Source organism: Hyaena hyaena, unplaced genomic scaffold (assembly GCF_003009895.1).
Source record: "Hyaena hyaena isolate Hyena2069 unplaced genomic scaffold, ASM300989v1 scaffold_330, whole genome shotgun sequence".
NCBI lineage: Eukaryota > Metazoa > Chordata > Mammalia > Carnivora > Hyaenidae > Hyaena > Hyaena hyaena.
Window position 1 is genome coordinate 1786018 of NW_024080961.1, and position 144179 is coordinate 1930196.

Genomic DNA, 144179 nt, shown 5'->3' on the forward strand with positions numbered 1-144179 from the left:
TTGCTTGAATCCCAGACGCTAAAGCAGAACGTGGGCCTCTTCTTACTGCATACCAGAGGCTGCACGTGAGTAAAAGCCTGTGTACTGACTGCTTGCAATGAAAGCGCCTTTGTATTCACATCACTGTGGGACTGAAGGCTGAACACAGCCTGGAGAAAGGTGCCAGCTCTTGACCTGCAGAAGCAGGTGAGTCTCCTGGAATAGTACACCTTCATCAATAATAAAAGGCTTTGTATACAGATAGGGTAAAAGATACACAGCCACTTTTTTTTTTATCTGCTCCAAAGGAAGGACAAGAAGCAACCCTTAAGAAAGGGCAGCTTGACAATAACACAAACAAAAACATTAAGGGAAGAATAACAGGCTCTCGTCCAAACCCTCATGATGCATCTCATACCAGGGAGAGGAAACCAAGCTGTCAGGGTTACATAGCAGAGGAGAAACCATTGAATTGAACTTGAAGTACCTTGTGCAAAAGGAAACAGAGGATCCTGCAGATCAAATGTTCAAGGGTGAGTCTGCTTATTACCTCTGAAAATTGAGTTAGAAAAGCTTCATTAAGGCCTTGGAGTCAGAATGGGCTCTCATTTCGCAGACCTAAATGAAAGTGAAAATTGGAGGAGAAGCCATTCCCCTCAGTGGCTCTCTGCCCCAGTCACAAACCAAGTCCAAATGTAAACTGTTATTGTCACCGGGGAGATAATCCTGGAGTGAATTTGGTCTCCATACTCAGCCCATAGTTAGTTTTAGAAGAATCGGGACCCCAGCCAAGGGGAAACATGATAGGCTGAGCATGAGAAAGGCTGAGGTCTCTGAGGAGGCTTGGTACAAACCCTGCCCACCAGACAGGAGCCTCCCCTTCGCAAGTGACAGAAACCCAGCTCTAAAGAGTGAGCAGTACAGGAGATACAAACACTGGCTACAAACATTGTCCTTAAGGTCTGCTTTAGCGTTCCATCTCTCAGCTCTGTTTCTCCTTGCACATTGGCTTCATTGACTCCAGAGAGCAGACTTCCCCTGTGACTCTGTACCCTCGAGGAGATGATACACGCAGCTCCAAAATGATCCATGCCATCCAAGAGCCAAAATGAAGGCATGGCAGCTCTCCCATGGCGGCTCTCCCCTGGCTTCCATATCAATACCTGAAGCAGGCTCTGCTTGGCTGTGCTTGAGTCCTGAGCCTAACTCTGTACCACTCACCATGTCAAACACAAGCGGGCTGTTCTCATTGGCCAGGCTGAGGGCAGGTACAGGAAGAGGAGGTCAGTGCCACCTGACCATGTGGAGTAGGTTCCTCAAAAGACAGTGTGGTTTTATTTCCAGGAGAAGAGAGAGAAGCTGGGCAGGCACAAATGACAGAAGTTCTCCACTTCAGGTCAATAGGAGAGCTCCATCTGCGGTAGTGGGAATTGATACAACTAGATCCTCTGCTAGAACGAATTCTAGATATTAGGAAAGAGGGCATATCTATTGGCCTTAAATTGGAATCCAGGTTTCCAGGAAGAGTACTGAACCCTGTTCCCACCCCCCCACCACCTACCCCACACCTTGGAAATACTAGGACACAGAGTGATTGCATTGTTGGAACGGGTTTCTGGACACCCTCCCCCACAAGATGGCTTGCAGGTAACCTGGGGACAGCCACATCCCTAAAGAACCAAGAAACACAGCAATCCCAGACAGCTTGACTTACTGAAAACAGCCCTTCTCCACTTTTCTTGCAGTGCCTGAATTCCCAGCTCCCAATGCTGCAGACTGTGTGCCCTCCCCATGGGTCAGGCAATGTCTGTGTCCCTAGGACTTGGACTCATTCCACTCCCCAGCACAGCCCCAGGCACCAAGGGGGTCCTTGATAGATGTTTGCTGAGGCCCTTTCCGAGCAGTTAAAGTAAATACTTTGGGAAGAATCTGGAAGAAAGGTGACCGGGTCTCCCAACTGGTAGCTTGTCCTTGAGCTAATGAGAGCTCCTTATAGGATATGGATGGGGTGTTCCAGAAGACACTCACACATGTAAACAGACACAAACATCTACACCTGTTTCCCCCTGAGTTAGTAGCTATTAACTATTGACAATTCCTTTGCTCCACACAAGCATTCCAAAACCGAAAGGAAGCCGGGTCATTTATTTGCTGAACAAGACTGGAGGCGGAATAGCCTCAGAAGGTTCCAGCCCTTCAGCAACAGGGAATACGCTCAGAGTTTCTGGCAGGCTCCTCTGTCTCTTGATGCTCTAATGGAAAACAGTCTGCAAGGCAGTTTCTTACTGTGTTCTAAATGCCCATCATGGGCAGTGCTGAGTCTGGAGAAATATATGTGTGGTTATGGGCTGAACGTACCCAAAATTCATATGGTGAAGTCCTAAACCCATGACTTCAGAATACGACTACTTGAAGATAGGGTCTAAAATCAGGTCATTGAGGGGCGCCTGAGGGGCTCAGTCGGTTAAGCGTCCGACTTAGGCTTGGGTCATGATCTCACGGTTCATGGGTTCGAGCCCCATGTCAGGCTCTGTGCTGACAGAGCCGGAGCCTGTTTCAAATTCTGTGTCTCCCTCTCTCTCTGACCCTCCCCTGCTCACACTGTCTCTCTCTCTCTCTCTCTCAAAAATAAATAAAACATTAAAAATTAAAAAAATAAAATAAAATGAGGTCATTGAGGTGGGCCCTAATCCAAATATGACTGCTGTCCCTACAAGAAAAAGGGATTAGGATACAGACAATGGAAAGACCACTCAAAGACACAGAAGGTGGCCGACCATAAACCAAGGCCTCAGAAGAAATCAGTGCTTAATCTGACACCTTAAACTCAGATTTCCAGCTGCCAGAATTATGAGAAAATAAATTTCTGTTGCTTAAACCACCCAATCTCTCGTCTCATGTTTTAGCAGCTCTAGTAAAGTAATGCATATGCTTTATAGTTTACAAAGCTGTTTTCCATACCTGAGCTCCCTTAACTTTCACAACAATCCAGTTGAGTAGAGAGTATTCTCAGTTTAGTGATGAGGACACTAAAAAATCCTATTAGCCTGAAGGGTTAATGGGTGGCAGAGCCTTGGCCTGAACCCAAACTTCCTGACTCCAGACCCTGTGTTCTTTCCAACAGACTTGCTTCCTATTTGCAAAGCACTCAGTGCCATTGTTGTCATTCATTTCTGTGCCCATCGGTACTTAGAGGCCAGATACCACGGGTGCCCTGAATCTGAAGAGTGGCTTTAACACAAGGGGCTGCTTTAACACAATGGGATGGTGGCAGAGATGGTAATAAAGTGGCTCCCGATATTTTGGGTCAGTGTTATGTGGTGATTTCTTATTTCTTCTGTTCACGCATCAAATCCCCAGTGTCAGAGCTTTGAGGCAGGCAGCTCTGTTCCAACGCAGAACAGTAATGGGCCCCCCTCTTGTGCCCGCATCGGATAAACGTGCTGTGGGTGATCCTGGAATTCAGACGCCAAGTACGGGAAGGTTCCTGTGTTTCCAGCCGTATTGCAAGGGTGGGATTGATTTGGGCCCTGAGGAGCGGCTTTCATCGGTCACCTCCTACTGAGAGGAGAATGGAAGAGGCAACCCGGCTCATCTGGGGTTTGCTTTCAACCTAAAGTAGTCATGTCTTTTCCTGAGCATATTGATTGAAAAGCTGATACCAAAATAAGCCAAGGAGCCAGACTGCAATTTCCAGTGGTTCAGGTTCTTTTTCCTTTTTGGGGGGTGGGATGGAAGTATAGGATTAGGGCGGTAAGCAAGACCTTAAAACTATTTTTGTATTTAATAGTGCATGAACAGCAGGGATTGTTATCAGAATACATTTTAAAAAGGGAAAATTGTACTCACAGTCTATCACCCTATTTTTTTTTTCTCTTTTGGTGTCCCTTTCTGCCCTTGCCCAGATGCACATAATTTTTACGTTATGTTCATGGCAAAGACGAGAATTCATATTTTCATTTAACTTCACAGTACAAGGATTTTTCCAAGTCACCACATAATTTTCATGATTATGTTAAATGGCTCTCTGTTCAAAAAAAAAAAATGGTTGCCGGTTATCACTCGAAGGAACAGGACCATCATCTGCACATTCTTCCCTTAGCCATTTAGGTTGTTTCCAATTTTTCACTCCAAGTGATATACTCCCTTATAGACTGCAGAAAAACAGCGGATCTTCACTTAGCTGGGAAGTGCTTCTGGTATCAAGCAGTGGCTTCATTTACGGGTGGGGACCCAGGAGTCGCCCCTGCAGCCACAGTAACGGATGGAGGGGTCATCCTGGAGCGAAGACTGAGTGCGAAGGGCACCCTGGGAGTTGGCAGGGGGCAGAGCCATGATCATCCGTTTCCCCAACCCCAACCCCAGTCTTTCTGGCCTCGCAGGGACCTGCTAGGAAGCAGCCTGTGAACACAGAGGATAACAGTGGGTCCCAATTCGGCTCTCGCAAGATGCAGAGTCATCAACAAGCTTTCTGGGAGCTCCGTGCCTTCAGTTCTTCCCCCTCCTCTGAGCACCGGGTCTTCCGAGAATAAACACACAGGATCCTTGAGGGACCTAACCACTAATCCCAGGAGCCCAAGCAGAAGAAAAATAGCGTGTTTTGCTCATTTTTATCAAGCTGCAGTCTGTCTGACCTGATCCTGGCATACTTTCTGCTCCCCTGCAACTTCCGCCTGAGGGGACAGAAGTCCCAGCCCAAATGCAGCCCAGGCACAGCCTTCCCCCCACAAGGTCCTGCTGGGGCCAGAAATGTTTTCTCGGGACTCCTCATCCTGGAGCTTCTTGCCTGACCCCTTTGGGAACACACACACACACACACACACACACACACACACACCGTAGAGGAGAGAATTGCTGACCACTTTGGAAAATGGAAATAAGCAGGAAGGCAGAGAATGTTCCCGTTGCATTTAAAATCAGCTCCATTTGGAGACAATTCAAAATGCAAAATTCTAATGCAGTCACTATAAGGCCAAATTAATTATTGCCTCCTGGTTACAAAATTAGTCCTGCCCTCTTGGGGTGAGTTGCATTTTGGGCAGAATCCTAAAAGTCTTCTTCATTATCCTCCTCATGGCCAATCTCAGGGTCACTCAGGGCTTGTCTTGACTAGTAATGATAGAAGAAGACAACACTGACAGAATATTTTTTAATGTTTATTTATTCTGAGAGAGAGAGAGCACGCATAGGGGAGGGACAGAGAGAGAGGGAGACAAAGAATTCAAAGCAGGCTCCAGGCTTCAAGCTGTCAACATAGAGCCCAATGCGGGACTCAGACTCACAAACCATGAGATCATGACCTGAGCCGAAGTCACTCAACCATCTGAGCCACCCAGGCACCCCAACACTGACAGAATATTTATTGCCCGGTGCTATGCTAACTGCCTTACATAAAATGTCAGTCCTCACAAAGACCCTATGAAGAAAGAGTTATCATTATCCCTGTCTAATAAGTGAGAAGACCAAGGCTCAGAAAGCTCAAGAAACCCCAGGTCACAGAGCCGGCGAGCAGTACAGATTACAACTCAGGTTCAGGTGGGCTGACTTAAGCGCACAGGCTCTCCACTGGGGACACCTCCTTCAGCCATTATAGCCACACTGAGTCATAGCAGTCATAACTGAACACTTAGTAAACGCCCGGCACTTTGCTAAGGTATTTGCTTGCATTCCTTTAACTCTTGAAGGAGGAAGCTGAGAATCAGAGAGGTTAATTTACTTCCCCGAAGACACATGGTAAGGGAATATGGCAAAGACTTTTTCTCTAAAATCTAATTTCTCCTTTTTCCAGAATAGTAGATTCCCATTCCTAGCTGAGCACATGGCCTTCTGGAAATAAAACACCATTTTCTAGACTCTGTTGAAGAGAGGCGTGTCCAGGTGACTAACTCATAGGTAACAGGATCTAAACAAAGGCAACTTCCTGGACTCATGAGCCTTCTCCCTTTTCCTCCTTCCTGCTGGTGGAATGTAGTTATGAGAGCCAGAGCTGGAGGGGTGCCAGCTTGAGCCATAACATGACAAAGGGTACGGACAGCAGAGCCACAAGGAAGAATGAGCCTGGGTCCCCAGAGACTCCATGGAACTGAGTCCGCTCAGCAATCTCCAGGTGACCACCTCTGGACTTCTGACATAAAAGAGAAATAGGAGAAACAAACACCTAAAACACCTAACTTGTTTGAGCCGCCACTGCTTTGGGTTTTCCGTCCTTTACAACCAAACCTAATCTTAATTACCACAGTAGTGGGGCTGCAATATAAACCAGTTTGACTCCAAAAGCCACACTTGACCGTTTGGTGTGCTATTTCTACTGTAAGATCTTACGCTCGCATTGGTTCATCTTAATCATTTCCAATATCTTCCATCCCCTTCATCTGGAAAGTTACTCAATAGATATTTGCCAAGTGCAAATAAGTGAGTGAGCGAATAAACCAAGAATATAAATACGAATGAGATTTGTCCAGTGCCCTCGGGGAGCTGACAGTCCATCTTGGAAGACGGCTAGGCCAATAAATAAAACACAGCACAATGAGTCCTGTAATAGACATGAGCGCAGAGCGGTGGAGCCACTGCCCGGAGGTCAGGAAGGCTTCAGGCGCTGGGCATGAAAAGTGGCTGCAAGAAAGTAGGACGTGCCCTGGGTTCTCACACACCTGTATCGTGAAACCCTGGACCTGCAATGACCACCTCTGGTCTAGAAATGTGGCCCAATCCTCCTTATCTGGAATTTTAGAGAATCCTCCAGCAGCGAACACCCCTCTAGCGCTTTGGGACTCCAGACTGCTTCTGCCTGCTGCGCCCAAGGTCATGAAGAAAAAGGAACGTGGATCCTTAAGGCCAACAGCCTCACAGCGCCGAAGGAAACTGGAGCGGGAAACCAGGAAGCCCCGATGGCCGGGCTGGTAAAATAAGGCTCCTTCAGCGGCGGCGCTGCGAAAGACAGAATGAGTTCTGTCTGTAATTACCCGGTGCTTGAAAACAGTGTTTCCAACGTGACCTTTCCACCTGCGGTTCTAACGGCGGGGCTGCCGTCACTGCTAATAAGCCCGGCCTGGCTCTCCCTGATGGGAGCCTATCGGAACTACCTGGAGACGGCGGTCAGGGCAGCTCCCACTGAGGAGGTCCCTGGGGTGCTGGCCTCGGCTCACCTGCTCGGCGACGAGAGGGTGGAAAGCTTATCCCACCGAGCGGCCCTCTTATCCCTCCGCTCCCTCCCCGCCCCTGCATCCAGTAACTCTCCTCTACTATTCTGTGAGCACCAGCTTTAAATCAAGGCAACGAGATCTACTGGGGGAGAAGACTATCTCCCGAATAGGAGGCCAAGAGACGTCTCCTCGCTCAGCATGTACTTAGTAAAGCAGCTGCTATGTGCCAGGGGTGCCACCAGGGGCGCACGTAACAGTGAATAAGATACAGACAGATTCACCCCAAGGTCAAAGGCACTGGGGCTTTAGGGGCCCCCGTGGGCACAAGTTCTGAGAGATGTGTTCCCACGGCCCCATGTTTCTGTAAACTTTGCAAAAGCAAGCTATTTTCGCCACACTTGGCTAAGAATGCTGTCTCTTCCCACTCGGCTTTCCCCTCTGTCACGTTTCCCCGTGTAGTATGGCACTGAAGTGACCAGGAGCATTTGTGGGATTTGGCAAAGGGGAAGTGAAGTCGGGCGTGCAAGTGGGTTTGTGTTTCGTGGGCTGTATTTAGGTGGTTGGCAATCACTTTTGTGTGTAATCATTTCTGCTCCCTTGGTGTGGAAATGGCTTTCAGGAATCTTCCTACTGCTCATGGTGCTGACTCACTGGGCGCCGTGGCATAAGGAGCGGGGCCAAAGAGCATATCAGATTGGAGCGTGTCCCGCAGAACCTGGCACTGGGAAGCACGTGGGTAATGGAGGAGAAACACAATTTGCATCCTATAGCGCCAAATGCTCGTCTATGGGAGCTGCATCCAATCATCAGATGTGCAAAACTCTTAAGTGCAAGATTGGGTTCTCACAGATACCCAGTCATATACGCTAGGAATATTCAGTGATGCAGCGATACAACTCAATGCTGTACTTTTTTTTCTTTTTTGATGGGAATTATGTCAAGTAGGATTTATCGTTTGTAGAGTACCCATGGTAGCCATCCTATAAACAGCAAGTATGTCTGGTTGGGAAGTCACATGTTTTATGCATCCCAACTATTAATAATAAATACAAGGGCACCTGGGTGGCTTAGTCGGTTAAGCGTCCGACCTTCGCTTAGGTCATGATCTCGCGGTTCGTGGGTTTGAGCCCTGCATCGGGCTCTGTGCTGACTGTCAGCTCAGAGCCTGGAGTCTGTTTCAGTCTGTGACTCCCTCTCTCTCTGACCCTCCCCTGCTCACGCTGTCTCTCTCTCTCTCTCTCTCTCTCCTAGAAATAAATAAAACATTAAAAAAATTTTTTTTAAATAATAAATACAATTTTTGGCGATTTCAGGGGAAACTTCATTCTCTTTCTTGCTCTGTGTACAAACCATTACAAACAGTTGTCACATGAAGAGAATTCAGATAAAAGTGTAGTCAGTAAGGAAGAAAGTATTACAGCAGTGTGCGAGGCAGTTTGTTAATAAAAACATTGTTGGGGCGCCTGGCTGGCTCAGTTGATGGAGCATGCAACTCGAGCTGGAGGTTGTGAGTTCGAGCCCCATGTTGGGTATAGAGAATACTTAAAACCATAAAATCTTTAAAAATAATAAGAAAAATAAAAACATTGTACTATTTTTCTGTATTTTGTGATATTTTTGGTATTTTCAGCTTTGAATGCCTTCTGATTTGTTGTCATCTCTTTTCACAATCCAATAAAGGTTGACTTTCATGCCTAATTTTGTTTCCATAATTTTGTATTTTACTTAAACAGTAAAATTTACAGTCCTTATTCCTTGGTCTAATAGGAGAACCCTATTGCGCCCCTCCCCTCACCACATATGTGATCAGTGCCCACTGCATGCCAGGCTGTAAGCTAGGGATGGGCACACACAGGTGAATGAAGTGGATCTGGCACCTTCCCAAGTGGAGAGGGGGACACAGACATCAGAAAGAACAAATCATACAAGATGCTGTTTGCGAGAATAAGGGGAGAACTCCTTGTAGGAAATAACATTTCAGCTGAGATCCAAAGGGTAAGAGTTAGTCAGAGGAAGAATTAAAAAACATGTCAAGCAGAAAGAACAGCGTAAGTGAAGGCCCTGAGGTGGTAAGAGCTTGATGCATTACAGGTATTCAATAAATATCTGTTGAATTTTAAAAGTAAATATTATGGTTTGGGCAGGGCCAGGGTGTTATAGGAACATATAGGAGAGGCACTGGACCCTTGCCAAGGGTAACCAGGAATGAAGGAATGAGGAATAAGAAAAAGTTAGGAATAAGAAAAAGACTTCCTAACTTTCAGGAGAAGAAACAGCATGTGCAATGGCCCTGGGGTCAGAGAGAGATCAAAGAGTTGTTCTGTACCACAGTGGACTGGATTTGAGGAGAAAGGTTTGGCTGGGGGGAGGTTGAAGGTAGAAAGGGAGGAGAACTGGGTAGAACTGGCCAGAAATGAGGCCAGACCATGAAAATCCTCACAAGCCACAGTAAGATGTTTGGACTTCACGCTGGTTGCTATGGTGACCTAGTTTTAGGAAAGGAAATGACATGCTTAGATCAGCATGTTGGAAGGATCTGATTGCAGGATAGACAACAGACTGGACGAGGGGTCAGGGCAGGAAGACCAGTCAGGAAGCTGTTAAGAGAAATGCAGTCATGAGAAGATGGTGGCCAGAGGTAGAGGCAGTGGGGATGGGAAGAAACAGGCAAAGCCAGAGAAGAAAACTGGGGTGCCATTAGCCAGGCAAGATAAAGGAATCACATCAGGGGCTGGTATCAGGCTGGTTTGTAGTTCCTGTTCCCTCATGCAGCCAGCGCTTTCATGGGAGACAGGGTTCTTGGTTACAACGGACGGTTTCTTTCCGGGAGCAAGACTGCTTTGCGTCTTTGGCCAGGGGTCACTGTGTGCTACTTACCTTCTGTTCACTCCTCAACCCCGCTCTGTCCTCTCCCTTCTCACTGGGTTTGACTAAGGGGGAGCGGACAGAAGACTGGAGGGCAAGGCAGTAAGGTCTCGGTATTCTCCATTGCCTCCCTGCGAGGATGTACTTCTCACGACGACCTCCTCGCCTCTGCCTTTCTCTATGCAATTCTCTTCCTGGTCTCGTATCCACTTCCCCGCCCTTCACTCTGGGCCAACTGGGAGTGGGATCATCCCAACATCCCAGTGGTTCCCCCATGCCTCACCCACACCAGTGCCAACTCCTGTTCTTCAGTTATCCCAATGAAGGTGTCATATGTCACGGTGTCCCCTGCCCTGCAACACCGCCTTGTTCTTTGAGATCAGGCCACAGCCCGCACTCCCAACAGCCAGTGAGGCAACACCATGCCTGTCAGCCCTCTCCTAGTAGCAACCAGGACTTTCCTGCGCCCCTCCCCTCGGGTCCCGCCCCCACTCCACCCCTACACTGGGGTTCAGCTCCAATTCCCTGGCTCTGACCCTTGCGTGTTCCCTAGTGCTTGGCCTCCCCCTTGGTCAGCCCCTCAGGGCTTTCCTCCAGCCCTGGGTGAGACCTGGGAAGCCAGTCATCAAGTGACCAGTGACCAAGATCCCTGCCCGCCCCTCCTCAGAGGGCTGGATAAACCTGCAGACTTGTTCTCAGCCTCCCCCTCTCTCTGGGCTCCCTCACTGACCTGGAACCATCTTCTTGATGCCTGTCTGCATACACATGTGTGTGGCCTATGGCTGTAGCATTTTTTCCTGTTTCCTCCTCCCCCACCCCAAGGGCAGGGGCATTGCCTTATTCATGATGTAGCCCAGCGCCCAGCCCAGTGCCTGGAACACAGTAATTAACTGTGTGTGGACCAACAGGCTGACCATCTGGTTTCCCATTATCTGTTACAGGCTTCGACGGGACGAGGGAAAGCACCATTAATTAGGCTTTAGGTTTCCTAATTGCAGTGCTTTCCAGTCTTGTCTCCCTAAGACCAGCCTCTCCCACACCTTGCCTGCTGCCAGCAGCTGCTCAGTCATACACGCACAGTGTCCCTCTGGGACACTCCCAGGGCGCAGTTCATGGCTTTACAGCCCTGACCCCCGACACATTTACAGGGACTCCCATCACATGAAATTCAAGATAAAATTTTATTTTGATCTAACAATAAACATTAATTTATGCTAAAATTAAAAAAACAACTTTCTAGAATTCGCAAAATCATGTCTGCAAAATTGTGAGTAAGCTCAAGGCAGCTGAGCTGACCCTTCTTTCTGGCTGGTGCCCCACGCATGCATTTGAGCCTGTCCGCTGGGCACTAGCTGCCATGACACAAGGGTAATTCCATTCCCTTTGTGCAGGTTTTATAAGTTTGACTTGGCAAAGTCAAGCCAAGGTGGGGTTGGGGGAGGATGATGTCTCTGTTCAATTTCTTGGGAGGACGGAGGTGGCCAGAAGGAGTCAATTATCATGTGTGTTTTTCAACCTTGGCACTACTATCAGGACGGTTCTTTGCACGAGACTAACCTCGTCACTGCAAGATGTTTATCATTTCTGATTTCCAGGCACTAAATGCTAATAGCACTCCTCAGTCATTGTGACAACGAACCAAAAAAGCCCTCCAAAATCTCCCTGGGGAGCAAGGTTAAAAAAAAAAGTGAAGAAGTGCTATGACCTATGTGATTGAATACAGGTAGCAAGAATGTTCTTTGAATGGTCCTGTCTTCCCCCTGTTCTTGTCTGAAATGAACACCCCTTTCTGCCCCTTCCTGTGGACCCACGTTCTGCAGGACCTTACCTGGGCAAGAATGTGCCCAGCCTCCCCCCCATTTCTCCCCCACCTCCCCCCGCCATTAGCAAAGGTATTGGTAATACCACTCATTTAACATTTTGTGTGTGGTATGACTCTTGTTATATCAGCACCCTTAATTTTAATTAAGTCTCGGGATTTGTTACAGAACATTTCAGGATTGGCACATGTATCTCTCCGACCAAATTATAATCTCCCAGAGGGCAGAGCCCATGTTTCATGCCTCTTTCCTTGCAGGAGGATGATTTAGGTGGAAGGTGACCCGGGCGGACGCATCTGGCAAGCTGCTTGGACTGCAGGCTGAGGACCACAGGGAGCTCAGAGCTGCCCCCAGGGACAGCTGACAGTGTGGGAGAAGACATGTCATTGAGCCAAAGACACTGCTTGGAGGGATGACCACCCTGAGGGAGGAAAATTGAAGCCCAGCAAAGGACAAGGGTTGTGGGAGGTGACAGGAATGTCACCAGAGAGGGGTCACAGAAGTCACCAGAGAGGGGACTGGGCATCAGGCAGGAGGAAAGCTAAGAAGTTGATGGTGGCCTCTGGCCCCTTACAGTGCAGAGGGGAGGGGGGCCCACGCTGTAAGGGCCCAGCAAGTGAGGAAACTAAGGCAGAGAGGGCAGTCTTCTGGAAGGGAAGGGAGGCAGCCACATGAAAGGACAACTTGGCACATGGGGGCATTGTATAAACATGTCCGTTTACATAAGTGTGTAACTGAGATGTGTATTTATTTTCATAACTATGTCTGAATATTATAGGAAAGATAGAAATAGTGTTTGTGAGTAGAGGTGGAAGAACCATTTACAGTGGAGCCAGTTCAGGGTGGGGGGTGGAGAGCATGGGGTCCAGACAGCATGGGGCCTCAGCCTTGGGAAGGAAAAGGACATTCCTGGGAAACAGGGATGACGACATGCAGGGAGGGTTATTAAAATGGGTATTTTAGGGGTGCCTGAGCGGCTCAGTTGGTTGAGCTTCCAACATCAGCTCAGGTCATGGTCTCACAGTTTGTGAGTTCAAGCCCTGTCTTGGGCTCTGCGCTGTCAGCATGGAGCCTGGAAACTGCTTTGGGTCTGCTGTCCACCTCTGTCTCTGCTCCTCCCCTGATCATGTGCACGCTCTCTCTCTCTCTTTCAAAAATAAATATTTTTTTAAAAATGGGTATTTTGAAGTGAATAGATTGCTTTCCTGGTAATTTTACCAAAAACATGAAGTAACTGACCCTTTCTTATTTATGCAGAGACATTTTGGTGGATCGCAGCAGCCCCCTAAGCCTTACAGAATGCAGAATTTCTGTCATTGGGTTTAAAATACTATAAGCTCTAGCTTGGATAGGTCATGGGAGAGCAGGCTCAGAAAAAGGAGTTAATGTTACCAAAGTGTCCAGAAAACCCAAATGCCTCCTTCATTCCAAGCACGGAGGTCAGTAATAAAAAAGGATTTATCACAGATTAATCTGCAGCCTGAATGCAAAGGTTTGGAGGAGGGGACTCGAGGGGGGCGGGGGGAAGCAACCCTAAACTATATGACATGCACTCTTCCTTTTTACAACCCTGGCAAGAACAAGCAGGAGAGAAATCCCATTTACAAGGACAGCAAAAGCCCAGTCTCCTCTCTGACCCAGGCCCTCTCCATGCATCATAAATATTTCCATAGTCATAAATATCGCTGATGAGGAAGCAGAAGGCTCTTAATTGGCTTCAACTCATTTCATGGTGGAGGAAGCTAGGAAGAATGCACTGAATAAGAATAAGACAGGGTGAGAGATCTCCCGGGAGGAAACTAAAATCGATTCTTCCATCAACAGGATGCTCTATCTGTGCACTGACTTCAGCCAGGAAAGAGCCAGCTGTTGTGAGGAGTGCCTTCTCCCACCGGCCCAGGGCCTTCCTGTCTCAGAGGAGCCAGATCCCTTCGGGTCGAGTTGTCGTGGTGGTTACTATTGCTGGTGACGAGCTACCGTGAGGAAAGAAGGGAGATAACGAGCGTTTATTAAAAATTATTAGGAGGATAATGGATACACAAACGGGGGTGTAGTCATCCAATGGAATCCTATCCAGCAATAAAAAATCACGAATCACACGACAGCATGGACAAGCTTTGAAAACCCCCTGCAGGAGGGAGAGAAGCCTCACACAGAGAACAGACTATGTGATTGCATGTATGTGACTTTCTGTAATGGGCGATCTGGGCTGGGGGAAAAAAATACAAACAATTGTCACCTCCATGAGCAGGTGGGGGATGAACTGGGAAAGGGTTTAAGGGAACTTTGCGTAGTGACAGGAAAGTTCTGTATATATTGTTGGGGGGTTGTATGATACAGGTGTTTGCATTTGTAAAAGCTCAGTAAATGTCCAATTAAGATTCATGCATTTCATTACAACTAAATTTTATATCCAATGAACAAGGAAATAAATATTGAACCCTAGTTAATGATATGCATGCTGAAGTATTTAGGAGGAAAGTGTCCTGATATCTGTAATTTCCTTTGAAATGCATCACTGAAATAGATTCATGGCTGGATAGAGGGAGAGAGAGATGGATTTATATGTGAGGAAGCAGTTTTAGATGTTAATGGGATCTAGGTGGTTAGTAGACAGCTGTTCACTATACAATTCTTTCTGCTTTGTTGTGCGTTTGAAAATTTTCACAATAAAATGGAAGAAATAAGAATGTCACAATAAAAGAAAAGAAAAAAACATCTATTGAGTACCTAGGTATACCAAGTGCATCCCCAGGCCTCACACGGGATTGATTTTGCAGACCAGAAGGTTAACATTCAGAGAAACAGCTTCAGGATGGAGGGATGTTTCTGGACTCTTCTTGCACAAGGGCCTCCAGAGGTAGAATCTGGCACTTGTGCTTTGGGGAGCAGACACTCTTCCACAGCTGCTCTCTCTCAGCCTCCCTCTCAGTGCTGGCTTCCAATTGACTTCAAAAGTGAAGTTAGGGGCGTCTGGGGGGCTCAGTCCATTAAGCGTCTGACTTACACTCAGGTCATGATCTCACAGTTCGTGGGTTTGATCCCCGTGTCAGGCTCTGTGCTGACAGCTCAGAGCCTGGAGCCTGTTTCGGATTCTGTGTCTCCCTCTCTCTCTCTGACTCCCCCCTGCTCATGCTCTCTCTCTCTCTCAGAAATAAATAAAACATTAAAAAATGTTTTTTAAATTAAAAAAAAGTGAAGTTAGCCACCAGCTAAGCAATGACTCCACAAACATTAATTGAACACCTATTATGTGGAGGGGATTCTGAGAGCTGTAAAACAATCTCTGTCTTCAAGAAGCAACCAGAGTATTAAACCCAGTCTGGAGATCTGACCTCTAGGTGTGACTTTGGTATTAATTATCTGTGTGACCATGAGCAAGTTATGTCAACCCTTAAACTTCCATCTCCTCATCTATGAAATAAGGGTCTGAAACTAGACCATCTCTCAGGCCCCTGGCACCCCTCGTGTTTCTGTGGCTTTTGATCCATCGGAACGTTTAGGGTCAATGGCTGGTCAGGGAGTGTGTGCTAAAGGAACACTGATGAGGAGAAGTCCCCTTGGATGCCTCATAGGAAGTGGCGTCTAAGTGTGCCTGGTGGATGTAAGGTGGAGATGGTGTTCGAGATCAAAGAAATGCCAATGCAGGGCCTGGAGGCAGGGGGACACATGGGGACACTAAGGAGAAAGTGACTGGAGAGGGGGCTCCGTGTTCAGGCAGCGGGGATGACACTGAGAAAGACACTTTGACTTTCGCTTCCAGGAGGCAGCCTCCTACGAGGAACAAGGGAACGTTAAGCACGGGAACTGTAGATGGGATGGTATCTGAGGAAGATTCATCTAGTTATTTGCGGTCATGGAGAACAGCAGTGCAAACGTTCACAAATGACAGATTATTGAAACAGTGTGGCAGGCTCTGAAACTTGCTCCGTCTGTGGTTCTCCAGCTGTGCTCTTCAGAACGTTAGGGTTCCTGGGAAGGGCCTCAGGGACAGTGACGGGGTGAGGGTGAGGGCAGCGGAGGGAAGGCACCCCCTCTCACCCTGGCCTTCACTGCACCAGCACAACTTGGATTGGATTGATGCCTGGGAGCCCCAGCTCAAATTTATTTTGAAAGAAGAATTCAACAGACCTCAGCTGAACCGTATCCATTCATTACAGAAATAAGTCGCCAAACAAATGTGTCAGGAGGGGCTGTATCAGGAGAATGTGCTGGGCGTGCGCCTCCACCGCTCACTGAGATGATTGCACATTTTCTCCAGGGAGATGCCAGCTCTGACAGAGGCGGGGAGTCTCAGGAAGAGGGCAGGATCGGAGGACAGGCTGTGCCTAGGCCCCAGGAAGTCACCCAAATGGTCTCACTCTGGGCATCACCCAAATGCAATGGGCTTTCAGCCCCTCGGCCCCGCAGGCCTGCCCCTGGGTGGCCCTGACTTGATTCCCCCAGCAGGGCCGCCCTCCCCACCCCTCCACCCTGACGCTCGCTCGCTTCCCCTCCTGGTGGGCCCTACCAAAGCAGCGTCGGGTGGGGCACCATCTCCCCCTGAATCTTTGTCATTTGTCATCCTAAACAAATATTCAACAGCATCTCACTCCGTAAAACTGAACCAGGAGAAAACAAAAGTGCTCTCTTTCTCTCAAAAATGAATAAACATTAAAACAATTTAAAAAGGGGGGGGCGTGCCTGGGTGGCTCAGTCAGTCAAGCATCTGACTTTGGCTCAGGTCATGATCTCGCAGTCTGTGGGTTGGAGCCCTGCGTCAGGCTCTGTGCTCACAGCTCAGAGCCTGGAACCTGCTTCAGATTCTGTGTCTCCCCCTCTCTCTGTCCCTCCCCCATTCACGCTCTGTCTCTCTCTCTCAAAAATGAATAAACAAAAAAAAATTAAAAACAAAAGCCACCAACTTGGGGAAGTTACACAGGTTCTAGATTCTTACAGATGTATTTTGGTTGAATCCCCTGGCTCCTGGCCCCTTCACAGGAGACAATAACCAATCAATTCTGCCCTCCACAAATATTCTGCAATAATCTCATTAACAGTCTCTTCTTACCGACCTGCTCTTAGATGCCCTCAGGGCACAGCATTTGCCTTCCCCTTACCCCTGGTGTCTCTCACCCTCAGTCCCACATGACAGGGCCACCGTTGAGCACTTCCTCATGGCTGTGTTTCCACCCACTACGGAGAGCATGACCTTGTACTCTGTGTTCTGGTTATCTGTTACCACCTAACAGATCACCCAACACTCAATGGCTAAAAAACAAAAAACAAAAAACAAAAAAAAACACGCCTTTATTATTATCTCTCACAGTTCCTGTTGGTTAGGAATCTGGGAAGGACTCAGCTGGGTAATTCCGGCCCAAGGTCACTTTGCAGTCATGTGGCAGCAGGGACGGGAGGATCTACTTCCTAGATGGCTCACTCACAGGACTGGAAAATGGTGGCTGGCCCTTGTTGGGGGATGCAGATTCTCTCCACGTGGGCCTCTCCATATTGCAGCCTGAGGGTCTGCATGGCATGACAGCTGACTTCCCCCAGAGGAAGGAAGCCGAGAGAGACCAAGCCAGGGGCTGCGATGACTTAAGGGCCCATCTTGGGTCTCATACACAACACCTTCTACCTTATTTTACTGGTCGCACAGGGCAAGCCCTGACTCAGTGTGAAAAGACCACACAAGAAGGCCAGGTCATTGGAGGCTGGGTCAAAAGAAGAGAATCCCTGCTTGAGCCATTACGTAGTTTGCAACTTATTTGAGGGGAGAAAACTTCCGTACTTGTACCTAGAATACTAAAGGGATTTAAAAAATAATAATAGTAATAATGAAAAGGCAGATAGCACACATCCTGAAATGCAACCTAGGTATTGAGTGAGCAAGATTAATATAGACTCTGCCCTCTAGAAGCTTGTGATCTAGTGGGAATGACAGCTTACACATAAGGAATTGCACTTGGGTTTATAGCAGCACTATCGACAGGAGCCAAAGTAAGGAAAGAGCCCAAATGTCCATTGATGGATGAATGGATAAAGAAGATGTACACACACACACACACACACACACACACACACACACACACTGGGGTATTACTCAGCAATCAGAAAGAATGAAATCTTGCCATTTGCAACTATGTGAATTGAACTAGAAGGTATTAAGCTAAGCGAAATTAGTAGAGAAAGACAAATATCATAAGACTTCACTCATATGAGGACTTTAAGATACAAAACAGATGAACATAAGAGAAGGGAAGCAAAAATAATATAAAAACAGGGAAGGGGGACAAAAACATAAGAGACTCTTAAATATAGAGAACAAACAGAGGGTGACTGCAGGGGTTCTGGGAGGGGGATGGGCTACATGGGTGAGGGGCATTAAGGAATCCACTCCTGAAATCATTGCTGCACCATATGTTAACTAACTTGGATGTGAATTAAAGAAATAGATTAAATTTAAATTTTTTTAAAAAAAGAATTGTGCTTGGAATAAAACCCTATCTCCTTAACCTTACCTCTCTCAATTCTTTTCTTCTACTACTCACCTCCTTTCTCACGGAGCTTCCACCACTCACCTTTTCTCCCTCCCTCAGGACTTCGGACTTGCTGTTCTCACAACCAGCTCTTTCTTGCCACCCAGGTCTCTGTGCTTAGTCGCCCCTGATCTTGTCGTCCACCTCCCTGATAGCATGCACAAGAACAGAGACCGCAATCTCCCTCACCGCTGGGTCTCCAGGCGCACCTGGACAGCACTGGTCCCATAATAAGTGATGAATATATAGTACTATGAGCGAATGACGTACCCCCTTTTGGGCCGTGTTCCAAACCAAGGTCGGCAAATTGCTGACTCCCCGGCGCTGAGCAAACAGCATATGCCCGCCACACCTGCTTTTTCACCCACTTCTGGTTTCAGCGGATCTGGCACACGCTGACCGCGTTATTTGTGCTTCTCTAGGATGGTCCTCAATCTCCTACTGCCTTTGCTGGGCTTCCCAGAAGCTTCCCTCTCCTCTGGGGAAAGGGCAACTCCAGCCTCGTTTTGCTGCCCTTGCACTTGAATGTTCAGCTTTCCTGGGCGTGAGAAATATTGAAAACAGTTGCTCGTTAACATCCCGGCTTTCCTGCTTTTCAGGAGAAACAACATGACAAATGGAGACCCCACACGTGTTTACTTTGAAAATATGGTTTTTAATTCGAAAGCAAATGGACACTGCCAGTCTGCAGGTCATTTCACCTGCTGTGGCGTGTGATTAGCGAGGCCTTTTCTCTCTGGGTGGTGGTGCCGGCTAATGGACTCACGCTCCCTCCGTGTGTTTATCTTCAGTTAATTAAAATTTTGCCAAGCCTTCCTCGCAGCCCGGGTGCACAGCAAGGCTGAACCTGGCTTGTGGCACTGACCCGGGCTGGCGGGCTGGGAGGGGACGGTCATCCTATTAAATATTAATCTGAAAGGGCAAGCAAGACTGTGGGCTTCCACCCATGAGGTTCTCTCACCGGGAAGGCACAGATCGATGCCAAAACTCAGCGCCTGTGACAACTTACCCTGCCAGGCCTGAGTCAGCATCAGATGCAATTTTTCAGAACTGTTATTTGACAATAAATCTGAGCAGAATTCTGGGAGATCTCTCTTTAAAACCAGAATGAATTACACACACATCCACCTTTGAAGGGGATGTTAACCATCTTGTGAAGCAGTGCCTTATTAATGATGAACGAGCCAATTTGCCGGCGTAAGTTTTGAAGTTATGGGTCAGGGTAAGATTAGCACATCAGATGTTAGTTTTGAAAATCTGCCTTTGCCGGGAGGGGAGGATACAAAGGACTGAGCTGGCACTCAGCCCTCTGTCGCCCCATTTTTGAAAATGCAGAAGGTGCTCCCCTCAAGGTCACCTTCCCACCCCCACTCCTTCCTTCAATCACTGTTAGCTGGGTACTACCTGTTGGATCATTTCAGCAAACACCTTTGCCTGGAAACTCAGAAGGTAAGAGGAACACTCTGTCAGGGCGCCTGGGTGGCTCAGTCGGTTAAGCGTCTGACTTCGGCTCAGGTCACGATCTCAAGTTTCATGAATTCAAGTCAAGCATCAGGCTCTGAGCTGACAGCATAGAGACTGCTTCAGATCCTCTGCCTCCCTCTCTCTCTGCTCCTCTCCTGCTCGCATGCCGTGTGCACACACACTTTCTCTCTCTCTCTCTCTCTCTCTCTCTCAAAAATAAACATTAAAAAAAAAGAAAAAGAAAGAAAATAGAATCTTTGCAGGTGTGATTACTTAAGATGAGGTTATCCTGGATTGGGTGGGCCTGATCCAATGAGTGGTGTCCTCATAAGAAGAGATAACGGGGTGGGGCGCCTGGGTGGCTTAGTCGGCTAAGCGTCCGACTTTCGCTTAGGTCATGATCTCGCGGTTCGTGGGTTCGAGCCCCGCATCAGGCTCTGTGCTGACTGTCAGCTCAGAGCCTGGAGCCTGTTTCAGTCTGTGACTCCCCCTCTTTCTGACCCTCCCCTGCTCACGCTGTCTCTCTCTCTCTCCTAGAAATAAATAAAACATTTAAAAAAAAAAAAAGAAGAAGAGATAACGGGGGTACAGAGACACACAGGGAGACCACCATGTAACATCAGAGGCAGAGGTTGAAGCCATGTGTCTACCAGCCAAGGGACACCAAGGATTCCTGGCAACACCAGAAACAAGGAAGAGGCAGGGAAGGATCCTCCCCCAGTGCCTACAGAGAGAGCATGGCCCTGTCAGTGCCTCGGTTTCTTTACTTCCAGCCTCTACAGCTGAGAAGAGGAAGTGTGTTGCTTTAAGAGACCACGTATGTGGTACTTTGCTGCAGCAGATCTAGGACACTAATGCATAGTCTCCTCCGGGTCCTACTGCTGACTGCCTTCGCTGGCTTGCCTCTCTGCCAACCCCATGGATAGGTTTGCTCATCCTGATTCCTTCCCCTCCCCTCCCCTTCCCTTTATCTACAATTAAGTCAACTTACTGGAAGGCTTAGGCAGTAGGACATCAGGCTAAGTAAGAAGAAAACCTCATCACATCTTACGGATGATTTTTGAAACATCTCAGTCTGTGTTCTTGCCTAAGCGGAAGCCAGCGTACATAAGATGGCTCTTTGATGACAGAGGATGTCACTCTGCCTCAGGGGTCATCACTCTGAATTCAAACCTGCCTGGCTGGCATCACAGATACATAGACAGCAAGGCTTTGGCATGAATTTGTACCACCCCCAGCATATCATCTGGAGATGGAATCTCTTTGTCGCTTCTGCAAATTGAATATAACAACAACAACAGAACTAGGAATCAAGATTCTTATAATATTCTGTTGTCTTGTCTGTCTGTCTGTGGGCAGGGATGCTGCACTTGAGATTGGGACGCTTGGACTTGAATTCTAGCTCTGCCCACACTCACAGTGCACTTGCACAGTAAGTATTAGCATTCCCTATTTACGTGTGGCAGGATGGAGAGGCCACCCCATCCCACCTGTGGAGAGGCACAGTCAAGGAGAGGGACTTCTGCTTGGTCTTTGTTTTGCTGAATGGGGCACACCAGCTGAGGGTAGAGATGAACTGCTCTGGATGACAGGAGGAGTTTAAAGAAGTCACCAAGGTGAAGGGAAAGAAAGAGAAAACCACTGGTAGGGAAGAGGAACTTGGGAGATCTGATGGAGAATTTGATTTAATTTTTATTGCATGGTGTGTGATCTGTACCTTTTCCCCCATGTCCCCCAAAAAGGTTTCTGGTTAATACATTATGGAATTGGATCTGGTTTGGGAGGTAGGCATCAGATAAGGAACGAAGACCCCCCCACAAGGATCCAATCACCCCAGGGCTGATTAGGAGCCAAAACTCAGAGACATCGAGTGCTTGCTCAGGGTCACATGGCCTTAGGTTCTGAAGTCAGATCTGTCTGACTTCACACCTATGTTCTTCCCTCTAACATATGAATTATTCTCATGGTGGACTTAGCAAACTATTTCAGGCCCAGGAGGTAGTCCAGATTGAAAAGAAAAATATTCCACACTTATCTCTATAAATGCCGTGGCCAAAAAGCAATAATAACTTACTGATTGGGGCTTTCATATGGCGAGAGTTTTCCAGTCTGGAGAACGGCCTACTGTTTATTGAACATTTAATAAATGCCAAGCTCTTTTCATGTGCACGATGTAATCTAATCTTCTGAGTGGGCCTGAGAGGCAGACAGTTTTATCCTCATGTTACAAATGAGGAAACATTAAAGAGCAGCTAGCCCAGGTCACTATTGTGAAGCAGCAGACCCAAGACCTCAATGCCAACAATCATTTAGTTTATTTACTCTCTGAATAAGTAATACACACACATACTACGATGTCCAGTAAGGGCAAAGCCAGCAGTGAGAGGTGCCTGTTTCTTCCTCCCCCTCAGTGGCCAGCCGCCCTTCCCTGAAACCCTCAGATCACCCTCTGCGACTGGTGTCCTTCAAAGATAAACTTGGTATTTATAAACATGACCATGTTCTTCTGATACCACAGTTGCCTCCCTCGGGGAAAAAGAACATCTGAAGTCAACCTGAGAAGACAGAGCTTTCTCAGCCTCCCTGGTAAGCTTCTTTTTAAACCTTTAGAGCTGAAATACAGAATGGAATATTTTTTTATGTTTTCCTTGGAGCTAAAGGGGGAGGGGGCGGTGTGCTGAAAAGAGAGCGGGGTCTGGAATCTCATGGCGTTAAGTTCAAATTCATACCCAGGCAGGTGACTTCACCTCCCGAAACCATTTCCACATCTGAAAAATGGAGGCAAACCTCCCTCCCTCCCTGCTGTGAGGACAATCTCAGAGAAGAAAGGTAAAACACCTGGTGCATCTGGAACCTTCTTTCCTTCTCCTCCTGAAGGAGAGCCTACAGTTTCCCTGGGCTTCTTTAAGAACAGAGAAGAGCAAAAGCAAACTCCCCAAATCTACACAATGTTTAATGATCATCTCTGACCTAATTCTACTTCAAAGCGTTTCCGTCTCCTTCCTACCTCCCACTGCCTCCCAACCAGCTGCCAAGTATAGAGAACACATGAGAACTTAGGCCAAATGGGAACCTGGAATGTTAAAGCCTATGAGAAAACAGCTGTTTGTTTGTTCATGTATTACCCTGTTTTTGCCCTTGTCTTGTTCAATTACAAGAGCCCATGGGGAAGAAGAATCCTTTGTGCTATCATCTATGCGGTTCTCCTACACCCTTCATTTCACTCCCCAATAGTTCTGAGGGGGAAAAGCCAGACTGTGGTTCGGAGGTTAATGCTTTGGTAGGAGGCACAAGGCAAAAATGGGGCTAGAACCCAAGCCTTCCCACTGATTTCCTCACCTTTCACTGTCTCAGTAATGTTTTATATGTAATTGTTTCTGCATCAGCTAGGGTGCCTTTGGCTGCCAGCAACGGACATCCAAGTCATTCTTTGCTCATGTGCCTGGAAATCCGGTACACGGATGGCCTCAGAATCAGCTTAGGACAGTGGCTGGGCACTCCTCTGCTCCCCTCTTGCTTCCCCCCCCACCCCCCCACCCCATGTATTGGCTTCATTTTCAGGCTGGCTTCCCTCATGCCAGAATGATTTATTGCTCTCCAGATTCCACATCAACACATCACAATGTCCAGAGAAAAGACCGTCTCCCCGTGTGTCCCTTTTGTGAATAAGGAAGGTTCTTTATAAGAAGTCTCAACAAACGACCCACTTGTGCCTCATTCTCTCAACCTGGAACAAATCTTGTGGTAGACATCTGTCATGCTTGCGGTCAGTCTGGCTCTTTTGAACACTCATCCTTTGTTACGACAAGTTCAAAATTATAAGTTCCACCTCTCCAAGGTAGAAGCCAGATTTTTCTCTCCCTTTGTTAGGACAAGTTTGAAACGATAAGTCCCACCTCCCCCAAAGTAGAAGCTAGATGATTCTGCTCTTCTGACAAGGCCTGACACAGCCCGCCACACACACACACACACACACACACACACACACACACACAGAGCAGAGGCATTCATGGCTGCAGAGTAAAGTCAAGCTCCTGGCACAGAAGCATCTAGAAGAGCCTATAGCACCTGCATCCAGAGCTCGGTGTCAATGGCGTTTTCTCGTCAGCACTGACCTGCAAATGGTTTGGGCCCGCTTGCCCTGGAGCCTAGCTTTCCAGCTCTCCCTATGATTTTGTGAGCCATTCATTGTCCTTTCTATAAACTCTCCAAGTGCTGAACCACCCAGATCGGCTTCTGTTACTGCAGCTAAGAACCTGATGGACACACACACCCGTTCCTAGCACATGGCTGGGGCTGGCCCTGAGGCCTCTGCTGACCCGCTTACACCTGAGTTCCTGAGCCAATGGATGGCAAGAGTTGGGATTTCCCTTATACCAGTCAAGACCAGCTCTGAAGTTCAGGGTGCGGTCAGCTTCCCAGGAAGCACAGGGAGACATATGAGAAACCTAAATAGAAACTGGTGCAAGAAAGGGGGAATAGATGCTACGTGGGCAGGTGACGTTACTGAACCCTGCTGTGTGGAAGGCTCCTCGGCTCACCATGCCCGCCCTCAGGCAACTCTCTAAGGTAGGTGTCACCCCACCTTAAAGACGTGGAAACAGACATGGAGACATTAAATAACAAGATGATAGACTTAAGAAGCTGTAATTCAAACTAGGCCTGTTTGACTCCAAAGTCACTTACACGTCTGTGCACTGATTTTTCTCCCTCACACTTCTGTGGATCATCTGTGGCCCTTTCGGGTTGGTCCAGGCACAAGTTGGGTTCAGGTTGGCTCCATGCACCTCCTCATTTGTCTTGGACTGGTGGCGACTCAGCGGCCACCCAGATTCTCAAGGTGACCACAGAATGTTCTAAAATTGGATCGTGCTGTTGTTTGCACAACTTGGTGAATTTGCTAAAACCCACTAAATTAGACACTTTTAAAAGGTTGCATTTGATGGTACGTGAGCTACATCTCGATAAAACTTTTATTTAAAGAAAAGAAAAAAGAACCCTAAGCAAAGTACCTTTGCTTTCTAGGGTTGATTGCACAGTGAAGGGAGACAGCCAGGGCTGCTGAGAGGATTTGGTTCAAGTCCCTGGTCTGTTTCTTGATCTCAGTTTCTTCATTACTAATATAAAGAGGCTTATTAAATCAATGTTTCCCAAATTTTAGTCATTTGTGAGCCCCTTTATGATTTTTGTTTTATCACTGTGCCAGATGAACAAGCCTTTACCTATTTTTTAAAATTAATTCACCTTCTGGGGCACCTGGGTGGCTCAGTCGGTTGAGCATCCAATTTCAGCTCAGGTCATCATCTCACGGTTTGTGGGCTCCAGCCCCACTTTGGGGCTCTGTGCCGACAGCTCAGAGCCTGGAGCCTGCTTCAGATTCCGTGTCTCCCTCTCTCTCTGCCCCTCCCCAGCTCGTGCTCTGTCTCTGTCTCTCTCAAAAATAAACACTAACACAATTTTTTAAATAAAAATAAAATAATAAAATAAATTCTTTTTAAAAACCTAACATCATTCTAAACAAAAATGTTCGTACAGTCTTGAGTTTACCAATGTTGCTTGTCTTTTCCCAAAACATTAAAATCACGGATAAACAGCAAAATCAGAAACGTTCATCCACTCCCATGTCACCAATGTTATTCCTACCGCTTGGGAACCCTGACCTAGGGTCTCCAAGGCTTGTCTACCAACTGGCCCACCAGGGAGAGGACCAGCTTCTGCTTTTGCTTGTCCCTCAACAACGTGGACACGTAATCACTGCTTCTTAGGATCCAGCCTTGTCTGTGGCCTGACCTTGCCCTCGCTGTGTAGATTTCTGGTCCCCTGGAAGAAGGCGGCTGTCCCAAGGCAGACGGTTTAGCAAGACAACTGTGAGTCCCAAGAGGTGCCCGCTGAGTCACTAAACAGAGTCAGCCTTGCTGGGGATGGAAATTGTTATCCAAATTTTACAGACCCTACCCAAAGTTTATCTCAGAAACATTAACATACCAGAAGAGGAAGAGGAAGAGGCAGGATCCAAAACCAGATCGGTCGTTTCTCAATCCCTATACTTTTGTAACTGCATTGTAATACGCCCTGGACCTGGACATTTTGGGGTGGGTGTACTTGCCATCCCCATGAAATCAGGCCATGCACATAACTGCTGCCTTTGCCTATGGGGGACATCAGCATTGAGGAATGAGACACAAGTGTGGATTCTAAGATAAACGTTGTATCCATTGGGGGCGAATGCGTGTAGTTTAAGCGTCTGACTCCTGATTTCAGCTCAGGTCATGGTCTCACAGTGTGTGAGTTCAAGCCCTGCATCAGGCTCTGTGCTGGTGGGTGGAGCCTGCTTGGGATTCCCTCTCTCTTTTCCTCTCTGCCACTTCCCTGCTTGTGCTTTCTCTGTCTCTCTCAAAAATAAAATAAATAAGCATTAAAAAAATTGTATCCATTGAATTTCTAGTATTTCTGTATAGCAGTAGCAAACAGTAACATTCTCCCCTGTACATCTTTCATTACATGCATCCCTGTTGCAGTTGCTCACGTAAAATCTCTACTCCCGCTAGGCAGGGATCATGTCTTTCTCATTAATTGCTATGTCTCAACACTCGGCCCAGTATTTGGCACAGAGCAGGTCCCTGGTAACTCTGAGTGTAACTCACTAACAGCCCCTGGCCTCCAAGATCCTGTAGCCCAGGGAGGTGGAATGGGGTAGGCAGACTCAAGCCGGCAGACAAGGTGCAGGATTCAGCACTGTGGCCAGGTGCCTCCAAAGCAGGCGGGAAGATACCCGTAAGCCGTCAGCCATGAACCCCACCCAGTCGACATGTCTCCCGCATCCTCTGGCCTGGAGCAGGCTGCCGCCGCCACCTGAGTCCATCCATGGAGATGGCTTCGATCTGTCCAGATAGGGGGGCAGAGCCAAGCAGTGACACATTTATTCCATCCAACAAGTAACTAGTGACAACCAGCCCCGTGCAAAGCCCTGTGCCAGGCACCATGGAGGAGACAAATGTAACTCAGGCCAGCAGTGGGCCCCATGCAGGGCTTCTGAGCACACAAGCCAGCAGCCTGGGCCTGCCAATTCCTTGTGCAGCGTTCCTTCCACAAGAGATGCCCCGGCTGCCAGAATTAGGAGCTTTCTCCTGGCAGCGTGCTCCAGGAGGCTGTGAGGGAGATTTCTGTGTGCAGACCATGGAAGCAGGACTCGTCGTGCCCCAGGGAGCTTCAGCATCCAGATGAGATGTGGGGGTAAGAGGGGTCTACTCCCTGATCTTCATACGTGGCAGGCGTGGGGTTCAGTGCAGGGACGCTGGGAGAAAGGAAGCCACAGGCAGGAGGGAGAGGGGAGGAGCAAGGTCACAGGAAGCACTCCGTGTGGGGCTTCAGCAACCTGGGGCTCTCCGGCCAGTCCTTGTCACGGGGTGGGGCACTGCTCCCCAGTGTGACAAGCCCAGCAACGCCTTCAGGAGCCCCTGCCCCTCTCTGGACCTGTAATAACAATGGACATGAAGATTTTCTGGGTGTTGCTTCCTGCCTCCAGAAACCTTTCCCCATGAGGTCTGCGCTCCGTGGGCTACTCTGTGCATCCCCTACAATGCCTGCACTCCCTTACAATGGCCTGCGTAGCTCTGGCTACAATGGCCCACCCTATCTTGAGGCATTTTCAGTTAAACAGTCAGATCAAGGACTGAGAACCAGGCTAAAGAGCTTCAGGGAAGCCCAAGGAGAAGATATGTCAGCTGCCTGGTAAAGGCTGCCTTATACTGGCTTTCTCAGCCTCAGCACTATTAACGTTTGGGCCAGATCATTCTCTGTTGGGGGGTGGGGGAGAGGGGCTGGCCTGGGCACTGGAAGATGGTTAGCAGGGCCCCTGGGCTCCACTTACTACATAATAGAAGCAACTCCCCAGCTGTGACAATCAAAAATGTCTCCATTTAACCTGGGTGGCTCAGTCAGTTAAGCGCCCAACTTTGGCACAAGTCACGAGCTGTCAGTGAGTTCAAGCCCCTCGTGGGGCTCTGTGCTGACAGCACAGAGCCTGGAGCCAGCTTCAGATTCTGTGTCTCCCTCTCTCTCTGACCCTCCTTTTCTCATGCTCTGCCTCTGTCTCTCAAAAATAAATAAACATTAAAAAAATTGTTTTAATGTCTCCAGACATTTCTTATGTTCCCTGGGGGTAAAAGTCATACCTTGTTAAGAATACAGTCATCCCACCGTATACTGGGGTGCCTGGGTGGCTCAGTCAGTTAAGCATCCAACTCTTGATTTCAGTTCAGGTCATGATCTCGCAGTTGTGAGTTTGAGTCCCACATCAGGCTCTTTGCTGGCACTGTGGATCCTACTCGGGGTTCTCTCTCCCTCTCTCTCTGTCCCTCCCACTCTCACTCTCTCTCTCAAAATAAATAAATAAACTTAAAAAAAAAAGAACCATTGGTTCTGAGTTTGCATCCTGACTCTGCTGTGTGTTAGCTTTGTGAGCACAGCAAGTTATTTAACTAATCTGTTGCCTCAGTTTTCTTATCTGTAAAATGGGGGTGATAATAATAAGATTGTTGTGTTGTTTTCTGCCCTGCTTATTCCTGGTAAACTATTTGAAGCAGCTTAAAATAAATGCATATACACTAATGGGAAATTTTTAAAAATTTTACAACACAAGAGTAAATAATTTTAACACTTGAAGAATTCATATAGATCAATAAGTGAACCACTAATATTACCTAGATTAAAAAGACAGGAGATAAACGCAAAAGTTTGTGGGAGAAAATAGCTTAACATGGAAAAATGCCCAACAAACACACAAAAGCATAAATAGCCACCAAAAATAACCTATTAAAATTATGTCAGATTAGCAGATAAGAGGGCAATGAAATGGACACTCTCATATCTTATAGTTAGAAACATGGCAAATTAGGGGCACCTGCGTGACTTACTCGGTTGAGTGACTGACTCTTGATATCGGCTCAGCTCATGATCTCACAGCCGTGGGACTGGGCCCGTGTCACGCTCCATGCTGATCACGGAGTCTGCTTGAGATCCTCTCTCTCTCTGTTTCTCTCTCCCTCTCCTTCTGCCCTTAGCCTGCTTGCATGTGCATGTGCATGTGCATGTGCATACTTTCTCTCTGTCAAAATAAATCAACTTAAAAGAAAAAGAAACATGGCAAATTAAAATTAATTCATAGGTTAATAACCATTAAAACTGGAGGAAAAACTGGAGGGAGGAAGTTAATTTTGTCACAAACACAAAATCAGATGGAGTATTCACTTAAGCAACAAAGAGAATTCTGAGCTCCCTAGCAGCCACTGCAAAAATAAAAACACAACTAAGAGAACTCGCCACCAGGACATCCAGGGGAGAGAAATGTGTTCACTAGCTCCAAAAGGAAATGTATGAGCTCTAACACAGGGTCTTGACTCACAGAACTAGACAAGGTTTCAACAGTGATGTAACAAAGCTTATTTAAAGCACCACACACAACTCACCTCGGCTCTTGCCCAGAATGTGCCCCCACCCTGCCACCAAAGAATGGATTCCCTGACAATGTCTCCCCTCTGGCAGCAAGTGGGGCTCACTAGCAGAGCTGCTGCGGCTCCTCAGTAAAGGGAGGTCTATAGTGGAGCTTGGCACCAGGGGAGACACTGGTCAAACCACCCCCCATCCTGGCTCCGTTCTGAGTGCTCCCTGGGCTGAAGATGAGGGCAGTGTGGAGGGGAAGGAACCAGCTCTGAGTGTGTGGAATAAAGGAAGTAGGGGCTCAGAGTGCTCCAAGAAAGGAAAACAATCACCTGAACGTGATATGGTCAAAGGAGCTCCTTGTCCTCTTAGCTTCCCTGTGCCTCAGTTTCCTCTTCTGTAAAATGGGGAAAATATTCACCTCATGGGTTAATGTGAGGATTAGAAGACTTCTACACGTAAAATGTAAACACAATAAACATTAGCTGCTATTATTATTATTATTATTACCCTCAACATGCTTCTGTGTATGTCCTAGACTTAATTAAGCAACATGTCTCCTGGAGGAGTTCACAGTGCAGGGGGACAATTGGAGGCCTGTCTGAACTGTTTAATTGCTGCGTAACCCTCAGCCTAGAGCCAAGCAGTGGGACCAGGTACGGGTCCCTGATGTTTTAGAGGAGGCCTAAGCCTGGGGTGCTCGTCCCAGCCCTGCCACTAACTGGTGCCCGTGCGCAAGGGCCTTGGGCAACCCCTGGCTCCAGTGGGGGTCTCAGTTCACTCACCTGTAAACTGTACTGATGGGACTAAATAGTTCCTAAATTTGACATCAGAACCACTTCAGGACATTGTCAAATGCAGATTCCCAGGCTCTACCAATTGAATACAAGTCTCTAGGAATGGAGAATGAGAATCTGAATTTCAGTGAGTTCTTTAGGGGATTCTTTTTTTCCCCCATTTCCTTTTCAAGTTTATTTATTTATTCTGAGAGAGAGAGAATCGCAAGCAGGCTCCGCACCGTCAGCTCAGAGCCCCATATGGTCTCAGACCCATGAACCGTGAGATCATGACCTCGGCTGAAACCAAGAGTCAAACGCTCAACTCACTGGGCTCCCCAGGCGTCCCTCTTTGGAGGGTCTTGAGGTTCAGTCAGGTTTGAAAGCCTCTGACTAGCTGAGAGCGAAGGCACCTCTGACTTTCACATGCTAATAGGAGTTACATACTCTCCCGGAGCAGGATGGGCCCGTGAGAGTCACACTCGTGCCCTTGGTGCTCTTCCAGGGTTTACTCAGCCCCAGCAGCAAGTTTTACTTCTGTCTAATCAAACACTCCATCTCAGCATTCTACCTCACCCACTGTGGGTTTCACCCTCAGGATTGTAGAAAAGAGCTAGCCAGTGCCCTTGAGCACAAGCCCTCATGAACTCAGGGGCTGCTTGAAGTCAGCCTGGTCCTGCCAATACCACTGGTGAGGCTCCTTTCCACTCCCATTGCTACTGGCCTAGGTCAGGCTGTTGAACACCTCTTGTTTGGACCATGTAACAGCTTCTTAGCTCTCTTCTCTTCACGGTATCAGCAGTCATTCCCCTAACCCCACCTCTGACTGCGTTATGTCTCTAGCACACAAACATCCACATCTCTAACCAAAACCTAACTAACTCCTCAGACTGTCACTCAAGGCCTTTCGGAGCCTAATCCAACCAACATTTTTGCTTTCATAGCTTGTTACATTTCTTGTCTATAACCTCCTCTGGCCAAGAACCACCTTGGGTTACAGTTAACTCCTTTAAATTTTCTTGATAGGGGGTTTCCCAAACTTGTATACTATGGAACTCTCTCTCTGTACCCCTGCCTATTTTTCAGGGCAAAATACCCATAATAGCTCATGGACAGTAAGTGATTCATGGTCCTCCGTTTGAGAAACACTCTCCATGCTTTTCCATCTGTTTGTCCATGACTTGACTCTCTATTCTAGAATCTGCTCAGGTCTTGAACTCCAGTTCAGAACAGCCATCTAATGTTGTCATGGCAGCCATCTCTCCACCTGACCGTCTCTGAATATTGTCAGGGTTCTACAGAGGCATGGAACCCAGAACACTACTGTCCCCACCTTAGTCCTTTGCCTTCCTTCCTGAGCTGGTACCACATTTTCACCAAGTTAAATTGCTCGAGGTCTGTCTTGATTTACTTAAATGAGCATAGTTGACCATTCAACCATCTTCGTTTTCCCAACTTCCATATAAACAGCCTCTGCTTCTCATTAGCAACCCAAGCAGGTAAATATCTACCTCTCCTGAGGCCACTCCCTTTCCTGTATCTCTGACAGACATTGTTGATTGATCACAGCCCTTGCTTCTAAGCCCTAGATGTGATGGTATAGATTCAGAATCCCTCTCCAACGCAATTCCTCAGGCAGGTATTATCCATCAATCAGAGTTGGCATGCCAGGTGAGACAGTCCTACTTACCATCAATGACCTAGTTGATTAAATAGCGAGTGTGTTTACTAGGAAAGATCTGTTGGGTTTTAATTTCAAGTCCCTTATGGAACTTCAAACTAGAGTAGACTCCAGTTACACTCCATCTACCCTAAGCCTTTCAGGCTAGAGGATCTGGGTTGTGGGTGAGGATCTATTAGAAGTCTAATTTGGCATAAGAATTGGAATAAGACTGCCAAGGTCAGAGAGGCTTCCACTAACAAATTGTCCTGAACCCTGGTCTACCTCCATTCTCTTTCTCTTGCCAAACCCCACAGAGGTGTCTGGGGAACTGGCTGGTCTCTACACAGAAAGAAGAGCACCAGAGGGGCTGGGCTACAAAGCAAATGACAAACTACCCCTAGAAAAACAACTCTCCGGGGCAGACAGCAATTGGAGATGCCTTTGATGTCCCAGAGCAGCAGCAAGGTTTTAATCTTGGCCTGAGCTGATGCAGCCATCAGCAATAGAACCGGGTACAGTGGAAAGACTGATATCTTTGGTCAGATTAACAGGCTGCTCCAGCTTCTCCTCCCTCCTCCCCTGCCCTCCTTCTCCTCCAAGCTGATCACATTTCCTTGGTGATTTTCATGCTTAGTCAGTAGGTCTTAGGGGGACAAGTGTGAATTCCATAGGGACCCTGTCTGTATAATGTACTCTGTACTCATGTTAGCCTCTGTATCTTCCTTCTTCCCTTCCTGCCATAAGCATTTATGAAACACTTATTATGTGCTGTGTGGTGAGCACCATTGTAGAAAAGAAAGCAGTTGAACTCTAACTGGAGCTACCAGGAGAGGCTGTACAATAAACAGAGGTAATGCCATTGCTCTGATCAGCAGAAAAATGCATTTCAAGTTGTGTCCTCCCTTCCTTAGACCTCCAAAGAGCTGTAACTGTGTGGGAGAAAATTGAGAACCTGGAAGCTAAAATGCAGGAATTCTAAGGAATTCTACAAAATCGTGAAGAGTTCCCATGGGGTGACCACAAGCCAGTTCTCAAATCCAGGATACTATAGAGAGATCAGCGGAACACTTCCTAGCCTTTATTTATTGCCAGGGACTGTTTTAGTTGTGATACTATATATTAACTCCTTAAGTCCCTAAAGTAGCTCTGTGAATTAAATACTCTTAGGGGTGCCTGGGTGGTTCAGTCAGTTAAACGTCTGACTTCAGCTCAGGTCATGATCTCGCAGGTCATGGGTTCAAGCACCACATCAGGATCTGTGCAGACAGCTCAGAGCCTGGAGCCTCCTTCTGATTCTGTGTCTCCTTCTCTCTCTGCCCTTCACCTGCTCATGCTTTGTCTGTCTGTCTGTCTCTCTCTCTCAAAAATAAACATTTTTTTAAAAAGTTTAAAAACTATTCTTACTATCATCACTTAAAAGATGAGAAACTGAGGCACAGAGAGGTTAAATGTCTTGCCCAAGGCCAGCAGCTAAGAAGTGGGGGAGCTGGGATTTAAATCTATGTTGTCTCCTTGCAGGGTCCTAAGCTACCTGAAATATGTACATTTAAATAAACAACAGAGTGCTAATTCATAGGTTGGAGTCAGGTAGGGTGGACATCTGGATGAGCTTTTTACCCCCCAGACTGTCTAGCAGTTAAAGACAGAAAGGTTTTGATAGCTGAGAGCATGGGGTGCCTATCATCCCTCCCGTATACTTTTAAGGAAGCCTCCTTAAAGGCTGGCCATGCCCCCAGACCCACTGACATCTCAGGTCCATCTGACAGACAGCAGACTGGGGCCCCAGCACCTGACCCAGAGTAGAGCTTCCACGTTCATGAGTGTGGGACATGGAGACACATTGGCACAGGTCCCTTGATGCACCAGCAAACTCTATGTATGTCTGACTGGAAAACCACATGATGTCATTAGTACCTAGTGCAGCGGTGTCTCTGACCCCAGAAGCCTGAAGCTCTGACTTCTAGACTGGAATCTACCACCTACTGTCCCTTGATTAGGTTTTTTCACCCATAAATATTCATTCAGTAAACAATTTTGAGCCCCTCCAGTGTGCCAGGCACCTTGCGTTAAGACCTGAGACCACTACATTGAATTCAGTAGTTGCCCCCAAGAAACTGGAGTTTTGCTAGGAGAGACAGACCAGGAAGGGGATCTTCACCATGCAAGTCCTCCAAGGGTTCCTGAGAGCAGGGAAGGCCCCACCCTGGCCCTCCTCCTGGGGGATTTGTGAGCAGCAAAGGAGATCACACAGAGCAAAGTGTTTTGTAAATAGACAGGGCGAGAATGAGGTGTGTGGGGAGGCCGAGGGAGAGGATTTAAACCCAGGTGCTGTCTGCTATGTCTGCAGGCTGCTGGCCAGGCTAAGTGCTTGGTCTGGGGCTGTGAGCCTGGGCAAGGCCTCCTGGATGTAAGGAGACACAGCCTGAAGCTCTGGGTTCATTATCCCAGCAGACAGAGCCCAAATCTCGCTGCCCTGGCCAAGCTGTTCTGAGCTCTGTCCCCGTCGGAGCCTGAACCTATGTATGTTCCTTTGCTTCGGGCTAGGAGCTCTTGTAGCCCCCTGCGCCCTTCAGGGTCCTAGCCTGAACACTCACAAAGGCCAGATCTAATCTGTATTGTGCAGCTGGAAAAGGCTGATTTCCGTGAATCCCCTTATATAAGGATACCCACCCCACCCCGCTCCCCGCCACCGAAACAGCCGGAGGTGCTGCCTGCTGCTGCCGTTCACTGTACTGAAGCGCCACCTGGAGGCCAGTTCTGGTTCAAACGCATGTGTAGTCGTACAATCTAATCTGCCTCAGCAGGAGAAAGGGAAAGAGATGCTCAAAGAATCAAAAGGCAAGAAACGGCAGCCAGCGGACTGATGAGACAGATAGTCAAGGGCTGACATGCCTTGGCTGGTCACTGGGACAGCATTTCCCCAGTGGCCAGGGACCCGTGTGAGACCACTGTTCCTGACAGTTTAAAATCTGGATCTTAAGAGCAAACTCACAAGAAAACACGTCAGTTTGCCCTGCAGCCCAGACCCCATCTCATCCTCTTCTCCAAACCCCAGATTCTCTGGCTAGCTTGGGAAAAGGGATTTTCAGTGGATAAGGCCTCCTTCTGGAGAGTTTGCTGAGTCTCCTTACATTTCTGAAATCAGCCATCCTACCTCAAGCATGAACACACATTTTATTATAAGCCATTTATTCAGTAGTAGCTGGGGGCGCCTGGGTGCCTCAGTCAGTTAAGCGTCCAACTTCGGCTCAGGTCATGATCTCCCGGTTCGTGGGTTCGAGCCCTATGACAGGAATTCTGCTGTTAGCACAGAGCCTACTTCAGATCTTCTGTCCTCCTCTCTCTCTGCCCCATCCCCCCTCAGCTCATGCTCTCTCTCTCTCAAAAATAAGCAAACATTTAAAAAATACTTATTCAGTAGTAGCTGGATGAATCTATAAAGACATCAACAACAAGCCAATAGTTTAAAATCAGTGTGGAGAATTTTTGCCAGAAGAAAAAGCCAAGCCAGATGGTAAGAGTATCAGGAAACGTAAGCCTAGCTCCCAAACTGAGCAAGGAGGTTTTTTTTTTTTTTAATCCTCTTACTTTCGGTTTTTCTGCTCAATCCTTTGCCAGACCAGGAATTTAGCTTCCTACCAACTGGGTTTGTTGAATTCTGGAGTACCACTGGAAAATGAGAAACAAAGTTTTCACGCTCTGTCAACCAAGCATCCGGTTCATGCTGTAGGGGTGGCAGCCGCATGCGGGGTCCAGGGAGGCCCTCAGAGGACAGCCCGACTGCCTGCAAGCTGCTGCTGGGCCCTCTTCAGGCCAATGACAATTCAAGCAAGGGGCACCCTTTGGAGCTGACCCCAAAGAGCCTTGGGAAAACTAGAATGGTGTTTGAATCTATTAAAACAAGCTACATCTGTCCCTCATGGAAAAAGGGCAGTCCACTGACTGACCAAAGGGCCCGGAAGAAGTCATACTCCTGAATAAGTCAGACTGAAACCGAAGTGTTTGCTTCTCCACAGTAGAAACAATCCCACCGGGTGCTCACGGCAGTCCTGATGTGAGGTCTTGAGGTGAGTATTATCATTGCTGCCTTGCAGAGAAGGAAGTGGAGGCCTAAAGAAATTGAGTAATTTTCCTGTGAGCAAAGTAGCCGAGATTTGAACTAAGGGTTCTGCATCCAGTTTTCCCAATGGCATCATCTACCTTGGCATGAAGCCAACATATTAAGGACTGAAGAGAATATTCTGAAAAGCAATTCAGTTTGCCACCAATTGTTGCAAGAATTCTTACGTAATCATTAGAGCCACGTTACAGGGTGGAATCTGTGGCCCAAGGAAGACCCTGATGGAGGAATAGTGCTCGCTGGAGGTCAGTCACACAATATACTTCCTGGGAGGCTCAAAACTTCTGAATTAAACAAAAAGATTTCTCCTTTGTTTCCCACTTCCTTCCTTTCATTTAAACCACACGGGTGTTTTGTCCCCTATAAAGTCCCATATAAGTGTTTGTGATTATTATTCTTCGGATAAAGTAAGTTCCCTCTTGGGAGAGTTAAGAAGAACCACTAAACAACTGGAAGAAATAAAGACACAACGGGAACAGTGGTGAGGGTGGGTCTATGCATCTGGAAAAACTACATTAAACTTTCAGAGCTGGTAGGGGCCTCTTGAGAGCACCTGATAAGAGTCCAAATTCTGTTTTGGCGGATGACATTAAGACCCAGCAGTCAAGTGACTTCCCAGGATCATGCGGTCAGCGAGTGGCACAGCTGGTCAGAATCCCAATCCAATGGACTCCTAGCTGAAGGTGCTTTTCACGTGATCATTGTTTGAGGAGAGTGTGCCTGGTTTCTAAATAAAATCCAGCTAGCAATCCACATCTGCAGGGCTACCCCTGACAGGACTCTCTGGGGAAACTGTTGGTATTCCCCATTTTGTGCTGTTCTGGATAGGGAAGGGAAGGGGAGGGGAGGGTGGGAGAGGGCAAGGGAGGGCAGGGAAGGTGGAGGTCTCCATCCCGGGTCCCCATAACAATAGTCAACAGCCGCCAACATGTATTGAGTGCAGTGCCGGGCACTGTGCTTAGTACTTAGTATGTATTAGCTCGTCTAATCCTCTCAACAACCGTAGGCGTGATTATTTCCACTTTGCAGATAAGGAGAATGAGGCACAAAGGACCTAAGCAACTGGCTTGAGCTCCCACGAGTAGTCCATAGTAGTAGGGATGGGAGGATTGTAGCCCAGCTCTGTTCTACGTCAAAGCCAGTGCTCCAGAGCCACTGACTTCATACGGTAAATGCAGGGCCCAGGGAAACTCAGAGTAAATTTTGGCCGGCTCTAGGGAATCCTTAGGCCCTGACCAGCTGTCCCTGCAGAACACGGCAGCCTCTTGCCTAGCTGAAAGAGGGGATTTCCACCGTGGTGGCAGATTCCAGACTTCAGTTTCTAGCTGCTTCTGCCCAGACTCTCTCACTGGGAAGTGGGGGAAGAGTAAGAGGAAGAATAAGGGAGGCAGCATTCAGGACTGGAGGTTTTAGTAAAAGACAAAAAGAAAACAGATAGGTTTGTTTTCTAAAGTAAAGGCATCCTGAAAGCCACACCCTGCCTTCAAGGACTACAGAAGAAATTCTGTGCCCTTCTTAAATTCTTCCACCACCCTCAGGAACCAGTTCAACAGGCCCTACATCCACTAAGGACACAAGAAAGGACTTCAGGGCAAATGAATCAGTCCTCTTTCAATTGGAATTCCTCTTTATAAAAATCCCTTCCCCGGACTGAAGAACCTAATGTGCCCAGCCGGTTTCCAGGGCCTCCTAAATTAAGGCTGCCCAAAGGAAGGAAATGATGAGACTTTCTGCAGGAGAAGATCAGGAGGTGCTTTTCAAATTTCTTACCTCGCCAGATATTAGTCTTTCAAGCTCAAGGGACCTTTAGGAAACAGCCCACATTTGGCAGGTGAGACAGTTAACTAAGGTCTAGACAAGGTGTGAGAAAATGCTGGTGCTTAGGAGTGGGGCCCAGGGGGCAAGACTCCTGCCAACACGATGCAATGCACTGCCTTTTCTCCGGATCTGCTGTTCAGCGTGATTTTGTGCTTCCCCCAAATTCTCAGCAATGTACACTTGAATCTTAACCTTGAAGCTCCTTTTCAGTGAAAGCATAGGTATGTGGTCCCTGAGCCACCCCCAGGGTCTGTGTATAAGGAACACGGCCCCGGATGCAGCAGTAATTCAATGTTTGTCAACAATTACTGCTTCTCAAACATATGTTCACGCACTTGTCTCTGGAGCTTGTCCAGAAGAATAAGTAATTCGCACTAGGCTCAATCACTGCCGACCTTAACCACAAGCCTATTGTTTCTGAGCCAGAGGAATTCGCATAGGCTTTGATGCAGCATTTAAAAGGGACATGGAATTAAACTACTTGAGCTGGCATAGAACTCAGGAGCCGCCGGTCATCCCACACACAGGATTCTACTTACTGATTTAAAAAGCTGGTTTCTTCTTGGAAGACAAGAATAAAATAGTAGTAGCTTAAAGGCCTTTTACTCTCGAAAGCTTCAAATACCCTGCCTCTTTGTCCCCAGATGCAGTCCACCTGCACTTGCGCTGTAAACACACGGCTGCTGTTGCCTCCATTCTGACAAGCGCTGCCCCGAGCTGCAGTCGCCTTTTGTTTGAGTTTCAGGGAGGCTAGTGATGTGCGCATTGTGTCAGAACTGCAATCATGCCAACCAGCGCTCCTCGGTTTCATCTCGTTTCTCTACAGGGCTTTTCAATATATAAAGTGCTAACTGGGGTCAGAGGACACGTGGCTCGGTATAAAGAACATGGGCTCTTGGGGCGCCTGGCTGGTTAGGTCCAAATTCATGGGTTTGAGTCCCGCGTCGGGCTCTGCGCTGACAGCTCGGAGCCTGGAGCTGCTTCGGATTCTGGGTCTCCCTCTCTCTCTCTAGCCCTCCCCCACTCAGAGCATGGGCTCTGGAGTATGTGACCCCAGGCAAGTCACACAACAGCCTGAGTTTCCACAAAATTCTGCTGAACTGGTTGGGTTAGTGAGGACTATTAGTTTGCTCAGGCTGTCAAACCAAGATACCCCAGACTGGGTGGCTGAAACAACAGATGACTTTTTTTTTTCACAGTTCTCGGGGCTAGAAGTTCAAGATCAGGATGTCAGTAGGTTTGATTTCTTTGGCGCCCCTCTTGCTGGCCTGCAGACGGCTGCCTTCTTGCTATGTCCTCACATGGTCTTTCCTCAGTGAACATGTGTGTCTGGCAATTAATTTCTTTTTTCTTTTTTTTAATGTTTATTTATTTTTGATGGGGGGAGGGGCAGAGAGAGAGGGAGAGAGAATCCCAAGCAGGCTCCACACTGTCAGCACCAACTGTGAGATCATGATCTGAGCCAAAAATCAACAGCCAGACGCTTAACCAGCTTCACCACCCGGGCGCCCCTACATTTCTTCTTAGGACACTAGTCGTACTGGATCAGGGCCCACCCCAAAGGTCTCATCTTAACCTGTTGTGCCCGAATCGCGAGTCCCCAGAGACCTCCAAGAAGCCAAAACTGATGCAAGAACAAAAGGGTCTTTATTACAAGCTTGAGCAGGGGCTCACCCGCCTACCGACACAGCAGCAGCAGCAGGGGGAAGCTCCGAACAATAGTGAGCAGGGTTATTAAGGGGTAAGGGACGGGGGTGTTACAGTACACATGTTGTATACCAGTCATATTTGTATAGCACCCCTGGCAACAGCTTTGACCATTCTGTACCTGTGAGGTGTCCGTTACTTTTGGCGGAGCCCAATTATGGCCTTTTGAGACTCCTTTGAAAATGACCAATTATGAGCTGAGTTAGGCACGGGGGAGTAGCGCTTGTCTCAGGCCACAGGAATGTTTTTAACCTCCTCTGATTGGCTAATTGGAGAGTGGTTTTGGCCTTGAACAATCTGCAGTTTTTCCTAAGACTGCTGCTATGTGCAGCCTGAGGTTACTTTTAATGGGGGGGGGTCTTAATTTTAAAATGGCATTATTTAGGCTCTTCAAACCTCATCACCTCCTTAAGAGGTTGTCCACTCACATTCTGAGATACCAGAGATGAGGGCTGCAACATATGAATTTGGGGGACACACACTTCAGCCTCTAGCGAAGACTAAATGACAAAGGTGGTAAAAGCTCACCTTTTCCCTGTCTTTGGCATAAGGAAAGAATGTGTGCTTCAGAATCATGCAGTGTTAACTTCAGCTCCTGTTCTGTTGCTTGCTAATTAGATAAATTGGAGCAAGTTGCTTGTTTCTTCTGTAAAATGAGAATAAGAATATCTCCCTCAAAGGGACGGTTGTGAAGATCAATTGCTGAAGCAGTTTACAGTGTCTGGAAGGGGTAGCAGGCAGAATGTATTTGCTATTATTGCATTATTTCCTCCTGGCAATAATTGTGATCAATGCTTCCGATTTGCCTCTTTTTGTCAAAGTGAAAAACTAGTCTTGGTGATGGTCAGTGAACTAAATAAAGGGAGACCCTTCTGTCCTAGGGATTTCAAGAACTATTTCTTGGTTGGCTGAACACAGCAGCAGAGGCAATAGCTGAAACTTCCCTAATAGAGCCTTACTACAGTGATTAACCAAGTCCAGATCAGATCACCCATGAAGGACCCTGTCCCTCCCATCACGATGCACTTCCTCTTCCCTCAGCCATATGATGACCCATGCACTTCCTTCTATCTTGTGACAGTTTCTCTGATAACAAAAGTCACAAGCAGACCACCCGGAGCGCCCTGGCGGGAAAGACAGCAGGACTGGAAAACAAACAGGATGCTACAAAAAACTCCACAGGTGGGGCACCTGGGGGGCTCAGTCAGTTAAGCATCTGACTTTGGTTCAGGTCGTGATCTCACCGTTCATGAGTTCAAGCCCCACGTCGGACTCTGATGATAGCTTGGAGCCTGCAGCCTGCTTCAGATTCCGTGTCTCCCTCTCTCTGCCCCTCCACAGCTTGCGCCTCTGTCTCTGTCTCTCAAAAATAAACATTAAAAGAAATTTAAAAAAGAAAGCAAAACCCCACCATGCAAGCAAGCAGCTTTAGGGCAGGGGTTGGAGGCTGAGCTGAAAAGGGGTTTTAAATTGCTGTTTCCAGCCAGGAAGGCCTCAAGGGATAGAAGCCTAGTCCTCAGTTTCAAATCTTCCAAACTAGCAAGTATAAAAGGAATCTCCAGAAATGAGGGAGACCAATCCCCAACATGACTCATAACCACGTCATTATGTGGTAACAGCACTGTTCCATAAACAGGGTCTGCAGACCGTGCCTCTCCATAAACTAGCTGCTACTGGTCCATGACAAAGCACAGAAATCAAGAGTAACATTTAGAATCTTTAACAGCAATCTGACAGAGTAATTTTATATCTGTTCAATCTGTAATAAAAATTTTATGGTTGTATTTTGTCTTTTTATTTCATTTTTCTACAAATTCATTCTTACTGTACTTTACAAAAGTATTGGTCCATGCCCACTAGACCAGCAGCCCAGGGACCTTAGGCACTAGTGTCTAAACAGCAAGTCTCTCTCATGGCTCAGCAGGATGTGCTACCTGGGCTCCTGTACATCCCTCTCTAAAACAAACAATATGAAAGAAACAATAGCATTTTCCTTCATTCCACCTAGTCAGAGAAGGAGTGTTTTCTTATCAGGAATATTCTAAAAATCAGCTTCCAGTATACATCTCACTCCCAGCTTCACCATATTGGAAGTTATCAATGTCCAGAGGGCTTCTGATTCAAATATCTCTGAAGACTATAGACACAATACTGTTCTGAGCTGGAAGGTATCAGTGGGACAAATGCTGACCTGCCGTCACAAAATCTGGAAGCAAGCCCTGGCTTTACTGCCTAAAAGCTTTTTGACGTTGTGTAAGTGATCATCTCAAGCCAATTTCCTTAACCACAAAAAATGGAGATTAAAATTACCCGATCTGCATCCTAGAGGAGCTTTGCGAGGTCCGAAGAGATGACGTCTGTGGAGGGTGCCCCATAAAATTCAGATGTGCATGATGGGTACGGCCTTCAAAGAATACGAGAGGGGCCTCCAACAGTCTCAAAAGAAAAAGCCCCTAACACAGTACAGTGAGAAAGCTGAGCGGAAAACAGCCCTTCTTCAAACATTTTGTTAATTTTGAACTAGAAAATGCTGCCTTCAAATTCTTCCCTGTGTAGGAAGCATTCTTACTTTTTTTTAAAATATTGTCAAGCTGGTTTCCATATAACACCCAGTGCTCATCCCCACAAGTGCCCTCCTCCATGCCCATCTCCCCCCTCCCTCTCCCCCCCATACCCATAAGTCCTCAGTTTGTTCTCAACATTCAAGAGTCTCTCATGGTTTGCCTCCCTCCCTCTCTCCCACTATTTACCCCCTTCTTCCTCCCCATGGTCCTCCGTTAAGTTCCTCCTAATCCTCCTATACATGCAAACATATGGTATTTGTCCTTCTCTGCCTGACTTATTTCGCTCAGCATAACACCCTCAAGATCAATCCATGTTGCTACACATGGCCAGATTTCATTCTTTCTCATTGCCATGTAGTATTCCATTGTATGAATAAACCACATCTTCTTGATCCATTTCGTCCATTGATGGACACTTAGGTTCTTTCCATGTTTTGGCTATTGTTGAGAATGCTGCTATGAACATTGGGGAAGCATTCTTACTTCTTAATGAACTATGACGTGTGTGTTTCCATCCTGCCAGGCATGCAGCGCCACGGCCGACACCGTGAGGGAGGAAGAGAGTGCCGGCCTGTGGGCAGGTCGTGGCTGCGGGGTTCCAGACGCGGGCTCAAGACAGTATGTGCCTCAGACATGGCCGAAACCAGAGAGGGGCGAGAACTTGTACAACTGTATGGAGACCCTCTCAAAGGACCACAAACTTAAAAATGCGCCAGTTCCCTCCTAAACTTCAGGCAAAAGAAGACAGGAAATCATAATTTACTTTAGCTTTATTGAAGACATATTACAGTAGACAAACAGGTAGACGAACAAACACATGCTTTATAAAATATACATTCTCGTGTGTGAGAAAATATAAACAGATACTAGGAAAGGACCACACTGAACAACAACTTGGCTTTTAACTCTCTTTAGGTACATCTAGTACCAGGGCTACTCAGACCGATGTCCTCTGATGGGATAAAGCAGGGGAAAGGAGAGGGTAGAAACAGTCTCTCTGTGGATCAAGAGCCACTTTAAGTAGCCAAGAGATATTCCAAGAGCACTTGACTACCCAACGATCAATTTCTCTTTCAAGACAGTTACAGTTGATAAAAGATCACTTTATTCTTTATATCTAAAAACAGACTCAAATCAAGCTGACTTTTCAGCTTCACCCCACTCATTGGTGGAGATTATCAGGAGTGCTAAGACACACTCAACACACAACCTTGAGGGAGCAGGTCCAAAGATTACACAGACACACACACACACACACACACACACACACACACACACGGCCCTACCTCTTATCACCCACAGAATCTTCAGATGATTTATGGGCTTGCAGGTGTCGTTTTGTAAAGAACAGCTTGTAACATACATCTCTTAATTCAGAACTTGTTATTTTTGTCAACAAACCAAGCAGTTGTCCAAAAAAGAAAAAAAATTAAGACTGCACTCTAAACAAAAAAGTTCTAAGTTAGAAGCAGGAGGGGGAAAACGTGTGCCAGACTGAACTGGGAAAGAGGCCATGTCACAGAAGAACGAGCCATTCCTTGCGGGCTGCCAAAATTCTCAGCGCAACCTCGTAAGGCCCAGCTGCTTCACAATTACCAGTGCTGCAATCAGCACTGAGAGGCAAACTCAGAAATGGAGCATGTAGCATAAAAACGGCAGTAAATTTACCTCTGTGGCTCCATTACCTTCTGGCAATTCTGTGGCTATTATAATTATTTTGGGAAAGGCCGTAACACACTTGGGTAAAATACTGGGTGTGAACGCCACAATTCCAACCCCATTTCAACTGGAGTCCTGCTGATAAGAAGAAACAGGAATAAAAATTAAAGAGTAAAAAGGACGGTTGTAATACATTATAAAGGCTTTTAAAGTTTTTATTATGGTAATGCCATTTGTGTTAGTAACTAGTTCTATAGATTTCTGCAAAAGAATGAGCCCAGAGTTTCACAGTTTTAGCCATTAACACAGAACAGGCTCCTTCTGTCAACCCAAGACCAAAACTCTTTAGTTGAAAAAAATTCCTTTAGTGCTCTATACTTACTGTATTTGAAGGATTTTGAAGGAAAAAGTTTTCAGACTGTCAGATTGCTTCTGGAAATTTCCAACAATAAAATTGAGAGAGTCCTAAAAGTCGTCTCACCCATATTCCATTCTCAACGTAGAAATTTCTTCAATGCTATGAGCCAATGATTATTTGGCTTCTGAGCATACTTTCCGCACAAAACGCTGATTATTCCAGTTATTGGATAAATTTGTTAGAGAATTAGTTCATACAAAATTACTGGCAAATGTATACTGCACTTCCCTGTAACTTGTGTCCCACAGAATGGGGGCAGGTACAACCCCTGTCCTCAGGAATAAAAAGAGTGAATTTCATCCCATTTCACGGCAACATTTTAAGTAATTAAAGACTTAGATCGTATCTCCCATCCCTTAGGAAAATGGAGAACAGAGTCTAAGCTGCTTGACATCTTACTGTTCCTTTTATAACCCATCAATGGGCGGTGTGAAGGCAACTCTTTAAATATTAAGGTTACCTTTCAGAAAAATACACATAAAACACTCTGAGATGGCACATTAGAGGGTTTCTGACACTGTGCATCCCACAGAGTAACTTGCACACTAGGGAAAGCACTTTAGCAGCTGCTGAATGACAGAAAGCCAAAGGCTTAGGTGTAAACCATGTGCAGGGAAAGCACGGAGTTTAAGATGGTATTTCTTCAGATAGATTTGATGAGTCAGTCTCAGAGGGGCACAAATTAAGAGGATTTATGTATAGCTACTGATAAAGGCTAACAATGGGGTGAGGGGCAGAGGGTATTTCCCTTGGCGTTTTGATTCACCTGGCTTCTGCCACATCACCGATTAAAGAGGCATGAGGCAGACACTGCATACTGGGAAGAAACCCTGATGAGCCACTAACTCTGTCTACTACTAGAGAGGGCTAGATCACTTCTTGGTCAAAAGTATATGCAAAATAATGAAAAATTTCAGGAATTTCTTTTCCTAAGATTAGAATTTATTTAATTATTTAATTATTTAATAATTTATTAAATTATTTTTTTTAAGATCAGAGGTAAGGCTCTTCAAATTTAAATAAAACCTTGACTTGTTTTTGTGGTTATTTAGGCAACCATCTAGGAGGGCATCTCAGCCGTCTTAAGTGAGGTAAGGGAGAACCCGGCTGTTCAGGAGACCAGACCAGTCCTAGGAGTAGCAGGGCCACTGCCAGAGCGGAGCCAGTGCATGTCCTCGAAGTTTTCTGGGATGCTGGTTTGCAGCCTGCTTGTTGGCCCTGTCCCCTGTAAGAGCCTTGCTCTAACTATACCTTTTCACTCACGAAAGTCTGCCAGAAACTGAGGGGGAGTACAGGGTAGTTACAGGGTAACCCTGAATATACTGGAAAGGTGAGGAGGTCACAAACCAGCCACAAATCAGCTGTGGCACTGGCCTCCAGGGCTGCTTCAGAGAGGGCGGCTGGTGGCTTCGAGTCAAGATTCTTTGTTTGCTGAGACTGGTTGAAAGCAGAGTGTTTCTTCTAGTCGTGAGCATTTCTCACGCTGTCACCCCTGCTACGGAGGAAGGGAGTCTGGCTCAAGCCAGGGGAAGCAGCACCACCCCGTTACTCTAACAAACATCCCATGAAAGCAGCTTCTTATTAGAGTAGCCTAATCCTCCTTGGCTCCTGGAGGGATCACAGATTCACAGGACATTACAGCTGGAAAGGGCTTTGGGCTAGCTAGCAGAACGCCCTCATTTCAGAAATGAGAACATCAGTGGGGGGAGTGGAAGGGGGGGTGATGGGCATGGAGGAGGGCACTTGTGGGGATGAGCACTGGGTGTTATGTAAACCAACTTGACAATAAACTATTTAAGGGGAAAAAAAAAAAGAAATGAGAACATCGGGCTGAGAAGTGAAGAGACTCGCCCCAGCTGCACAGCCAGTAAGGTGCAGAGCTGGGAATGAAATCCCACCTCCCATTCTCAGTCAGTCCCATACAGATTACAGTAAAACCTGGTAGGAAGAAGAGCCACCAACTGGGAGGGCAGAAAACTGGCGGTACTGAAGCAGCTCAATGTAAAAATGCACAGAAGTTGACAGTTTAAAAAGGAAAGACAGGAAGGCTTGGCAGGAGAAACAGCTAAAGAGGTGCTGCTGTCTGTGGGAGAAAAAAAATGAGGATTGAGTATCAGTGGGAATTCAACTTTCAGCAAAAAGCAAAGATATTATATGAGTTTAGAACCCTTGAAATGTGTAGTAACTTAAAAACAGATTTCAGGGATGGATGTTATCCAGGACGTAACTAGCATTCACTAGGTTTAGAGGGCAGAATCTGACAGCCTAGACAAGGAAATCTGAAAGCATAAAGAAAAAAAGAACTTTGGACCATTACATTCCATTAGAGTGTGAAGACCTTTGTTCACAGAAAGCTTTTTGCTATCACAGAAATTCAAGAGAGCTTTTTGGCTTAGATAATCACTTGTACAAAACCAGGACCACTCTAAAGCTTTACAGTATAAGAATTTATGTACATTCAACGACTCCCAAAAGCACTCTTCCCTTAAGATATACTGTGCATTGGCAGAAGAGATACTGTATTTTTAAAAAATAGAAAAGAAGCAATCTTTGGTTTCCTCATCAACAAAGTACTTTGCTGAAAGAAGATATTCCCAAAAGAAAATTTCCTTTGTCTGTGTGCACATGGCTATAACAAGAATGCTAGCTAGTCTTTTGAGTCTTTTTATGCTAGAAAGGTAGTAGGACCTGGCACCTGCCAACAGACAACAAATGACTAGATGTATGAACCTTTAGGTATGAAGAAAGTGGTTAATCACACCAAGACTGTGTTTGTGTGTATGCAATTACTAGGTACCCTCCTCTACATATACTTCTTAACAAATACATCTTTAAACTAGCAAAGTCTTTAGGTTCACTAAACCAAGTTATACAAAATCTGTCTGTGGTCTGAGAAGCTGCTGTCAATATTATAATTGGATATTATATATAATTTTGGCATATCAAAAATATTTACAATGCAGCCAACACATACGGTCAATGAATACAAAAATTATTTATAAATGCACATGTATTTACAATAAGATCCCTGGGCGATAGGGACCAAAAAAAGAAAGAAAAAAAAAAGATTCACAAGAATACAACACCCACTGATATGGTTAATGGTCAAGCCTGGGATTCTTATCAAAGACTTTGAATATCAAAGCCCAGTCTCTACTACAAGCTTAAAACCACTGAAGAATCCCAGACATGCTTCCCAGAAGGCTCCAAAGTTATTTGTATCCCTTGGAAGACAAAACAGAACAGTGGTGTTTTATCAGAATCATTCCACAGGTTGAGACAATCCGGCACGTTAAGCAGCAATGAGACTCTTCCTAACAGGCAATGCACAGCCGGGCACATCCGCGTGGAACCATCAGGAGGCACGTTCGTTCTGTATTTCCCTCTGCACATGGAAATTACCCATTTCTGTCCACCACGGCCCCTTCTTCATCAGGTATAAGCCCAAACAAACGCCCAGCCCACCCTGGTGTGGTCAGATGGAACTGCAGACAGGGTAAAGCAAATGCTGACTTCGGGGTTTCTTCTGAACTCTGAGGTAGTAAATACAAAATTAATTACCTTGAGTCTTTGCCCAGATTTCCTCCTGGAGTGGGATTCATGTGCCCTCACAACTGTCTTGAACGTTCCAAGTCCTACTAAAGTCAAAAGTGTGGTCGTGCAGCCTGTGACAGGGTCCGGGGGACACGGAACAGTCCGGACTGCTCTCTGCCAGCCCCTCACTCCGATGGAGCTGCGGTGACTCCATCACCGGCTGCTGGGGGAGGGGAGGCTGGGGTGGGCCTCGTTCTTTGCCTGCACTCCACAGAAGCCGCTGCGATGTTTCTGACAATGAAAGACAATAATCAGTGGCAAACGGAAGTTCAAAATGAATGGTCTAAAACTTAATTTTCTTCTACCCAAATCCTCCAAAAACGAGACTCTCAATATTCCTGAATAAGGACACTGAGAGCAAATGCAGACTTGCCCTCTTCTCAGCAACAATTAACAAAAGAAAACAAAATAGAAACGGGGACCATGCTCTCCCAAGCCCTTCCACCCCACACACCTAACCAATTATTTACCAGGAGACATGTCTTCTCCTTTCATCTATTATTAGTGGTTCTGCGCTTCAAAAACTTAAAAATAAAATTCTTTAGACACATGGAAACAGACTAAAATAGCATCCATACTGTCGTGAAAGTTGCTTGACACACAGACAGAAATTGCTCATTCAATGCAGCCATTACGTCTTTAAACAACAAATGCCTGTTAAAAAAAAAATGTTTTAAAAATAAACACTCATTTCCCTCCAGCTTCTAGCATGCCAATAAATCTAACAAAATAATCACCCAAAGCAGCAATTTTAAACCAGATTATCTGTACTTCGTGATTTCAAAAATATGCATTTCTCGTTCACCTACTGCGGTGGTAAGCTCTTTCCCCAAATATCAGTTGCTGGAAGTTGTATTAACTTCATGGGAATGCATTTTGGAAAAAGTTAGCCAAACATTCTGGAAACAAACACTCAGAAATAAAAACAAAACCCAAGTGAAAACAGAGCTGGCACAGTGCTTCTTAAAGAGCTTTAAAGTGCATACAAATACCCTGGGGATCTTGTTACAGACTCCGGCTCACTGGGTCTGGGGGGAGCTCGGTCTGCATTTCTAACAAGCTCCTAGGTGATGTTGAAGCTGACACCACACGTTGCGTAGAAAGGAGCTACACACCCCACTTAGGAATGAGCAGGGCATGGGGCATCTGTGTGGCTCAGTCGGTTAAGGAATGAGCAAGGCACCCACGCATTCGTTTGCACACCTCTTCACTTACAGACTGGCTTAACAATTAAGATGTCCCCAAAGTTAAGAAAATGATGCACTGCATTTTTGCTTTTACTCAAGTTTTTTCTATGTGTGTAACTCTTTCAAGACACAGGAACACAGACTCAGTGTTAGTACACCTCTTCCACGGGCACTGAACTTCAGTGACAATACACTGTTCTCTGACTTGCATCCTCTTTAGCAGTCTTTGGAGATGGTTTCTTAATTAACTGTTGCATAGGTATTCAAAATTTAGGGGCGCCTGGATGGCTCAGTCAGTTAAGCATCCTACTCTTGACTTCGGCTCAGGTCGTGATCTCCCGGTTTGTCAGATCAAGCCCTGCCTCAGGCTCTGTGCTGACAACGCAGAGCCTGCTTGAGACTCTTTCTGTCCCTCTCTCCGCCCCTCCTTCCTCTCTCAAAATAAATAAATACACTTAAAAAAATATACTGCTAAAAATAAGAAGGAAAAAAAAAAAAAAAAAAAAAACACATATCTTAAAAGTCCCAGGTCAGATCATTTACTCCCACCAGAGCCACCCCTGGATGCACCTATACTTCCCCCCCACCCCCGCCCTGCCTCTCGCCCCCAGTTTCCTGAGCTCTTCCATTTCAGGTTGAGAGGAGGGTGACAGCTGATGAGAAGCCTGGATGGACAGGAGACATGTTCAGGAGTACCCTTCATGGTCCAGAAGGGGTTCTGTTTTACTGACCAAGTTGTCAGCAAACGCTTCATCTGCACAGTATAACATGTATTTCTTTTCCCGGGCCACATGGGCCAGCAGACACGGTCCCAAAACTGCTTCCTCACTTACGGCCCTGGATCCTAATACCTCCCAGCCGAAAGCAAACACCAGCTAAGTGATACCAACATTCAATATTTACCTGCGAGAACAGTGATTTAAATCATTTTTAAATCTTCTCTGTAAAAACCTCCACCAAATTATGCCCAAATTATATCCTTAGCACTTCTAATCTGCATTATGTAAATAATGATGGAAGAAAAAATTGACACCTATATGAAACCTTTTAGAAGCTTGTCTATACGGCTTCTGAGCTTTAGAAGTGTGATCTTGATCCTCCCACAAAAGCTGTTTCCATCCTACAGATGCAGACTTCTCTGTGACCCTAATCTCTAAAAATCTCTGGCTCTAGTTTCTACCAGCTAACAGTAGCTAATTACTACATTACACCAATATGTTTGCTTCCTGTCAAATCAGAAGGAAAAATCAAGTGGGGAGGGAGAAGTAAAAACTAAGCAAAACAAACAAAAAACGCTGTGCCCTTTACCACTGTTCATCTGTGTGAAGGGAAGTTTCTTCTCATTTATCCTCTCATGGTTGGTGGGAAAGGCAGCCAACTCTCTGTCTGCTGATGACACCAGGCCCTCCAAGACAGGGGCATCTGGGGAAGCATGTGCCAAATATGTTTCTTTGGGCATCTGGACCATGAGGCTGGACAGCGCGTGATCCAGAACATCCTCCTCGGCAATGTAGGTGTACGGACAGTATTCTCGGGTCCTGGAGTAGATGTTGGCATTGTCGTAACAATCGGAGCAAATAACCCGGGTACCAGTGCCACCTGATGACAACAAAGGAAAGAATCCTTCAGTTAAGGAAGCAGCTTTGCCAATCACTGGCTTTCTTCACCAGCTGCCATCATCATCACCGTAGCTGGCCCTGATTCAGCACGTACTCGATAGACCAGGTAAAGTTTCACGGTCTTTCTGTGAATTAACTAACTTAATCCTCACAATCTCCCTATGAGGTCGGCACTATGGTTATCCTCATTTATTAGATGGGGCAACTGTAACAAAGAGAAATGAAGTTAACTTGCTCACAGATGCCTCCACCTTGCTGTGGGGAGGAGGTGAAATCTGAACTCAGGCACTGTGGCTCCAGAGCCCGTGCTCTTGAATACTAGTTAAACCACCTCTGTCCCACCTGGATAAGGCCAGGCCCAAGTCAAGGGCCAAGATAAGGCTGCACTGTGCTAGAAGTCATATGTTTGGCTTAAGCAAACTAAAGCAGAGTACAAGGAGTTAGGATGACATCACAAAAGCCTGCCTCCCTTTCGTGAATCAGGGAGTTAAGGAACACTCATTGCCACAAGTACCCCTCGAGAAGGCCTCTGATGGTCAAGAGTCCTGCCTGACACTCACGTGTTTGACAGAACTGAAGTTTAATAATGAGCTCCCTGGTCTGCTATGTGTTTTGAAAACTGATAAAAGACAGGAGAGAGAGTGAGAAATAAACAGCAACTAACTGTTCTTGACCAAGCAACAGTGTTAGAACTGAAAGAGACCTAGAAGTAATTTAGTCTAGCCCAGAAAGCAGTGTTACTGACTACCAATTTCAAAGATTAGAGGTGTTTAAAGACCTTTAAATGGTAGCAGTAGCCCCCTTTCCATGGAAAGCCAAAATAAAATCCAATTTATTGATTAAACAGAGAAATTCTGCTAACATTCAGCCTAAACAATCTCTGTACAAACAGAATAGGCCTTTCATTTGGAAATACTTGAAGAACTACACAGATTTGTTGAAGGGATCTGAAAATCTTAAGAGAGGTACTAAGATATTGCTTATTTATTTTAAAAATGAGGAAGTTAAAAAGCTCAGATTTAAGTAACTTGTTTGTGGTCCCAGAGCTGGAAAGAGGAACTAGGAATCAAACCCAATTCTTCCATCCCTACATTTACCTCCCTGAGCTCTGTCGCTCCCTGTAGGAAGGATGGAGGGAGGGAGAGAAGTAGTATCGAGAAGTCAGTTCATTTAATCAGGGAACATGTGTCTCTCTGCTGTCCTCCAACATATGCTGAGAATCATCCCTGCCCTTCTAATCTTAGTACCAACCTGCCAGCAGGAGACCCAAACCTCCCTGGCTATGATCTGAAGAGTGCTCACACCTTAAAAGGCTCAGACACCTGAAAAAAAGTTTCTAGAGCATCTCCTTCTCATAATAATACTTTGGTTTGGGCGCCTTTGCTGTGTACGCCAATCCCTTGACTGGGGATGCGTTTCTCCTTTCTGCCAGCTGGTTTTCTTCTCTGTTAAGACTTCAGTCAATTTCCACCCTATTTTGCATGCAGCCAAATGTTTTCAGTGAGTATCTTACGTTTAAAATGTTGCCTCAGGTTAATGGGGAAAACGGTACACTGAAAATTAAACTCAACAATGTAAGCTGAAATTGGAGGCATATACAACAAAGGGTCATTACCATCAGCGCCTTTGTGTAAATATCCATTGGTGGGAGGCATAAGCTGCTGATGACTGCCTGCCTCGGAGTTACTGTAGCCTTCCTGGGGCTCCGACAGCGTTCCTTGGGAAGACAAGTAGCTGGGAATGTCTGCAGGCAGATTAAGCTCCTCTGTAAAAGAGACATCTATAACTCTCAAATAAAGTTAGGTGACTGAGGCCAACACTCAGAAGCCTATTGTGCAAATGTGTTCCACTCTGATACTCCTGGCCAGGAAAATACTATGTATCTAGGAACCCGACAGGTCTTAGAATTTCCCCCCAAACTATGTCTCACTAAAATTCTTTTCAGAGCTTCGTTTTAAGGGACGCCTCAGTGGCTCAGTCAGTTAAGTGTCCTACTCTTGATTTCGGCGCAGGTCATGATCTCATAGTTCGTGGGATCGAGCCCGTTGTTAAACTCTGCGCTGACAGTGCAGAGCCTGCTTGGGATTCTCTCTCTCCTCTCTCTGCCCCTCCCCCACTCATGTTCACTCTTTCTCTCAACATTAAAAAAGAAAGTATTACTACAAGAAGCAGAACTTGGAAGTCTGAAATCTTATCCACAGGCAAACTCTCATCATCTATCTGACTGAGCATCTTCTCTCTCGAGATTTCAGGGGAGGCATATGAAAGGCTGATCCCAGTTCTAAGAGCTCCACTCTTTCCCTAAAGGGAAGCTATGATGGGAATGAGACTGTAATCTGTTTATGAGAGCAAAGTTTTGGGGGAGTGTCTACAAATTCTTAAAATTATTAATCAGAGAGGTTCTATCATATGGAGGAAGTAGGACATTTTAAGAAAAAAAACTCTTCCTTCTACCACACGTAAAGTATCAAAGCTCCATAGCTTTCTATATTTTATGATAAATCCTCTATGATGTTCCTGACTCAAGTCCAAGTCATTGGTGTTAACTGGCACCACTCACCTGTGTTTGTGATACTATAGTCTTCGTTCTTCCTTCTCATGTGGTAAATAACAATGACCCAGATCAAAGAGGTGCCCACAACACAGCAGACCACAACAATGATGACAATGCCGATTGTGGTCCAGCCATCATCTTCATGCCCAATGCTACTCTGGGCAGAGTCACAATTGGGGGATGAAATGACACTGAGGTAAATGTGACCACGTTCTGTCCCAAGAGTGTTAGACATGATGCAAGTATACTTTCCAGCATCTTCCAGACCAGCATCTACAATAATAAGAAGCTGGTTGGCAGCAGCAAAGAAGTGCCGTTCTGTCACCAGCAGCGGCCCATCATCTTTGGTCCAGTTGAGGCGAGGGGCAGGACTTCCTCCCGCTATGCACTGTAGTACCGCAGTTTCACCTCGGGTTACTGTCTTGTCCTCCAGGGGTCTGATAAATGAGGGTGTCTCTAACAGAAAGATGTACAAAAGCGTTGTGTTAAACAATTTTATTTACTGATTCTTTTATTGAATTAGACAAATGAGGTGTTAATAAAATAAGTAAGGACTTTCATATGCTCGTAGAAGGACTGGAAGTTAGGGTTCCAGAAAAGCAAAAGCCTCAAAAATCTTATCTCCCTAATTCTACCTTAGGCAAGCTATCCTGAGCAAGGAAGCCAAAAACTTGTACACAAAGATGCTTATTATAAAATTGGTTGTAATTTTTTAAAATAAAGGAAAAAGATCTTTAAATCTAACAGGAAAATGAGTGAGTATAGTACAGCCACATGGTATTTTTTCAAGACTTAATGACAGAGTAATTCTTGTGACACAATATTTAAGAGGAAAGAAGTAGGCATATATAACTATGTGAAAATGCGCTTTAAAAAAAAGTTCAGAATATGCCAAAATCTTTAACAGTGTTTTGGTGACTCTCTCTAATCTTCAGTATATTCTAAATTTTTAAAACCAACAGACTTATTTTTCTGATTATATAAGTAAACAAACTTTAAAAATCTAACATCTAGGGGAATAGAGAACTAGAAAGCAGACTATGCCTTTGATTTGAGTCCCATGAAGAAAAGTATTCACCTAAGGGGGGAAAAAAAAAAAAGAAAAAAACCAGGCTTGTCAACAGAACTCTTAGGGAAAAGACATTTTACCAGAACATAGGAAGAAGAGGAACACAATGGAAGCAAAACAGGACATCTATGGGTCATTTCTGGCGCATTAAATTTTTTTAAAAAATGAACTAATAAGGGATACACTGTATGTTAGCTAACTTGACAATACATTATATTAAAAAATAATGAAATCATGGAAAAACAATTACATTGCCCTCAGTTCGCTGTGAAGCAGTATAAAACTGCCAACTCACTGCTGAACAGGAGAAAAAATATATATATGAAGTAGAAACCTTCCAGAGGGACAGGATAAAGGGATGTGAATTTTCAATTCATATGATAAAGGTCTTTAATTCTGCCCTGACTACTTTCACAGATTTCAGTTATCTGATCCTTTGGTATCCTAGGCTGACACGACCCTGTATGTATTGGCAAAACACAGTGACAGAGACATAAGGATCACAATTAAAATCTCAAAATTTTGACTTTTTTTTTCCATGAAGACCAGAACCCCTGTAAAAAAGGCTCCAGGTGAGCAGGGGCCCCAAGGGCGGCACACGTACCCAACACTGTGAGTGAGGCATTTGCCGAGAGGCCTCCGGCCCTGTTCTGAGCCATGCAGCTATAGATCCCCATGTCTTCTATCTTCACGTTGGCAATGAAGAAGACATCATCCTCAGGCATGACGTGCATGCGTCTTTCTCGAGCCGCGGGAAAGTCAGTGCCGCCATCTTTCTGCCAGGAAATCTGGGGTGCAGGGTGGCCCTCCGCAGCACACTCCAATCTGGCCATGGCACCAGTGCGAATGGTTAGATCCATCGGTGTCTTCAGGAAAGATGGCATCTCTGTTCTCAGAAAGATTACCAAAACAAAGCAGGTGGGTGGGTGGGAAAACACACACACATACTTACATGCATACATACATGCGAGAATGTGTTAGGCGAAATACCAACTGTTGTGAATACTCTATTTCTCTGAGAAGACATGCTCTCTGGAGTGACAGTAAATACCAGTTCAGAGGCCACCTCTTCTCCCAAAACCTTAGAACACCTGGAGCACAGTGATGACTAAATTCTTCCAGAGAGCTTGACACATCCACCTAATCTCTCTGATGGGGACAAGGCAGGCAGAAGGCCATTAACCTTTCTGAACTCTGTATTTTAGAACTCACTACTTGCTATACTTACTTAAGATACTAAATGGCGCTTTCCAAACTAACACCTACAAAGCAGTCATGGCAAATTCATGATAAAGTTTATGCTTTAAAAAAATCTCACAAAACAGGGGCGCCTGGGTGGCTTAGTCGGTTAAGCGTCCGACTTTCGCTTAGGTCATGATCTCGCGGTTCGTGGGTTCGAGCCCCGCGTCGGGCTCTGTGCTGACTGCCAGCTCAGAGCCCAGAGCCTATTTCAGAGTCTGTGTTTCCCTCTCTCTCTGACCCTCCCCTGCTCACGCTGTCTCTCTCTCTCTCTCTCTCTGCTAGAAATAAATAAAAAAAAAAAAAAAAAAAAAAAAATCTCACAAAACAACATAGAAGACACAAATACATTCTGAGGCGCCTGGGTGGCTCAGTCACTTAACCTGGGTGGTTAAGTCGTTTAATCCGACTTTGGCTCAGGTCATGATCTCATGGTTTGTGAGTTTGAGCGCTGTGTCAGGTTCTGTGCTGACAGCTCGGAGCCTGGAGCCTGCTTCGGATTCTGTGTCTCCCCTCAGTCTCTCTGCCCCTCTCCTGCCTGCATTTGGTCTCTCTCTCTTTCTCTCTCTCTTTCAAAAATAAACATTTAAAATTTTTTAAAAAATCTTTAGAAAAAAAAGACACAAATACATCTTTTGGTTGCATAAAACCCAAAATGTTTTAGTTATTCAATCTGGTGACAGAGTAAACTGTCTTTTTTTTTTTTTTTAACAACACAGTGAAAAAGTGCATTAATTTAAAAAAGGATTCTGTGTGACTACATTTAGACAATGATACTGTACCTAGAAATGCCCTAAATGCTCCCAATTATTAGAAAGCCATGTGAACAGTGTCAGGAATAAATTTCATAGTTTTAAGAACCAAATTATGGTTCTAGAAAGAACACAAAATTTCAAAACAATTTTTTCAAAAGCGTTAATAACAATAAATGTAGCCTATTCCCAGGGGCCATGGTATTCCCCTCTTATCCTCAACCAAAGAGCAATTAGGGACAGTAAGCAAGCAAAATGGTAATCTGGTCTATATATTACCACAACCCTAAAGAGGAAACAGTAAAATGTCCCCTTAAGTGTGAGGTTTAGCCTCATTTTCTTGGCTAAGTGGTCCAAAAACTGAACATCAGAAATCCATCTAACTATAAAACGATCAGGGAGCAAAATTCCTTACCATTCACAGTCAGTCTGGCTTTCAGAGAATAATTGGAACCAAAGTGATTAGTAACAATGCACTGGTATCTTCCCTCATCTGTGAAATTCACATTGAAAAGATGTAAGACACTCGTATGTTCCAGAGCTTCTCCGGCTTGCTGCCGATAACGCACAAAATTCTCAATGTCGATGTCATACAGGATCTCATTGTCTTTGCGCCACACAGTGGACATGGGCGAATCGCTGCTGCTCACTGCGGTGCACTTCAGAGTCACATTCGTGCCTCTGAGAGCAACTGTCGTCTCAGGATGCATTTTTATCTGTGGCTTGAGAAAATCATCTAAGAGAAAAAAAGGGGGCAGGGGTCAAGTCATTTATTTTTGCTTCCATGGATTTTGAAACAAATAACGTAAAATTGTGTGTGTTCTGTTTACAGAATGGCAGATTAAGACAGAGACTCCAGAGCTGGCATCCAATTCTTTAGTTTAAGGACAAGGAAACATGGCCCAGAAAGGCCAAACGACTTGTTCAGAGACATGTCCTGAAACAGAAACCAGGTTTTCAGACTTGAGGGTTTAGCGCCACTTTCTACTACCCTACAGTCACGTATGCTTACAACGTCCATCCTAAGTATTACCAGTTCCCGGGAAAAGGAAAAACCCATATTCAAATTTCAAGACAAATTCTAATCCTATTAGCTCTTGTGTATAAACAGAGGTTACATATAAAAATATGTATATAACAATATTCATTCTTTTCTGTGCCAATACAGAACATAGGGATTATGAATTTATTATATTTTATGGGGACTAACATATTATTTGAATGTACTTTGTATGTGCGTAACTCTCACCTAAAACAGTGAGAAATATCAAACGTTAAATGTCCAACTGAAGACTGGCTTAGGACTGGATAATATACTACAGATTCATAAATAACAGTATGTTATTAATATGTAAAAAAAAAAAAAAAAAGAGCATTTTGTGGGCCTGAACTTCTAAGTGTCCCTAGTCTCTTTAAAGTAGATTGTAAACACAGATCTGGCAATACGTGGGTATCTAAACGATCAGATACTAATGATATGCAAGACAAATACATTGATCTAAAAGTTCTGCTGCCAAGGCTAAGAATCAGTTATTCCACTTTAAAGGAAATCTAAATGTAAAGGAAAAATGTCCAAGCTTGAGAAAAGAATAATAGAGATACATACTTGAAATTACGAGTGTTAGAATTACGACAAATTTTTCATGACTGTCCACCTTTCCCCTCCACAAAATTCCAACACTTTAGTCTTTTTTTTCCCCCAACACTTTAGTCTTAAACTGCATCAAAAATAGAAACACAAACCTGATATATTCATACACTGTTAGTGACAACATTAACAAATGCGATCTTTCTGTAAAATACCTGGTAGCACCTTTAAAAATCTACTTTAAAAAAAAGTCATACTTTTTGATTCAGGAATCTTACTACTGGATATTTATTTCAAGGTTAACAACCCCCTAAAAGTGAAAGGCCTACATTCATAAAGATGATATTATATTGACATTAAAACTGATCGCTGAAGAACAGAGGAAAGAAACTACTTAGGATATATTAAGTCAAAGAACACAAAACTTAACCTATGATTAGCAACAATATAAAAATTTTAGAGAACACAGAGGAATGGAAATAGATATGCTACTGAAAAAGCATTCTGGTTTAAGGTTTTTTTTTTTACTTCTGTTGTTAAGATAGTGTGTACCATGCATCTTTTCTGACCACGCTATGAAACTAGAAATCAACCACAAGAAAAAATCTACAAAGAGTACAATACATGAGGGTTAAATAACATACCATTAAAACAAGGAATGGGGGGCACCTGGGTGGCTCAGTTGGTTGAGCATCCAACTCTAGATTTCAGCCCAGGTCATGATCCCAGGGTCATGGGATTGAGCCCCGTGTCAGGCTCTGCACTGGGCATGGAGCCTGCTAAGGAAACTTTCTCTCTCTCTCCTTTTTCCTCTCCCCCCTCTCCCCACTTGTGCTTTCTCTCTCTAAAGTCAGAACAAAGACAAACAAAACAAAAATAATGAATGTGTCAGGCCACGTGGCTAGCTCAGCCGCAGAGCATGCAACTCTTGGTTTCAGGATCGTTAAGTTCTAGCCCCACCTTGGGTATAGAGATTACTTAAAAATAAAGTCTTTATAGAGATAGACGAATGAATGAATGAATGAATGAACGAATGAACGAATGAATGAAGAAATCAAAAATTACATGAAAACAAATGAAAATGAAAACAAGAGTCCAAAATCTTTGGGATGTAGCACAAGTGGTTCTAAGAGGGAAGTTTAGAGCAATACAAGCCTACCTCAAGAAGCAAGAAAAATCTCAAATAAACAACCTAACCTTACATCTAAATGAGCTAGGAAAAGAAGAAAACCAAAATGTAGCAAAAAGAAGGAAATAATGCAGATTAGAGCAGAAATAAATGACATAGGAAATAAAATAACAGGGGCGCCTGGGTGGCTCAGTCAGTTAAGCGTCCAACTTCAGCTCAGGTCATGATCTCACAGTTCGTGGGTCTGAGCCCTGCGTCAGGCTCTGTGCTGACAGCTAGCTCAGAGCCTGGAGCCTGTTTCAGATTCTGTGTCTCCCTCTCTGACCCTCCCCTGCTCACTCGCTCTCTCTCTCTCTCTCAGAAATAAATAAAAAACATTAAAAAAAAAAAAAAAGAAACAAAAAAACAGTAGAACAGATCAATGAAACCAGGAGCTGGTTCTTTGAAAAGATCAATAAAATTGATAAACCCCTAGGCAAGACTCAGTAAGAAAAAGAGAACCCAAAAAAAATTAGTAATGAAACAGAAGAAATAACAACCAACACCAAGGAAATTACAAATAATTGTAAAAGAATATTATGAAAACCTGTATGCCAACAAACTGGACAACTGAGAAGAAACAGATCAATTTCTAGAAACATAATCTATCAAAACTAAAGCAGGAAGAAATACAAAATTTGGACAGACTAATTACTAGCAATGAAACTGAATCAATAATCAAAAAACTCCCCAAAAACAAAACTACAGGACGAGATGGCCTCACAGATGAATTCTACAGAACATTTAAAGAGGGAATTAATACCTATTCTTCTCAAACTATCCCAAAAAACACAAGAGGAAGGAAAACTTCCAAATTCATTCTACGAGGCCAATATCACCCTGATACCAAGTAAAGAAACCATAAAAAAAGAGAACTACAGGCCACTATCTCTCATGAATACAGATGTAAAAATCCTCAACAAAATATTAGCAAACCAAATCCAAGAATATATTTTAAAAAATCATACACCACAATCAAAAGGGATTTATTCCTGGGATGCAAGCCTGATTTAATATTCACAAAACAATCAATGTGATGCATCACATCAATAAGAGAAAGGAAAGCAATCATATGATCATTTCAATAGGTGCAGAAAAACCATTTGACAAAGCACAACATCTATTCATGATAAAAACCCTCTGTAAAGCAGGTTTAGAGGGAATATATCTCAACATTATAAAGGCCTACTATGAAAAACTCCCACTCGGCATCATACTCAATGGTGAAAAACTGAGAGCTTTTCCCCTAAGGTCAGAAACAAGACATGGACGTCAATTCTCACCACTTTTATTCAACATACTACTGGAAGTCCTAGCCACAGTAATCAGACAACATAGAGAAAGAAAACGCATCCAAATTGGTAAGGAAGAAGTAAAAGTTTCACTATTTACAGATGACGTGATATTACACATAGAAAACCCTAAAGACTTGACCAAAAACTACTAGAACTGATAAATGAATTCAGTAAGATTGCAGGATACAAAATCAATGTATCTGTTCCATTCCTATACACTAATAATGAAGCAGCAGAAAGTGAAATTAAGAAAACAAGCTCAGGGGCACCTGGGTGGCTCAGTCGGTTAAGCGTCCGACTTTGGCTCAGGTCATGACCTCACGGTTCGGTGGGTTTGAGCCTTGCGTCGGACCCTGTGCTGACAGCTCAGAGCCTGGAGCCTGCTTCAGATTCTGTATCTCCCGCTCTCTCTGACCCTCCCCTGCTCAAGCTGTCTCTCTCTCCCTCTCTCTCAGAAATAAAACATTAAAAAAATTTTTTTTTTAAAAACTCATTTATAATTATACCAAAAATAATAAAACATCTAGGAATAAACTTAACGAAATATGAAAGACCCATACTTTCAAAAGTGTAAAACACTGGTGAAAGAAATTCAAAGAAATGGAAAGATATTCCATGCTTATGGGTTGGAAAAAAAAAATATTGTTAAAATGTCTTTACTACCCAGGGGCGCCGGGGTGGCTCAGTTGGTTAAGCGTCCGACTTCAGCTCAGGTCATGATCTCACAGTTCGTGGGTTCGAGCCCCGCGTCAGGCTCTGTGCTGACAGCTAGCTCAGAGCCTGGAGCCTGTTTCAGATTCTGTGTCTCCCTTTCTCTCTGACACTCCCCTGCTTACACTGTCTCTCTTTCTCAGGAATAAATAAAATATTTTAAAAAATTTTTAGAAAATAATAAATAAAATAAAATGTCTATACTACCCAAAGCAATCTCCACACTTAATGCAACCAAAATATCAACAGTATTTTTCACAGAAATAGAACAAACAATCTTGAAATTTGGGGCTGCAAAAGACCTCAAGTAGCCAAAGCAATTTTAACAAAGAGAAATAAAACTGGAGGTATCACAACTTCAGATTTCAAGATACATTACAAAGTGGTAGTAACAACACGGTACATAAGAACAGACATACAGATCAATGGAATAGAACAGAAAACCTTGAAATAAACCCACAACTATATGGTCAATTAATCTTTGACAAAGGAGAAGTGAAAATACAATGGGAAAAAGACAGTCTCTTCAACCAATGGTGTTGGAAAAACTGGACAGTTACATACAAAAGAATAAAAGTGAACACTTTCTTACACCATATACAAACAAAACTCAAAATGGATTAAAGAGCTAAAATGTGAGACCTGAAACTATAAAAACCCTTGTAGAGAGCACAGGCAGTAACCTCTTTGACACTGGCCACAGCAGCATTTTTCTAGATATGTCTCCTGAGGCAAGGGAAACAAAAGCAAAAATAAACTACTGGGACTACATCAAAATAAAAAATCTTTGCAGAGCAAAGGAAACAATCGACAAAACTAAAAGGCCACCTACTGAATGGGAGAAGATATTTACAAATGACATAGCTGACAAAGGGTTAATATCCAAAATCAATAAATAACTGATATAAGGGAGTACTCCCAAAACAAATAATCCAATTAAAAAATGGGCAGAAGACATCAACAGACATTTCTCCAAAGACACACAGATGGCCAACACACACATGAAACAGCACTCATCATCAGGTAAATGCAAACCAAAACCATAATGAGATATCATCCCTACACATGTCAGAATGGCTAAAATAAAAAACACAAGAAACAACAAATATTGGCGAGGGTGTGGGAATTACACTGTGGCACTGCTGGTGGGAGTGCAAACTGGTGCAGCCACTATGGAAGACAGTGTGGAGACTCCTCAAAATATTAAAAACAGAACTGCCCTCCGACCCAGGAACCACACTACTAGGTATCTACCCAAAGTATACGAAAACACTAATGAAAGGGATACATGCACCCCTATGTTTACTGCAGCATTATTTACAATAGCCAAATTAGGAAAGTAGCACAAGTGTCCATTTATAGATGAAAGAATAAAAAAGATGTGATATATACATACAATGGAATATTATTCAACCATGAAAATGAAATCTTGCCATCTGTAATGACATGGATGGAGCTAGAGAGTATAATGCTAAGTGAAGTAAGTCAGAGAAAGACTATTACCATATGATTTACTCATATGTGGAATTTAAGAAACACAAGTGAGGAAAATTAAAAAAAAAAAAAGAGAGAGAGAGAAACCAAGAAAGAGACTCAGCTACAGAGAACAAACTGATGGCTACCAGAGGGGAAGGGAGTTGGGGGGATAGGGGAACTGGGAAATGGGGATTAAAGAACACACTTATCATGATGAAAATATAACAACAATAAAATAAAATGGTAAAAAATAAATAAATAAAAGACAGTGAGTGTGTAGTATACAAAATTTTAAAACCAAATACAAACCACAGACAAAATCTTTCAGATCCACATGCAGGATGCTCTGCCCTGCTAGCCACTCAGGGTGTGCACAGCTTACGTTCACAGAATGCTGCAAGTTATTGTCAACCAGCCACTGAAGCAACCACTTCAAATGGCAGTCACAGAGTAGGCTGCTCGTGTTCAGAATCCTACAGAAACAAAGAGGGAAAAAGTACCCATTACTTTTCATTCTCAGTTTCTTGACCACTTAGAGCTTACTGCATACCTGTCCATTTTCCTCGCCACGAAACATTTAACCTGAATTGAACCACAAGAAAAATTCAGACCGTCAGCCTCAATGCCTCAAATATGTGGGTGTCATGAAACACATTAAGAAAAAGGGCAAAACAGGGGAAAAGGGCCTATGTTAGATGAAAGGAGTCTAAAAGTCATTACAACCAAATATGATACATGATTCTTGACTGGAAAAAATCTCTGCAAGAACACTTCTTGACACTGGGGAAATCGGAGTATGGACTGTATGTCAGTTACTATTACTTTAATCAATGTTAATTTCACTGACGGAGATAATAGTGCTGTGGCTATATACAGGAAAACACCCTTGTTCTTGGGAAATACATGCTGAGATATTTAGGGGTAAATTATAATATCTGCAACTTACTACCAAATGGCTAAGCAAAATAATAGTGTATGTAAAGAGAAGAGAGAAGGTTAGAAAGAGACGGGGAGGGAGAGAGAGAAGGGAGGCGGTAGGGAGAGAAATAGATCACAAAAAGTTAACAGGTGGTAAAAAGGGTACATGGCTGTCAAATGCACCTTCCTTTCAATTTCTGAAGTTTAAACTTTTTCCCAGAAAAGTTTACTGTATGTATTGGAGCACAGAGTGTGTCTGTTGTAGAGAGGACAGAATTCTTTTCAAATTATTTCATCAAGACTGAAAACACTTCACCCTGTGACAATGTGTACTGCAACTCAAACTAAGAAAGAGGCAGTGAAATTTTATCTGTTGTCTATATTAGGCCTATAAAACACATATGAAAAGCCAGATAGCTTTTCTCTTAAAGACCCATGAATGTCCATCACTTGGAAGCAGTGAGAGCAAATGATTCTGAGGACACTCTAACTTGCTTTATGTGCATCACCAAGGTCCTCATCTAGTTTAAAGTTTCTAAGATTTGATTCCAAAGAAGTTTCAAACAGTCTTCAATGGTATCTCAAAAGCCTTATTTGACTAAGGATAATTTTACTTAATCAGGCCAAATGTTACCTTTCACATGCAATAGGATTCTTAGGTTACATTCATGCACTGACAGAAATACTTGAGTCTACTGCACGTGAGGTACTGCTCTGGGCTATGGGGATACAGGCCCCACGGAACTTGTGTTATTTATTAGCGCCAAGCAATAAACAAATTAAGGCAAAGTACAATGTCAGAAAGTAAGTGCTAGCAAGAGAAACAAAGTAAGGCAAAGATACAGAGACGCCAGCTACCAGTTTAGATAAAGTCATCAGGGAAAGATTCTTTGATGAGAGGGCATTTGACCAAAGACTGGAAAGGAACAAGAGAGCAAATCACACGAAGACCTAAGATTAAGAGTGTCGCAGATACAGGAAGCGGTGTGCAAAGGGGCTTTGGGGCAGCATGCCTAGTGTGTAGAGCACAGTGAGAGAGGGGACAGTCACAGGAACACAGTCAGAGAGCTGGGCAGGGGGGACCAGGCCATGCAGGTGCTTTACCAACTAAGAAAAGAACCTCAGGTGTTTACTCCCTGTATGTGATGGGAAGCCAATGGAAGGTTAAGAATAGAGAAGTCAGATGGTCTGATTTATGCTTTCTTAGGTATAAGCTGGACCCGTGTGACCTGGACTCAATCCTAATTCTGCTACTTACCTTAGGCAAAATACTTAATGTCTCCAAAATCTCAGTTTCTATTTCTGGAAAATGGGTTTGAGAATGCCTACCTCAAAAAAAAATTTAAATACAGCATTTAGCAGAGCGCTTGGACACAGATACCACTGAATTCACAATCCTTCCCTTTACTTCTGTTTCTTTTGCATCTTTCCACCCTCACACACTAACCAACCTGCCCCCAAGTACCTAATGGAGTACCCTGCTTTCTCTCAGAAAGTGCTGTCAACAGATACACACCGAAATATTAACAGTGGTTGTGTCTAAGTAGTGGGCGTCTATCTGGGGACTTGGCTCTCCTTCTTTCTAATGTTTCTACCACGATTTTAAAAGTTTAATGCAAAATATTTTTAATTTACACACAACTCTCCCATTTCCACCTAATATTTATGCAAAGCACTGTGAAGGATACCAGAAAGCATAAAGATAGTATTTTAATAAATGTTGATGTAACAGTATTATAAATATGACTTAGATTTAAATCAACAGAAAGCAACCAAAACTAGTCTCCTCCACTCGCAGTTTGTTCAGACCAATTCTCAAATTACCAAATGACTGAAGAATAAAAACTACACTATTTGCTCTCACCTACTCTCTAAATTACATTTTACACTGAGTTCTCATGACAAGAGTTAAAACTTCATTGGTGGCCCTCAGATTCTCAAGGACAAAAAGTTGGTAACACTAATATATGTACTATGTTGTACCCTTAAAAATGAAGCCTAGGAGAAATATCTCAAAATATCTCAACAGACACTGCCCCCTCAAAAAAAAAGCCACTTGAAAGTCTCACAGAAAATAACTAATGATGATTTCCATAACATTTTTATTTTTATTATTATTATTCAACTTTTACTGTGTGTCAGGCTCTGTACTGAACATCATCTCAAAACCCTCCAAAGTTTCCTAATATATTTATAGGGAAAAAAAAATCCAAACTCCTCATGACTCATTGACCCTCCTAATTGATCTGTTTCCTGCTTAACTCTCTGACCTCATCTCCTAAGCACTCTTCCTCTTGCTCTCTTCCAGCCACACTGGTGTCTTTGCTGTTCTTCAGGCATAAGAAACAAGTTCCTACCACAGGACTTTTTCACTTGCTGTTCTCTATGCAAAATGCTGTTCAACCAGTATTCAATGCTATGCCACTCACTAACTCAAATTCTGTATCTTCAAAAAAGCCTTCCATTACTACTTTATCTAAATAAAAATCCCAGGGATACCTGGGTACCTCAGTCGGCTGAACGTTTGACCTCAGCTCAGGTCATGATTTCGTGGTTCAGGAGTTTGAGCCCCACATCGGGCTTGCCACTGTCAGCACAGAGACCACTTTGGATTCTGTCCCCTGCTTGCACTCTCTCAAAAATAAACATTTTAAGGGGCGCCTGGGTGGCTTAGTTGGTTAAGCGTCTCACTTTCGCTTAGGTCATGATCTCGCGGTTCGTGGGTTCGAGCCCCGCGTCGGGCTCTGTGCTGACTTCCAGCTCAGAGCCTGGAGCCTATTTCAGAGTCTGTGTCTCCCTCTCTCTCTGACCCTCCCCTGATCACGCTGTCTCTCTCTCTCTCCTAGAAATAAATAAAAATCTTAAAAAAAAATTTTTTTTTAAATAAATAAATAAAATAGCAATCCCTGTCACTCTCCATACCTTTGACCCGCCTTTATTTCCCTTCAGAACTCTTATTACTTGGTGAGAGGTATTCTGTATATACTGATTTATTCAGAGACTTTGTCTTGTTCACTACTGTGTTTTTACCATCTAGAACAGTACCTTACATAGCAGATGACAATAAATATTTCTTGAATGAACAAATTATCTCATTTTATTCTCACGTAACTCTAAGGGAGGTACAATGCCATTCTCAAAAGGGAAATGGAGTTTTAGGCTAAACTTTCCCAATGTCACATAGCTGTAAAGAATGGGGCAGAAATCTGAAAGTCTAGGTAGTTTAAACTCACACACTTCCAGTGCATCTCAAACTATCTGTGATGAAGAACCAGTTTTTAAAATTTCCAACCCCTTGTAGATTTATACTTCCATAAAATTCAACAAAAGTATCAGAGTAACGTCAATTTGGTCTTAAAGTTTCTAAATTTTTATGAACTTCTATCCTTATTTCATCATGTATCAGTTTGGGACCACAGTCCTTCTTCCAAGTAGCTCTCAAGCAAGGCCAGATACATAGCTTTAGTCTACTGATTCTTAATGCTGGCTGGATATTCAAATCATCCAAGGCTAAAATGAATACCAATGCCCAACTAACCACCCCTCCCCCTGGAAATCTCTAAACCATCATTTTTTAAAAAACCATGAATGAAAAAGGGTATAAAATAATACATGTTTTTCCACTACAACTATTTAACAGTGCTTGACCATTTTAGTGGCTTGAACAACCGTATGAGAGATACCCCTCTGACCATTATACTGAAAGTGCTAGATTATATGCCACAAATTACCTAATATCTGAACTGTGATCCACCCTAAGGGCACTGGGAACACATTTTTCCAATAATCCAAAAATAAACGAGGGGTCGGGGAAGGGGAAGAGTATAAGGAACAGGAAGATCTACATCAAGCACAAAGCAGAGCTCAGGCCTCTGTAGCTGTGAGCATTAGCAGCACAGGTAACACAGAAGGCCTTGGTGCCACAACTTTGGGCTTTTCAATCTTAGGTTATTTAAAAATTATATCCAGCCACTACAGTAACTGAATATTGACACTTTCTCTTTTTTTCCCCACGTGAGTCATGTGCTTTTGGAAACACATGGGTCATATTCACCACCTTTAGGAACAAGCATGGGTAACGATATAATGATTGGTGACAGAAAGACTGAAGTTACGTACAGTTCTTTCAAGCGAGTCTGAGAAAAAGCATCTTCTTGGATAGACATTATAGCATTGTTGTTCAAATCTCTGAAATGAAGAGAAATGAAACATTACCGGTCATCATTTCTATAATTAAGTTATAAAAACACTTTAAATGGTCATGAGAACCTCTGCTAATAGCAAAGATTATTTATATACTGAGCAAAATGGATGCAAAATACTTACAGATGCTCGAGGGATTCAAGACCAATGAATGCTTTCTTTGTAATTGACTTAATTTGATTTCCTTGTAAGATTCTGAAATACAAACAGAACCGTCTAATAAAGCCTCCACTAAGCAAAATTTAATTCATTAATGCATACATTTACCTATAAAAAGTGAAAATAAATTCAACATACATTTTTAAGAAAGTTGTGAATCTTTATTACCAAGCAATGCAAAACAGAGAATGAAGGCTTCTATTAATAGGTTGGAGTTCAACGAGGTGCCTGTGAACAGCCATCTGGGACCACTGATGGACGGCTAGTTTTCATATGAGAAACTGGATTATAGTCCCAGTTTCTCCCTTCTTAGCAAAAGATTAGGTCAAAGAAATTAAGACAAGTGTAAGGCCTCGGAGAAATTCTCAGGAGAAGATCTAAAATTTTACTTGAGAGAATGCCTTTCTTGCTAGATAAATTACCCATAAATCTCTTACGATTAAGAATACGGGGGCAGCCTGGGTGGCTCAGTTGGTTAAGCATCCAACTTCTGCTCAGGTCATGACCTCATGGTTCATGAGTTTAAGCCCTGCATCAGGCTCACTGCTGTCAGCACAGAGCCTGCTTCAGATCCTCTGTCTCCCTCTCTGTGCTCCTCCCTCCCTCCCTCTCTCTTTCAAAAATAAATAAATATTAAAAAAAAACAAAAGAATAATACTGGTTCAACTCTGGAACAGCAATTCTATTTCCACGAATAACTTCTCTTTGAACGCCCAGAAGAAAGCTCTTTCAGTAGAAAATGTCCCACCAAGCGACGCCTGGGTGGCTCAGTCAGTTGAGTGTCCAACTCTTGATTCTGACTCAGGTCATGATCTCACAGTTCGTAGGTTTAAGCCCTGCACTGGGCTCTGTGCTGATAGTGTGGGAGACTGCCTGGGATCCTTTCTCTCCCGCTCTCTGTGCCCTTTCCCAGCTCACACGTGCATGTGCACGCTCTCTCTGAATAAACTTAAAAAAAAAAGTGTCCCACCACTAAATAAATAAATAAAATCTAAAACCACCAATAAACAGAAAACTTCATAAACAACAAACCTTCATCCTTTAGTGGATAAATCAAAAGGCTGACTTTCTAGCCATAGCAAAAAGACATAATCCAATTACATATACAACTGGTTCTTAAAAAAACACCTTTGTAGACATACATAAATATTATAAATACATACAATTTAGTGAGACTTGTGAGTCCAGCAAAGGCTTCACTGGCATCTTCGATGGCCCATGAAATTTCATTGTTTCTTAAGTTTCTACAAAAATGTTAGGGAAGACAGGTTATGTTCGTTAACATGACCATTATAGCACAGGCATCATCCCGGCGTGCCGATGCTGATTTTCTTCCTTATTTTAACAGTTATTTTTGACGAAGACTCGACTCTGGTTTTTAAAGAATATCTGCAATAAGCAAGCAAGAACTGATTCTCATAAGCAAAGAATTAAGCTGGCCTTGATAAATAAATTAAGCAACCTGTTAAGAGTATTAATCTTCCTCACTAATAGCACCTAATTGTGTTAGTATATTAAAAATTATAGTCAGGGTCCTGCAAAAAAGCAGGAGGATGTCAAGCTGCAGGGGATATGGCTTACAAATGTGATTTTAGACTAATGGGATTTCTGGGTGACCCAAGCCTTCCCGTGGGCCCTTAAGCCTAAAATGGCTAACAAAGAATTATGTCAGTACAGAGCTTCACAGCTCGACAGCAATTAAACACGGCCCTTGGGAAGCAACACTGATACACCCGTGTGCTGGAGTGATCACTCTGTTATTTTTAAAAGGAAAAGTATGGATCTTTTAAAATCCACTATTGTGTTCTCAGAGGAAATGCACTTGTACCACACAGTGCCCAGCTGGAAGAAGTACTAGTTGTAGATATTTAATAACTGTTGCTTCTTAAAGTCATCTCATAATAAAACACAAAGCTCTTTCCTCTGTAAGACATTTAAAGTTGTGCCAGTAACAGGAGATAGATCACGCTTCCTATTTAGCTGTATCTTTACTTGAAGTGAAAGCTAACAGGTTTATTTTATTTTACTAAGCAATAAACACTGAAACAACCAATAGCTCAACTCTCCAAGACTTTCCTCCAGAGCACGGCATAAACAGAACTCACTGGCCAAGTGAGGAAGAACTCTGGCAGGAGTATTGATTCAAAACCAAAACTGCTCAGATCTTATTCTAATTCTGTCTTAACTGTCTCTGTGGCATTAGACATAATTTACTTCTGCAATTACTCTCCTAAATTTTAATATTAGAAGTAATAATCTGAGGTACGGAAAGAACCTGAGTGCCATTCTTTGCAATGCAAAAAGGCTGCAGCTGCATCTAAATTCCTGGGTTTAAGCTGCTCTAGGTTCACCTCTAATAATGTGGAAAAAAGAAAAAAAAATCACTTTTAACTTTCCAGGGCCAAATCTGAAGGAAAATGACCTCATTAATTAAAAAGAAAAAAATCAAACTCGTGCAGGTATACACACTTGCTTGTGTAAAAGTATCATGCTTGCTTTCTCACTGATGGCTAGGTCCCAAAGTTGGGAGCTTGCCTCTTTTCTAAGATCATTTATCAACTCTGAATCTGATAACCAAAAGGTTCCCTATTCAGGAACTTGAGAATCTACAAATTCTACTGTAATTAGCCTTTTTCCTCTTATTCTGCTCTATGTTTGAAATCACTATATTTTGTTAAAATACTTCTTTGTTCAATTATAGTTCACGACACGGTAAAACATCCAACTTACAGAAACCCAGGATTTCAGCGCTGAAATTGCCTATAGCAATCATTTACTCCTATGCCCATCCTCCACTGGATGAAGACAAAAAGAAAATGACACCCAGGGAAGGTTAAGTGATTTTGTGCATCAGGCAGTATGGTAAAAAGCCAGTGTCAAGCAGACCTGGCTCACCTACAAGCTGTGTGACTTCACCCTGAATGCACCCGATTCTGTCTGCTTTCTGAAACTAAGCAGGGCCAGGCCTGGTTAGTACTTGGATGAAAGACCACCTGGGAATACAAGTTGTGTAACTTTAAGCAAATCATTTTAACCTCTCTGAACCTCAGCCTCCGAACAGGGAAAAGAGCAATTAATATCCTATTATTCTGAAAGCACCTAGCACGCCTCAGATCACTGATATATTTTTGTCCAAAGGCACGCAGCAAATTAGCAACAATGAACAGGGCTCCTTCCATAGCTACTCCCACTACACAGCCTGCATCCTTCTGAATGAGTAGCAGTTCTGAAGGTAGTTCAAGATCAGAGGAGCAAGAAAATGTGCATTTTTGACCAACAACTGCATTTTATTCCATAGTAACTGGCACAGTAAGAGATGCTCTGTTGTTCAGTTGGTTAAATTCGAAATTAAAGTACAAACTGAACTGACCAGATATAAATAAGATTTATGTGTGAGGACAGAGACAAGTAAGACTGCCTCCCCCTAAGTCTAAGACAGAAGAACTGCAAAATATTAACATTAACATAAATGTGCCGCTTATGACTGGTTGTTTTAATCTGCTTTACTGTTTTACTTACAGCGTCTGAAGATTGGAAAGAAACCTAAATACACCATCAGCAATGTGAGTGACTCTGTTGTCCGCTAAATTCAGTCTCTCCAGTAAGCTCAGACCCACAAAGGCAGATTCATCCAGGCGGGTCAACTGGTTGTAGGACAAATCACTAAAAATAGGAAATGTGGAAGGGAAGGAATTCATTGTATTTTAATTCAATGTTCCTCTTCTCATTCTACTTACATGATAAATTTAGAGCTTTCAACAAACTTCTAATAGAGCAGATTGCTTCATCTCATTGTTGGCCATGGGACTGACTTATTCCAACCTACTCTAGCCCCACAGCCTCCCACAAGAGGCCCTCTGACACTCACAGTTCCGACAGTCTTTGGCAGAACTCCCATGCATCCGGACTGATTCTTTCAACAGCATTTTGGCTCACGTAGAGCTGCTGTAACATTCGCAGGCCGTACAACCACCCCTTGTTCACTTCTGTGAGGTTATTATGCTCTAGTTCTCTGCAAAATTAAAGAAGGAGAAAATATGTTTCAGAACAAGGCACTGCAATGAGAAAATTCCAGAACTCTTCATTAAGTATTGCTCAGTGAGGCCTCTAACTTTGCTAAAGCCAAGTGAGCCAACAAATTCTATTCAATAAATATTTATATTTTGCTTAAGGTTTATTGCTAGAACATAGTAAGACTGTCTAAAATATCAGATCTATAAAATTAACACACTAGGGGGTTTGATATACCTGTTCGAGGTAAATTCTGGTAATTTTCATCGGCCCAAACATTAAGAAAATAAAAACTTCTTAGACAAAATGTTTATAAGAATGACCAAAAGCTTAAAGAGATTTGTGTATACTTATTCACATCAGAGAAGGGAGAAAGAACTAATGTACTGGGGTGTAACTAAAGCAAAGATCTTAGACCTTTGGCACTGAAAAGTCCCAATCAGACTCCTTTCTTAATGAGATCCTATTCCAGTTCATAGTACTTACAATTCCTCCATGTTCTCCAAGCCAAAAAAAGCTCCATCCTTAAGTTTGCTAATACCGTTTCGCTGCATCTTCAAAGACCTTAAGGAGTCAAGCCCTTGGAATGTCAGACCTTCTATCACTTTAATCCTGTTTCTTTTAAGTTCCCTTTAATAAAAATAGTTTTACAGTTAGAACTTTGGTCTGCTGATTTGCTCTAATAATAATTAAAATAATTTAAATGAAAGGACAACGTTCTTAAAACCCAGCCACTTAGTGACTCACAAGAGCTGGAGGTGAGGTAGCTTGAAGATCTTGGGTGGAATCATGCTGATTCTGTTCCTGTTTAACTTTACCACTAGTAAAGAACTAGATAAATTATCGAAGCAACCAGCCTCCAAGACAGTTATCCTATTATTACTCAAATTCCTAAAATAAACAAGAGAACAAAAAAATTGAGTGCAACAGAACATTCTACCACCCAACAGCTACCCGTAGTCTATGACTGAGCCCCAGCCCTACCACTTAGCAACAAGACACAACTTTACAGATGATTTAACTGCTTTGTTTCTGCAAGTACAAGATAAGGAGAATATCAACTTCATTTAGGTTCAAACAGTATGTATGAATATACTTTGTAAAGTGTGAAAGACTATCACACATCTTAATTATCACTGTATAGGATAAGCCACTGTTTAACAAACCACTCCTATTTACCTTTCATAAAACTGTTAGTAAAACACAATCCAGAATTAAATCTCAAAAATTAACCTGCATACTTAATATTTTCTGATAAGAGGAGAGAAATAACAGCCCCCAAAACTGACCCTAGGTTTGTTTCACATAAGAATATCAAAATCACAATAAATACAAAGGTTAAGTATCACTACATAAACATGCATTTGAAAATAAATCTACTTACAGATATTTAAGTTGCATTCGAGGAAATGAAGACGTCTTGATTTCTGATATTATATTTGAACTGAGATCTAAATTCTCGAGAGCAGGGTAAAACTGAAACGCCTCTGCATTTATTTCTGAGATTACATTATGGACTCTATTTAAAAAAAAAAAAAAGGCTATAATGAAGCAACTACCAGAGACCCAGCCAAGACCACAGGATGTTAAATAATCAGGATTGACAAAAAGTGTACCTGAAACAAACATTTTAAAACTGTATTATTCATAATTTAAAAGATCTGAAATCGTATTTACTTACAATGAGAGTTGAGTAATATTAGAGGTTGGTTCTCCAAAATACGGGATTTCTGTCAGCTCATTATAATTCATTTTCCTAGGCAAGGGGGAAGAACAGAGTTAACATTAAAAAATGTTGCCTCTTGAGCTCTGGTTTCTGGCTAAAAATTATTCTTTAGGATAGGTGCCAAATTTAAAAAGGCCTATGACTCAGAATGAGATAGACTAAATACATTATGCTGCGAAATTAAAGATTTTAACAAGAAATGCTTTTTCATGGTGTAGATCGATGATTGATATCAATATTTTGTACACGAAGTATTTTTAATCCCAACAACGTTCTTGAATAATTACATTTCTGACAGCTAATTTCAGTCCTTCTTAAAGAAGAAATCATTAACCCATCCATATCTCTTTATACACCTACTTAAAAAATAAAAAACTACAATTAAGTAAATTTTTAAAATACACACACGTTTAAATTACTCAAAATTAGAGAGGGTTGCTTGGGACCATAGATGAATCTGCCCACTGAGAGATGGAGCCTATGATGAATTCTACAGACGACATGACATGGCACAATCTGATCCAAGGAGCTCTTTAAACATATGGTCTCCAATGTTTTAGTGCAAATCTAATATAGTTGTGTTACATCAACTTGGTTTTTCAGTCACTGAAACCTCAATAATGTAGAATACAGAAACGAAACCAGAAATAAAAGGCCTCCAACAAACAAGCTGAAATAAAGCCCATGCATTTTGCACTGAAGCACTTTCAGGGTTTTCTTTCTTTCTTTATTTTTTTTTTAATTTTTTAAATATTTACTCTTTTTTGAGAGAGAGAGAGAGAGAGAGAGAGAACAAGTGGGGGATGGGCAGAGAGAGGGAGACACAGAATCTGAAGCAGGCTCCAGGGTCTGAGCTGTCAGCACAGAGCCCGACGCGTGGCTCGAACCCACCAGCGGTGAGATCATGACCTGAGCCAAAGTCAGACACTTAACCGACTGAGCCACCCAGGCGCCCCAGGACTTTCTTCAGGGCCTACTCTTTCAGCTCATAAGCTTGTCAGTTGTGTATTCAGGGCACAGCCGATCAGAACCAGTCAACGTGTGGTGGGGGGGAAGGAGAGAATGCAAGAACAATGAGAACATGAACAAGTTATCTGTGTCCGAAAGAAATTCAAATGGAAAATAAATCTGAAGGTTCTCGTGTCTTAGTGTAGAGGCAAACAGGCCTCGACAGCTGTGCCTCTGGAAACATCACAACGCAAAAACTGATATTAATATCATTTTAGAAAATTCCCTCCAAAAAAATACATAATGATACATCTCAGTATTAAGGGAAAAATTCAGTGAAGTGGAAAATTAAACTATATTAACCATATTACAGACAACACAACAAATACTGTATTTCACATAACTCTACTTTAGATAGGTCTCCATCTTAGACAAGTCAAGACATAAAAAAGTTTACACAATAGAGTTTCACTGGCTCAAATTGGCAAAAACAAGCAAAACATATTTACTTTGAAGAGGAACAAAAATCTTACTTTTGGTCCCAAGAAAGTAGATAGAATAATATTTCTACACAGTTTGCTATCAATCACCAAACCTCCAGCAAAATGCCCAGAGTCTGGAATAGTGGCAAAGCCAAAGACCATAGTTTCAGTTTTTAAACCATGTCTTTTAACTTAAATTCTTTCCCTCAATTTTTTGACAGCATTTCTGGATTGGACACCCTCAAACACATAATTCACCATCAAATCTAACAGTTTAATATAAAGTTTAACAAGTGAAAATAACTTACACTTCCTGTAATGTCTGAGACTCCAGGCTGATATTCCAGTTGGACAACCGATTATGACTCAAATCCCTAATGGAGGACAAAAGATCATTCTTAGTTCAGTGTCGGAAAACAGACTTCAAGAAAAAAAATATCTAAAAGCCCTATTAAATGTGAATTTGGGTAGTACACAAAAAAGAAAAAATGTTTCTAAGGGATACGTAAATATCTAGATTTCAAAATAGTTATTTTACTTTTTCTTCACTTTTATGAGGTCTTTTAAAATTTTACTTTTTAAATTTTATTTATTTTTGAGAGAGAGAGAGAGCGCGCGCGAGCAACTGGGGGAGGGGCAGACAGAGAGGGAGACACACAATCTGAAGCAGGCTCCAGGCTCTGAGCTGTCAGCACAGAGCCTGACGTGGGGCTTGAACACACAAACCATGAGATCATGACCTGAGCCAACATCGGACGCCCAACTGTCATTTTTATAAGTTTTTTTAATAACTAACTAGGAAGTACATTCACCATGGTTCAATAATTAAAAAGCATAAAAGGAAATACAATAAGTCTCCCACTCTGTCATCACCCATACAATTTTCCTCCCCAACAGCAACAAATGAAAATATGCCATTTCTTGTGCAGCCCATCAGATAAGCTATGCATGTAGCAAATTTTTACAAAACTGGTGGAATAATTTACACACTAGTTTGCCCTTACTTTTTTCACTTAACAATGTAGCTTAGAGATCATTCCACAGCAGTATTATAGGGTCTCTTCATCCCTTTTAGTAATTATCTTCTACTTTATTATAATGGACTAAATATATTTTTGAAAGAAAAAATAGACTTTCTTAAAGTAACATAATATGAATATGTTAACTATAACATACTACATTATACTATAGGTGTAGATAAAAGAAGATCGATTTTACAAGTCAAGATAGTGAGCTTCTATATGAGACGTGAGTTGGTCATATCCTTGATAGAGATAGTCTTCCTTTAAAAAAAAAAAAAAAGCAATCTAGCTTCAGGAAGAAAAATTCATTCTCTAAATTATGTTGATGATGATGACTGTTTAGTGGTGGTGGTGGCAAACATTTATTAAGTGGTGGCACTTTCTTATATGTTTTATACATATGAACTGCCTAAAACACTACACAACCACCTTATGAGGCAAATGCTTTTACAGTCTTCATTTGCCTTAGACAGAAACAGGCAGATAAATAATTTGTCAATCCAAGGTCATACAACTCATCAGTGAGGAAACCATAAACTTGAAATTCCATCTCACTTCTAGCACGTGGTTTGTTAGATATAGCAGAGATTTCACTGAAATTAGTCAGGAGTCCAAATATTTAAATAGGCTTTAAAAATTCACCTTGAGGCTTCCTGGCATCTTGACAGGGCTGAAGTGGAATCCAGCCCACTCAAGCTGTCTGCCCAAGAGATGTATTATACATTTCAATATGGCTAGCGATGGGGACACACTACAGAAACATTACAGATCACTTTGTCTCACTTTATCTCACAGCTGCACGCAGGTTTGCACGATGTCTCTATCACAACAGAACAATTTGTTTGCGGCCAGATCCGCGACTGTCCATCTGTAAAATTTAGCCACTGTCATTCAGGAGCCTGATTTACAGGTAACGTAACTAAGCCTAGAAGAAACCATCACTTTGCCACAACAGTTCTAAACCCTTTATTCCAAGGTATCTGGCACCAGATATCAGTTGAAGGTTACTCATGAGGAGAGGTGTGTGCTGGGAAACGTGAGATAAAAATGGGAATTCGCTCCACATAAAAATCTTATATTCAGACACTTTCATCCAATTCACACTTGCTACTGAACAACAAACACTGAGTTTTGTACAAAAGATATCTACTGTGGCATTTCAATTAAGAAGAAATTCAGCTCTTCTAATTTAAGTTAGTCCACTCTCTGCCCCAACATGGTTGGTCTGGCAAGTAGAGAGCCAGTATCTTCTGGGTAGCAGGCAGGCACAGTACAATTTAGTTCCAGATCTCATGCTGGCTGAAATTGAATTTCTTCCCTTTCAGAGATTAAGAGCTTTCGTTTTAATCATACCAGTGCTTCCAATGCCTTCCCAACCCCTAATCTCCCTGGCAATGTAACTCTTGACTGTGCTCATCCCTGCAGCTGGCTCATGGATGTCAATGACCACCAGATAAGCACTTTTAAAGGAAACCATTATTTAAAAAATTTAAAGCAACCAAGTTAGCCCTACTTACACATGGTATAAACTACTTTCTATTAGGTATCAGTGAAAACTGTCCAGTGTCTCTAATGGGGAAAAGATTAACTTTCTCTATCTCTTTGAAGAACCTCTAAAGGCTTTTTAAAATTTTTTAACATTTTTGAGAGAGAGAGAGTACACGAGTGGGGGAGGGACAGAGAGAGAGGGAGACACAGAATCCGAAGCAGACTCCAGGCTCTGAGATGTCAGCACAGAGCCTGATGTGGGGCTCCAACCTACAAACCATGAGATCGTGACCTGAGACAAAGTCGATCACTCAACCGACTGAACCACCCAGGCGCACCAACTTCTAATGGCATTTCGATGGACTCCAAAAGATACCTGAGATATTCTGGAGCCTCCCTAGAGGATAATGCTGTCTTAAGAAAATACATCTCAGACGCCGCATGTGCAATTGCGGGGTGTTCACTAGGGGGGTCGCCTTACAGATTGGGCCCGTGAAAGGGTCAACATGCCCTTCTTTGGCTAGAGATTTACAATATGGGCCCTCAAAGGAGGAAAAGAAAAAGAAGGAAGAAACAGCTGGTTCAAAGCCCAAATTCCTATTTTATGGATGTCTGACCCACACTCAGACGGTGGTTCTCTGTGTAGCCTGTTCAACCGTGTTGTGCCAGCAAAGAGGAGGAAAGGCCAGACTCACATAGGGTGTTCATTTAGAAGAAAGCAACACTAATGATCCACAAAACCTCCTGAATGTGCGTTATATCACCAAAAGCCTAATCAGTTCAGTAATTCCAGTTAATCTACCAAAATAATGTAATTATGCTTAGTTATGTGAGATATACACTAGTGACATCCTATTTTGGTGTCAGTTTTTCAATACAGTTTCGATTATGGACAAAAAAATAAATAGAATATATGCCTCAGAGGTCAGAACCCATAATGAGGCTCTCTGGACCCCTTCCGAGACAAATCCACATTGGGTGGAAGTTTAAAAACACAAACAGTGAACTAAAATACTCCCCTGAAGTCGTGCTAACACTGAAAACTACAGGAGTGCCCCAGCCCTCTTACCCACAGGGTGGTGATTTCAGGCGCTCACAGTCGACAGGATCTGGAAGCAGACGATCCTAACACTGTCGCAAATGCCTACATCGTTCACCTCACTTCATTTCATCATGTAGGCATTTTATCATCTCACATCACCACAAGCAGGGTGAGTACAGCACAGTGGTTTGAGAGAGAGACCACATTCATATAACTTTTGTCACAGTGTACTGTTATAATTGTTTTGTTATTATTGCTGTTAATGCTACACTGTGCCTAATTTATAAATTAAATTTTATCACAGGTGTGTTGATAAGAAGAAACATAGTAATATATATGGTTCAATGCTACCCAAGGTTTCAGGCATCCACCAGGGGTCTTGGAAGGTATCTCCTGTGAAGAAGGGGGAGGGGGACTACTACAGTATGAAGTTACCAAAACACCAGCTGTCTGACTAGAATTATATGGACGGATCTGATCATCAGGTACCGTGTGCCAGGCACTGTGCTAATAGCTAGGGTTACAAACTGTCAACTTTAGTAACTTTTTTTGTCTTTTTTTGAAAGCAATATTTATAGTACTCAGGTGGAGTCACTGAAAACTAAAGACAGATTCAACATCAACTCAAGCATTCCTCCTCTTCCCTGGAAATGGGTAAATTCTTTTATACCTAAATTTCCCTCCAGTATTTAATCATGACATGTGCATATGGGAGTGCATAGACCTGCCCTTGCTTTCTATAACCATGCCTTTCCTATTTCTTTTCTTAAAGTACTTCAGGGGTGCCTGGATGGCTCAGTAGGTTAGGTGGCCGACTTCAGCTCAGGTCATGATCTCACAGTTTGTGGGTTCGAGCCCCGTGTCAGGCTCTGTGCTAACAGCTCAGAGCCTGGAGCCTGCTTTGGATTCTGTCTCCCTCTCTCTCTGCCCCTCCCCCACTCACGCTCTGTCTCCCTCTGTTTCAAAAATAAATATTTTTTAAAAATTAAAAAATTAATAAAGTACTCCAAAAGGGCTGAAGATGACTAAAATTGGAAGACTTTGTCAGATATAAAACTCCTAGATTAAGAATTTGAATAATATTTTAAAGTCTCTCACCATCATTGCCAGCGGCAAATCATTAATTCCATTTAGTTTGCATAAGCTAATGCTAGTGCGGGCTTTTTTTTCTTAAGTGATAGTCCTGAAATGAAGAACTACCTTTCAAAAATTTTCACCTTGAATATTCCTAAAATGTATTTAAAAACCTGAAGCAATCTAATGCTTGATAAACATAACCTAAAGAGTCTAGCTATGTAACAGCCAATTCTCTTTCTTTATTTTTAACCACCACTAATACCTGAATATTTATGGATATGGTGTTTGGAGAGTAAAAGTCACAGAAGGCCTTTTCTCAATGTTGTAAGCTCAGTTCCCACTCACACTATTTTACAGGGATGCAGCTGTAATAGGTGATGAATTATTAAAGTTCTCGATATCATGCAGAGCCAGAGGTGCCATTACTGTAGTTGTTTAGTAGCATCAGGGTGTAAATAATCTGTAGAATGTACAGAGCAATCGCAACACTCTGAGGAGGAAATCACAGTCTGCCAGCTAACTGCAAAAAAAAGTCCTGCAGCAACAGAGACGCACAGGCTCTCTTCTCCCCGGTCACATACGGACACTCTGATTACTTACCCAGCTTGTTTTCGTTTTTGAGAATCTGCAGCACTAACAGGCTACGCTGTGAACTTCAACAACAGTGCTTTAGAGAAAAGGCCACCTCGCCAAAGTTAAAAGAATAGATCATATCCAATAGTTTGGGGATGACAATGCTGCACGGATTTATCCAGCAAAATTTGCCCTTTTGTGAATGAAATCACTGTCTTGTTACTTAAAGTATATGTAGCATAATTTAGTTTTTAAAAAACTACTCAGGATTAACATTACAATGGATTATCATACTGTGATTTAAACAAGAAGTATACTAAAGGCAACGACTCTGAAACACCACTTAAAATTCTGTTTGCTTTACATCTGATTTTCTTCTCCCACTACCAGCATCACCAGAAGCTATTCCTTCTTGGACCTGTCAGCTTTCCTGTCTGTAACAGCGCTACCTGCGATGTTTTGAATTCATTGCTTCTAATCAATGGTCATAGGTAGGAACCCAGTGCTTGTAAGGACGATCTGAAATGGGAGTAAATGAGATCTGAGTAAGAGTTTGAGCAGCTTCCTTTATGAAGAAATGCTTCCTGGAAGCATTATGTTTTTTAGTTGAACCAGAGATGGCTAGAGATGGTGGGTAAATGATCTTTAGGATAAATGAGATTTTATTACAGCATGAAGCACACTGCAATTCGAAATTAAATATTCTATCCTTCGTTGACACCACTTACTTGTAATATACTTATTTGTAATACAATTTATATGAATCCAAAAAATTGGAGGTGGTAAGAAGATGGCAGCATTCGCTTCAAGAATCAGAGGCATGTTTTGTTTCCTTCACTATCTTTTGCTAGGTTCCTAATGACTGAAAATGTCACTTATTGGAAGGAATACAACAAAAAAGCAGGAAATATGAATTCTACAGTTACATTTAAGAATAGAATTTTCATGTACCCAGTTCTGGGGCCCTAGATGAGGCACTGAACCTCTCTATCTTCAGTCTCTTCTACATTTAACTGTATCGAACTTACCCGACTGCTCAGAAGATTAAAAATACATACTATCTAATGCTTAGAATACAAATGAGTATATATATAGTAAGTTACTACTAGATGGTCCAGCATAATCACTTTTTCTGAGTATTTATCTATTTTATATGCAGATATAATCCACTTTCCAAGCCATTAATTAATCCCCTATCTTAACTTAAAAGCAGTAAACTAAACATTGTTTATAAACTCCAATTTTAAACTTTTTTTAATGTTTATTTTTGAGAGAGAAACAGAGCACGAGCTGGGGAGGGGCAGAGAGAGAGACAGAGGGAGACACAGATTCCAAAACAGGCTCCAGGCTCTGAGCTGTCAGCACAGAGCCTGATGAGGGGCTCAAACTAAGGAACCATGATATCATGACCTGAGTCAAAGTCAGACACTTATCCGACTGAGCCACTCAGGAGGCCCTGAACCCCAATTTTATGAGAAAGATTCCAACAACAAGGCAGTCCACCAAAAGTTTGGTCAAGTTAGTGAAGTACATACCTATATCACAAGAGTTGATGTTTTAGAATAACCCAGTGATCTTTGGATCTATTCTATATATAGTCACATAATTATGAAGAGATATCTACCAGGAATTTACTGGAATTCATCAAAATGGGATCTCTTAAATAACTTATGAAAGTTCCATACAATAGATATCTCTGCAGCAATAAGACATTTCATGGTACACTGTATGGATTCCTTCATGTGTGTACATGTGCACACGTTTAAAATAAAAAGATATATGTGTGTAAAACTTTGAGAAGTATACCCAAGAAACAGTTATCAGTGAGTTTTCTTTAGGTGAGACAAAGGAACTATTATTTTTACACTTTATATGCTTTAATAGTTTACCATGGGAAAATATTGTTTAAAAATAAACTCACATATAAAATCTATCTTCAACCAGGGCACCTGGGTGGCTCAGTTGGTTAAGCATCTGACTTTGGCTCAAGTCATGATCTCACAGTTCTGGGAGTTCAAGCCCCGCGACAGGCTCTGTGCCGACAGCTGGGAGCCTGGAGCCTGCTTTGGATTCTGTATCTCCCTTTCTCTTTGCCCCTCCCCCACTCACACTTGGTCTCTCTCTCAAAAATAAAATAAAATAGGGGCGCCTGGGTGGCTCAGTCAGTTAAGCATCCGACTTTGGCTCAGATCATGATCTCATGGTTCGTGGGTTCAAGCCCCACATGGGGCTCTGTGCTGACAGCTCAGAGCCTGGAGCCTGTCTTTGGATTCTGTATCTCCCTCTCTCTCCGACCCTCCCCTGATCTACCTCTCTCTCTTTCTCTCTCTCTCTCTCAAAAATAAATAAAACGTTTAAAAAAAAACTTTTTAAAGACCAAATTTAAAAAATAAAATAATTTTTTTAAATCTATCTTCAACCAAGAATGTGACTAGGGAAGATTTTAATTCTGTTACTCTTCTAAGAAATTAGAATTCTTCCTACAGAATATTTTCAGAATAAGTTGGCCAAATTAGGCTAATTATAAACTGGACAAAAGGAGGAAAAAAAACAACTAGATACTCTTTTGTATTCCTAATCAGTCATATACCTCAGAAAGAGAGTAGAAAACGCAAACATACTAGACTCAGATTTTGGACTGGTTTATGAAACAGTACCGTAGAACCCAGTGAACAGGTAAAGTGTAAGCAAGCAGCACAAAACCATGGCACACTAATTAAGTAACAATTCAGCAACTGCGGAACAAATGCTGTTCTCAGACATGAAAATATACAGGAAGTCATGCATTTTCCATTACCATTGGTAAGCATTTTCTGGGCATCAACTGGGTTCACATCTTGTATCAGATTATTTATATTTTATTGGCGTTACAAAGATATTTAGGAGTGAATGGATATTAAAACAAGTCATCTTATCACCTACATCACTGATAGAAAAGGAAGGCCTAACCAAAGGCAAGCATTGGCTGGGGTTTTCATTATTAATGTAATCCATCATTCCTTAATATCCATGTAGTTTAACCTGGCACAAAGTCTAACATCTCCTCAAATAAGCATATTCATGTTCAGAGTTGGTTATACTTTTCCTGCAGCAACCTGCCAAGATTTCGATTATAAAAGCAAGACATAATAGTGATTTTGAAAACAGATATGTAAAAAATAAAAATGTGTAAGAGAAACCCAAAGAAGTATTATTATAAATTTACTTAGGCCATACTTCACTAATGTTGCACTATTTATGATTTAACTTCAAAACTGCTAATCATCAGGGTGCCTGGGTGGCTCAGTCGGTTGTGTCCAACTTCGGCTCAGGTCATGATCTCACAGTTTGTGGGTTTGAGCCCCACGTCGGGCTCTGTGATGATAGCTAGCTCTGAGCCCAGAGGCTGTTTCAGATTCTGTATCTCCCTCCCTCTCTGACCCTCCCCTGTTCATGCTGTGTCTCTCTCTCTCAGAAATAAATAAAACATTAAAAAAAAATTTTTATAAACAAAACTGCTAATCACCATCAGTTATTCTGCTAGTTATTCTTGCAGTTAAGTTTGTTACAAATGACATAAGTTCTTTTTGGGGAAAAACTAGGGAAGGACAAGGAAAGGAGAAAGGTAAAAAACACACGCACTTTAAAAAAAAAAAAAAGGCTTATAGCAAAGTAAAGCTTGTATTAACTATTCTGTTCCTCTGGTTTTTGTCCTAAATGTGAAATCAATAATTTAGATGGGATGTAGTTACTTAAACTGATTTTTTTATTTGCATGAGCTGAACATGTTAACAATTTTGATGACTGGAATATTACAGAATAAACCAGTTGAGTCACTTACTCTGGCATGGAAAAGAAAATACTGCATAAGAATACTACGTTAAGAATTCAGGTATTTTTTTTTTTTTATATTTTTGTTACACTCTTAATAGGATGTGTTTTCTCTGCTAAATGCCAGTTTTCCATTAGAATTTAAGGACCTTTTAAAACATAAAATATACCATACAAAATGTCATGGACCAAAGATGAGGAAAATGTATTTTCTGGCATCAGGATTCTTAGAATATCCGTGTGCAGACTATATATGTTGCATATTAAGAAATACAAAATATCTTTAATATATTAAAACATAAGTGGGACAACATTCCCTATAAAAATATGTGTCCTCCAAAGCACAAAGGACTTTTAAAGAATTAAGCAAAGATCTCCTCAATTAACACTCAATAAGCAACACTGTCTGTGGTTCAGTATTTCTCCACCATGGCTGCCGCATCATCAGAGAAGACTCTAACTGCTGAGGTTGGAGTGTCACCCCAGGCCAATCAAATCAGAACCGCTGGGGTGTGGGGCTCAAGCATCGGCATTTTGTAAAAGCTCTCCACGTGACGGCTTAAAGTGCAGCCAGCCCTGAGAACCACTGCGCTCGTCCAGAAATCTAATACCCCAGAGTCTGTGGCCAGAGGATGCTCTGAGATTCTTTCCATTCTTTTCCTTTTCTTGCCCTCTACTAAAACTGTCAACAAAGATTTGACACCTGCCATTTGCCAGGCAACACACTAAGCAAACATGAACGAAAGAGACATTTTTGGAGTTTATATGATCCCTCTTGGAGTTTATGGTCTCACTGACATCCAGGTGCCACTAAATTACATTTACTATCAAGATGAAATTCCTATAAAATAAATTCCTATTTGTAACATAGGAGGGTAGGATAAAAGGGGTAAAGGAAAGGATGGATGCTTTTATTTCTATTTAACACTTTTGCTTTTTCTTTAAATCCAAGTTAGTTAACATATAGTGTAATAACAATTTCAGGAATAGGATTTAGTGATTCATCACTTACATATAATACCCAGTGCTCATGTCCTCCTTAATACCCACTGCCCATCTAGCCCATCCACCTGCCCAACACTCTGCCAGCAACCCTGTTTCTTCTCTGTATTTAAGAGTCTCTTATGGTTTGTCTCCTTCTCGGTTTTTATCTTATTTTTCCTTCCTTTCCCCTATGTTCATCTATTTTGCTGCTTAAATTCCACATGAGTGAAGTCATATGATATCTTTCTCTGACTTACTTTGCTTAGCTAATACCATCTAGTTCCATCCATGTTCTTGCAAATGGCAAGATTTCATTCTTTTTTGATTGCCAAGTAATATTCCTGTGTGTGTGTGTGTGTGTGTGTGTATCACATCTTCTTTATCCAGTCATCTGTCAATGGACATTTGGACTCTTTCCATACTTTGGCTCTTGTTAATAGCGCTGCTATAAACACTGGGGTGCATGTGCCCCTTCGAAACAGCAACTTGTATCCTCTGGATAAATACCTAGTAATGCAATTGCTGGGTCGTAGGGTAGTTCTATTTTTAATATTTTGAGGAACCTCCAACTGTTTTCCAGAGTGGCTGCACCAGTGTGCATTCCCACCAGCAATGCACGAGGTCCTCTTTCTCCGCATCCTCACCCACATCTGTTGTTGCCTGAGTTGTTCATGTTAGCAATTCTGACAGGTGTGAGGTGGTGTCTCATTGTGGTTTCGATTTGAATTTCCCTGATAATGAGTGTGTGCATGTTTCTGTTGACCATCTGGAGGTCTTTTTTGGAGAAGTGTCTATTCATGTCTTGCCCATTTCTTCACTGGATTGTTTTTTGAGTGTTTAGTTTCATAAGTTCTTTATAGATTTTGGATACTAACCCTTTATCTAATACGTCATTTGCAAATATCTTCTCCCATTCCATTGGTTACCTTTTAGCTGACTGTTTCCTTTGTAGTGCAGAAGATTTTATCTAGACGAAGTCCCAATAGCTCATTTTTGCTTTTGTTTCTGTTGGCTCCAGAGGCATGTCAAATAAGAAATTGCTGCAGCCAAGGTCAAAGAGGTTGTTGCCTGTTTTCTCCTCTAGGATTTTGATGGCTCCCTGTCTTACATTTAGGTCTTTCATCGATTTTGAGTTTACTTTTTGTGTATGGTGTAACAAAGTGATCCAGGTTCATTCTTCTGTGTGTCACTATCCAGTTTTCCCAACACAATTTGCTGAAGGGTTTTTTTCCACTGGATATTCTTTCCTGCTGTATCAAAGATTAGTTGGCCATACACATTTGTGGGTACATTTCTGGGTTCTCTATTCTGCTCCATTGGACTATGTGTCTGTGTTTGTGCCAGTACCATACTGTCTTGATGAGTACAGCTTTGTAATACAGCCTGAAGTCCATAATTGTGATGCCTCCAGGTTTGGTTTTCTTTTTCAGGATTGCTTTGGCTATTCAGGGTCTTTTCTGGTTCCATACAAATTTTAGAATTGTTTGTTCTAGCTCTGTGAAGAATGCTGGTATTATTTTGACAGGGATTGTACATTTGTTTTGCTTTTTAAAAAATGAACACATATGCCCTTTTATAATTTATGTATGCTTTTAAAAAATTTTTTATTGTGAGAGAGTAAGAGAGAGCATGCGTGAGCAGGGGAGAAGGGCCAGGGGATGGGGCAGAGGGAGAGAGAATCTTAAGCAGGCTCCAGGCTCAGCACTGAGCCTCAGGCGGGGCTCAATCCCATGACCCTGAGATCATGACCTGAGCCAAAATCAAGAGTCAGACACTCAAGTGAATGAGCGACCCAGGTGCCCCATGTATGTTTAAAGTAAGATTTTTTTTCAAGATTTTATTTTTAGGTAATCTCTACACTCAACATGGGGCTCAAACTTACAACCCTAAGATCAAGAGTCATAAGCTCCACCAACTGAGTCAGCCAGGTATCCCAAAATTAGATTTTTAATTTATTCACTTATTTTGAGAGAGAGTGCATGTACAAGTGCAAGCAGGGGAGGGGCAGAGAGAAGGAGAAAGAGAGAGCATCCCAAGCAGGCTCTGCACCATCAGCGCAGTGCTCAAAGTTGGGCTCAAACTCATGAATCGTGAGATCATGACCTGAGCCAAAACCAAGAGCCAGATGTTCAACTGAGTAAGCCATCCAGGTACCCCACCCCCACCAAAAACAGGATTTTCAAAATCATTTTGTAGTTAAATGCAGCAAGACATATTAGTGGATTCTTGGATAATCCCTGGCCACATCATCTCACTGGGGAGGACTGGGATTTGGGTTTGGGTATGAGAGCCCATAGCAAAGCTAATGACCCTAGGTTTCTTTACCTCTTTGCAGTAAAGAAGTAAATCCCCAACTATTGTTTCCATACTCAGCAAGATCTTATCTGAAAGGGCAAAGATTGAAGGTAAAAATCCTTAGGGATTTACTAAGCACACTATCACTTTTCTTTCCAAGTGGTTCTGACATCTAAAATTAAGTGCCACTCAGGGCAAGGCAAGCACTGGAGGCAAAGTTAACTAAGAGAAACAAACACACTGCACAAAGAAAAGCAATTAAAGCAATACTACCTTCCTCCTACCAAGTTATCAAAAACAAAATTTTTAATAATAATCAATGCTAGGTAAAGTGTGATAAAACAGGCACTTTCATCGTGCCAAAACAAGTCTAAATTGTTAAGTTATGCTGGGCTCAATGCAAAATATCAAGACAATTGTTAACCTATGTAAACAACCAGCCCTAAATGATCTGTATCAGATATATCTTAGTTCAGATTTCTTAAGGTTCTCTTATTGCAGGCTTTCTTACTTAGGTATCTTCTGAACTAATAAAAATGCCTTGAAGATTACAAAAAATTTCATGGGATCACATCTTCTGTTTACCACTTTCCCAGACAGACCAGGGTAACGATGAAATATGTTCAATCTTTAGTGCAATGAAGGCATATTGTATGTGCTTTGAAATGACTTCTGAAAGTGAAACAGTTCACTGTAACAGTAGTATGCAAGCCAAGGACAATATATATTGGATTATGGAAACACTACAATAGTGTATTCCCATCCCCCCAAATGTACTTTAGGAATTTACCAGCAGGTCTGTTTCTTTTGAAGAACAAAATTGGTGTTTCTCCTAGCGCCTAGAGAGATAGAGCATGTGAAAGACAAAATGCCTTTTGAAATATCCCAACTCTAGAAGACAGGTGGCTGCTGTACGGCTTGGAACAAGGTTGTGCAGGCTGCTAAAAAGTCCTCAAACCACAGCTGTAAACCATGACACTCTGTGTGCTACTGACTATTCATTAATCTTTAGTAAATATCTAACAGATGCCGCAAAGTCCTATAAAGACAAAAATTACTTCTGCATGGAAAAGTTTTTCTGAATTTTACTACACTAAAACAAAACACCCCAGGATAGGATGGGAGTTAGAGTTAGTAGTAACTTAATGTACCTATATTTAGAATTTTTCTCTTTTTTGGTTAAAAAAAATACAAATTAATTAGCTAATACCCTGATTCATTCACAATGTTTACTATAAAAAATGAGGTGTCTTGAAAAGAAATCATCTAATAAGATACATGAAAGACTAGCTAAGCAAATGAGTAAAGACTGCTTGGAATTGGTCCTGATCTCCCTCCTCACAAGGCACAACTACACACTTTAATTCAATCACTTACTACATTCAACGAATATTTTTGAGTACCTACTACAGCTGATCATTGTCTACAGCAATGAACAAAATTCCACACCCTCATGATATTTACAATCTACTGAAAAAAAGACAAAGTAAAGTATGTAACATGTCAGAAGATGATGCCTGCTAAAGACAAAAAGACAGCCAAGGGAGTCACGGCTGTCTGTGGGAAAGGAGAGATAACCTGAAGGTCCGGAGATTCTTGTGGAGACTGGTGTAAACAAGAATCAATGGCATAACGAAACTGGTGGTGATGGTCTCCTGGGAGACACTGGTTGACAGTGAGAATGTGACAGGTAAAGGGAATGATGGGGTAGGGAATCTTTCCAGTTCTTCTTTACTCCGAAGTGTTGACTTGGAACAGGATGATATTACCCACAGCAAGAAGAGTTTCCTCTGATCTCTGCCCTATGGAAGTCTAGAGGCCAAGAGAAGAAAGTCCTATCTGGGTTTGATCAGAGTAAACCAGGCTTCTTAAACCACTGCAGGCGGGGCGCCTGGGTGCCTCAGTCAGTCGGGAGTCCGACTTCGGCTCAGGTCATGATCTCACCGTTCATGAGTTCGAGTCCTGGGTCGGGCTCTGTGCTGAGGGCTCAGAGCTTAGAGCCTGCTTTGGATTCTGTCTCTCCCTCGCTGCCCCTCCTCCATTCACACTCTCTCTCTCTCTCAAAAACAAATAAACATTAAAAAATAAAAATTAAACCACGACAGGCTCAGTTCCACAGGCAATCGCACTTCTATGTAAGAAGTATGGTACAAGTATCACGGACACAACAAAATGGATGGAGGAAGTGGAAAATAACAGTTGACTGTAATAAATGAGGTAAATGAGGGACCTTAGGTGAAAGGAAATCACATCTGTACTTTTTTTTTTAATGTTTTATTTATTTCTGAGAGAGAGAGAGAAACAGTGTGAGTGGGGGAGGGTCAGAGAGAGAGGAAGACATAGAATCTGAAACAGGCTCCAGGCTCTGAGCTAGCCGTCAGCACAGACCCCGACGTGGGGGTCGAACCCACTAACCGCGAGATCATGACCTGAGCCAAGGTCGGACACTTAACTGACTGAGCCACCCAGGCGCCCCCTGTACTGTTTTCAAAAGAACTCATTATCAGTTTACCACCTTGTGGTTTAAAGTAAGTAAAGTTCTTTTCACATTCCAGCTAGATTATACAACTAAAGAGCATCAAGTTATGTCAAAGCTATTTTTCTGCCTCTCAAAGCTTTCTTCACAACATACAATGGAAGGCTGAGAGTTCATTTTCAGAAAACATGCATACAACTGAAATGAGCTTAGGAGGCCCTCAAATCAAATTCCCTGACATATCACTTTCTAAAACCTAAGAATGTTTTCCAAAGAGTATCTTAATCCTTACCAGTGTCACTATAAGTGCAGAAAGGAAGAACATTACAGATTACCTGGCCTTTTAGAAAGGAAGTATGAAGTACAGACAAAGCTATGCAGGTTTTCCTTGACATCACACAGTTACTGATAGTAAGCTCAGGACCTGTGAAGGGATAAAGGATGGCTCCACCTGTTAGCTAACTGAAAACATTTTGCCACTGTCACTTAGCAACAGCAAAAGACGGTAAAGCTCGTGTAAATTTGGACTTCCTAGAGTTATTCCACATAAGTTAATGTCCTCTTTGTATGCTAAAGAACTCAACAGTTCATAACTATTCTCAAAGAACAAATGCAAACAAATTTTTTTAATGTTTATTTTTGAGAGAGCGAGAGCATGAGTCCAAGCAGGGGACAGAAAGAGAGAGAGGAGAGATGATTTGGAGCTGGCTCTGCACTGACAACAGTGAGCCCGATGAAGGGCTTGACTCATGAACCATGAGATCATGACCTGAGCCCAAGTTGGACGCTCAACTGACTGAGCCACCCAGGTGCCCTGCACAAAAATCTTACAGTTGCTATAATGAGAAGAGAAAAGAAAGAAACTAGAATTAATTAAATACATATGAAAGCTCATTAATCTAATAGGGCAATGATTCCCTAATACATGATAAAAGTTTCTACCAATCCACAGTGAAATGGAAATTGTAAGGACAAGGTTACAAGTTTTACATAAAGCTAAATATATTTATTTAATGTACGGAATTGTCCTTATTCTAAAATTATGTACTTCCTATTTTTTTGGTGCTGTCATGAAATGACCATGACAATAAATAATTGGAGAAGAGGTTTTGTTTTGTTTTATTGTTTTTTGAGACAGTGCACTCATGAGCAGGGGAAGCGCAAGAGAGGGAGAGGGAGGAAGAATTTTAAGCAGGTTTCATGCCTAGTACAGAGCCCAGTGCAGAGCTTGATCTCACGACTGTAAGACTATGACCTGAGCCAAAATCAAGAGTCAGATGCTCAGCTGAATGAGCCACCCAGGCGCCCCCAGGAGAGGGGTTCTAATGGTGTCACTTGGCAAAACAAGAAATTGACTAATACATCTGGTCCTCCAATTCGTGTGTGTGTGTGTGTGTGTGTGTGTGTGTGTGTGTGTGTGTAAAATCATAACAATATGATAGAGCTGAGCACCCATGGACAGTCCAGTCAAATTTTATACTAACCACATAAAATTTGAAAAGGTTTTTTTTTTTTAGTTTCTGAGATAGAGAAGCATAAAGACAGTATCTAAGTATGTTTCTGTCTCATAAAAACTCTGTTCCTGTCTATCTTTGTCACAGACAATACTCCTGACATCAGGTGTCTGATTTTCTTTTCCCCACACCAACCACTCTCTAATACCAACTGAATGTCCCAACATTTAGTTCTGACATTAATGGGAGTTAAAGAAGACCCTACAAAAGTTCGGTCCTACAAGATTGCCCCCCCACTTCAGCCCCACAGCCAATCTTACTTCTCTGTAAGAAGTGTGAAAATATCACGGACACAAAATGTAAGTACAAGTAGTAGATCCCCACAACTTCTCTCCAGGTTGACTACAAATCCGAGGTTCCCATGATCCCCTCTTTGGATTCAACCATCTGCTAGAACAGCTTACAGAACTCAAGGAAGCAGATTTACTGATTTATTATACAATAAAGGATGTAGTAAAGAACACAGATGAACAGCCAGATAAAGAGACCCACAGGGTGAGATCTGGAAGGGTCTGGAGCAGGAGTTTCTGTCCCTGGGGAGCTGAGGTCTGGCACCCTCCGGACACACAGATATATGTGTTCACCACCCTAGAAGCTATCCAAAGGCCATATTTTTAGAATTTTTATGGAGAATTAATGATGTAGGGATCATCAATTATTAACTCAATCTCTAGCCCCTCTTCCCTTTTAGGAGAATGGGAGTGGGGCTGAAAGCTTCTAATCACGGCTCGGTCTTTCTTTTTCTTTCTTTTTTTTTTTTTTTAATGTTTTATTTATTTTTGAGATAGAGACAGCGTGAGCAGGGGAGGGTCAGAGAGAGAGGGAGACACAGAATCTGAAACAGGCNAAAAACCCTGTTTGCTATTGTTCTTCGCTTCACCTTGCTGCCACTACACCAGTAGGCGGATGAGCCCCTGCTCCAGCTTATAATAAAGACCCTTTTTTAAAAATGTTTTATTTATTTTTGAGATAGAGACAGCGTGAGCAGGGGAGGGTCAGAGAGAGAGGGAGACACAGAATCTGAAACAGGCTCCAGGCTCTGAGCTATTCCTCAGCACAGAGCCCGATGCGGGGCTTGAACCCATGAACCGTGAGATCATGACCTGAGCTGAAGTCGGACGCTTAACCAACTGAGCCACCCAGGTGCCCTACGGCTCAGTCTTTCTGATGACTGGCCCGCATACTGAAGTTATCCAAGAGCCCACCGAGAGTTGCCTCTTGATCAAAAGATACTCATATCACCCAGGAAATTCCAAGGGATTAAGGAGCTCTGTGTCAGGAATCAGGGTCAAAAACCAAGTATTAGAACACAAGATGCTGCCAGTGCTCTCATCACTTAGGAAAGGTTTTCAGGGACTCTGTGCCACCAACCAGAGTCAGAGACCAATATATATTTTTTCTATTATTTCACAGCCCACCTTGGTCTCTGGCCATAGACCACCTTACAGCAAAAAGATACACAACTCAAAAGATACTGACACATTAGAATCCCACTTAGTCATTAACAATTGCACTATTCCAACATCTTACCATACAAAAATGCTTTCCAGACAAGGCCACCCTGGTTTGCAAGCTTCCAATATTGTCGGGTAACAAAAGCAGCAGTGGTGCAGGCAAATAGTTTCACCCTTTCAGGCATCTGGTAGAACGGAGCTAAGAGAGGGTATCACCTCTTACTCTGAGCCCTTCTGAAGTGTTAACATCGAACTTCCCTCATTATACAATCCACTGAATCATTCCTTTACCCTCAGATACTACTTCCCCTTCTCTCCATTTATACTCAAACTCTCCCACCTTTGGAAGGGACATCAGGTTCGGTTACTGTGCTGATCTAAATTGCAAAGGGCAATAATATTCTAGCAGGTACCTGCCCCTCAGTCCACCCATTCAGTTATGGAAAGGTTACACAGATGTAGAACCAGTGGGCTATTTTTACCACCAAGCAATACAGTGGCATTCACTGTTAACCTCAATTCTGGCAGATGAGGCGAAGGCACAACCTACCCTATCAGGCCCGTAGGAATTCTAACCCAAGTTTAAAAATACAGTGCCTTGCTTAGGAATCAGCCCTGTTTTCAGAACTTTGTATTTGAAGTCCTGGTCCTATGACTAGTGTACCATGTGCAAAAGAAAAAAGGTGAGTGATGTGAGGAAGAAAGATAAAGTACAGTCATTACAGAAGGACACTCCTCCCTCAGTAAGAACTGCATAGTCATCCCAGCATCCTTCACCACCCTCTCGCCCCCAGATCTACCAGAAAAAGAGGCTCAATCCAGGGGTGCCACTCCTTCAGCCCGACCTCATGTTGAGTGACCCATGAACATACGTAAGCCATACCTTCAGATCTTTAGCTCTCATTTTAGACAACCAATGTTTTAGTTGGGCGTTCAATTCTCTATTAAAGTAGTACCCTGAAAAGGATCTCTCTCTGCCCATTTATTGGACATTATGGGCTGTATATTCCTCAGTATGAAGAAATCATGGTTAGCCATCCAAGTTGTTACAATTATCTTCTGTTCCCGTTCTTTCATAGTACTCGGAGCATTTGCATCTACTGTCAGAGAAGCCAAACCCAGTCCAGAGTCTGGGTCTACTCCTGTCAGGACCCGTGTGTAACCCGTCAGGGTCACAGCATCAGTCTCATTTGCCAGCTATATTCAGGGCCTACCCACAGGGAATCTGCCACCTGGCCATGTACAGTCTCTACTGTGTACTTGCAGATATAAAGTTCTGACCAGCATTTTGTACCTCAGAAGGTACAAGGGGATTAGGTCTAGATTCACTCATCTTTGCGTTCCTGCATGCCCCCATACCCACGTATGTCACAGGCCCAGGTAGTCACCTCAAGCTAGCACACAGGTGTATTTGCTTGTGGATTCCAGTCGCCTTACAAACCTGAAAAAGGGATCTTCTGATGAGCATCGACATGTCCTAGTTTAATGCACATTTCAAATTCCAAGAGCAATTTCCAGAAGGTTGTGCCCCATATGTGCAGTCCCTTAAGAGGCCAGGTTTCTATTGTTCTTCTGCCTAGCCATATGGCCAAGCCTTTGGCCACTGCCTGTTGGTAAAAACCCAAACATAAGGGCTTTTGCCACGTTCAATTTTTCCATTACTGCTAAGAAAACAGCATGCAGTTCAGCCCACCAAGCTAATTTGTCTTTATCTTTTCCAATCAGAGTGGGGACCTTCCAAACCGGATGGTGTCTGCTCACCTTGGAAATGCCACCCACAAGCCTGGTGGTCAGTGACAAACTTACAGGCACTTGCCCAAGTGACAACAGAATCCAGCAGCTCCTCACAGTTCCAGAATCGGTCCTGGGGGAAAGAGGCTCCCTGCTCTTGAGTATCTCCTCCTTGCATTTCCATTTTTTTAAATTTTTTTAAAATGTTTATTTATTTCTGAGAGAGAGAGAGACAGAATGAACAGGGGAGGGTCAGAGAGAGAGACAGATACAGAATCTGAAACAGACTCCAGGCTCTGAGCTGTCAGCACAGAGCCCAATGCAGGGCTCGAACCCAAGAACTGTGAGATCATAACCTGAGCCGAGGTTGGACGCTTAACCAACTGAGCCACTCAGGAGCCCCACATTTCCATTTTATTATAGAACTCTTCTGGACACTGTCCTACCTACTGAAGTGTTTATCCGGCATTATGCAAGACATCATGAGTATTTCAGCTTTCAAGATTATTTTTATGACTTCGTCACAGTGGTTGTTTTAATCACTGTCCAACAGTAAGCCAGTAATTGCCCTTAAAGTGGGAATTCTCTAGTCCAAAGTCCAGGAAGTCACTGCTGGGAGGCACTCACAGGCTTTTGCTGTAAGCCCCAGTCTAAGGTACACTACAATACACTATCACACAGAGAATCTGACCACACCACTTCAACTTCTGTTCTACACTGTGTGGGCTTGGGCAATCTTACTGGTCCCCATTTAGCGTATCCAAATTAATACTGAAGGGTAGATTTATATGACTTATGTTTACAGTAATAGGTAGAAGAAACATCTCCCAGATATATACAATGCCCATCTCCCTAATACAATCAGGTAAAAAGCCTGTTCAAACACACCAATCTCTCCAAACTTTTACCTGACACTCCTAACTGTAGTCTCTGTTAGGACCTTATCAACGGGTTTGGTTTTAAAATACTAGGAAAAAGTGTTCCCCAAGCGAGACAGAACTCATTCCCCTAAAATGTTCAGGTAAAGAGATACAACTTCTTTACATAAAAGCCTTGTTTAAACTTCCCAACTTCCATATTCCTATCCATCCTTGTATGTTTTTGTTCTCTCACCAGCATCAGGGTTTTATCAATGGGTTTTGGTATTTGGTACCACAGTGCAAGAGGCTCCCATATCAAGGAATCCTGGGTACTTTTCTTCTCCACTTCCTGACCATTTTACCCACTCTTGTGCAAAAGGCTTTGGGTCTTACCCAGGGGTTAAGTCAAGGGACCCTGACCCCTGCAGATTTTTATCTCATTTAATCTACCTAACCAATGCTCCCAAGCAATTGCTGGTTACATTACTCACTATAATCTCTGCATTTAGATTTTTAAATTTCTCCAAACTGAGGAAAACAGAACAGAGTTGTCTGGGGCCCTTTAATGTTGCAGAGAGCAGAAAGATGTCCCTTTAGGACTTAAGGCAGTGTTGTACTAAAATCTTTGTTTTAACTCTATCAATTGTTTGTTCTATTAATCCCACTTTTTTAAAGTTTTATTTCTTTAATCTCTACACACAACATGGGGCTTGAACTCACAACCCCAAGATCAAGAATTGCACACTCTTGGGGCGTCTGGGTGGCTCAGTCAGTTAAGTGTCCAACTTCGGCTCAGGTCATGATTTCCCAGGTCATGAGTTCAAGTCCCGCATCTGGTTCTGTGCTGACAACTCAGAGCCTGGAGCCTGCTTCAGATTCTGTGTCTCCCTCTCTCTGCCCCTCCCCTGTTCATGCGCTGTCTCTCAAAAATAAATAACATGTTCTTAAAAAAAAAAAAAAAAAAAAAAAATTGCACACTTTCTACTGAGCCAGCAAGGCACCCCATTTCTTCCTTTTTTTTTTTTTTTACAAATAGTTTATTGTCAAATTAGTTTCCACATAACACTCAGTACTCATCCCCACAAGTGTCCTCCTCCATGCCCATCCCCCCCTCCCCCCCACATCCATCAGTCCTCAGTTTTTGTCAGCATTCAAGAGTCTCTCATGGTTTGCCTCTCTCCCTTTCCCCCACCATTTCCGCCCTTCTTCTCCCCCTTGTTCCTCCGTCAAGTTCCTCCTAATCCTCCTATACGTGCAAACATATGATATTTGTCCTTCTCTGCCTGACTTATTTCGCTCAGCATAACACCCTCAAGGTCCATCCATGTTGCTACACATGGCCAGATTTCATTGTTTCTCATTGCCATGTAGTATTCCATGGTATAGATAAACCACATCTTCTTGATCCATTCATCTGTTGATGGACACTTAGGCTCTTTCCATGTTTTAGCTATCGTGGAGAGTGCTGCTATGAACATTGGGGCACATGTGCTCCTATGCCTCAGCATTTCTGTATCCCCTGGGCAAATTCCTAGTAATGCTATTGCTGGGTCACAGGGGAGTTCTATTGTTAGTTTCCTGAGGAACCTCCACACTGTTTTCCAGAGGGGCTGTACCAGTTTACATTCCCACCAACAGTGTAGGAGGGAAGGCACCCCATTTCTTAATAACCAATCTGCTTTTTCCAATCTGCTGGATTGAATCCCATGATTTTTCCCTTTCTTTTTCCTTTGTTTTGCTCCAAATGATATTTTCTTTATTCACTTTTCTTAAAAACTATTTTAAAATTTCCACCTTGGGGAGCCTGGGTAGCTCAGCCAGTTAAGCATCCAACTCTTGATCTCAGCTCAGGTTTTGACCTCAGGGTCATGAGCTTAAGCCCTGTGCTGAGCTCCATGCAGACCATGGGGTCTACTTAAAAATAAAATTTTCCACCTTACTAAGAACAGTCCCTTGACTCTCTCCTTTGCCTTTCCTTTTTGTTAATTAACCTAATGCTTTAATTAACATCTATAAAACCTGGGAGAGGAAGCTGAAACAGCAAAATACAAGGCTTCCTCAAGTGTCCCTAGGTTTTGCAACAATTAAGGTGATATGGGGTGTTCATGTAAAAGAGCTCCCCAGGGCGCCTGGGTGGCTATCAGTTGAGCTTCTGACTCTTGACTTCAGCTCAGGTCATGATGCCAGGGTTGTGGGACAGAGCCCCACACTGGGCTCCACAATGAGCATGAAGCCTGCTTAAGATTCTCTCTCTCCCTCTGCCTCTATCATCCACTCATGCTCTTGCTCTCTCTCAAAAAAAAAAAAAAAAAAAAAAGAGTTCCCCTTATTCACAACATTCACTATCAACTGAGTGACAGGCATATTCAGCAGGTGAATTATCCCAATTACCATAAAGATAATCCCCCATAGCTCATATATGAAACACACCATCTGCTTCATAGGCAATGTTCCACTTGGCATTTATAAGGCAAGGTGGGCAGTCCCCATTCTCAGAATAAACAAGACATCAGAGTGGCTTTTATCCAGTCCACCAAGCTGGCTGTTCCCTCGGGAATAACCTCATGGTGTCTCAATCACAAATAGCTATCTGTAAGTGTTCCATAGTGAGTTGTGGGCCCCGTACCAACCCAGACACTGGCTTCCACACTGCAGCAACTACAGTTCTAGTAATAATAGTAGTAGTAGTTGTCATCCAGAAACTACTCCTAAGTTCATTACTTTCACAGTCCATTTTAATAAAGGTTCTTCAGGAAGCTGTTACTGATCCACAAAATGAAAACAACTCCTTCACGCAATATTCCCTGGTTTCAATGATTTCCTGGTTTTGCTCTCCCCCTACACCAACAGTCTTCTTAGGGGTACTTTCTGTTGTCTCTGCATAATTCTTCCCCTGGGGGGACAGTTTTGAGGCTAGTAACCAAAACTCAGACTCACTGAAATCTGACCTCAGTTTAGCATGGAGGTCTCACCCAGAATGCTCACTTCATTTTAGCCATTACAAATAACAATAACCAAAGGACTAAATGTTTCACCTTTTCCTTATTAGCTTCCATTTCCTTACACATCCAGTGAACCAAAGAGCTGGGAAATGGATCCATCTCTAAATTCCATCTGTAACTTTTACTTTGAGTAATTGAGAACGCACAGGCTCTGTTCCATACGGGTGGACACATAGCTACCTGGGATTCAACGGTTCCACATTCCCCATCCTTTCTCTTCCCAAACCACATTTCCGTAAGCCAAGGCCTTCTAGTAAATCTCACCTCTGTGACACCAAATGTCTAAGAAGAACTCCCTGTGTTAAAAGGCAAAAATATTCAATGACACTTGTTAAAACTTGTGAGGAAGACTTTATTCAAGGTGGTGCAGGCTATCTCTTCAGGTACAGGGACTACTGCAATGACATTTTACAGGGACAGGAGACTGGACTCAACTCCAAATACTGAATGGGCAAGTGGGAACTTACAGCCAAGGAGCAGGGTAGTCAGCCAAAATCAGTGGATGGAAAATCAGTAAGAGGAAAAAACAGGGATGAGGTGGGTTCTGGCTAAAAAGACCTAACTGGTTCTTGCTAAAGACATGCCAGGGTGATCAGACATCACCTGGAGGATGTCGGAAGGTAAGGAACCCAATCAGGTATCAAGGGTACTCAGATATTGAGGGTGAGGGCTTCTTGCTCAAATGATTTAACAGAGTGCTTGCTAAAACTGCATTTAACAAGGACAGAACAAATGAGCCTAGAAGGTGGTTCAGGAGTCTAAAATTCAGCCAAGCAAAGAATCTTTATACCTTCTCTTATTCAAGGAAAGAAGCATTCTTTCCTTCCTCTGAACGAGAAGTCTATTTTTTGTTTGTTCAGTAGCCTTTTGTTCATTAAGGAACAGGTGAAGCTTCCTTTGGGACCTAGTATTAGAACGTTATCTGCTTGATGATGCTAGTAGTCAGGCATTTAACGAGGGGAGTTTTCGGTGAAAACACAAGGGAAACAACAAAAAAAAATAGTCAGATTAGAGACCTAGCTTCTGAGTCAGAGGTTAGCCAGTTGAGATTTTCAGACCTGAGCTTAAAGGAACTTTAAATGGGGCAGTGAGGGTGGCAATTTTCCTAGTTTGCATTCTGCAGGTCTCTGGTGAGGGACTTGGTGTTTGGGTGAACCTCTGAATGGTCCACACGGCAGGAGGCACAGGGGTTGCCCGTGTATGATACACGGTGGTAGTTTTTTGTTTAAAGTTTATTTCAAGGACCCAGCTTCAGCTTACAGGATTTCAGGAAATGGGCAGTTTTAGTTCTCAGTGATGCCAAGTCAGGAGGGTGGGATAAAAACTGGAAACATGAGTTTGGAAAATTATAGCCAGATACTGGAGGAAACCAGAGTTGAGTACTTGGTAAGGACTTTCAAAATGTGCAAGACACAAGGGGTTTTGCACTGAACCAAAAATAAAATTTCTACAGTCAACCTTTTACTTCTTTCTTACATAAGAATTCCGATCTCATTAGATTGTCCTGATTATTTACATAGGTGCACCAAGAATAGCGACTGACCACACAGTCTCTTTTTGAGTTTGCTTTGCTGGAACTTTTCATAAGGAAATCTCAGATTAAATGTTTAAAAGCCTCTCAAGGATAGGAAGCCAAAGCAGGAAGTAGCCACCAGTCTTTATCTTTCCATACCTATAGATCTGAGTAAATTCCTCTTTCCTTGAGGCCCCCAAGATATCCCGACATTCCTGGGGCTACCAGAAGTGACCGTTCTTACTCACCTGTAAGGCTGGGCACCCTGTAAACCAGGTACCAGGCCAGTCTTCCCAAGAGCACTGGCTCCATGAAGACAACCTTAGTCCCTTAAACCAGATTCTATCCATGTGACTCTTAAATATAATATTCCAGTCAAAGCCTTGGTAATAAAACCAATGTTTCCCATTATATCCTGTTACAAGAACAGATTCTTATTCAACTTATTACACAAATAACTACAGTATTGTGAAAGCAAGAATATTCACTAAGAGTTTCCAAATTCTAGAGTAATCAGGAAAAAAAGTAATTGTTCCATCTTTGTTCACAAAGGTATAATCAGATTGTCGTAAGCTGTAGACAGGTTAAGAGGAACAAAAGGGTTCTTGAAATCTGAAAAACATCGAAGAACTAGTATTGTTTCAAACAAAGAGTTACAATAGCCATCTTCATCAGTTCATTCAGTCCCACATAAATTCTTATTCTGCTTGATCTTGAGTTAGCAGTTGTATGAATCTGTTAGCTTCTTCACTAGTTCTGGAAACTCTGAGTCCAATGCACGGTCTTAAAATTATTCAACCGATACCATTACAGAGCATTCTTGCCTGTTTATCTTACTTAGAAATGACCTACAGGACCACCTGGGTGGCTCAGTCAGTTAAGCGCCCAACTTCAGCTCAGGTCATGATCATGCAGTTTGTGGGTTCGGGCCCCACGTTGGGCTCTGTGCTGACAGCTCAGAGCCTGGAGCCTGCTTTGGATTCTGAGTCTCCCTTTTTCCCTGCCCTACCCCTACCCCTGCTCATGCTCTGTCTGTCTGTCTGTCTCTCTCTTAGAAATAAATATTTAAAAAAAAATAAAAAGAAATGACCAACACTTATTTTAGGCAGATATTAACACCAAACTAAACAAGCATCATCTCAAGCTATTTCCCTATTAACTATTTTATAACATATGCATGCTAGGCAAGTATCACAAAAATAAAAAACTAAGGAAGATTAAATACATGCTGTCCCCCCACTTTTTTTTTTTACTGCAGTGCTTAACGTACATCAAGCAATTCATTTTTATTGTATGTTTTATTCTTAGTTTGGATTTATAATTTTATAATCTTAAATACCCAGCAGAGATTACATTCAGCGTGACTAGTTAGCTCAGGTAGAAGGAAATTTATTTGTCTGTATTATACTTAATGCTGACAACTCTGAAAACATACCTGTTTTTCTTTTAGCAACAATTTTCAAAACAGCTTTATTTACAAAAAAATTATCCCAAATCACACGAACACCGGGCTAGTTCTCTATTTCTGAAAGTTTCAAGAATACTTAAATCATGTAAGTGCTCATTTATTTCTAAGGCAGCTTGAATAGAGCTCCTTTACAGGATTTTATAAAGTAATTTTGTAATACCATCCAGAAGTGTAAAAAATTTAACACATCTACAGCATACATACATACATTTTCACACACATACAGACAAAAATAAAGAGCTGCTGTTTTCAATCTAAAATTTTAGCCATGAGTTAGTAAAAATAGTAATATAAATTCATTGGTTTATATAAAATAATTAGTTCTTGCCTTTTCTCCACTACTTTAAAAAATTTTTTTTTCTAATGTTTACTTACTTTTGAGAGAGAGAGTAAGACAGAGAGAGAGGGAAAGAAAGAGAGAGGAAGACACAGAATCCCAAGCAGGCCCAGGCTCTGAGCTGTCAGCACAGAGCCTGACACAGGGCTTGAACCCACAAACCGTGAGATCATGACCTGAGCCAAAGTCAGATGCTCAACCAACTGAGCCACCCAGGTGACCACCACTTTCTGTTCTTACACAAATAAATGTTACTTGTTTACCAACTGTTATATAAAGACCACCTTTAATACCTTCCCTTGGGGGCACCTGGGTGGCTCAGTGGGTTAAGCCCAGGTCATGACCTCACATCTGTGAGTTTAAGCCCCGCACATCAGGCTCTGAACGGACAGCTCCGAGCCTGCTTTGGATTTTCTGTCTCTCTCTCTCTGCCCCACCCCTATACATGTACATACATGTACATACTCTCTCAAAAATAAGTAAACATTTAAAAAGAAAAAAAAAGATCTTCCCTTGCACTGATACGTAATTTTATGGATGCTTTGGACCAAATTTCTAGTGGGTGACCAAGGAAGACATCTAAGAGCTGTCTGGATATCTCCAAAGGCCTTCCAACTGGCCAAAACATCCAGTCTATTGCCAATTAGCCTTTTTCCTTTTCAGCTAAAGTAGTTGCTTTTGGAGGCCGCTAAGTCCCCTGAGAGTCCCCAGGAGAGGGCAAGGGGCCCAAAATTCAAGTGACCATAAAGACTGAGGTGGAAAAAAGTCTGACAGGGGTAGAGAGTTGCAAGAATTTGGAAGGGGGGGGGGAGGAGTCAACAGGGGTGCCTGGGTGGCTCAGTCAGTTAGGCATCCAACTTCAGCTCAGGTAATGATCTCATGGTTCGTGGGTTCGAGCCCCGCATCGGGCTCTGTGCTGACAGCTAGCTCAGAGCCTGGAGCCTGTTTCATATCTCCCTCTCTCTATGACCCTCCCCTGCTCATGCTGTCTCTCTCTCAGAAATAAATAAAACATTAAAAAATTTTAAAAAAATAAAAAAGAAAGAAACTGGAGGGAAGACTCAAGGTGGTAAAAGGAAGAAGAGCAGCAATGGGAAGGGAGAGCTCTTCAAAAAGCTAGTCTGAGGAGATCTCAATTTTCCCAAGGAGACCAACAAAGTTCTGTATCATTGTCGGCAAAAGTATGCCAACAGGAATGGAAGTAGACAGAGTTGGCAGAAAACAGCACAGGTTCAAGAAGAGTATTTGAGTCAACTGAGAAGTTCCCACAGGAAAAGCAGGATCCAACACAGAAAACTAAGAGGTGTTAGAGAGAGCCAGGCAGACAGACTTTCAGTGCAAGGAGTTAAAGAAAAGGGGCAGCAGCAGCAGCAGCAGCAGCAGCGAGGGGAGCAAGGGAGAGGGGGGGGAGGAGGGGGAGGGAAGAAGACGACGACGACAAAGACAAAGACGAAGACGAAGAGATTTCCAGTCCAGAGAGTCAGAAAATAATCTTCATTCAGGGAAAAAAGAGCCAGGAAGAAGAGATTTACAGACTGATAGGTAGCTTTCAAACAAAGAAGCCTAAGACCCTGACCCAGCTGCTTCCACACAGCTGCTTGCCTGGCACTCTAACTGAGCCTCTTACAGACAAACATGGGACTCTAACCCAGCCTCCAGCCTGTGTTTATCTGGGACTCTATCCCATTTTCTAGGGGATACTCTGACTGTTAAGAATCAAAATCTCTCCTTACCAGCTTCCACGGACATTTGTCCGGAGCAATGATTCAGGAGTCGGACTCACCAATGGATCCCCGATCAATCAGTCAGGAGTGAAGATAAAGCCTTCAAAGGTACACACTTAGGGTCCTGGGTGAGAGCTCCGGGGGTCCAATGATGAATCTGATCCTATCCAAGTTGTGGCACCATAACTGTTAAAAGGAAAAAAGTATTCAATGATACTTGTTGAAGCATGGTAAGGAAGACTTTGGGGGATGGTGAGGCTATGAAATTTTGTAGTAGGGGAAGAAGATTGGGCTCAACCCTGAACACCACATGGGCAAGAGAGATTTTATAGCTAAAGAGAAGGGTGGAGTCAATTAATGGAAAATTAAGAGGAAGCATGGGGGGGGGGAGGGGGCTCTGACAGCATTCTTGCTGAAGACAGGCCAGGGCGATCAAACATCACCTTTCCAATGGTGGAGAAGGAGGAACCCAATCAGACACTGAGGGTAGTGCATCTTGCTAAACTGACTTAGCAAGGTTCTTGTTAAAACTGCATTTTACCAGGACGTCTACATATGGCCTAGGAAGGTTCAGAAGCCTGACTAGAGCCTACTCAAGCAAAGAGTTTTGTCACCTGTTTCTTTTACTCCACACAGAATACTTCTGACACTGGACATGTGAGGTTTTATCTCCCACATCAACCAATTTGCGACACCAGCTGCCATTCAATTCAATTCTGACACTAACTGGAGTTACAGCAGACCTCATGACCTAAGAACTCCGTCTCCTGAGACTGCCCCCCACTTCAGACACCCATCACAAAAAGTGGGTCTCCATGTTACCTACAACTCCATGGTTACAAATTGGAGGTTCCCAAGACCCCCTCACTGGATGCAATCACTTGCTAGAACAGCTCACAGAACTCAGGGAATCACTTACTTACGTTTACTGGTCTAGTACGTAATAAAGGATACGGTAAAGAACACAGATGAACAGCCAGACGAAGGAGATACATAAGGTGAGATGTGGAAGGGCCTGGAGCAGGAGCTTCTGTCCCTGTAAAGTTGGGGTGTGCCACTCTCTCAGCATGTAGATGTGTTCACCATCCTAGAAGCTCTTCAAAGTCCACACTTTCGGGATTTTAAGGCACGATCATTTATTAACTCACTCTAGCCCGTCTCCCCTTCCAGGAGAAAAGGGATAGGGCTGAAAGTTCCAAGCGTCTAATCATGGCTTGGTCTTTCTGGTGTTTGGACCCATCTACCCAGGAACCCACCAAGAGGCACCTCACTTGGTCAAAAGACACTCCTAATACCCAGGAAATACCAAGGGATTTAGGAGCTCTGTGTCAGAAATTAGTCAAAGACCTAAGTGTTAGAACAGAAGATGCTCTAGAGCTCTTGTCATTTAGGAAATTATTTCAGAAGCTCTGTCCTAGAAATCAAGGACAGATACATGTATATTTCAAAAACCAAGAATGGATTTCATCTATATAATCTTTCTGATGATGGCCACAGGTTTCAGCATTTATGTCCAAATCACTTATATATTTACAGCATTATGTCTACTTTAAATATTGAAAAGTGCATTAAAAAAAAAAAACCCATGTGTACCTGGTGGTTTTACTGCTGAAAGCAATTACTGAACAATGCTACATTTCTCAGTTTACAACAGCACAATGCCATCTTTTAATATTCTGAAGAGTTCTTCTGCTAATGTAAGACTTCCATCCAACTACACTTCTCCAACAGAACTGCTCTCCAAGGCATTTTACTTCAACTGAAAATGTCAATTTCATTATAGGACATTTAGAATTTGGGGATGTCATTTGGCTTTAGGAAATTTGTCTAGATTACACCGAAATCAAACCCAGACACAAAATAATTGTATCTTACATAAAACTATTCCTAATCACTGTCTACCTACCAATGGAGGATCTTAGGAGTGAGCCGCATTTTTTTCAATTACAGCGAAATGTGTTGATTTTAAACCTGCACCAGACTGATCCCATCCTAATCAGGTAGCTGTTCCAAGAATTTCTTAGAAAGAGGCACTTGGATTACAAAGACACGGTGCTAGGTTCAATTTAGACTATGCTGCTCACTGATACCGATTTTTAAATTTAATCTGGGTCAACAGAACCAGAATTAGCTACAGATGCCACTATCATAAGAACAGGAAACATCTTACTTTGTGGCAGATCTATGCTGCTGCGACCTTTGGTTATTTAAGTTACCTTAGTTTTCTCAAAGGATTCTTGAAGTGGCTTTCCTTCCCATCTATCCTAACCTATCTGTAAATGTCTAATTACGTTAAACTGCAGCAGAGGGATCTTCTATTTGTATTCTACTCCCAACGAATATCCAAACAGCCCCTCGCAGATTAACTGCACTTCAAACTATCCTTTTGGTGACCCTCTTTTTAGAGAAGACTCTATTAGAAGTCTATCAATTAATACAGTCGGTGCTCAGTTAGCAGCAGAGAAATAACTGTATGTTAGTGGTTAAGAAACCCCATAATTGCAGCGTTTAAGACCTACTGTTGCTACTAATGCCACCAGGCTGACTCAGACTAACGAGCTCTCCAGGTGCCCACTGTCTAACACAGGCCTGTCAAGATGAGCCCTCAGCAGGGAGCCTCCAGAAGAATTCGTCCAATCACTGTACTTGCTTCGTACACATAAACACAGAGAACTGATTTTTAGGTTCTTTGCCACAAAGAAATGCACTGAAAACGATTAAAGCAACAACACATGATTTGGGAAAGAATACTCCTTCCCTTCTTTACAGTGAGTCCTGAATTTGATTTAAATAATGCTGCTTATAAAGGCATTTGCTCCAAGTATCGGATCTCGAATCCATGACGTTTTAATACTGTTAAGTATCAAAACCACGGCACCAAATGTGCCAAATGTGAACCAGAGACAAAAGGACCGTTCTTACGTCCTTAGCGATCGTAGTTAATCAAACCCCGCACCTGCGGAGCATTCGAGGTGAGTTACACACTGGATGATGCAGTCCAAAGTGGGCGAGGATCCCCAACAACCCAGAATCAAGGCCCAGGTCCAGTGAGCCCTTAACAACACCCCGTTCCCAACCCTCCCCAGTCCAGGAATCACAACCTCCCTGACCCCAAGAATCTGAGCCCTGGTATTCGTACTGATTGCCAGAACCTTAACTCCAAGTTTTTTAGGCTCCCATTCCACCTCAACAAAAGTTCACGACACTGTAATGGCATTTCTCTTCAGAACTGAAGCTCCCGACCGCAACCTCCGTCCAAGTGTGTTCCCCTCCGGTCCCCCTGGAGACGGAGCTCCCTTTCCTTTGGATCCCCGCCGGGCAACTCTACTCACAGGACGGCAGCGTCGGGGGGCAGCGGGCTCGACAGCGCCCTCCAGCTCGGCGCTGGTAGCTTTTTGCGACTGCAGTCCAGCAGAGGGATGCGGCAGGAGCAGGGTGCGGGGCAGAGACCTGCCCGAGCAGCCGGCAGCAAGAAGACAGCCAGGGCGAGGAAGACGAGCCGGGAATGAGGTCCGGACCGACAATCCAGCGGCGGCTCCTCCCGGACGCCTTGGGGCGCCGGCGCCATTTTCCCCCCGACCTGGACCCAGCCGAGAAGAGCCGCCAGCTAGAAAAGGCAGCTCGGCAGAGACGTTCGGTGGCTACGATCCCACCCCAGGGCCCGACTGTCGCCTGTACCCTCTAAAGGGAAAAGAGGGGCGGATACAGCGCAGCAGTGGGGGCGGCGACCGCCGAGGACAGACGACTGAAGACCTACAGACAACGCTCCTCCGCCCCGCCCCGCGACGCAACGTCTTCACGCACAAGAGCCAACCAATCGGTGCCGCAGAAAGAGGTCGCGCTGGGGGCGGGACTCCGTGAGGAGGCGGAGCCAGTGACTGAGTTTCTTAAGGACGACTTTAAGGTGTCCGGCATTTCGTAACGCCCCTTTGGGATTCCGCCGCTGGTCGTCCACTGGAGGGCGCAGTGGCTCCTTAAGAGGAATAGCTGCTAAAGCTTTGCGAGTTCGAAGTCTTGACTTGAGGGATGTCTACTAGAGTAATAGAAAGGATCTTTTTTCTGGACTCCAAGCGGAATGATAGAAGGGCTACCCTCCAAGTTCCAAACACTGAAAGGGCCCTGGAACTTCCACCTGGCATTGGCCTCCAGAGCCCATCTGGGACTGCCTCGGCCCCCTCCTGCTGGTCTGCAGCTCCTGCAGCCTGCAAGTGGGCGGCAACTCCGTGTTATCACTATTGGTTGCTGAACCCTTAAGCTCCTGAAAGCAAAGGCCCTGTTTATTCATCTGTGTACGTCCAGCTTCTCTTTAGCCTGGAGTTTAAGAAATGTTGATGGAACTGCACCTACAAAGCATGTCTCTAAGGAAAATACTCTGTTCTGTTTCAGCGAGGCTGTCCTATATCCTCACACTCAGAAAAGCAAGTGTGACTTATAAAGATGTTAAGTAAGAAAGTGAAGGCTGGGTGTGATAAAATTTTTTTTTATACTGGAGCAGAGGCTATGAAAACCTGCTAGGAAGAGCAAAGTCTGGCCACCTGATATGCTCACTCAGCAATCTATTATATCCAAGTTTTGGAATAAGACTGAGAATAAGAGTGATGTTGGCTTACACGTGCTTTTCCACGTTTCAAAGAGCTTTTGCATCTGTTAGCATCTTTTACTTTGTTTAGTCTCTTAATGACTGTAAAATTGACAAGACAGTTATTGCTGATGAGTAAACAAGCCCAGAGAGGTTAAAGAGTTAGAAACAAAATTCAACAGCGTACATTTGAAGGGCGATTTGGCTTTATACAACATTCATGAAGAGGGCCGCATCCCATCTAGTAAGTAAAAGGAAGCTCCGCGGAGCTGTACACAATGGAAGGCTTTTGTAGGCAGAAGTGAGCAGAAAAAGGAAGTTTCTAGCAAAAGGTCACCCTCCTTTGGGGGGAAAGTGGGGTCTAACAGGCACATTACTTCACTGGTGCTAACCAGGTAATTCCAGACCGACTGACTAAAAGTCACAGTCCTGGGAGAGGTTGAAACTGAAATTAGGCTAGGTATTTAATCTTGGTTTGCTGCTTTGGGGCTTAGCACAAGCCACTCCATTATTTCTATTGGATCTGTTATTTCTTTTTTTTTTAATGTTTTTTATTTACTTCTGAGAGAGAGAGAGAGAGAGCGTGAGCAGGGGAGGGTCAGAAAGAGACAGAGGTACAGAATCCGAAGCAGGCTCCAGGCTCTGAGCTAGCCATCAGCACAGAGCCCAATGCAGGGCTCGAACCCACGAACTGTGAGATCATGACCTGATCTGAAGTCAGACGCTTAACTGACTGAGCCACCCAGGCGCCCCTGGATCTGTTATTTCTATTTCAACGCCAATTACCTGGAGACAGAGGCAGAATGGCATTACTATAGGTTTTCTAACTCTTACGAATTAAAAGTCTGAGCAGGTTAAAAAAAAAATCATAATGCCTAGGTCATAGGGTTGTCCTAGAAAGTAACTGAAATCAATCTTTCCATGGCAGGTTTGGAGTCACAATTATGCTTTTAAAACCATTTTCCATTTTTAAGATTGAAACATTTCTTGTAATCAAGACATATCCAATGTTCCAATCTAAAGTAAACTTTTAAAGCCAAGATGCAGAGTGAAACTTACTCTTAATCTCCCTTTCCTGGCTGTTGAGCATCCTTAACAACCTCCGCTAAGAAATTGGGCATAGGCAGGAGTATCTTAGTACCTCTCTGGATTATAGTTTCAGAGCTTCTCTGTGGCCATGATAGAAATTCATGTGTCCTCTCCAATAAATTGTATAGGTTACACTATCCAAGAGTCACTCCCAGCCCTTAATTCCTCCTGCACATTATTTTTTACCATTCTTACCTAGCACTTATATGCATCTTATATATCTCTGTATTCCCCATACAGGCTAGCACGGTACCTGGCATATAATAGACAATAAATGTATGATATGTGAAGAGATGATGACATTATTTTACTCTCTACTTGATAAAATGACCTAAAAGTTTTTCTTTTTAAACTTTTACTATGGGGATGCCTGGGTGGCTCAGTTGGGTAAGCATCCAACTCTTGACTTCAGTTCAGGTCATGATCTCATGGTTGGTGAGTTTGAGCCCCGCATTGGGCTCTGGGCTGACAGTGTGGAGCCTGCTTGAGATTCTCTCTCTCTCTCCCTCTCCCTCTCTCTCTGCCCCTTCCCCACTCTCTCTCTTTCAAAATAAATAAAGTAAAAAAAAAAACTTTTAGTATGATATTTTTATTTTACAGCAATAAAAAGAATCATGGAATAAGCCCCATATGTCCAACTAGATTTAGTAAATACATGTTTTTAATAAAGTTTAGTGATCTATTTCTCATTAGCAATGGAATAAAGAGTTTTTACATTCATTGTTCTAAAATTATCTAATCAATCCTTGGGTGCCAAATACCTGGCAGAGTTTTTAGAATTCAGTGTAGCCCATAGCTGAGAATAGCCCAACTCCAGACTCCTAAAGAAAACTGCTCCCTTTGGATCCCTTGTTGCAGACATTTTTAAAAACACCAGACCTTTGTATAAACACCATCCCCTTAAAATTTAGCTGCCCCTTCTCCCCTTACCTCAGGACTTCACTCTTTGCTAAATCATAGCTAACTAATCTGGTCAATTCTCTTCTCCTAAATGAGATATCCCAAAGTCACTCTCACTTTCCCCTCTTTCTTTCCTCCCACATCCAATCAGTCCCTGGGCTCTATTGATTTCTCCTAAGCAGTGTCTGAGATCTTTCCCCACTTCTCCATCCACACTACTATTGTCTCTGTTCAGACCTTCCTCTCTCATGGGTCTTAATGCAATAACCTCTGAGCCCATCTCCTCCCTGTCAGAACTATTTTTCCAAATACTGATACAGGTTTGTTGTTAGCTTCTCCCTCCAGAGAAACATTTGAGTCTGGCTGGCTCAGTCATTAAAGCATACGACTCTTGATCTTGGGGTTGTGAGTTCGAGCCTCACGTTGCGTGTAGAGATTACTTAAAAATAAAATCTTTAAAATTTTTTTGATGTTTCCAGTGGTTTTTATTTTGGTTTTGATGTTTTCCCCCAACATTTTATAATGAAAATAGATTATTTCAGAAAATAGGGGAAAAAAATTTTTTAATGACTTCCCATTGACTGTAATATCAAATTCCAAATTCTTGGTTCTACCATTGAAGATTCCACAGTTAGGGTACATCCTAACTACCTCCCCCACATTTCCCATTATCTCCTCACCATTTTCTCCATATTCCAGCCACAGGAAATTATTTGCCTTTCATACATTGAGCCACACATGTCTATACTTATTTGTACATGCTGTTCCTTCTACAGGTTGTCCTTCCGCACCTTCTCTGGCCAGACATTTCTTACTCTCTTTCTATGTTATTCCTCTTTAAAGATTTCTCTGACTCTTCTAGACATTTAGTGGTTTCCACTTCCATTTTTCAACCACAGTCCATGGCATTCCTTTATATTCATATATGTCAATTACATCCCATTGTGCTGAAAGTAACTTTTTCTGGTTGTCCTTCTGCTAAATAAAAAAATCTCCATACTCATTTTATATCCCTGGTGCTAAGTGCAGTGTCGGGAATATAAGAGATAGTAAATGAATATTTGTTACTGACTAAATTATTCTTAACTTCACTGCTTCTCATTATCTACAATAGCCAAATTATGAAAGCAGCCCAAGTGATATTATCATATCATATATATACACACATATATCTACCCACATATACATATAATGTTATTCAGCCATAAAAAAGAATGAAATCTTGCCATTTGCACCAACATAGATGGAGCTAGAGAGTATAATGCTAAGCAAAATAAGTCAGAGAAAGACAAATACCATATGATTTCACTCGAATGTGGAATTTAAGAAACAAAACAAATGAGCAAATGAAAAAAAAAAAAAAAGAAAGGCAAACCAAGAAACAGACTCTTAACTACAGAGAACAAACTGATGGTTACCAGAGGAGAGGTGGGGGAGGGGATGGGTTAAATAGATGATGGGGATTAAGGAGGGCGCTTGCTGTGATGTGATGAATACTGCATAGAAGTATTGAATCATTATACTGTACACCTAAAACTAACATTACACTGTATGTTAACTATACTGAGATTAAAATCAAAAGCTTAATTTTAAAAAATGAAATAAAAAACTTCACCACTTATCTTACTGAATAAGCACAAATCTATCTAGAATGCATTTGTCTCCTTCCATCTCTTCCTTCCTCTATCTCCTTTTCCTGCAAAAGCAAACAAGAAATAATAATTATTACTCACTGAAGCAAAATCTAAAGCCAGAATAAAAACAGATAAATTGGGCTTCATCATTAAAAACTTTTGTGCACAAAAGATCCTATCAACATAGTGAAAAGACAATGTTTGGAATAGGAGAAAATATTGTAAATCATGTATCTCTAAAGGGTTAATATCTAGAATATATAAAGAACTCCTACAATGCAATAATACAAAAAAAAAAAAAACATTGAAAAATGGGCAAAGGTCTTAGATACTTCTCGAAAGAAGATATACAATGGTCGATAAGCACATGAAAAAATGCTCAACATTCTTAATCATTAAGGAAATGCAAATCAAAACACAGTGAGATACCACCTCACACCCATCAGTATTACTATTGTAAAATAACTAATAAACAAAAATTTAAAAAATAAAGAGTGCTGGTGAGGATATGAAATTGGAACTCTTGTGCACTGTTGGCAGGAATGTAAAATGGTGGGCTGCTATGGAAAATGGTGTGGCATTTCCTCAAAAACATAAACAATAAGAGCACTTGGGTAGCTCAGTCGGTTAAGCATCTGACTCTTGGTTTTGGCTCAGGTCATGATCTTGCAGTTCGTGGTATTGAGCCCCGCGATAGGCTCTATGGTAACAGCATGGAGCCTGCTTGGAATTCTGTCTCCCTCTCTGTCCTTCTCCTGCTCTCTCTCAAAAATTAGTAAATAAACATTTTTAAAAGAAAAAATATTTTTCTTTTTTTAAAAAAAAGGCAAGGACTTGAAGATACATCTGCACACCCTGTTCATAGCAGCATTATTCACAGTAACCAAAAGCTGGAAGCAACCCGAGTGTCCATCAGTTGATGAACGGATAAAGAAAATGTGTTATATACACTCAATGCAATATTATTCAGCCTTGAAAAGGAAGGGAATGCCAATACACGCTACAACATGGATGACACTTGAAGACATTATACTAAGTAAAATGAAAACCAGTCACAAAAAATAAATATCATTAATTCCATTTACATGAGGTACCTAAAGTAGTCAAATTCATAGAGTCAGAAAAATAGAATGGTGGTTGACAGAGGCTGGGGGGAGGAGGAGATAGGGAGTTATTGTTTAATAGATACTAAGTTTCAGTTGGGATGATGAAAAATTTCTGGAGATGAGTAATGCTGGTGGTCCCAAAACAACAGAAACATACCTAATGACACTGAAATGTAACTTAAAAATGGTTGAAATGGTAAATTTTATATTATATATATTTTACCACAATTTTTTTACAAAAAATCTAAAACCAGAAATCTAGAACTTCTCTGTGAGTCTTCTCTTTCCCTTTATTCTCCATCTGCTTCCAACTGTTACCCCATATCCAGTCCCTCAGCAAATCTAAAACGTACCTTAAAACTGACTGCTTCTTAGGAAAAAATACCCAATGGAAAAAATACAGTCTCTTCAACAAATGGTGTTGGGAAAACTGGACAGTGACATGCAGAAGAGTGAAACCGGACCACCTTCGAAGCTACACCATACACAAAAACAAATTCAAAATAGATGAAAGACCTAAATGTGAGACAGGGAACCATCAAAACCCTAGAGGAGAACACAGGCAGCAACCTCTTGGACTTCAGCTATAGCAACATCTTACTAGACACGCCCTTGGAGACAAGGGAAATAAAAGCAGAGGTGAACTATTAGGACTTCTGCACAGTGAAGGAAACAATCAGCAAAAGTAAATGGCAACCTATGGAATGGAAGAAGGTATTTGCAAATGACATATTGGATAAAGGACTGGTATCCAAAATCTATAAAGAACTTATCAAACTCAACACCTAAAAAATAAATAATCCTGGTAAGGAATGGACAGAAGATGGGGTGTCTGAGTAACTCGGTTAAGCATCTCCTTAAGCTCAGGTTATGATCTCATGGTTCGTGAGTTCAAGTCCCACACTGGGTTCTCTGCTGTCCACACCGAGTCTGCTTCAGATCCTTGTCCTCCTCTCTCTCTGCCCCTGCCCCACTTACATTCGCTCTCGAAAGAAAGAAAGAAAGAAAGAAAGGAAGGAAGGAAGGAAGGAAGGAAGGAAGGAAGGAAGGAAGAAAGGAAGGAAGAAAGAGGCAGAAGACATGAACAGACATTTCTCCAGAGAAGATATACCAATGGCTAATAGACACATGAAAAAATGTTCAGCATCACTCATCACCAGGAAAATACAAATCAAAACCACAACAAGATACCACTTCACATTTGTCAGGATGGCTAAAATTAACAACTCAGGAAACAACAGATGCTGTTGAGGATGTGAGGAAAAGGGAACCCTCTTACACTGTTGGTGGGAATGCAAACTGGTGCATCCACTCTGGAAAACAGTATGGAGATTCCCAATAACCTAAAAATAGAACTACCCTACAACCCAGCAATTGCACTACTAAGTATTTATATAGGAATACAAAAATACAAATTCAAAGGAGCACATATAGTCCTACATTTATAGCAGCACTATCAACAACAGCCAAGTTATAGAAAGAGTCCAAATGTCCATCAACTAATGAACAGATAAAGAAGATGTGGTATACAGACACAATGGAATATTACCCAGCCTTCAAAAAGAGTGAAATCTTGCCATTTGCAATGACATGGATGGAACTACAGTGTATTATGCTAAGTGAAATAAGTCAGAGAAAGACAAATACCAAATCATTTCACTCAAATGTGGAATTTAAGAAAGAAAATAGATGAACATAGGGGAAGGGAAGTAAAAATAAAATAAGATAAAAACAGAGAGGGAGACAAAACATAAGAGACTCTTAACTATAGAGAACTAATTGAGGGATGCTGGAGGGGAGTTGGGGGGATGGGCTAAATGGGTGACGGGCGTTAAGAAGGACACTCATTCTGACGAACATTGTGTGTTATATGTAAGTGTAAGTGATGAATCGCTAAAGTCTATTCCTGAAACCAATACTACAGTATGTGTTAACTAACTTGAATTTTCTAAAAAATTATTAATGTGTATTTATTTTTGAGAGAGAGAGACAGCATGAGTGGGGGAGGGGCAGAGAGAGAGAGAAAGACACAGAATCGGAAGCAGCTCCAGGCTCGGAGCTGTCAGCACAGAGCCCAGGGTGGGACTTGAACTCATGAACTGTGAGATCATGACCTGAGCTGAAGTTGGATGTTTAACCAACTGGCCACCCAGGTGCCCCTTAACTAACTTGAATTTAAATAAAATGTTGGAAGAAAAAAAAAAAAACTGACTGCTTCTCCTCATCTCTGTTACCGCCACTCCAGCTCAAGACACAAGCATGTCTCACCTAATACCACTTCAGTAGCATCCTAACTAAACTCTTTTCCAGCCTTATTCCCCTCAGAACCATCTGCACAGCAACAGCATGAATGCACTCCTTAATAAGTAAATCAGAGAGTACCAGCAATTTACTACATTATCAGATATAATATGTGCGTATGTACATGTTATATAGGTTATTGTTGTATATGTTGTATATATTACATATATCTTATAAATATAACGTATGTATTTTTTCATTTACTAAAATAGTTGTACAATTTTTCTTCTTTAACACATATATACACTATATGATATATAAGTCACACATACCATGAAATATAAGTAAATATCTACTATATGAGATACATATCATATATGTGTTAGACATCATACACATATATATTTTTAAAATACAATATACTAGGGGCACCTGGCTGATTCAGTCAATAGAGTGTTCAGTTCTTGATTTGGGGGTTATGAGCCCCATGTGAGTGTAGAGAATACTTTTTAAAAATCTCTTTAAAAATGTAATAGGGGCATCTGGTTGGCTCAGTCAGTTGAGTGACCGACTCTTGATTTTGGCTCAGGTCATGATCTCATGATTTGTGACTTTGAGCCTAGCATTGGGCTCTCTCAAAATAAATAAACTTTTTAAAAAATGCAATATTTCTTTAAAATGCAATATAATATAAACATTTAAAATACTTATTATACTGGGACATTTGGTGGTTTGGTCAGTTAAGCACCTGACTCTTGATCTCTGCACAGATCTTGATCTCAGGGTCATGAAGTTCAAGCCCCACATTGGGCTCCATGCTGAGTGTGTAGTCTACTTTCTTAAAAAGCTAATTAGGGACACCTAGGTAGCTGTAGCTCAGTCCATTAAGCAACCAACTTCGGCTTAGGTCATGATCTCACAGTTCGTGAGTTCCAGCCCCACATTGGGCTCTCTGCTGTCAGCACAGAGTTCACTTCAGATCCTCTGTCTCCCTTTCTCTCTGTCTCTCCCTTGCTCACTCGCTCTCTCTCTCTCAAAAATAAATAAACATTTAAAAAAATTTTAAAGCTAATTATTTTTTTAATGTTTATTTATTTATTTTCAGAGAGAAAATGCATGCCTGCACACGCAAGCTGAGGAGGGACAGAGAGAGAATCCCAAGCAGGCTTCACACTGCCAGTGCTGAGCTCCACACAAGGCTTGTTCTCATGAACCATGAGATCATGACCGGAGCCAAAATCAAGAGTCAGATGCTTAACTGACTGAGACATCCGGGCACACTGCTAATTAAATACTTTTTAATACTCATTTTACATTTAGAATCAAGACAAAGATCTTTGCCTATCACTGCTTCCATACAGCAGAGTACTAGAGGTTGTAGCCAGTGTAGCAAGAGGTCTTAACCAGTTCAAGCAAAGTTGTAAAAGGTATAAGGATTTTAAAAGATACAAAACTATCCTTACTCATCCAGGATATGATTGAAGAAAAGCATCCAAAAAGAATCTTCAAGTAAACTACTGGAATTATTTAAAAGGCTTAACAAATTTCTGACTACAGGATCAACAAAATAAAGTCAACTGTTAATCTAATAAATCAGCAAATATAAAATACAATTTTTAAAAGACAGCATATGGGGCGCCTGGGTGGCTCAGTCAGGTAAGTGTCTGATTTCACCTCAGGTCATGATTTTATGGTTCATGGGTTTGAGCCCCAAGTCAGGCTCTGTGTTGACAGCTCAGAGCCTGGAGCTGCTTCGGATTCTGTGACTCCCTTGCTCTCTGTCCCTCCCCCACTCACCCTGTCTCTCTCTCTCTCAAAAATAAACATTAAAAAAAATAAAATAATAATAATAATAATAAAAAATAATAAAAATAAAAGACAGCATGTGCAATAGCAATTAAAAACTAAAAGACAGAATTAAAAGATACCCCAATCAAAGAAGTGCAAGAGAAAAAGCATACAGAGAACATAATAAAATATTATTGAGGGGTTCTTGGGTGGCTCGGTCAATTAAGTGCCCAACTCTTGATTTTGGCTCAGGTCATGATCTCATGGTTCGTGAGTTAGAACACGTCAGGCCTTATGCTGACAATGCAGAGCCTGCTTGAGATTCTCTCTTTTTCTCCCCTCCCCTCCCTCTCTCTTGAAAAAATAATCATTTTTTTTTAAAAAACGTTATTAAAAAGTATTTCTTAAAAGGCCTAAGTAGCTGGAGAGTTATACTTTGCTTTTAGATCAGAAAAGTCATTATCATAAAGATGTTAATTCTCCCAGAGTGATTTGTAGAATTAATGCAATCTTAGTAAAAATTCCAAATGTACATGGTATTTCAAGGGAAAAATAACAGCAGAAAATGTAGAAAAATTTGCTTTACGAGGTATTAAGTGATATTAAGGGGGCACCTGGCTGGCTCAGTCAGAAAAGTGCAACTCTTGAGCGTGGGATGGTGAGTTTGAGTCCCACGTTAGGTGTAGAGATTACTAAAAATTATAAATAAATGCAAAAAAAAAGATAGGTGTTAAAATTATAGTGATTAGGGGTGCCTGGGTGGCTCAGTTAAGCATCCGACTGCAGCTCAGATCATAATTTAATTTTTTTTTTCAGGTGCTGATCTCATGGTCCATGGGTTCAAGCCCCACATCGGGCTTTGTGCTAACAGTTCGGAGCTTGGAGCCTGCTTCCGATTCTGTGTCTCCCTCTCTCTCTGCCCCTCCCCGCTCATGCTCTGTCTCCCTCTCTCCCAAAAATAAATAAGCATTTTAAAAACTTTTAAGTAAAAATAAAAAGTAAGATAAAATAAAACTATAGTGATTAAAAGGTGTAGTACTGCCACAGGGGAAGTTAAGTAGACTCTGGTGCATATCAGAGATTTAGCTGTACATTTGATTTTGAACAGCTAGAACTTCAGATCATTGGAGAAAAGACAGGCTTTTCAATAAATGGAGCTGAGATCATTAGATAATCATACAGGAAAAAAATGAAACTGAATCCCTTCTCACACCATATGCAAAATCAATTCAAGACCTAATAATAAAGACTGTCTTTTAGAAGTAAAGATTATCTTTTTCATTTTGGAATACAGAAGAATATCTTAAAACAAATGAAAAAAATCATTCACCATAAAAGAAAACAATAATAAATATGTATACATCAGAATAAACTTTCATTCTCAAAAGATATGTAAAAAAGATACTTACAACATACATAACCAACAAAGGATCCTGAATTTGAAAAGAATTACTACAAATAAATGAGGTAAAGTAAACTGAGGTAAACAATCCAAAAGAAAAATAGGCATAAATTTTAAGGTGTACTTCAAAAAAAAAAAATACAAATAGCTAAAAAACATGTGAGACCTTGTTTGAGCTCATTATGTGTCAGGAAAGTGGCATATTAAAACACAATGAAATACAATTATTCTTATCAGACTGATGAAAATTATAAGACCTGACAATCTCAAGTGTTGGTAAGAAAATGGGGCAATGAGGGGCATCTGGGTGGCTCAGTCTGTTGAGCAACTGACATTAGCTCAGGTCATGATCTCTCAGTTTGCAAGTCTGAGCCCCACGTCCAGCTCACTGCTGTCAGTGAGCTCTTTCTCTCTCTCTCTCTCTCTCTCCTTCTACCTCACTCTCAAAAAATATAAACATTTTTAAAAATTCAAAATAAAAAGAAAAGAAAATGGAGCAATGAGGTGTCTCATCAAAGGCTAATGGGAATGGGAATTAGCATAACCACTTTGGAAAACAGCATGGGATTATCTAATAAAGCAGAAAATGTACATATATCATGATGCAGCAATTCCACTTTTAGGTCTACCCTTTAGAGATGGGCATGCTTATGCACCAAAACATAGACAGCAGCCTTATTATAATTGCCCAACAGTGGAAACAACCCAAGCATAATATTGAGCCAATTATCCAAATTATTTTTTTCATATAAAGCTTACAAAGGAAATTTCATTGAGAGATGCATACACAGACAGTAAACTATAAAGAAAAGGCAATTATTCCTAGAAAAGCTAAGAGTGGTGACCTCTATGCAGGAGGAGGAGAATGATTGTGATTAGTAAGGACCATACAGGGAACTTCAGGAGTTCCAGCAAAATCTGTTTCTTGACCCGGAGGGTGGTTACATGGGTTTTGTTTAACAACCGAAATGTAGATTTATATTTTTTACATTTTTCTTTATGTTATAGTTTATGATAGAAAGGTTAAAACTGACAAATCTGCCAAAATGAATACATAAATACAGCACAATTCCAAGAAAGAATTTTATGAAACTTGACAAGTTGATTCTAAAATTATAAAGAGCAAGGGTGCCTGGGTGGCTCAGTCAGTTGGGCATCTGACTTCGGCTCAGGTCATGATCTCCCAGTTTGTGAGTTCAAGCCCTGCATCCGGCTCTGTGTTGACAGCTCAGAGCCTGGAGCCTGCTTCAGATTCTCTCTGCCTCTCTCTGCCCCTCCCCTACTCATGCTCTTTCTCTCTCTGTCTCAAAAATAAATAAACACCAAAAAATATAAATAAATAAAGTTATAAAGAGCAAAGGTCCAAGAAGAACCAAGACTATCTTTATAAAAAAATAAATTAAGTCAAGGGGCTGATTCTTCCAAACAAGACTTATAAAATACTACTCGAGCTATTAAGAAAGTGAGAAGAGATATAAGGATAAACAACAAGAACAGATCAGAGAGTCCAGAAATCAAGTCACACCCACAAGGAGCTTGATATAAGACACAGGTCACAATACAAACAACAAATATGCTGGAATGTAAAAAAATAAAATAAAAGAGACCCCTAACTCACATTAATAATGAACATAAAACGCTAATGGAATAAAGACCTTGGGGTAGAGAAGGTAGACAGAAACTATTCCTGTTTGCTCACCAATCTATTCTCCCATTCTGCCATAATAACCACAATGCAGATAGGTCTCATAATGAAATTAATTTCTCACAATGGGATATAAGCAGAAATGCGGACTGCCAATTACAGTTAGGTTAGGTAGGCCTCCGCCATGACTTCCTTCACTTTCTTGCTGGTTGGAATTTGAATATGGCAGCAATTGAGCCTTGACTATCCCATGGTGATACACCCAAGGTGGGGCAGACTCAGCAGATGGCATGAACCCGGGTCCCCAAATGTCTATGTATAGCAAAGCCACCTCAGCAATCTTCGGGACTGTTTTATGAGAGAATAAATGTATCTGTTCTTTAATGTACAGCATTTTGGGGTCTCTTTGTTATGGCATCCCAGCCTTCACTGACACAGAAATATTTTGTACCCATGGCTCAAAGAGCACCAACTAGATGGGAAAATGTCGATAAATCTGCCTATATTAAAATGAAAAATATCTATACCACAAAACACCATAGATAATATGAAACAGGAGCTATGAACGGATGAAGCTATTTATGATGCCTACCCAGAGTATATTAAAAATTCCTCAGGGCGTCTGGGTGGCTCAGTCGGTAAAGCATCTGGCTTTTGATTTTGGCTCAGGTCATGATCTCACAGTGAGATCTGAAATCAAGCCCCGTGTCAGGTTCTGTGCTGAGATTCTCTCCCTCCCGCTCTCTCTGCCCCTCCATCTTAGTGCTCTATCTCAAAAATAAACATTAAAACAAATTCCTCAGCTCAGTAGAGAAAAGATAAACAACCCAATAGAAAAACAAAGGAAATAAACATGAAATCACAGAAGTAACCAAATGGCCAAATAAACAATAAAAAAATATTCAACTTTAATATTAATCAGATGAATGCAAATTAAACTGGGGGGCAAATTAAAACTACCCCCCCAAAATACCATTCACATCTAAAAGTTGACAAATGTAACACAAATATTAAAGTCTAACAATACCAAATGTTGGCCATGAGCAACAGGAACTCATACCTTGTTTTTGTAGCAGCTTAAATTAATGTAACCACTTTGAAGAATAACTTGGAAAGATCTAGCAAAGCTGAAGATTCACATTACTATAATCCAGTAATTCCATTCATAGGTATATATCCTACAGAAACTTTTTTTATTTTAATTTTTAATTTTTAAATTATTTATTGTTTAATTTACATCCAAGTTAGTTAGCATATAGTGCAACAATGATTTCAGTAGATTCCTTAATGCCCCTTACCATTTAGCCCATCTCCCCTCCCACAACCCCTCCAGCAGTCCTTTGTTTGTTCTCTATGTTTAAGAGTCTCTTAGGTTTTGTCTTCCTCCTTGTTTTTATATTATTTTTGCTTCCCTTCCCTTATGTTCATCTGTTTTGTATCTTAAATTCCTCATATGAGTGAAGTCATATATTTGTCTTTCTCTGACTGACTGATTTTATTTATCATGATACCCTCCACTTACATCCACATTGGAGGATACAATGTACATCTTCCATATACACCTTCTTTATCCGTTCCTCTGTCAGTGGACATTTGGGCTCTTCCCATACTTTGGCTATTGTCAATAGTGCTGCTGTAAACATTGGGGTGCATGTGCCCCTTCAAAACAGCACACCTGCATTCCTTGGGTAAATACCTAGTAGTGCAACTGCTGGGTCATAGGGTAGATCTATTTTTAATTTTTTGAGGAACCTCCAACTGTTTTCCAGAGTGGATGCACCAGTTTGCATTCCCACCAGCAGTGCAGAAGACATCCTCTTTCTCTGCATCCTCGTCAACATCTGTTGTTGCCTGAGATGTTAATGTTAGCGATTCTGACAGGTGTGAGGTGGTATCTCATTGTGGTTTTGATTTGTATTTCCCTGATGATGAGTGATGTTGAGCATCTTTTCATGTGTCTACTGACCATCTGGATGTCTTCTTTGGAGAAGTGTCTACTCATGTCTTGCCTATTTCTTCACTGGATTATTTGGTTGTTGAGTGTTTAGTTTGATAGTTCTTTATAGATTTTGGATACTAACCCTTTATCTGATATGTCATTTGCAAATATCTTCTCCCTTTCCATTGGTTTCCTTTAAGTTTTGCTGAATGTTTCCTTTGCTGTGCAGTGCTTTTTTTTTTTTTTTTTTTTTTTTAATGAGGTCCCAACAGCTCATTTTTTATTTTGTTTCCCTTGCCCCAAAAACATGTTGAGTAAGAAGTTGTGGCAGCCAAGGTCAAAGAGGTTTTTGCCTGCTTTTCCCTCTAGAATTTTGATGGCTTCCTGTCTTACATTTAGGTCTTTCATCCATTTTGAGTTTATTTTTGTGTATAGTGTAAGAAAATGGTCCAGGCTCATTTTTCTGCACGTCGCTGTCCAGCTTTCCCAGCACCATTTGCTGAAGAGACCGTCTTTATTCCATTGGATATTCTTTCCTGCTTTGTTAAAGATTAGTTGGCCATACCTTTGTGGGTCCATTTCTGGGTTCTCTATTCTGTTCCACTGATCTGAGTGTCTGTTTCTCTGCCACTACCATACTGTCTTGATGATTACAGCTTTGTAATACAGCTTGAAGTCTGGGAGTGTGATGCCTCCAGCTTCAAGATTTCTTTGGCTATTTAGGGTCTCTTCTGGTTCCATACAAATTTTAGGATTGTTTGTTCTAGTTCTGTGAAGAATGCTGGCGCTATTTTGATAGGGATTGCTATCCTAGAGAAACCCTTATACATCGATACACTTGAGTGTTAATTGCAGGTTTATTTATAATAGTTGAAAGTTGAATGCTAACTAACTATAATTTTATATTTTAATGTCTATTTTTGAGAGAAAGAGAGAGAGTGGAAGCACGCAAACAAGCCGGGGAGGGGCAAAGAGAGTAGGGGACAGAGGATCAAAGCATGCTCCACACCAACAACAGTGAGCCCAATGTGGGTCTCAGGTCTCACAATTGTGAGATCATGACCTGAGCTGAAGTCGGATGCTCAACTGAGCCACCCAGGCACCTCTTAACTAACTGGAATTTAAATAAAAATGGGGGGGAGGAGGAAATTCAAATCAACCTAAAAGTCCACCAACAAGAAAATAGATGTAGTAGCACCTAAAATGAATCTTAAAACTTAATGATAAATGGAAAAAACCAAACTGCCAGCAGATATGTCTGATACGTCCAAAATACACAAAGTTTAAAGTATGGGGGGAAAAATCCTATGTGTAAATATGTAATAAAAGCTTGCATATAAATGGTAAACACCAAATTCAAGAACGTTGTGGCCTCTGTGGGTGGGGTTTGTGTGTGTGTGTGTGTGTGTGTGTGTGTGTGTGTTATATGTGTGAGCACATGCTTAGGATTGTTTTTATATGGGAAGAAATCAATGTCTTCATGTGGGCCTCCCGAGAAGGAAGCAAAACTCCATGAAAAACCCTTTTTATATTCCGATGGGCTTGCAAAAACTTTCCTATTTACAATTTTGCTTGAATTTACTCTCCTTCCCTACACTGTAATTTTTTTTCAAGTTATCCTCAAACATACAGTAACAGTCCTTAAATTTCAGCAGGTATCAGAATCACTTGAAGGGCTTGTTAATAAACAAACTGTTGAGCTGGCCCCAGAGTTTCTAATTCTGTAGGCCTGGGGTAACACTGGAGAATCTGCATTTCTAACAAGTTCCCAGGTGATACCGATGCAGCTGCCCCATGGACCATATTTTGAGACCTGTACTCTGAGACCTACTGTGAAGTCTATTATACACAGCACGCATGTTTTTGTGGTCATGGGGTATTAGACAAAGAAGTGGAAGAAAAAGTTAGCCATCCCCACATTGGGCTAAGGCCAGCGCAGAAGCTCATAATTCTAGGTAGCAAATAGAAGTGCTGAAGGGCAGCAGGTGGGAGCCAGGCATCAGTGCAATGACTTTGATAGGAACCCCATTTTCCCTAAATGTACGCCTGAACAGGTATGTATGATGTAACTGGCTGGGGAACTAACTTCCCATCAAACTGTGTCCCGTCCCTTCCCCTGTCCTCAGCATAAACTTCACTTTCACACCATAGGATGTTGGGGAGGAGGTTGTAAATGCTGACTCCATGTGTACCCAACAAACCAGCCTGGAGCTTCCAAGCTAACCCAATAGTCCCATTTTCTTGTTTTCAGCTAGCTGGGCCACTCCCCAGGCCTGCTCCCTTATCTTTTCAGGGCCAGAGGTAGGGGTGGGGGTGGGGGGCCCTGCTTTCACTATGGATGAGACGCTTGTGATAGTTTAATGGGCTCTTGGGAACCTCAGGGCTTGGTTATTCTCAGCAATCAGCAGGAGCACTCATGCGTTTCTGGGCCCTCCAGCTTCTGCTTCACTCCGCTCACTAGCCTTTCAGGCCTGGAATGTACCCACAAACTCTTTAGCTGATGAAAAGCCCAGGGAAATTGTGTGCGTGCCTGCATTGTGTGTGTGTGTGTGTGTGTGTGTGTGTGTGTATGCGCCCATGTTCAAGGGGGAGCTGAAGGCCAGTGCACAGAAAGGCAGAGGCCTCAGGCTGATCATTATCTCCAGGCCAGAACCTTCCCGCCCCTAAATGGGACCCTGGTGATCTGCCAAACAGCCAGACTCTCATTCTGTGTAATGAAGTTCTCACTGATTATTGTGTTGATGTCCTAAGAGCCTGGGGCCCAGGGAGGTTCATCTCCTGCCAAACCCAGGTCCTAGCTCCACTCCACTGTGGAAATGAGGGTGCCCTCCCAACTCACTTCCCCAGCATAACAGTGCATCCACAAGGGACGCTGGTCCTGGGGCTGAACTGAAGTGACAGCAATGGTTTACTAATTGGACTAATGAGAGGCCTAGGCAGGGAGAGAAGGAGAAGCCGGAAGAGTGAGAAAGAAGGGCATGAAGACAGGAACACCTTACAGCACATGAGTTCAGGAGTAGATTTCATATTGGAGTCGGCAGCTCATTATCTGAGCCTTTGGGGAGTGGGCAGGCGGGGGGTTGGAACTGGTTTTGCAAAACTCCTACGTTTTACAGGAAACATGCCAATTTTTCATCAGCAAACTGTAACTGCTCCCATATCCTGAATGCCTGTGTCCACACACCTTACTGTTTTATGTGCATGATGTCAGCTCATCTTTACAAGATTTCATATGAGATGGAATCCTTATATTCATTTTGCCCAGGGGAAAACGGAGGCCCAAGGAGGTTTGCCCAAAGTCACACGTGTAATAAATAAGAGCCCAAACTCTGAACCACTGCCATTGTGGGACATGAACACGAATGAGGCTCCAGGTACACATACAGGTCGCACTTACTGAGCCTTCTTCTTTCCAAGCAGATGGTACTAAGCCCTTTATAGGTAGCAGCACCTCCAACCCTATAAGTCAGGCAGGTTTATGTTCCCTGTCTTACAGATGAGGAAATTTAGGCCCAGAGAGGTGAAGTAATTTGCCTATGGCCATCCTGCCAGGAAGTGTCAGAGCAGCGATTTGCTTTCCTCTACCAGGAACTTTCACCCTAGTTCATTGCCTCCCTTTATCTCTCTGTGCCCTGAGCTCCTTCCAGCATCCTGCATCAGGGAAGGCTAGCTGCCTGAATGGTGGGGAAGTCCACTTTGCTGTGGAGGGGGCTCTGGTTTCACAGAGGGGATGAGGATCATCAGGAGATTTAGCCTGCAGAATCAAAGCCCCGAGGAAGTGTGGAGGACAAGTCATCAGGACCTGGGACTGGAGGCTTGGGAAGGCTTATACCACATGCAAATGCAAAGGTTCCTCCGAGGAAACCTAAAGCTGGCTTGTTCCCCTCTCCAGGCAGAGGCTGGAGGGAGTTATTTAATGGCAAGAAGTTCTCCTCAACATTGTAAGATTTAAATGTTTTTTTTTCCTCTGTCGATGAGGCCAGTGGGGCAGGCTGCACCCGCTACCACATCCTTCCTGTTTGTTCTCGTGAAGCAGTTCCAGCTGACCAGCCACTGGGAACCTGCTGCTTAAGCAGCTGGTAATGGACTGCAGAGCAGGGCAGCTCGAGGAGGGCCTGTCAGGCAGGGGTCAGCACCCTCCTGGGACTGTGGGCATGCTCTGCGGAGAGGAGCCAAGGATTAAGAACACAGGAGCACGGCTGATGTGAGCATATCTAGCTATCCTCAGCACTTCTCTTGTTTTTTGGAAAAAAAAAAAATGCCTGTAGGCAAGTTCAAATCATCCAGAAGAATACAAACTAAAAACCAAAAACTTTGCCTCCCAGACGCTCCCACCTGCCAGGGATATCCACTGCTATTCGTTATCTATTTTTTTCATATCTTCTTCTGCTAAATCTTGATATATATAAGAGCTGACATTTTTACATTTTGTATTTATTACAAAATGAGGTCGCTATGGGGCGCCTGGGTGGCTCAGCAGGCTAAGCGTCGGACTTTGGCTCAGGTCATGATCTCGCAGTCTTTGAGTTCAAGCCCAGCGTTGTGGCTTGAGCCTGGAGCCTGCTGTGGATTCTGTGTCTAATCTCTCTCTGCCCCTCCACCACTCACACTTGCTTTCTCTCTCTCTCTTTCCAAAATAAATAAACATTTAAAAACAAACAAACAAACAAACAACAAAATGTGATCACTAGACTGATCTCCAATGGAAAAACTAGCTCTCCAAAATGTTATTGCAATTTACAGCCCAACCATGTATAAAAAAGGCCCATTTCCTTCTATCCGAGCCAACAGTGACTTGTTTTGTAGTAAAACAAATTGGCGCTGTGCAAATTGTAAAACTCTAAAAAGGCCTCTCCCACTCTTTCCCTTTCCTCTGTCCTTTCCTCTGCTTTCTATTAAATTCATGACCTCTGACCCATGCATATTACACAGAATCCAAAGGTGTGTCAATAGATGAGAAAGCAAGGGAAGGGGGAATCACGGCTGACTCCTGGGAGACACAGAAATGCAGCATTACTCTGTAAGAGACAATGCCAGCTCATTAGCAGGCAAAATATGTATGTTCAAGACTCTCGCTGCATTTGGGACCTATTTGATCCTCAGATAATCATGCAGTTAGAAAAAGCAAGCATTGGGGCACCTGGGTGGCTTCGTCGGGTAAGCGTCCAACTTCAGCTCAGGTCATAATCTTGCAGTTTGTGGCTTCAAGCTCTGCATCCATCTCTGTGCTGACAGCTCAGAGCCTGGAGCCTGCTTCAGATTCTGTGTCTCCCTCTCTCTCTGCCCCTTCCCCGCTCACGCCCTGTCTATCTCTCTCTCTCTCCCTCCCTCTCTCAAAAATAAACAAACATTTAAAAAAAGGGGGGGGAATAGCAATCATCATTTTCCCATTTTAGAGATGATAAAAAGGAGTTAACAAATTTAGGTTGATTTGCCTCAGGTCACAGTGCTAGCTCTGCAACTTTTATATGGGTATGAAATATAGGTGTGTATATAGATATAAACACCAAATGCACAGTGTGCAATTTGTGAACACATATTTAGGTCACACCCCATTATACACCTACAGATATATACCAGGGTGTGATCTCTGTGTGTGTCATACAACATATATTAAAATGCCATAGATGGCATAAGAGACAGTAGGAAGTAGTTTAAAAACAAAATCCCAAGAGACACTAAGAGGTGGCTTAAATACAAAACCCCACCCAAATGTCACCTGGTAGGGCCTGACAAAAAATGTATCAGGGCCTAAAAAGGGTTGGGAAATGGACAATAGGTGAGATCTCTTACACTCATGGCTCCATAACAATGTATAGCATGTTAAGTGCATGGAATTGTGGAGTCCGACATACCTGGGTTCAAGTCCCATTTAACCACATGCTAGATGCATGACCTTGGACAACAAAGCTAAGTTCTCTGGGCCTCAGTTTTCATACCTGTGAGAAAGAGAGATTATTCTCTATCTCATAAGACTGAGTGGATACAATGAGATAATGCATGTAAAACACCTTGCAGTGTGCATGGAACATGCAAATCTCAATTAGTGTTGGTTATTACTAATTTTTATTGCATGTCTGCCTATATTCTTGTTTAGATTCAGAGCACTTCAGCTGTACATAAAACTGAACCTGAGACTGGAGAAGTGGCATTAATGAAAGATGGTTCTCAGCCCTGGGTGCCCACTAGAATCATCTGGTGAGCCGGAAACACAATAGTGATGTCTTGGCCAATGAAATCGAAGTCTCTGTGGGGCGCCTGGGTGGCTTAGTCGGTTAAGCGTCCGACTTTCGCTTAGGTCATGATCTCACGGTTTGTGGGTTCGAGCCCCGCGTCGGGCTCTGTGCTGACTACCAGCTCAGAGCCTGGAGCCTGCTTCAGTCTGTGACTCTCTCTCTCTCTGACCCTCCCCTGCTCATGCTGTCTCTCTCTCTCTCTCTCTCCTAGAAATAAATAAAACATTAAAAAAAAATTAAAAAAAAAAAAGAAATCGAAGTCTCTGAGCATGTTAGGAATCAATGGGTTAAACAGAGGCTGTCAGGAGTATGAGGTTTAGGGGCATGACAACGATGAATGAGGTTATGTGAGACCCAAGGCTTTAAACTGAGCAAGTCCTCTGAACCTCCAATACCCAACTGCAGAAGATGGCTGTTCATTGTCCCCTTTTCACTTTTCTGGTAGTCCTGTTTCATTTATGTTTGGAAGTCTGTTTGGCCCTAGGGAAGACAACCCCTTTCCTGACTTCAGAGGTCAAGCAGTAGACCCCTGAAAGCTAAGGTAGTTACTGCTTTTTATCCACTGCTACTAAGATTGATTCAAAAGGGTGCATGTGACCAAAGCCGTTGTAATCAGGGTGACTCAAAGACAAAGATGCTCTCTTTCCTGTTGTGCGTGAATGAGAAAGCAGGTAGCCCTGGGAGCTGTGTTTAGCCATCCTGGGACCCCAAAGGGAGTCAGCTTTAGTAAGAAGAGAGCAGAGAAGAAAAAAAGGCATTGTTTTTACTGCTAGATCAAGCATCACCTGAGGCAACTCCATTTTTCTCAGTTGCAAAGAAAAGCGCCCCAACAGAGTACTCCTTGTGTGGGTAGCAATAACAACGGGCAAGCGAGGATACCTGGTTTCTTTCTATTTCACAGGAAAATAGCAAGTATTTTTAACTTGTCGAGGAGACTTAAACCAGTACGGTTGCCATAGCTCTGACCCTGTTACTCTGCTCATCCACTTCCTGTGGCACCTCAGCTCCTGGCAGGCCCTCTCAAAGCTGCCTCAGCTCTCACCTCCAGCTGCACCACCCTTTTCTCATTTCAAACTATTTGTTTCTTCCAAACCCAATATGCTTTCATGTTTAATTTTCCATTGCCTTTTGTGCCTGCAATTCCCTTTACCTGCCATCTCTTTCCCCCCCCTTCTCTCCATGGAGGATCCCACCTATCCTTCAAGGTCCAGCTTAAATGTCACTTTGCCTATTTTCCCTGGGGCAGGGCAGGGGGCCTTCCTTAGTCCTTTCATGGTATCTCACACACAGGCTGGAGTCAATGCGTCTCTGTGCCAGTCCCCCCGCCCCCACACCAGATTATGGGTGCTTCAAGGGCAGGGACTCTATCTCTTTCATTTCAGTATCCCTAGAGAGGCAGGATAAAGTCATGGTTAAGTACACTGGCTCTGGAGAAAGGCTGTCTAGATTAAAATCCGAGCTCTATCACTTATTAGCTCTATCACCTTGGGTAATAGACTCAATTTGACTCAATTTCCTTACCCGTAAAATGAAGGTTAAAAATAACATCTGTATCCTCAATGGCTGTGAGGATTAAAGAAGATACTGCATCTAAAATCCTCAAGCAGAATGCTTTGCGCAGGTTAGCGGAGATGTGGGGATTATAATCCACAACAATGTGTACCCATCCTGGTGACTTGTGTATTCTAAGTACTAAGTATGAGTTGTTAAAAGTGACCAATAACCAGATTTCTTAACCTAAAGACCTCTCATTTAATCCCAAAGCAGTGGAATGCTATTCTCTGATTACCGCTAAATCCCAAAGACTTTGACCCCAAGGAAAGACGAAGGTGCGGAAAGCTCTTGAGAAGACCTACAGCTCGGCCTTTAAGGGGTCACCTTTGCACAGCTCCTTAAAGTAGCCTGTTTTGTTCTATATGCAAGAATTATGAGCAGTTTTTCCAAACCCATTAATTTCTGGTCTCAAAACAGCCTGGACTTTTTGTTCATGTGAATAGTTTTATCTTCAACACATTTTTGTTTTAGGGGCACCTGGCTGGCTCAGTCAGTGGAGCACATGACTCTTGATCTCGGGGTCATGGCTTTGAGCCCCATGTTGGGTGTGGAGATTAATTAAAAATAAAAAACATTTTTGAAAAAGGAAAATAAAAAAGTAAAACAAAATGTTTACTCTTTTCATAAAATATAAACAGCACACAAAGGAAAAATGAACTCATCCCTTCCTCAATCCTAACTTCAGAGCTAATTACTGCTTCCAGTTTCCTGTATGTCCTTCCACATGGTTTCTTGTTTTCATGTCAGCTTTTTTGAGGTATAACTGACATATCCCAAAATGCCTATATTTAAAGCGTGTATGTTTTGACACATGCAGAACCACGACCATGACCAAGAGAATGCACACCATCACTCCCAAAAGCACACTCCTTTGTAATCCATCCCTCCCTCCGCCACCCACCAGCCCTTTCCACAGACAACCACTGATCTGTCTCTGTCAATATAGTTTACATATTCTAGAATTTTATATAAATTAAAGAACAAATAGCACAACAGAGACTCTTTCTTTGTCTAGCTTCTTCCACATTTCAAGAACCATCATGCTTTTGTGTATGTCTACATTTCATTCCTTTTTATTGCTGAATAATACTCCATGGTAATGGATGTACTTATTATGTTTATCGATCCATTGCCGCTGGGCATTTGAGCCATTTCCAGGTTTTTATCTTTTACAAATAAAACTGCTCTGCATGTTTGCAGACAGGTCTGTGAAGACATACAACGCAGTCTGATTTGAATCACTACTGAAACAACAGCAATGGCCGTGTGACTGAGAGGGGATGTGGGTACCATGATAGTGAGCCAACACGTGAGCCATTTATTTTGAGTAAGTGTAGCTGACAGTTGTATAAAATCTCAAATATCAAAGCATCCAAATATTTTCAAATAGGAATCACTGGGTTGATTGCAAACTTAGATTTACAGTCCAAATTCCCTCCTGGTACAGGCCCAACTCGAATGTCATCACCTCTGGACAGGAATCCAGAGAATCGCCAGCCATCTCTCACACATTTTGCAAGGAGCTAAAAACACTGAGAAGAACTCCTTGAGGACAGAGACTTTGGTCACCACCATATTCCAGCACCCAGAACACGGAGACACAGACACACACACACACACACAGACACACACACACACACACACACACACACACACGTGCACACATACTTTTTTTTTCCAAGCAGCTCATTCTGGACGATTCTTCTTTGAGAAGAATTGTCAAAAGACTTACAAAGTCTTCTTTTATGGGAGCAGATACTGATCAAACTTTTTGTCCTAATTATGCCCTCTAGAACTGCAGTTTCCACATGAAACTAAAAATAATTGAAAATGCAGACCCGGAATCCTTAACCATTTGTGTTACAGCACAATTTAAGTTAGGACCATACTGACCCAGTCATTCTTCTGCAAGGTAGCATGCATACTGGCTAAGCATAAAGGTGGAGAAGGCCACAGACTGTGTTCAAATCCTAATTATAGTGGTATGATTTGGGACAAATCTTATTATGCCCCAGTTTCCCCATTTGTGAAATGAGGATAGTAATAGCTATCACACAAGACTATTTTAAGAATAAGTGAGAGAATGTATACTGAAGCCCCTTGCATGGTGTTATTATCATTGAATATCCCCTGGTGTTTTAGGGATCCTGCTATAGAATGGCATGGCACACCAAATCATATACAGGTGGGGCCACCCAGGGAAAAGTTCTTTATGTTTTTGTCTGTTCATTTGTTTTTAGCAGTTACAGTAAAAATAATGAAGACCACCCCACCCACCCACAGTTTTTCATAGGATATTCTTTTGAGCCATTAGCCAAAAGCTCATACCTGTTCAATCTAGTCCTAGACTTAATTCAATAATATTCTTGTTGGCTTGAGATAAGGATTCCAAAATAACAAGATCATTTTGAACCTTGACTCTGTTATCTAACTCATTAAATATTGCTCCCAAATTTGTCATCTAGAAATTTAATAAAAATGCTTTCCTAAGTCTTTGACACCATGCAGGACAGTATCAATGGCCCTGAATCACTTCACATTGACATGAGTGACTTAACGCACGTAACCCAGCACACCATATTAGAATCTTGTCACATTTTTCATCATTTCTATAATGACATCAACTGACCCTGTAAATGTCTTGCTAAAATCAGGATAAGGTGTGACTATTACCTCTCCTTAATTTATATATCTGGTAATCTTACCATAAAATAAAATATAATTTGACATGAAAAATTCCTAGAAAACTCAAACTCATTCCAAGTGTCAACAACTTTCTTTATGAAGTATCTGCAGAACAGTTAACATGCTATTTAATATACTATTAATGTATTTAATATGCTATTTGGGGATTTTTTTTTCCCTGTGAACAACATCCTACTTCCTGGTATGAGTTTCTGGAAACTGCCCTTCTCTCATTTATGAAATTTATGATGTTTTCCATCCTCCTGACACCCTTTTATTTTCACCACAATGTCTCAAGAATATTTAAAGTTAAAATGTGTATAACTTTATGCTCAAAGATAGAAAATTGCTGGTAGATTCATGATACCATCTACATATCATTTTACTAGTATTGGATATAACTCCCTGGGCCCAGAGACTTGTAGGGAAGTATGTATGTATGTATGTATTTTTTATTTTAAGTAGGCCCTATGCCCAACATGGCACTTGAACCTACTACCCCAGGATCAAGAGTCACATGCCCTATAGACTGAGCCAGTCTGGTGCCCCTTGGGAGGCAGTTTTAAAAAGCTTATTTACCATCTCTTTACTCTCTCCAACTCCAATGTCTTCTTAGCATTGACCTTCAAGTCTTTACATTTCCTGTGTTAATCCCGTTTTACTCTACAGTGACCAGAGTTTTGTCCTCAGGGCTTCTTTAGTTGGCCAAAGAAAAACAGAAAACAAACAAATAAATAAAAATCAGTGTGGGCACACATTGCTGTTTGTTAAATCTCTCTATGAATTTTAAATTTGATAATTTAAAATTTATTCACCAGGTATTTGATATGTAACTTTTTGGAACTTTGAATAACTGGAATTTAAATTAAAAATAGCATATTAATATCTAGTGATGTTTCAGAATATATTAACCATGAGTGAGGCAAATTATTTACCCTTTCTTTCTATCTCAGTTTCTGCATCCATAACAATGGAATAATGACCTTCATGAACTATCGGTAGAAATGTAAGTTGTGGGGGAGCCTGGGTGGCTCAGTTGGTTAAGTGTCCAACTCTTGATCTCGGCTCAAGTCATGATATCTCATGGTTTGTGAGATAGAGCCCTGCACTGGGCTCTGTGCTGATAGGGTGGAGCCTTCTTGAGATTCTCATTCTCCCTTTCTCTCTGTCTCTCTCCGGCTCACTCACACTCTCTCTCCCTCTCTCTTTCTCTCTCTCTCAAAATAAATAAATAAACATTAAAGAAAAAGAAATGTAAATTGGTTGATCCACTATGGAAAACAGTATGACGGTTCCTCAAAAAATTAAGAGTAGGAAAACCATACAATCCAGTAATCTCACTTCTGGGTATTTACCTGAAGAAAACAAAAATACTAATGCAAGGAATATATGTACCCCAATGCTTATTGCAGCATTATTTACAATAGCCAAGATGTGGAAGCAACCCAGCTGTTCAACAGTAGTTGAATGAATAAAGAAGATATGATAAACAAAAACAGACACATAGATCAATGTAACAGAATAGACAGCCTAGAAGTAAATCCATGATTATATGGTCAGTTAATCTACAACAAAGGAGGCAAGAGGATACAATGGGAAAAAGTCTCTTCAACAAACGGTGTTGGGAAAACTGGACAGCCACATGCCAAAGAATGACACTGGACTACCTGCTTACACTGTATCCAAAAAGAAACTCAAAATGGATTGAAGACCTAAATGTGGGTTCTGAAATCATAAAATTCCTAGAAGAAAATACAGGCAGTAATCTCTTTAATGTCAGCCATAGGAACATTTTCTATATGCTTCCTTTGGCAAAGCAAACAAAAGTGAAAATAAACTACTGGGACTATATCAAAATAAAAATCCTTTGCACAGCAAAGGAAACCATCAACAAAACAAAAAGGCTACCTACCAAGTGGGAGAAGATATTTGCAAATGATATTTTGGATAAGGGGTTACTATCAAAAATAAAGAAGTTATACGACCTAACACCAAAAACATACCAATAATCCAATTAAAAATGGTCAGAAGACACGAACAGACATGTTTCCAAAGAAGACATACAGACAGCCAACAGACACAGGAAAAGATGCTCAACATCACTCATCATCAGAGAAATGCAAATCAAAACTACAATGAGGTATCGCCTCACACCTGTAAGAATAGCTAAAATAAAAATCACAAGAAATAAGAAGTGTTGATGAGGATGTGGATAAAAATAACCCTTGTACAGTGTTACTGGGAATCCAAACTGGTACAGCCACTATGGAAAACAGTAGGGAGGTTCCCTCCAAAATTAGCATAGAATTACTATATGATGCAGTAATTCTACTACTGAGTGTTTACCCAAAGAAAATTAAAACACTGATTAGAAAAGAAATATGCACCCTTATGTTTATTGCCACATATTTACAACAGCCAAGACATGGAAACAGTCCAAGTATCCATTCAGAGATGAATGGATAAAGATGTGATGTGTGTGTGTACACATATGCTTATGTGTGTGTGGCTTTGGATACAGTATGCAATGGAATATTACTCTGCCATAATAAAGTAAAATCTTGCCATTTGCAACAACATGGATGGACCTAGAGGGTATAATGCTAAGTGAAATTAGTCAGAGAAAGACAAATATCATATGACTTCACTCATATGTAGATTCTAAAATCAAAACAAGGGCACCTGGGTGGCTCAGTTGGTTAAGTGGTTGACTTTGGCTCAGGTCATGATCTCGCAGTTCACTAGCTGGAGCCCCACATTGGGCTCTGTGCTGACAGTTCAGAGCCTGGACCCTGATTCAGATTCTGTGGTTCTGTCTCTCTGCCCCTCCCCTGCTCACGCTCTGCCTGTTTCTCTCTCTCAAAAATAAATAAACATTAAAAAACAAAACAAATGAACAAACTAAACAGAAACAGACTCATAAATACAGAGAACAAACTGGTGTTTGTGAAAGGGGAGTGGGATGGGATGGCAGATGAAATAGATGAAGGGGATTAAAGGAAAGGAACTTCCAGTTATAAAATAAATAAGTCATGGAGAATTAAAGTACAGCACAGGGAATATAATCAATAATATTGTAATGGCGTTGTATCCTGACAGATGGTAACTACACTTACCATGGAGACCATTTTGTAATGTATATAAATGTAAAGTCAGTATGTTTACTTGTATGTCTGAAACTTGTAGGTCATACTATACTACAATTTAAAAAAAATGGAATAATAGTACCAACTTCATAATGTTATTACAAAGATTAAATAAATTTGTGTATGTAAAGATCTCACAAGGGTGTATGGTACATAGTAAGTATTATGCACTGTTTGTTCATTATTAGCCCGAGGCACCTGTGTGTGTGACAGGCTTTACTGAAGATTTGGGGACAGGAAGGGATTTACTTTACAGAAACACAACACAAACTGAATTTGATCATCATTTCTTCCCAAAAGCCTCCTTGTTTATTTAATTTTCAGGCGGTCCCTTCCTTTGCTCTCCAGGAAACTCACTCCAGAAGACAACTGACCTCTTCACCCACTACTCAACCCCAGGCCTTCTCTGCAGACTGAGCTCCTCTAACCTTCAAGCATTTTTCCCAGAGCCAACTCCTCAGGACCACTGAGAAATCTTTTCCTGTCTCCTTCCTCAATAGCTCCTGGGAGGATGAAGGATCAAGAGAGAGACTTTTTTTCCTATCAAAGTGCATCCCATCACCTCCCTAAGCAGGAAGCAGCAGCAACAATCCATTCTTGACTTGAATGGCAATTTTAGTTATTGAAACTTAGAAATAAACATTTCATGGGCAAAAGACATGAATAGACAGTTTTCCAATGAAGACATCCAGATGGCCAACAGACACATGAAAAGATGCTCAACATCACTCATCATCAGGGAAATACAAATCAAAACCACAATGAGATACCACATTACACCAGTCAGAATGGCTAAAAATAACAACTCAGGCAACAACAGATGTTGGTGAAGATGTGGAGAAATGGGAACTCTTTTGCACTGCTGGTGGGAATGCAAACTGGTGCATCCACTCTGGAAAACAGTGTGGAAGTTCTCAAAAAATTAAAAATGGAGCTACCCTACAACCCAGCAATTGCACTACTAGGTATTTATCTAAAGGATACAGGTGTGCTGTTTCAAAGGGATGCATGCACCCCAATGTTTATAGCAGCTCTCTTGACAATAGCCAAAGTATGGAAAGAGCCCAACTGTCCATTGACAAATGAATGGATAAAGAAGACGTATATATATACAATGGAGTATTACTCAACAATCAAAAAGAATGAAATCTTGCCGTTTGCAACAACATGGATGAAACTAGAGGGTATTATGCTCAGTGAAATTAGTCAGAGAAAGACAAATATCATGACTTCATTCATATGTGGAATTTAAGATACAAAACAGATGAACATAGGGGAAGAAGAGCAAAAATAATATAAAAACAGGGAGAGGGACAAAACATAAATACAGAGAACAAACTCAAGGTTGCTGGAGGGGTTTGGGGTGGGGGGAGGGGCTAAATGGGCAAAGGGCATTGAGAAAGACACTTGTTGGGATGAGCACTGTGTGTTATAAGTAGGGAATGAACCACTGGATTCTTCTCCTGAAATCATTATTGCACTACTATATTCTAACTAACTTGGATGTAAACTAAAAAACAAAAATAAATAAATAATAAATAAATAAATTTTATTTCGTATACCTTTTGGGGAAAAAAGAAATAAACATTTCAAATACATATTTTAAACACACTTTAAAATATACATTTTAGGGGCACCTGGGTGGCTCAGTTGGTTAAGCATCCGACTTCGGCTCAGGTCATGATCTCATGGTTCGTGAGTTTGAGCCTCACGTCAGGCTCTGTGCTGACAGCTCAGAGCCTGGAGCCTGTTTTGGATTCTGTGTCTCCCTCTTTCTCTGACTCTGTCTGGCTCACACTCTGCCTCTCTCTCTCTCCCATATAAGTAGACATTTAAAAAAATTTAAATACACATTTTAAACATATTTAAATATATTTTATTATCTTCCTTAATATTAAATTTCATCAGTGTGTTGCCTAGGTCTTGATATTATAATGACTGATTAAATGACTCACTACTATGAAAAGTGAGACTTGAATACTAAGCAGGGTTTCCTAATTCTGAGAAAGAAGTCAGGAAGGACGTCATTAGGTCATTTGTGCACAAATATAGCACTGATGCTGCCAGGGAGGGGAAGGAAATAAAGTAGAACTTGAGTGGAGCTGCTTTCTTCACGTCAGTGAACACTCAGCATCATCTCTTCCTCCTCACGATAAGCTACTGACTGCTGCTGTTTCCCCTCCCAGACAAGGACCTGGCCAGACCTACAGAAGCCCCCTCCCTGTTCCTCAACAACTCAGAAGGGTAATGGTAAGGTCTCCAAAGAGATATTGGACTTCTGCCAATTGCGAAGCAGGAGGCGGGGGGCTGGGGCGCGTGCGCTTAGCTGGCTCAGTCCGTAGAGCATATGACTCTTGATCTCAGGGTTGTGAGTTCAAGCCCACACTGGGCATAGAGATTACCTTAAAAATAATTAAAAAAAGAAAACAATAAAGACAGCTGGGGGCTCAAGTGATTAATGAAAACTTGAAAGATAAGACTATATTTATACCGCAAGCCACAAAGCATGTCATACCAGTTATGCCTGATTATGCAACCCAGTGTCCCAAGACTTCATTAGCCCAAACAGAATGGGGTCACATTTTTCAATGAATGCATTTCAATGCCTCCAAGTTGTCTTCTCTGGAATAGGAGAAGCTGATTCTCATTGTGATTCTCATCGGATTCCCCCTTTTGTTTGTTTGTGGCATCGGATTCCCCCTTTTGTTTGTTTGTGGATGATCCTGCCGTTTGGAGGTCTTCCCCCTGAGTACAGTTGCCACACTTGGTGCTTTTCCGCAGCTCCGAGGCCACCTGAAGTCATCTGGGGATTGGCTCCTCCCAGAGGAGGAGGTCCTGTCTACCCCTCCCACCCCCCCACCCTCGTCTCCCCAACTTGACCACAGGCTCTATCCTTCCCTCCCCAAAGTACAGCTAAGACCATCAAGTGGGTATTTTCAAAAGTCTTCCAGATGCAAGGAGGATTGCAGAAGGAATGCACTGAAATGGAGGAGACCTATCACTCCTCTTTAAATCTGTTAGTCCACACGCTCCCTACAGGACCCTCTCCCATAGCCGTGTCCATGGGCCATGTGGCACTCACACAGGCTCCGTGCTTACTGGGCCCCATACTTAATAGTCTGCTGTCGCCATCTTGATATTCTTAATAATTTTCTGGGGCGCCTGGGGGACTCGGTTAAGCATCCGACTCGGCTCAGGTCATGATCACACGGTTTGTGGGTTCAAGCCCCATGTAGGGCTCTGTGCTGACAGCTGACTTAGAGCCTGGAGCCTGCTTCAGATTCTGTATCTCCCTCTCTCTCTGACCCTCCCCTGCTCACACTGTTTCTCCTTCTCCGAAATAAACAAAACATTTAAAATTTTTTTAAAAATATAAATTCTTAATAATTTTTTAACCAGAAGCCTTCTGTTTTCCTTAGGTATTGAGTCCAGCATATTATGTAGCTACTCACACCCTCTTTTTTATTGATATAATCAACATGTAACATTAGTTTCAGGTATACAACATAATGATTTGATATTTGTATAGATTGCAAAATGAACACTACATTAAGTCTAATTGACATCTGCCACCATACTTTGTCACAATCACACCCTCCATTAAATACCATCCTTCTCCTTAACCCTTGGCCTGCCTGTGTTTGCAGCCTGAGTACATATGATGATGCCCCTTCTTCTTGGAGTTCGGATCCAACTCCAGGCACAAAATGGTTCCAGAGGTGCAGACCTGCTCACAAGGAAAGCTATCAAGTAGATGAGTTATAAGAGATGAAATTTCCTTTCAAGTATCATGACCACAAGGCAGTGGAAAGGTGCTTTGATTAAAAAGTAAATAAATAAAATTTTAATTGAAGTGTAGTTGATACATAATATTATATTAGTTTCATGTGTGCAACATAGTAATTCAACATTTATATACATTAGGAACTTTGTACATTGATCACCACAATAAATCTAGCTACCATTTGTCACAATACAAAGTTATCACCTATTATTAACTATATTCCCTACACTGTATATATTGTATCTCCAGTTCTTATTTATTTTATAACTATAAGGGTGCTTTGATATTTTAAGGTTTATTTTTGAGAGAGAGACAGAGAGAGCGAGCTTGAGTGGGGGAGGGGCAAAGAGAGAGGAGGACAGAGTATCAAAGAGGACTCTGTACTAACAGTAAGGAGCCCTGGTGCAGGGCTCGAACTCAACAAACCGCGAGATCATGACCTGAGTCAAAGTTGGACACTCAACCAATGGAGCCACCCAGGCACCCCAGCTTTGATTTTAACACAAATACATAACAGGCATATAAATCTGCAGCCATATAGATAAAATTATCTAAATGTGTTTATCTAAAAATCCAGATATTTAGTCCCATGTAGACCAAAAACCAAGCAAATAACCAAACTTTTATCTAAAGATGTCTGTTTTGGTTGAGGGGCCTGGCATCACAGATAGACTTATTCTGTACATGAAGATGTTTTGGGAAGAAGCTAGGGTATCTCAAGACACCAGAAGTTTCTGAAAAATCTGCCCGCCACTCTCATCTCCTCCCCACCTACACTCCCATCTCTACCTCCTTCTCCTCATCTCCCCAGTCTCCAACTCTCTCCTTCCCTCCCTTCTTCGACTCCATCCCAGCCCCTTTGGGCAGTTTAAGTGATTTTCTAGACCTGGCTCTGAAGGTGTCCCCACAGCAGGAGTCCTACACTCTACAGAAGTCCCTGGGTAGAGGGTACAGGGGTGACAGCCCGCCAGGGGCCAGCCTCAGTCAGAGCTGAAAAGGGGCAAAAGCAAGAACTAGAAGGAAATGGGTCACTGCCCCGCGGTTGGCAGGAGCATCTGCTGTGCCTGAGCTTTTTTTTTTTTTTTTTTTTTTTTTTACTTTTTTAGTAAATAAATATCTATTTATTCCTTTCTTTTTTTTTTTTTTTTACAAATAGTTTATTGTCAAATTAGTTTCCACATAACACTCAGTGCTCATTCCCACAAGTGTCCTCCTCCATGCCCATCCCCCCCTCCCCCCCACATCCATCAGTCCTCAGTTTTTGTCAGCCTGAGCTTTTATTCCGGGAACAAATCTTTGCTCTCTTCACCAGTGACCCACATGAACCATAATTCCCAACAGCAATAAAGCAGGGCAATAAAGAAGGGCTGACTCCACAGCTGCGGGGTAAGAGTCCCCTGGCAAGAAAGTAAAGACAGGCAGACCTAGTACTTTCTTGGAGGCAGAAGAAAGAGATTCAGAGAACGAGGCTTTTAAAAAGTCTGAGCCTTGACTAACTGCCCCTAGATGCCTTCATAGCGAAAAATTCCGTCTTTCTTTTGTATTCCTCAGACTTTAAACCCCCTTTCTTTTCAAGGTGAGGGAAGGGTGAGGAAGAAGGGGGGAATGTGTCCACAGAGCCAGATGGAGCTGGGAGCTTGGAACCACAGGAACCAGTGGAGGGCTTGGCCAAACCCCACTGTTTGCTGGCGGGATCCTGGAAACACCTACTGAATTGGCAACATCTTCCTTCCCTGCAAACAAGATCGTAACAAGTTTCTTCTAGCCCGAAGTGGTGACTTTGTCACCCCTTGGCCTTAGTCATGCCATCTTTCCCACCTCAGCCCCGGAGACTCTTCTTTTCTCTGGCAGGTCAGTAGTGTTATTTATTAGTGGGCAGCAGAGGGCGATCTGGCTCCGGAGAATGAACGGGTCAACTCCTTTCTTGTGCCCAGATTGCTAATGACTTGCAGCTCCATCAACATAAAGCTAACTCTTGACAAAGGAACATTGTCACTAAGCATTTTCCTTTTCATTCTAGAAAGCTCCACTGCCTTAGCTAACCCCCGGCCCCTCCCTCCTGCCTTCATTCTCACTCTCTTTCCTCTCCCGACCTCTTGGAAGCAGCAGGAAATGAACAAGGTCCACTGTAGAGAAAAACAAATCCCAGGGCCCTGCAGAGGAAAACCACAGGGAAATGACCAAGTGGCATTAGCAGCTGCAGGAGCTGGCGGCAGCACTCTGCGTGTGTGGTGTGTATGTGTGTGTGCCTTCGTATATGTAAAAACGACCTTGAGAGATTGTTAAAAAACAGTTTCCTGGGCCTGAGATCTGATATAGTCATCTGCAGTGGGGCCCAAGAATTAGCATTCTTAACACTCCCAAGCTATTTTAATGCTATCAATGGTGGACCACGTTTTCAGTAGCACTGTTGTACGCCAAATGCAGTGAATAGGTATATAAATCTGGGTCAGGGACTTGCTTGGATAAAATCCTGAGAAGATGAATTTCCCCTAGAGTAGTAAGTCCAGATCCTTCTAAATCTAGGCCAGAAGATCTCATGGATCAGCCGACTGCTGTTCCCTCCCCTTGGAAAAGGAGCAGAGAATGTATCAACCACAGCATTGTTTGGAGGGGGCTGAGTTCATATAATAAGCTGCTTCTCCATTACTGTTCATCCCAACTGGCAGGAGAATTACATTAGGCCCCTCCTTCACCCCTGGAGATGGAGACTCTATCTACAGAACCCTGCTGTGTGTAACAGCTTGTGTCCAAAGGCCTCTGTCCCCTTCTCAGCACCCTCCAAACTCCAGAACCTCTAGACTCCAGGGCTCAGTGGAATGAGCTGGTCCTCAAGAGAGGTGAGCACCCAAAGGCACTTTGGATGATTGAAAGAGAGCCACTCACTTCTGTCCGTGGACCAGAACATAACCAAACAGGGAAGAGCATCAACAGACACTGCTTATCTTCTCCTCATCCCCATTTATGACATAGGCCACAATTATTGTCCTTTTTCCCTTCTAAGTTTGTCCAAATGGCATGACATTCAATTCAACAAACATCCTTTGGGCACCTACTCTGTCCTCGGCCCATGTCATACTCTGGGGATGCATGTTCTCTGATAAAGCTAGATAGAGTTCTCAAGGAGCTCCCACTTTAACGAGAGAGAAAGACTAACAGATATGTAAGAAATAAGTGCCAGGACAGTAAGTGCCCTGTAAGGACTGTCAGCTGGAGTTGCTTCCCCTTGCCAAGTCCCCCTTGTCCCAGGCAGGGACACTGGGTGAGGAGGGGACACTTCTCCCTCTAGAGGGCCACTGTTTGAGCCAAAAGAAGCCTATGGGTGTGGGGTCTGAAGGTTAGATTCCTCATGTGGAACTGTCTACACTAGATCTGTCAGCTAAGGAGTGAGCAGCTCTGCTGTGTGGAAGATGGACCAAAATGGGCAGAAACCATAGAAAAGCCAAGAAGACCAGTTTGTGAGCACAAGAAAGCCAAGCCAGAATGACTCAGGGAGACCTTGAAGGGGCTGTAGGTGGTGCAAATCCCTTGGAATGAGAATAAAGGACACTGCTGGGTTAATGCTCTCCCAACCCAGTTTCTCCCCTAGGCTGGTGTGGGGCATGAGGTTAACAAGGCACATAGTTTAGGTACACAGGTATACTTTCCAAAGGGTTGGGGACAGTGATTAATTTCAAAGGGATCAATTTGCAGGTCTTCAGTTTCCATTCATATTCTTCCCTAAACTGATGTGCCTCAGAGGGCATCTGCAGCCCTGATTTCCTTTGCCCACCATTTTTCTTTTCTTTTTTTGGCCTGGGTTGCTCAGTGGGTTGGGCATTTGACTTTGGCTCAGGTCATGATCTCATGATTTGTGGGTTCGAGCCCCATGTCGGTCTCTGTGCTGACAGGTGGGAGATGAGCCTGCTTTGGATTCTGTGTCTCCACATCTCTCTCTCTGCCCCTCCCTGGCTTGTACTTGCTCTCTCTCTCTCTCTCATTCTCTACCCTCTCTCTCTACCTCTCTCTCCCTCTCAAAAATAAATAAACATTTTTAAAATTTTTTTAAAAGCACTTTAAAGAATTTACTTTTAAGTAATTTCTACACCCAACTTAGGGCTTCAATTTAGAAGCCAGAGATCAAGAGTCACCTGCTCTACTGACTGAGCAGACAAGGGCCCCTCTTTTCTTCACCTTTTTTCCCTCAATTGCCCTTTTTCCCATTTCACACACACCAAAGTTTACTGCTCATTGTTCTCTAATCCTGCTAACTGATGCATTGCTCTAAGGTATGAAAACCTCTGGGACATCAAAGGGACAATTCCACAATTATTCTAATCAAGGAACCATAAATACCTCCCCACTCTTTCCATCTCCTTATAAGACAAGTTCCCAATAAAATTTCACTACTTACGAAGTGGACCAGTGTTTACTAATCATAAAAATTTGCGATACCTGTTGTTGTGATAAATGCTACTAGTCATAATATTTTTAAACCATTAGAACCTGTCACTGGAAATATTTTTTAATTTTTTTTATAGTTTATTTTTGAGACAGAGTCAGAGCATGAGCGGCAGAGGGGTGGAGGGTGTAGGGGAGACACAGAATCTGAAACAGCTCCAGGTTGTGAGCTGCCAGCACAGTGGTGCGGGGCTCAAACCCACAAGCCACAAGATCATGACCTGAGCCAAAGTCAGACGCTTAACCAACTGAGCCACCCAGGCGCCCCAAGGAAGTATTTTTTTTTTAATGAATTTCAATTTATGTATTTTTGTTGCAGAAAAGTATGTGTAATAGAGGACCAATAAAATGTTTTTATTCACTAAATTATTTTAAGATTACATGGAAGAGGAATCGAAATGTGATGTGATTTCAAAGAAACAATATAAAACTTCCATTTTAAAGCATTTCATCATGAATTAGCTAAATCAATGAGGGTAATTATAGGTATTTATAGGAATTTATAGGTATTTATAGGAATCCTTTAGATGCATTTAAAAGAGTGATTTCACAGTTTGATTGATACTTACAAAAGGCCAACAGTGTTTTACAACTTTTAGAACTATAAGCTAATGATGAAAAATGTTAGATGCCAGCTTTAAATGTACAAGAGGGTACACGATTTTTCAAAACTCTTGTAAAAGAACAGGAGCAAAAATGTTAGAGGACTGTGGCTCTAGCCAATGTCATTTCCGGAGGGGGACCTGGCCAGGCTGTGACTCAGCATCACTTCGAGATTCCTCCAGGGCAGGGCCAGACCCATTTTCCCCTTTAGCAACTTCCACCCCCTCTTCCCAGCAACTGACACCAATTACTCACCTCCCAGTCACATAGTCTCAGTGATGGAGGCTGCCAACTCAGTCACGTACACAAATACCTGGATACCTTGGGTATGATACTTAACCCCTCTGTGCTCAGTTTTCTAATTTATAAAATAGGAGCATTATTTACT

At 42.6% G+C, this 144179-nt stretch overlaps 1 protein-coding gene across 5 annotated transcripts; it reads right to left on the reverse strand.

Moving 5' to 3' along the window:
- Positions 1–46849: 46849 nt before the first annotated feature.
- On the reverse strand, positions 46850–106789 carry LRIG2 (leucine rich repeats and immunoglobulin like domains 2). 5 transcript variants are annotated; one of them, XM_039249093.1, is made up of 19 exons: positions 106353–106422; positions 103080–103206; positions 74959–75024; positions 73176–73250; positions 72879–73013; positions 72242–72385; positions 71981–72124; positions 71352–71495; positions 71003–71146; positions 68647–68727; positions 67448–67519; positions 67241–67309; positions 62513–62676; positions 56381–56701; positions 54579–54860; positions 52912–53361; positions 51967–52116; positions 50041–50331; positions 46850–47776 (listed from the first exon to the last, which is right to left on the reverse strand). In XM_039249093.1, exons 4-19 carry the CDS (start codon positions 73244–73246, stop codon positions 47550–47552), a joined length of 2889 nt encoding a protein of 962 aa, XP_039105024.1. In that variant the 5' UTR covers positions 73247–73250; positions 74959–75024; positions 103080–103206; positions 106353–106422; the 3' UTR covers positions 46850–47549. The 5 variants fall into 5 exon arrangements, with proteins under 5 accessions (XP_039105024.1, XP_039105023.1, XP_039105021.1 ...); XM_039249092.1 differs by lacking the exon at positions 103080–103206 and having other exon boundaries at positions 51967–52068; positions 106353–106789; XM_039249090.1 differs by lacking the exon at positions 103080–103206 and having other exon boundaries at positions 51967–52095; positions 106353–106789.
- Between the last annotated feature and the right edge of the window lie 37390 nt (positions 106790–144179).

Coding starts and splice junctions, on each gene's coding strand:
- LRIG2 (XM_039249089.1), bottom strand. CDS start 106,588: ATGGCGCCGGCGCCCCAAGGCGTCCGGGAGGAGCCGCCGCTGGATTGT. Junction 72,386..72,878: donor CGAATGCAACTTAAATATCT/GTAAGTAGATTT, acceptor TGTTTATTTTAG/GAATTTGAGTAATAATAGGA. Junction 53,362..54,578: donor TGCCTCACTCACAGTGTTGG/GTACGTGTGCCG, acceptor TCTTTCTGTTAG/AGACACCCTCATTTATCAGA.